This window comes from Haemaphysalis longicornis, unplaced genomic scaffold (genome assembly GCF_048455015.1).
Source record: "Haemaphysalis longicornis isolate Haplotype H1 unplaced genomic scaffold, Haemaphysalis longicornis Haplotype H1 scaffold_6, whole genome shotgun sequence".
In the NCBI taxonomy this organism is placed as follows: domain Eukaryota; kingdom Metazoa; phylum Arthropoda; class Arachnida; order Ixodida; family Ixodidae; genus Haemaphysalis; species Haemaphysalis longicornis.
In genome coordinates, this window is record NW_027526407.1 from 150,383,034 (window position 1) to 150,526,858 (window position 143,825).

The window sequence follows — 143,825 nt, forward strand, 5'->3', positions numbered from 1 at the left end:
CACGCTGTGTTCTCTTCCAAGTCGTGACTGCTAATTGCCCTTGGAGGTTGGCCGGCTTAGCGCAGAGATGAAGACATTGACAACCCATCGCCATCTAGTTGGGGATGTATTGCATGAAACTTGTTGGGTGTGACTGCATGTACTATTCGGGGGTCTAGTCAGATAGAATTGAGTTTGTCCATCCAATTGGTTGAAAAGGGGTTGTTTTAACGTCTTGTAGCCAAATTATAAATGTTTCTGCTTTCTCATGAGGAAAACCTGGAAAGAGACCTCGGCTGGTGTGGCGTGCATGAACAGAGTCTGGGGGAAGGAGTGGTGTAAAAACTGTGAGAACAACCTGCATTAAAAGCTCTCCAGCAGTCATAAGGGAAAGATACGAAAGCCTGACGTCTTAGCATCTGTGGTGGTTAGCAGCCAAGACAACCACAAAAAACTGCCTTCCAACGCGATAGAGACCCAGCCACATAGATGTATAATATTGAAGTAGTCGCGCATCGACGTAGTTCTGCGTAAGCGCGCATAATATAAGCAAATTCATGTTGCTACGTGCTTGTTCCGCCGAAATCTGTGCAAATCAGAAGCACTGCAGTTCCACTGGCGCGTAAGGACTCCCAATTGACGACTGGTTCGATAGAGTTGGTAGCGAGATCAAGGCTCGGTGCATGCTCTACGCGTTTCTTCCCAGGCTGAAAATGGGTGGTCATGTAAAAAAACACTCCCGCTTTTATCGATCTTCGTTGAGATGCATTTCAATGGTCAGGAATGGCAAATGCAAGCTTCTGCTCAAACGGGTACATTGACGTTAGGCCTACGCTGTATGGCGACCCACGGAAGCGCACGCCTTTGTCAATGCATGGTAGGATATACCACTGTTTGGATCACAGGTAGAGAATGGAATCTGTCTTCGTCAAATCAAGGAGTTATGGGAGAAACCACGTCAGCATTTAGCGAAAGCGTGTTTTCTGTCGTCGTGTATCATCGAGATCCCCTGCAGGAGAATTTGCCCATTACGCGCATGGTAAACAAGCCAAGGATACACCACTTCCAATAGAAATCCACATGAATGACACACTAGTACTCAAAGTCCAAACATTCAGGATACTATAAATGTACTTACGGAGCAATGACAAGAACACCACCGCGCTCAGTAAAGTGACGGCTTGCGTGCATCAGACAAACCGTCTAATTCGCCGCATAGCGAACAAACACAGGGGGCTGAAAGAAATAGATCTAACGAGGCTGGCCTTTCGTCTGAGTAGCTTTGTCTACTCCCTTCCATACCTCAGTTTGTACAAGGCGGGAGAAAGTAAACTGTTTAATTAGACAATTTTACAAAGCATCTTTGCACTTACCGAGGTGCACTCTGACAGACAAACTCCTAAAAATGGGCATCCACAATACCCTCGAAGAATTAACAGAGGCACATAGAATTGCTCGATATGAAAGATTATCCAAGACCCCAACAGGACAGTACATCTTAAAGGCTCTAAATATATCTTATGAAGGAACAAAAACAAGGGAGAACTCTGTCCCGGGTGATATATTAAAGCACCTCACTATTACCTGCATTCCTAAAAATATGCACCGTATACTCATCACAACGATAGGAGAAACACTAGAGCCAAAGCACTGAAAAAACTGTTTAAACACCGTGAGGGGGTAGTCTACGGGGAGGATGCCTTTGAAGTTGCAGCTGTCGATAACTTACTCAAGCACATCACCGCAGCCACTGTTTTATAGCAGTCGGCCGGAAGAACGGAAGTCTCTATTGCAATCACTAGTACCAAAGCAAAATTTATCTTCAGCGACTCCAAAACGGGTGTGCGTAATTTTCCTAAAAACAAAATTCACGAAGCGGCATCTCAAGTTCTTTTAAGAAATGACTTCGAACCCTGCCAGATCCAGATTATCTGTATTCCTGCGCACTCGTCCCATCCAGGGAACAGCTTTGCCCGCGGACTCATCGTCAACCGGGTGCTGGGCCAATCGACGCATAGTTACTTATCAAGAGATTGCATCCCACTACAGAAATGAAAGGCTAGTTTACCCTGCCCCCCATTATTCCCTAAGGAAAATCCAGCAAACGACATTGGAGGCAACTCCAATATCATACCTTCTTGAACCCTTATAAATTGGCCCTGATGTATACCCAGGTCTGTACACCCCAAAATGCAGAACTTGTGAGGCCGAAAAGGCTGACGTAGCCCATATCCCATACGAATGTCCTGAGCTCCAACCTAAAGCCGAATGGCATCTCTCTAACCAAATAGAATGGGAGACTGCGGTGACCAGCTCCGAGCCTCAGACCCAAATTCAGGCCGTGAACTGGGCTTTGGAAGTCGCCATGAAGCAAGGTCTTCTGGCCACCTCACAGAGTCAAGAAGGAGCTCATCAATAATCTAACAACTAAGTGATTGTTGACCAAATAAAGTTGTTCCTCCTCCTCTTCCTCCTCCTTTACTCACTTCCAGCAACACGTAAGCTATCACAAATTTCTATGCAGACTTTGAAAGCAAGCCTGTCTGGCCGTCCGTAACGCGGGATGTGTGATACTTTCACTGCTCAAGAAAATAGTCTTATAAAAGACCTCACGCCCTTCTATTTTCAAATAAGACCGCTCACATTACCCAAGAAAAAAAAAGATTTCTTTCTGGCAATGCATGCGTGTGTATAGTGAAGCCACCTTTAAAGGGGCCATGCAGCCAAAACACAAGTTTGGCTCGTTCGAAAGATTGCCTCTTTTGAGCCATAGCGACACCACTTTTGACGCAAACCTTATTTAAATAAGCTATACAATTAGGAAAAACAGGAATGGCCATGCGACCCACCCGCTCATTTCACGCAACAAGAAACTATGATGTCATATGACGAGCAAGCAAACGCAAATTAGGCAGGCCATATAGGCTTGCCGAAAAAGCTGTTTGCGCTTAAATTTAGGGCACATTCTTTTTATCAGAGTAAAAATTGTGGGGTGAACAATTAAAGTTACGAACGAACACGTAACCACCGAAGCAGTTAATGCGGCTCTTTGCCTGCTGACACTGCCTAACACAGCCGCCGCACGCGTTAGACTAGTATGACACAACACTGGGCAAGTGACACAAACGGCACGGCCACTTACATGACCATGTTTGTCTATTTATAGCTTACGTTTTAGGAAACTATTAGTATTAATCCTAATAAAGGTACGGCCACAAGCAAAGCCAGAAGCAAGCAATGGAAATTTTGGCTTAAAATGTTTAATTTCTCATGGAATAAAGCATCGTTTGCTGGCGGCCAAGCGCAGATGGCACTATAAAACCCTAAATCTTTCGAATAAAACTAACTTCTATTTTGTCTGCTAGTTTTATAGCGCTCAATCGATATATGAGGGGTCCATCTTATAGAGGGCGTTTAGTAAAAAGCAGTTTGGATACATAGTTTGCTATAAAACCTGTTATATTGCCCCTGGAAGAAATTGCTCTCAGCAAGCCATTTGTGCATAGTACTGAAGCCAACAATTGAGGAGCTTGGCACCTTATAGGGACACATAGGGTCTTGTGAAATTATTTATTAAAAGACCCTTGAACCTTCCTAATTTGGGTATGATAGTATCAAGCTGCTTATATGGCGCCCGAAAAAAAAAAGTCAGTGGTGCACATGTGTGCAGTAGTAAAGACGACTTAAAAGGGGGCTCGCACGCGCTCTTGTGTGTATACATCCCAATAACGGCCGTTCTATGACATTTTTAGGGCTATCCCGATGCGGAAGTCCCAGGGATGCCCATGGACTCTGCAGTTTGGGTCATGGGATTTAAATAAATTTTGGGATGTCCTTAGGATGTTTGGTGTTTTCTGGGCAGAGACTTTCTGCAAATATTTTTGTAGCGTAAGTTGTACGGGCCGAGGTTGAGCAGTTTCGCGTGGCTCCTGGAGAGCCGGGCTGCGCATGCGCGAGGAGCAGTGATGTCACACGGCGCGCAGCTGGCGCACCGGAGCAAAGCCACCAAGAAGCCGCCGCCACCGCTGCCGCGCGCCTCGCTGGTCTGCGCATTCCAGAGGAGTGACGTCATAGCCGCGGCAGATGCACTGGCGCCGCCGCGTGCCCAGCTGTGCGCCTCGGTTGCGAAGTCGCCAAGTCGGACGCTGAGCCGAACCACCGAGACGTCTTCGTGGCAATAGAGAAGCAACCAGACGTTGAGCAAAAATAAATATACAACGTGTCACATAATGCGTATACGGTGTGTGTGCCATTGAAGCAAGAGTAAGCAATTTAATCGAGCTAATCCTATGATAATCAAGCTAATCCTAGACAGCCAGGAAATCTAAGAATAACCAGCTGAACCTAACCTCACACTACATATATCCTGGCATAGCCAAGCTAAGCCACTGCTCATTGTTTTTTACCTTTGCACAAATTTGGCCGTCTTAAATGCACGTCAATTTTTCTAGATGCGACGCATCTCTTGCTCTCGGGCTTGTCCCTCCTGCGTCGTCGTCGCGGCGTCCATCCGCATCCCTCCTCTGTTCTTCTCTCCCACAGCTGTGTGCAACACTCTCACTCCGGCTCATTAGCTTGTTTGGCGCGCTTGTTTGTTTGTTTGGCGCGCGCTTCGCTGCGTTAACAACTGCTCCGGTGCGCGCAAGTGCGCGCATGCGCGACTCTTCTCCGTTGTCTCTTCTCCTTCAATCGCTGTGAATATAAAGCGGGTATCGCGCCGCGGCGGTTCAGTCAAGCGCTCGCTCTCGCACTGACGTGACCTTGCTTTGACTACTTCGTTGAACCCCCCGATGCGTCGCATCACACCAGGGTCCCCTCGCGGGAAGATGGGCGTAATTTTTTATTTACTCGTGACCAGTCTAGGCTTGAGTTGCCACGCGCAGGACACACGTGACCACTAGGAGCCTCCGTAGGAGCCGGGAGGGGGCAAAACCAGAATTTAAGAACTTGTACTTGCGGCTGGTGCTTCCGCAAAAGGAGCACTGCTCTTCGATTAAAGCGCAGCTTAATTTCTACGGCTGGCTGATAGGATTGATGTCCGAGTAAAAGAACACTACGGGAAAACCATCTTTATAAAGTGGGTTTCACAAAGGGTACATCAATCATAACCACACAACATGCAATTGCACACCTAATGGACCTCTCGTAATACGAAAAATATAGCTTGGCAATGCACAGGGTTAGCGGTGATGATGATGAAATGCATTCTCTAAGCAGGATTGGGCTTTGGTTGTGCGGGGTTTCACCTTGTACCTTGAACTTTGGCTTTGACTCATGTTGCATGGGAGAAAGAAGCTTCGCGTTTTAACCATTGGAACGACTGCTCCCCCAACGCTAAAAATCGTCCCCGACAGCGCGAAGCAAAGCGCAGCCCTCGCTCACTGCTGCCGGACACCTTCTCGCGGCTTGAAGCCTCCGAGGACTTACCCGCGGTGAAAATTTTACAGAATATTCTTCCAAGGTGATACGATTCTACAGCAACAGGTGTGCGTGCGGCTACGTAGTTACGATAATTGCAGAAGAAAGTAGTTTGTAAGATGCGCCGTAAAGTTGTTGCTTTAAAACGAGACAAAAAGAATCGTCAGCTCTTCCACTCGTGAAGGAGGACGAAAGATGTGGCGTGTTTTACTTAAGTTCATGGTCAAAACTGTTACCAACAACGCGCGAACGCGTGGCTTTCGATACGTGCAGCGCAGGCTGCTGATAGCCACCGGCGTGACCAGCGAGATTAGGTGAAGGCACTGCGGCGGCTTGGCATGCGAAAGCTACTGCCGATGCTTCCGTGTTTTGGGGGAGAGATTCGACGCCGAAAGTTCCTCACCACGACCGCCGCCAACGCCTATATTAAACGTTATCTTACGCTGATTACCAGTGCAGTCTTTTCATAGCCTTTGGTATGGTTCCAATATAAAAAAAGGGGAATGTGGGAACCATACCAAAGGCTATGAAAAGATCGCCCTGCTTATGCATATTTTGCATTCGCGCGTAGACTGTGGTTGATAGCAATGACTGCAGGCCACGTGGTTAGTGTAGAGCAACCGCCACACCACCACCGACTGCCACTTGGTTCGGGTTCTGTGGGCTGTGGGCTTCGATCCCGGCCGCGGTGTCTGCTCTTCAGATGGAGGCGAAATGCGAAAACGCCCGTGTGGAGATTTTGGCGCACGTTATATATAGATACCTCCAGACGGCCGAATGTATATCCGGAGCCCTTCACTACGGCGCGTCCATAGTCCAGGTATCGCTTTGGCGCGCGTTGTTGTTGATGATGATCGATGATTGCTATTGGTTTCCCCTTTGTAGCGGGGTGATGACATGTCATCTTCCCAAAAGGACTAATATACCTATGTTTTATACCCTTGGTTTAATACTAGCGCTGCTTAGGGCAGGCACAAAAAGCTTATTAGGCACAAAATACTTTGTTTTCCTGTTACAGGTGGCCACTGTCCTAGGCAATATTCCCCTCTCTTCTTTTCGTCCACCAGCAGCGTTGAAGTTAACTTCCTCTGTGCTACCCTTATATCCTAGGGCTAATACTCCCAAAATACTACGGCGCAAAAATTCACGTCTGTGTCTCTTTCACAAGATCTATCATACTAAAAGAGCCCTCTCTGATTCACTGTTTTCGCCCCCAGCCTACCCATCGTCACGCAGTGATCACCAATGGGAAGTTGGCATCCCTTTCAGGCGCATGAACCAATATTTCAACTCCTTTGGCCCCAAAACTTCCGGTGACTGGAAACACCTTCCAGCATTCATCGCATCGATCACTGACGCGAACGCTTTCAAAACAGCCATTTCGAACGCTGAATTGTAATTGATTGTAATACTGCCTTTTTAATGTATGTTTTTAATTTTTTTTGCCTACTCCTCTCTGTAATGCCCCGTGCCCTGAGAGTAAATAGATAGATAGATGTAACTTTATTAGGGAAAGGGCTGGCTCAGAGGCCTATAAGAATGGTAGGGCGGAAAAGGAGGGGTAAAAGAGGTAAAGGAGGAGAGTAAATAAATGAAATGAAATTAAATACCCCTTCCTTCTCCCCCCCCCTAGCAGATACGTTAATACCCCTCCACCCCCCCTCATCCCCAATTGGTCATTCTGGTACCCGCAGACGATTCGCTTGTTCTGAGTTTGATGACGCCTCTCTTCCGTAAAACCGACGTACGTAACAGCACAAATTGCCGCACGAGTTATATGAGGCGTGCCTTCCCATATCAAGAAAAAAATTCTCATCGAAAACTCACATCAAGGACGCTAGCAAGGAAAAAATTCACGCATCTCCATGAAGTTAATCATGACGAGTGGGCGAAGCACTGGGGATCGTTCTTACCGTAAATCACCCGTGGCATTGCACACTCGCGCATGAAAATGAGTGACAACTCGTGTGTGCAGTAAATACAATGCCAATCCAATCTAATCAGATACGCTTAAATTTAATCCAATTTAATCCAATCCAATCCAATCCAATGCTCCTCGCGCATGCGCAACACTGTGTACACGGAAGCCAAGCCCCGGACAAAGCGAGGTCCTAAGGTGCATCGCCCCTAAAAAACGTCCATCTGGACTAGCGGCCTCCTGGACTTATTCATTTTATTTTATTTATTTATTCCTCCTCCTCCTCCTCCATCCGCCAAGGTTTCTGAGCACGTGACATATAGATGTTTATATTTATCTATTGATTGGTCATGGCACGTACCGTGCGTTTTTGTTGGCGTCACAGTGGGAGAGTGAAGAGGAAATGATGCACAAATTTCCCGGAACTCTTGATACCGCGTACGCACTGTCCGAGTGTGCGTAAGGAGCGAGAACCTTTAACTTAAACTCTGTTGGTTCCATATTTGTGGCATCCCACATTTCCTTGAGCCTGGGTGGAGGGCGACGACAGCCAACGGTCAAAATGATTACAGAGTGTTCGAAAAGCCCGAATACAGGTGAAAGGCGTACTGGTTCAGTTTTCATCTGGTTTTGTTTGTGTCGCAAGTCAAGTTTATTTACCGGACACACACAGGTACAACTATGTGTTTTAGCCTAAGTGTTGAATTAATTGGAAATAAGCTGTACGTATTTTGTTTCTAGGTAGCGTTCTGCTAAAAGTATGCCCACGCCTTTAGGGGCTGGTCTAACGAACTTCCTCGCTTTCTTCCTGCCTTTGCTGCTTCTTTTTGTCCTTGTCTTTGCCGCATGGGCTTCCTTCGCCCTACCACTTCAGACTTGATTGATCGAGCCATGCGCTTCTCATTCAGAAGCCCCTCCCCAGCCTCTGTCAAGCGCGCCTCTGAAGACGAAATACAGCATTTAAAAGATCAGCTGTTCACTTGAAACTAAAACTTCGTAAAAGTGAGCAAACGCCCGGAGACGCTGGGCTCATAAATCTTCCGTTTCCTTACTGCGCTCCGTCGTCTTTTTACTTCGCATTGATGTACTTAACACCACCTTGCACTTGAACTGCCACTGTAGATTTGATGAATTGATGGGCACATTCCTTATCCAGGCACCTCTTCTCTTATCACAATCAAGTGCTTGCCGAGACAAACGCATGGCATTCATGAGCTCAGCTGTTCTCTTGAAGCTCAGTTTGCTTAGCCGTGTACCACTTGAGCGATCAGCCTGGATTAACACTGCCTAACCATGACGGCTACCGATATCATTAGTTTTCCGAAAACCCGTTAAACAGGTCGTACTCGTAGAGATGACATCGTCTGCGGCGAAGCACGCGGTTCTAGTGTTAACTGTTTTGTCGCACGGCTTGCCAGCGGTCCCTGCCAAGAAGACCGCTTTATACACGGGTAATGACCCTGACAGCTGCACTGGCGTGGTGAGTGGATTTAGTTTAAAATAAATGCGAGATGGCAGCATGCGTTAAAGGAGTACTGACACGAAATTTCAAAGCTGAGATGACTATGTAAAACGCTTCCTTTTTATCAGGAGATATCTCCCAGCAAGTTTTAGCAGCAACCGTTCAGCGAAACATACTTAAAATCCATTTTAATCTTCGCCCGCACGAGAAAGCCCAGAGCGGACCGACATGACATCATCTGTTACTTGCTCCAAACTGCCGACGTCGGGGCTCCCGTGACGAAGCCGACACGCTGGCTGTGGTTGGCGCGCGCTGTTCGGGCGTGTGTACACGTCATGGTTTCGGGACTGACGTCATGCTACTCGGGCGTGTGGGGACGGCGAAAACCTCGGCCGGTCTGGGCGCGCGCGTGCGCTCGCTCGCGCGCGCTTCCAGAGCGGCAGCGATACGGCAAGAATGGTGACGTCACGTGATACCTGCTGTAATGATGGCCGCTGGGCGTTCGTTTTGTCGAAACCGAAACTGACACGAATAAACGACGCCGTAAATGAATGTTTACGCTGCGCTCGACCGTCTAATCTGTCATTCTATGATTAGGGGGCTGGTAGGCACGCATAGCAGCGAAAAAAAAAAAAAAACGTAAGACATCATCAAACTCGATCGGCTTTCAGATCATTGTATCATCACGGGAAATCTAACGTGTTCACCTCATAAGAAAAAAAATAACAAGAAAACCGATAAGGTGTTACAACAGAGCTAACTTCGATCGTATCAACCAAGAGTTACCCATTCTTTTTGAAGGATTTCTGCGTGAATATTTGTCCCGTTCCATCAAAGCAAACTTGATTCTTTTTATAAATACGTTTTCTCAACTCATCGCCAAATATATACCCGTGATAACTATATCATGCACTAACACTGCTCCTTGGTTTAACGATCAACTTCGTCGCCTTAATAACAAAAAGAATCGACTTTACAGGCAAGCAGGCAAGAATAAAGGATCGACTTTATGGCACCGGTACAAAATGTGTGACCAACAATATCAAGCGCTTCTTAAAACCACACGCTGTCATTTTTTCACTCATGATTTACCCTCGATGTAACTAACCGTCCACAAAGGTTCTGGCGCTTAATTAACCCCCGATCGTATCCCGTTATCACGCTTTCATCAGTCAATGGTGACGTGATTCCAGAGGGTGGTTGCGCGCAGGTGTTTAACGATAGCTTTTGTTCCGTATTTACCCGTGAAAACACTATCAGTTGTCCTAACGTAAGCCACGTTGCTGACAGTAACATGCCAGTGATTACGATTAGCAAAGTCGGTATTCTATCTTTACTAAACAAACTAAAAAAACTCTTCTGCTCCGGGCCACCTCGGTATCAATAATAAAATACTAAAGAATACTTCTGATGGTATCTATCGCATCTTGTCCGCTCTTTTTTCACAGTCCATTTTATCTGGTGCAATTCCTGAAGATTGGAGAATAGCAAAAGTAACACCCATTTTTAAATCCGGCAATTCCTTATCACCACTCAACTGCAGACCAATATCAATAACAAGCACTGTTTGTAAACTTCTCGAGCACATCATCCACTCACAGGTGATTAGCTACCTAGAAGAACATAATATCATCTTCAAATACCAACACGGGTTTAGGAAAGGGTACTCGTGTGACACTCAGCTCGCTGGTTTCATTAAGGACATTCAGTCTTTCGTTGACGCTGGGCTTCAAATTGACTCAATATTTCTAGATTTTTCCAAAGCTTCCGACTGGGTACCTCACCACAGATTGCTAATCAAACTTACTCAACCTAAAATCCACCCTGTTGTAATTGCATGGGTTAAAGATTTTCTGTCATCAAGGGTTCAATTCACATCTGCTAATAACGTTAATTCTTCTTTTCGTCAAGCACACTCTGGTGTTGCACAAGGCAGTGTCCTGGGCCTTTTAATTTTTTCTAATTTTTATCAATGACTTACCAAATTGCGTTTCTACAAGGATCAGGCTGTTTGCTGATGACTGTGTTATTTACCGTACAATAACCTGCTTTACTGACCAACTGGCCCTCCAAACTGACCTTGACTCTATATCTACTTGGTGTTCCACTTGGTTAATGTCGTTGAATAAATGTAAAACTAAACTTATGTCCTTTACAAACCACGAATCGCGCATTGAGACTTCATATTCCTTAAATAACACAACTGTTGAGCTAGCAGACACTTACAAGTACGTTGGACTTACCCTGCACTGTGACCTGACATGGAATCATCATAGCAACATAATTCTTACATCCGCCAACCGCTAATTGGGTTTTTTTGAAGCACAGACTAAAACATGCTCCATCTAACCTCCTCAAACTTGCATACACAACTGTCATCAGCCCTAAATTTGAGTACGCATCTGGCATTTGGGACCATGACAAAGCATACTTAGTTGACAAAATTGAATCCCTTCAAAATCGCGCCGTTCGTTTCATCTTTTCAGATTATTCACGTCATACCAGCGTCAGGGCTCTAAAACTTCGCGCATCTTTACCTATCCTATCACATCGGCGGAAACTATCACGTTTATAATTGTTCCATAAACTGTACCATCACTCTTCACTTCATCCTGATTTCTTCTCTTCGACACCGACCATCTTTCCCCGACGGGACCATGCCTTAAAAGTGACACGTGTGAAATGCCACACTTCCAAATATTCACAATCCTTCGTATCTCGCACAATTGTGGATTGGAATGCCCTACCATCTCACATCGTAAATTTAACAGATCCGACCAAATTCCAAGAACTTTTGCATACTTACTTCGTATGTTAACTTTACTAAAAAGTGCTTTTATAGTTTTAGAGTCCTTTCAAGAGTTTGTTGTTTGTTTTCCTTCTTTCTTGCATTCTGTTTCTTTTTTCCTCGCACCCGCTTGTATTTATTTGTTTGCCCATGATGATGATTGATGATGATGATGATGATGATTTCTATTGGTTTCCCCTTTCTATCGGGGTGATGACATGTCATCTTACCAAAAAAGACTAATATACCTATGTTTTACACTTTTGGTTCAATACTAGCGCTGCTTAGGGCAGTCACAAAAAGCTTATTAGGCACAAAATACTTTTTTTTTTCTGTTACAAGTGGTAACTGTCCTAGGCAATATTCCCCTCTCTGCTTTTCGTCCACCAGCATTCTAATCTTCTTTTCGTCCCCTCGACAGCCTTGAAGTTAACTTCCTCTGTGATACCCTTAAATCCTAGGGCTTCTGACAGCCCAATATTCCCTTCATGTAGATTTGGATGGATACCCTCATTAACGTGCTGTTAGTACTCTTTTTTTTATTCGTTCTCAATGTACGCTGCCCCATATGTAATACCCTCCTAATGAGGGCCTTTAAGGGTATTCTGAATAAAAAAAATAAATGAATCAAGCAGATACGCGGCCAGTTTTTCAGCAGCCCGTGGCACTCCGTGTTTCAGGAAGGCCTGGTCACCAGCAAGGGCTACCCGTTTGAGAAGCACAGTGTGGTGACCAGCGACGGGTACGTGGTCGAAATGCACCGCATACCGAGGGGCAGGGACGGCTGCGCCAGCCCCTGTCACGGCCACCCGATCCTCCTCATGTCCGGCCTCCTGGGGGACTCCTCCAACTGGGTGCTAGACTTCCCCAAGCAGTCACTGGGTCAGTGCCGCTACACTGCACACTACTGCGGACAGTCTTTTTAAGAGCGTAGAATTGTCTGGATAGTGACCTGGCGTTTTTGAAGCATAGTTGGGCGATTGCGCTTCAACCTTTTACAGAGACATACAACCCAAAGAGACGTACTCTTGGACGCGAAAACAGCGCACAATAGCAGGGGCAACTGCTCTAAACGAACTAGCCCGACACACAGCTTTACTAAGGTTATTGAAGCTTTGAGCCACATTTCCATCCGCCTTGCGTGAATCATTTTTTTCTGGTTATGATTATTTTGATGATTATTATGTGTAAAGCCTGGTAGAAAGTGTATGACAGCTGCATCTTACCGGTACTCACCTACGGGGCAGAAACTTGGAGGCTCACCAAGAGGGTTCAACTTAAATTGAGAACGACTCAGCGGGCAATGGAGCGGAAAATGATAGGTGTAACATTAAGGGACAAGAAGAGAGCGGAGTGGGTCAGGGAGCAAACTGGTGTTAAAGACATATTAGTAGAAATTAAGAAGAAGAAATGGACGTGGGCAGGGCACGTAATGCGAAGGCAAGATAACCGCTGGTCATTAAGGGTAACAGAGTGGATCCCTAGAGAAGGCAAGCGTTGCAGGGGGCGGCAGAAAGTTAGATGGGCAGATGAGATCAAGAAGTTTGCGGTGATAAATTGGTCACAGTTGGCAGAGGACCGAGATAATTGGAGAATCATGGGAGAGGCCTTTGCCCTGCAGTGGGCGTAGATAGGCTGGTGATGATGATGATGATGTGTAAAGCGTTCTCCCGTGAATATTGTAATGGAAAATGCCAACTCGCATGCATAAGTAATTGCACGACTGATTCCAATGTTTTTCAAGTGCGAGCGATATTTCTTTTTCATGGTGCGCTAGCTGGACCCAGTTATGGTTCTGACGGTCCCGTATTGGCGTTGTCCTTGTTCCCCTCAATCGACCCTTTAATCGCTTGTTACTAGTCAATGGTCTGAAAAACCAACAGCACCAAAGTACCTTCCATAAAGCGCAGCCTGAAGAGAAAGTATATATACCGGCAAAAAATCTCGCCGAGCTTTTTTTTTAATTGCGATAGTATGGCCTTTGGCATAAGGTCCTACAGGTACAAGTTGGCACCCGTTTCCTGGAGGAAGTCCAGAAGACAGCTGTGGTGGGGCCCCCACAGCCATCACAGAAGATCGGGGGGTCTTTCAGGATGCAGGCCTGTGCCGCGAAGGTGCCGGGATCTCGCTTCACTCAGGGATGGGCGCGTCCATAGCAGGTGGTTGGTGTCGGCGTCATCGGTAGGAGCCGTACAGAAGGGGCAGTTCGTGGTAAATGGGGCATGGTATCGGGGTGGCCACGCTCGGGTTACCGCAGAAGAGCGGGCCACCCAAACTGGAAATCTTCGCAGCAGGACCTCCTCCCCGCGAGCGAGCCCACAGGGAAGGTCTGTTCGACATGGTGGGATGAGCGCGCGCGTGGCGCGACGCAGATCTTTCTTTAGTTGGAGAAATTGCTCATGTGGGTCAGTTGTCAGCAAGGGCAGGGGCTGTAGAACCGACGTAACGTGACTGGAACTATCCGCCGTAATATAAGCGGTGATAGTATCACGCCGGATCCACGACAGTCGGAGAGGGCAGGGGTACGTGTCCAGCAGGTTATGAATGTCTCTTGAGACAGATGAGTTGGAGGCTACACGTCTCAAATTCCGTATGGCCGCCGTTGAATCTGTGTAAAATTGTGCTGTAAAACTTCTAGGACCTTGAAGAAGTGCCGGTAGCAGCGCTTCTAGTAGTAGTAGTCCGTCCCGGATGGCTGTAAGCTCCGCCAGCAAAGAAGGCCAGGGGCGGAGTGTCATAAGCGCAGGTTTCGTTCGCTTCTGAATGAGAGGGACATTCGATCGCCGTAGTTAAAACGCGGTCTTGGGCCCCAGCGTCGACAAATGCCTGTACAACCTGGGGCTGGCTCACAGTCGCTAGTAATGGCACGCCCGTGGATTGCGCCTCTGCCATTCCCGTCGACCGACTGTGGAGTCGAATGAGCGGCCGGTTGTCGGTCACTTGATGGTACAGCCAGGGCGGCATAGCTAAAGGGAGGGCTGGTAAGGCGGGTAGAGAACGGTCCATCTCCAACGCCGCTGCCTCCAGAATAAAATTAAGTTTGTGCTGGCGTGCGGAGCGGCGTTGATGCACAAGCTCATCCAGGGTGTTAAGTTGAGCTTCGGCCTGAAGAGTTGGTACAGGCGTTATTTGAGGGAAGCAGGTGATCGTCCGCATTGCAGCTGTATTAATTGCTTCACGTCGGGCCCACCCCGCTTGGGTAATATGCTGGAATTGAGCCTGATAGACAAGTCGAGGCCGAAGTATTGACCGCACCAAGAGTCGGGCCATTTTGAAGCAGGAGCCTCCAGACTTTTGTGAAAGGCGTCGGATAAGGTGTAGCATTTGACCTGCTTGTTGGCGGGCAGGTCAAAGCCACAAGGCAGCTGACCCTGACGATGAAATCTCCAATACCAGCACGCGAAGAGAGGTGGCATTACGCACAGACTGGCCGGAGAGTTGTAGCGATATCGGTGACATCCCAGTCTACGACGGCCCCAAGCATTGGCCACGGACAGAATGGCTGTCTTTTCGACTGAAAGCGAGAGACCAGCGTATACACACCATTTCTGTGTCCGTCAAAGCTTGTTGCCGGCTTGCCGAGACAGGTCTGGGTGGACAGTTCATACTGTAATATTGTCCGCGTACACCAGAAGGTGTAGGTCTGATATGGAGCCAAGATGCCAGGCAAGCGGCTGCATGACTAGATTAAAGAGGAAGGGTGAAATCACCGACCCCTAAAGGCACTCTACGGACGGGCGTAAAATGGCCATAACTAGCTCCACCAATCCGTACTGAAAATGATCTTCTAGTCAAGAAGGTCCGGATGAAAGAGCGGACCTTTTCCGGTACAAGTAGGCTTTGGAGAACTTCCAGGATAGCGCTGTGGCTGATGTTGCCATATACCTTGTGAATGTCCATGGCAAGCAACGTCCGCACTTTGTGAGATCGGCCGCCAAGTAGCACCATTGATGATAAGTGCTCAAGTCCATCCTCTGTCCCCAGACGAGGTCTGGACCCAATCTGTGCCGGGTGGTACCACCTGTAAGTGTCCATCCACCGCTGAAGTCGCGTAGCCAGCATTCGCTGCTGCCGCTAGTACCACGCTCATGCATACAAATGTTGCTCATCTCGCAGATAGCCTTCGCAGAAAACCTGTACACCCACAAAAGATGCAGCGTTATTACACATAAAATTCCCGTCGAATTTATTCCCACAAAATTGGATAGGAAGCATGAATTTAAAAACGACTCTGAGAAAAGGTGAGGTAAAAATACTACGACGAAGAAAAAGACATCGCGCGGTGCTTTTTTCTGCCGTACCAGCCACATACAAAGTAAAGCGAAGGGAAATGAATTGTCCGACCTAAGAAAACCGCGCTCAATAAAGGCGAGATAAGACGAGACCAAGAACAAAAAAAAAATAGCGAAAAGGACTTGCACAATTGGCGGGATACGAAAGAAAAACAAAACCCACAACAGCGTTAGACTCGTTTAAACAGTGATGCATGTCCGCTTTCCCAGGTCGCCTGCAAAGAGAGAGCGACGAACAGCATCTCAGTGGCCAGTTGAGACCGCACATCCCTCGGTCATAGCAATGCTCCCACATTATGTACATGTACCCACATTTTGCACCCACATTATGTAGTACATTTTGGCTTCATCGCAAAATTCAGCTGAACGAGGTCCCACTGCACAACAAATTGCGTTCTGTGTCGGTGCGCCTGCTCACAAATAATAACCCCCCCCCCTACATCTAGGCGAAAACAACCTTACACGCATGCAACCTGAGCTATCGCTACAGCACTAGTACACTCATAATCTGGTTCCACGTAAGATCCACTTAGTAACTGGAACTTTTTTGCAAAAAAGTTCCAGTTATATAATTGGAACCGTGTTCCACATATCCTGAAAATTAAGTGGAACAGTGCACTACATATTTTTGCGACTAAATTATGTGGATCGGTGTTCCAAATAAAAGTATGCGGATCACTGTTCCAAATAAAAGGGTAGTTTAAGTTACTGGAACATTGATCCATGTAAAATGATTATGGAATTTATCCGGTGCGCCGTTCCAGGTACCTTCAGACCAGCTGTTTATATAAAACGGTGTTCCTATAGGCATTGGGAAGCTGTCCTGGGACTCCACTTTTCCAATATTTCTGCTTTCCTGTCGGTATACACCGAGGTCATATGCCAGGCTGGCGGATGCATTGGTATCAGCAGGAAACCGCAAGCACCATTTTAACACAGCCTTGATATATGACCCGCAGTGATACCAACAATTGGAAAGCAGAAACCACCGCAGCAGTGTGGTCCCTGACAGTTCCCAACAGTTGCCTATCGGAGCACAGTTCTATATAAAAGTTGGTCTGAGGCACCTAGAGCGGCACACCCTCTTTGGCTTTACCCGCAGAATCCTGTGCTGGGTTTCAGCTGCATATAAAAGAAACAATATACTTGCATTAAAATACGCACGAAACAAACTATTATGACTCATACACTGCTTTTCAACATACTATACAACTTTATTGGATGTTAGTATTCATACATTTCAGATTTTAATAGCTGTCTATTTTAAATTGCACAGAAAATGACCAACGTACAAGGAATAAATACCATAACGATAACACTAGGCTCCAGGTGGCATTTTCACATATTCACTTTTACTCAAAAACATGGTTAATAAAGACGGTATAAGGGTCGACTGCTTCATAAATAAATAGACGTGTGCGTCTACCGCGGCACTGACACAGACATTATACAACAGTGAGCATCAAATATGCTGTCTTATCAGATAAACCAAGGTAATTCAAAGGCAGAATTACTCATTGCGCTTGCCATACTTTGTTTACGCATAACTGTTTGGGAAAATGCAGTTTGCTATTAAATTGTAGGGAAAGGCCTAAAAACAAGCCATACACGGTTGTATTATCAGAAACCTACAACAGTGCAGTGCAAGAGTTTAGGAAAACAACGCTCGAGCCAAGATTAACGATAAAACATTTTGACACGAGAGGTCACATGCGGCAGTATGCCACAATTAAAACATGATTATTAAAGATAGTAGTTTCCTGACACCAGACGTAAGTGTAACATCAAGCTATTTGTAGGCAAAATAGACTTTATGAGCGTCCTGAAAAGGCCTTTGACTTAAGGCACGTTACTTGACCAAAGAATTTGTAGTTGTTCAAAATAATTCATCCCCGAAAATCTCGTGAAAGCCAGCGTGAATATTATATAATTTTGCAAACCAGGTAGCTGGAAGCATGTTACACATATTAAAATTTAACAAGCAGACTAATTATATACGTCATCAATTCAAGCGGGAACAAGTCAGACATCCTTAAGAAGCAAACAAGCCAGCGTTGAATCATACAGGGACCAACCAGTTTTACAAAGCCGACTTGAAAGCATTTTTTCCAGCCTCAACGTTTTACCTTAGGTAAAATTCACAGTTGCGTGCTATAAAAACCCTCCCGTCTTGCTGTCAGTGTAATTGTGACCAAATCCCTGCTTCCGCCAAGCAAGAAATGCAACTTTGTTCAAAGGAGAAAACTTGTTCAAGCCAAATAAGCACATTTTAAATTCTTCTACGGCATGGGTGTCAGCTCACTTACAGTACTAAAATTTATCAATGAAGGCGCAAGCTATCTGCGTAAATAAGCACTGTCACTTTTGCATCAGCAGCAGCACTGCCACGAAAAAAAATCTCATGAGCTACACTTGAATAATAGGACGTTACAATGTGGTGCCATGAACTACATTAACACCCACTATAGATTCAAAGGCAGCCTGCGCATTGTGCCAATGATGAAAAATCGTAAACCAAGGCAGGACTTCAGTGTTCAGTTGACATGAAACTTGCATGTGTCAGTAACTTGAACCTCTTCATCTGACCTCACCCCCTTCATGCCTTTTATTTGACCTCCTTCATGCCTTTCAAGAGATACTTTAACCTCTACCAATAATTTAAAATCCCAAGTAGAGCTGAACACTTCAAGTATTTCAACAAAGACTCCAACTTAAATGACACCAGGCCACTGTCAAATTTCTCATGCTTTCCAAGAACTCCCTGCAAAAGTCCCAAGAACTCTTCAAAGGCACACAACCATAAGAACATGATGACACGATGAAAAAGATGAGATATCCCGCGAAGAGGATGACCACATCCTGAAGTGACAATGCCGGCGGCGCATCCGTGATGTGTTTCTTGCGGGCAATATTGATGCCGCCAGTCCCTTCTCTCAGAATAGATGATTTGATTGATTCTGGGGTTTAACGCGCCGACGCAACGCAGGCGATGAGGCGCGCCGTAGTGGAGGGCTCCGGATTAATTTATTTTCCTTCTCTCAGAATAACCGGGCCTCGAGAAGACTTACTGCTCACCTCATGTACCTTCAAGGAAACAAGAATATTTTGTTACATGGTTGCTTTAAATGAGTGAGTTGCTTAGGCCCCTTCATAACACAGTAATTGATTTAAAATCAGTGATTTCTTGCGTTTTTTTCTGGGAGTGCTGCTAAAGGTGAAAGTGCGCTAAACAATATCACCACAGACAATCAATGAAATTGCCCTGATTCTGGAAAGTATCCCACCTTGCTGCCTCGGTATCCTGAATATAAGGTTTTTTTATCCTTGAGAGGTTTCGTTTATTAAATAAATCAAATAATAATTACTATAATCACCTTTCGGCATTATATTTTACACACCTTCTCTCTGCAAAAAATGTTCTCTGTACTGTACAATGTGCTCCCTAGAATGCTGTAGTCAGGCTGGCTTAATATAACTTACAGCTAAACGATGTTTCTACCGCAAAGAAATAAATGGCCAGTCATAGGAAATCATAAATATCGCACTGTGGCAGAAATTTTGGGGGGAATTAGTTCCACCTAAAATATTTCCCTCTCGATATGTATTACCGCCATGGTTCGTAGTGGTATGAGGCAGAAGTTGAGCTGACTAATGCTGAACTAGGCTGTTGCACAATTTTCTTATAAATCACAACTATAGCACATTTTCTTGCAGACGACACTTTCTGTGCTCTAAACAATTGCCTTAAAAAATTACCCCTTATTTAACCACCTGTCAAAATCCAATGCAAGCATTACTCATGCTACGGCTGTATTTGGGAGTATTATTGGTGCTACGGGCGTATTAAAAGCGGGAAATTTAAATCGTCAGTTGCCACCGTATTGTTGTAGCAGCAACCACGTTGGGCGTATCTGTGGTGCTGGCAAATCACAGCAACAACTCTCAAGTTGTAAAAGCTAAATATTTACAAAACTTAAATACAAAATAGTGTTTTTTTTTGGCCACTGTTGGAGCATCCGTAATAGGCGGAATGTGAACACAATGGCCAATATTGGCGTTCACGATAACTTGTTAACAGTGAGATTTTATTAGGATGAACAGGCCCAGAAATTGAGTCCCGCAAAAACAAAATGCCAGCTTACCCAACCAAAATTATGACCCGGGTGTTTCTGCCAGGGACGTCTCAAAGTGCACTTCCAGGAAAGTTTCGCTAACGTGTTCCGAAAAGCTCCTACTGTCACCTTGAGCCACAGGCCAAGCTGTCACTGAAAAGAAGTTCAAGTTTCAAACCATTAGTTACAAAGAAACTACCTAAAAACACGCCATGAAAGACCCAAAAATGGCAGTGCGTACTTACTTGTAGAATGCAATGATTTCATCCCGTGCAAGAGCTTTAATTTGTTGCCTTCTGATGATACACTTCCAAGAAGGCGTCCAAATACAATTAAAATGGCCATATGCATTCCTTGTACAGCTGTTTTAGGTCTATCTTCACCCTATTGCCTAGAAAATAAACAGTACAAAAATATCAGAGAATAAATTTATGCCTTGCTTTACCCAGGGAGCACGAGAAAATATTGAACAATGTCTGATTCGTTCCACGAAAGTCGAATGTCTTTTTTACAGCGGAAGCCCTGGTAATCTTTTCTTGCTAAACAATTTGAGATATAAAAATATACCAGTCTATGCGAACTGGTGAATATCTGCACAATATGCACGACTCAAAAGCTACTCTTTTGTGGCTTATGAGCTCCACTGGGCATTCATAATCCGCCGCACTCTCCCCGACGACCCTTCAGCATGCCGAATATGTCTTCAGCCAGTAAATGCCACAGCCATGACTTCGCAGGAGCATGTAAAGAATGGAAATAATTTGTTTTCATTTTTTTTTGCAGAGAAACAAAAACATTTGTCACAACCTATCAGTGGAGGGCCAAATGTCTCCACAGTCAGCCACAAACTCTTTCTGAACAGGTCATAGAGTATGAATACAGAATGTAGCAATCTGCTTTTGCAGTATAATTTCTACGTTCAAAGGAGAACAAAAATGGATTAATGTTTGGTGCACATCATGATTCAACAACTTTGCACCTGAGCGTTTTGAAAATTATTCCAACTCTCTAGCTGCCACTGACATTGATAGCATAAAATAGCAGGAATGAATTATTTTGAAACTTACTTTGTGAAGTTAAAACTTCTAATAGTCCACACGTGAGCTTTATGGGTAATTATTCAGAGGTCTCAGGTTACCACTGACATTGACAGCATAGAAACGGCTCCACACTTTCTGCGTGTTTCCACCTGAATTCCCCTCCACAAAAGGAACGTTTTGTTACTACGCTGCTGCTCAGACAACCACTTTCCCTTGCATTTCACTACACGTCAGGGAGCCAACTAAAGTTGACTAGTGTAAATAGACCATCTGAATTCATCGAAGGCATTGGAAGAAACGGGGAACAACTACACACACAGCACAGATAAACGTAAGCAGTGCTGCCGCCAACGTCTTGAACGCACATCAACATTAGGCGGAATAGCGTGATTAGCACAGTAAATGTATGGCTCTCAGAAGACCAACACAATGCAATTAACACGGAAGTTTGAAAATACCGATAAGGCTAAAGACAGACGCTCCGACAAACAAGCCGTGCAGTGTGCGCGCGCGAGACAATAGCGTGCGACTAACTCGAGAAGATTCAGCACTGCTGACAGGTACAGCAACCGTCAATATACAACTAAGCAACACCACACCATAAGGGGACATGCAGACTCGAGAAATGCGCGCACCAGCAACTTTCTAAATAGCACTAGTTAACGTATGCAGTCAAACGTTTCTCGCATCGAACAGGCAACGGAGCGGCACGTTTATCGGACGCAGTGATGAACAAGTCAATGAACAACAACCGTTACCAGAACATAAATAAGCAGCACTGACCTTTTTGCGCCTCCCGGCAAAACTTCACTTCGTCGAACAGTAAATACAGCCCGACGACATGAAGAAATCCGCAGTTTCACGCCACAACCAAACTGGTAACCGTTCCCGCCAGTCTGACCGACAGTTCATTTAGTACATCAGGCGCATAACGCGAGCAATAAAGAACACCGCTATAGAAGACCACTGGTGGCGCTGCATGCGGACGAACAAAAACTAGCTTGCAAAAACGTTGAGACGTAGGGGCGCTGCTGTCGTTAAAAGTGTTCACGCAGTCCCGTTTTTCCCTCATCGTCGTTGTACCCGTTGCCGTCCCACTATACCATGCATCAACGCAAGCGGCGCTGCCTTGCGGCTGTCAACGCATGCGCACGGCATGCCGCACTGAAGTGGCGGTAGTTTCGTAATGGTTTCGGCCAACTTTTTCTTCCTCCGTGCCTTGGGCGATGCACGCCGTGGCCAGTGACCAGTCCGCGGAAGAGATCACAAGCTCGGCACCCGTGATCGCTTATATTTGCTTCGGAAAATGGGAGTAGGCCTCTAAGCGGACGTCTACGCGGCTCTGAGGCTGGAACAAAGAGCTCAGATATTAGCCAATTTAACACGTTAGTTGGGCTAAAGTTGTTTCTCGCCGCGGGCCGTGAGCGCGTGCGGTATGTGTGCATAAACTTCGATGACAGCTTTATTTCGTTCTTTGCAGTGAAAACAAAACGACGCTTCTTTATTGACTGCGTTCTCTTGACAACAAGTCTTTCCAATACCAAAAATATATACTGCGACGCTCTTTGATATCCACGTTATAGAAAACTACTTCCGTATAGTGAATCCAGTGTGATTACTCGCTAATAAGCGAGTAATAATACACCTTCCCGTTTTCCAGCAGTTTGTCTTCATGAACACCAATAGTGCGGGAAAAGAGCAACGGGGGGACCAGGAGGAGAAGGCAGGTCATTCGGTGAACTTGAATTACTATGGCAAGTAACAATATTAGGGTAACACTGCGAATTCTCGCGATACTGCAATGCATAATTTGAAATAAGAATGACATTTCAGTATAAATATACAGAATGTAAGGCAGATGCCGCGGGGTAGATTTAGTTCTCCGGGTTCTGTGTCGTTCTCCTTCTGCAAAGAGGCTTTCGTTTTTGCTTGTGGAAATTAATGGCCGGGACGAGACAAAATACAAAAACGAACTTCTAAGCATATAACTGCATGCGTAGCATGATGTGTGCGGTGTAAAATGTGACGCAGTCGGTTACCATTATGTATGTACCCCATCACAACGTAAGTAACATGGACTAAGTACCATTGAGCGCGTACTACACCACAGCGAGATGATGACTGAGTGTTGAACAAAAACTGCCGTTTCTGCGAAACTTTGTAAACCAAATGCATAAAATGTAATGGCCTCAATAAGTATTTCGTAATGAAGATGTTCACAAAAGCACCACGAATTCTTCAGCGCTATAGCAGCTATGGCTTTGCCCGAACGGCAGACGGGGAAAGGGAAGACGTTTAGTCCTTCTCAAATTGAAGTCACTGGTGATTTTGTATACTTGACGCCCCAAATTAGAAAAATACGATGTTCACGAAAGTGGTTTGGGTGCCGCAGAACACCTGGAAATGGGTTCCTGCAATTTCTTCTTTTGCCTAAGATACCCTCCTCTCGACATTTTTAATGCTTTGTACGGCATTGACAAAAAAGTGGGATTTCGTTTTCTGTCAAAGGACATCACTAAAACTACAGCTTAGCCGTATTATGAACGTTAACTGCTGCAAGGCAGTTTCATAGATGTCGGCGAAGTTCATTAAATTTTATGTGCGGTGTGCGCCTGTATATTAAACGCGCACGTGCATCTTGGGTCAAGAAGCACCTAATATATATGGTTCATTGTTCCAGTTGATGCATGAAAGAGAGCATACTTCACTGCCATGCACGATTTATGTGGAACAAGACACGAGCAAAAAATATACAAACGCCCTCTCCCCAACCGTTTACTGGGACATAAGTGGAACAGTAACTGGAACCGCCGACATCGCATGACCCCATTTCTTCGGTTCCAGATAAAAACCACGAACATAAAGAAAACAAGCTGACGGTTCCAGATAAGATCCACCTATATGCTTCGTTCGAGTTATTCTTTCGTTTGGATCCACATACAATATATGGATCACCCTTGTTAACTGGAACTTATATGGAACCAGATTAAGAGTGTACCCGCCGCGGTGGCTCAGTGGCTAAGGCGTTGCGCTGCTGAGCACAAGGTCGCGGGTTCGATTCCCGGCCGCGGCGGCCGCTTTTCTGATGGAGGCGAAAAGCAGAAACGCCCGTGTGTACGAGATTTCGGCGCACGTTAAAGATCCCCAGGTGGTCTAAATTAATCCGGAGCCCTCCACTACGGCGCGCCTCATCGCCTGCGCTGCGTCGGCGCGTTAAACCCTACAATCAATCAATCGCTACAACACTAGTCAATTCGTGGTGCCTCTGAAGAAAAACAAAATGCATGTAAATACCAGATAGTTCCCAGGGTCCGTTCACTGCATCCGGAACTTTTTGTTTTGAATTTTGAACGACATTTCTTGTGTTGTTCTTTTTACGTCCCCTGTTACCATGCTCGCCTGACCACCCTTTCTTTTTAGAGGCGGTTGGGGGGGGGGATCGAGATGAAATACTTCGTACGACTGATGGTCAAGGCATTTTCCCCCTAAGGGCCCAAACGTTTTTCGTTGCAGGGTTCGTGCTAGCGGACCGAGGTTACGACGTATGGATGGGAAACGTCCGCGGTTCCACCTACGGCAAGCAGCATAAGAGCTTGCAGGTCCAATCCAAGGAATTCTGGAACTTTACGTGAGCGCCTATTCTGGCTTTTCCACAGCCTTTTCGGGCGTTCTATCTTACAGAAAACCTCAGTAAACGGCCAGTGAACATACATTTCTGCCGCCCTCTGCCACGCGCCTTCTCTAGGGATCTACTCTCTTACCCTTATTGACCAATGGTTAACTTGCCTTCACATTACATGCCCTGCCCACGTCCATTTCTTTTTCTTAATTTCTACTAATATGTCCTTGACACGCGTTTGTTCCCTGACCCACTCTGCTCTCTCCTTGTCCCTTAGTGTTACACCTACCATTTTCCGTTCCATTGGTCGCTGAGTCGTTCTCAATTTATGTTGAACCCTCTTAGTGAGCCTCCAAGTTTTTGCCCCGTAGGTGAGTACCGGTACGATGCAGCTGTCATACTTTCTTCTACTGGGCAGATGAGATCAATAAGTTTGCGGGGATGAATTGGTCGCAGTTAGCACAGGACCGGGGTAATCTGAGAATAATGGGAGAGGCCTTTGACCTGCAGTGGGCATAGATAGGCTGGTGGTGATGATGATGATGATGATGATGGCGAACACACAGTGTAGAGGCGCAAGACGTTAAGGACCACATTAGGGGGAAATGCCTTGCCGAGGCCGTAGAAGCTGCAGTAGACAGCGTTCATTGTGTTTCGGTTTCTAGTTGGGCTAATCATCATCATCATCATCATCAAAGGCCTACTCAGGGCCACTGCGGGACGAAGGCCTCTCCCATTTACCCCCAACCGCTCCTGTCCTGCGCTGCCTCTCTTCAAATATAAAGTTTTCTCTCTCTCTCTCTGCGTCTGAATTTCCTCACGCGTATCGTCCCTCCGTCGAGTTATTGGCCTCCCCCTTCCAGACCCATCCCTCGGTTGTCACTTCACTTATCCACATGACCAGCCCAGTGAAGCGACAAATCTGATTAATTCCCCAGGCGCAGATTACTGATGCGGAAAGCATCAATAAGTTGAAAAGCTGCTCGATTCAAAGTTTTAGCTACGCTTATGCTGTAGTTTTGCATGTCAGGGATACATTTTCTACTTTGTGATATGTATCGCAAGTTTTGTGGTCGGCTATTACCCCACAGAACACGATAGAATAAAAGGGTTTGCAATTACAAGATATTGGCCCAGTTAAAACGTGAATATCGAGGTGTGCAGCAAAAAATTAGCGCCCTTTCCGCTCTGGGAAGAAGAAAGACCTGCGAAGCTGTACGCGGCTCACGGAGTGCACGAAACAAAACACATTTGTTTGTAATTTGTGATTGAGCATACTTCCTAGCTAATTAGCTGAAGGAAAGCTCGAGCTTTATTCTAGTGGACAAACATCTGTTTCCTTCCCCCGCTGTAGGCATCTCACTGTCTCTGTAACACACCAACCCAATCTGCTCGACACGAAAAATCGCATTGGGCCATTTGACATCTACGTTTAAACCTACCGCCAGCACAACGAACATGTCATCGGTGAGGACGTGGAACCTAGAGCTACGCGTGCACGCCCTCCTCTCTCCACTCCTCACCGGTGCACCCATAAACCTGCAACCAGTTATGTGCGCGTGCTTAGACGGGAAAGACATGCGAAAATGTCGCTCCCAAAGTACTTAAGCGGAACAAGAATTATTGGCTCACGTCGGCGCTTCGAGCGGACAAGTTGCTGTTCATCCGGGAGGGATTCACAGCTACTCGAAGAGCTGGAGCTTGAGGCGGAAACAGCGGCGGCAGCGGCTCTCCGTTGTTCTCATGCCGATTGCCGCTTCTGTTTGGGCCGACGCTCCTTCAATTTCCGCTCTTCTTTCTTTGAGCGAACTGCATGCGTCCGTCTCATAGAAAGTTAAAACCTGGAAGGACTCGAGCGTTGTTGTAAGCGTACAAACATGTGGGAATCGTTAGCATCTTACTGTTTGTGTAAGACACCAAGCCACATCCAAACCGCTCGACCACGGTGGACGGCTGACAGGTCGCAATTGAGCCGCGAGACATAGGTTTCAATCTACCACCAGCACAACGGGCATATCAGGGGTACCAGCATTACGCATAGGTGTGCGTGCACGCCCCGCTCCTTCCACCCCCAACGCACGCCAGCATAAGCCGGCAAGCGGTGATGGGCGCATGCTTAAGCTGGATTTACACCGGCGGACATGTCGCTGGGAAAGCCTTTCAAGGTGAAGACAATTTATGAGCTCACGTCGTCGTTTCGGGCGGGTTAGCTGCTCTTCATGCGCAGGGGATGCGCCGGTACTCGACGAGGTAGAATATGAGTCGGCAACGGCGGTGTCAACGCGTTCGGTGGCAATGCCTTTCTTTGATATTTACGCCACTCCGCGATTCGGTCGATCTTCCGCAATCATCTGATAAAGGCGCTACCGCCGTTGTCACTTGATTGCGCAACTTCTGAAAGAGGCATAGGTGGTGGCGAAAGGGAGAACAGTAAACTCGGTTATAACTTAGCAACGGCAACGATGATGATGATGATGATGATTGCTATTGGTTCCCCTTTAGTAGCGGGGCGATGACTTGTCATCTTACCAAAAAGGACTAATAGGCCTATGTTTTATACCCTTGGTTTAATTCTAGCGCTGCTTAGGGCAGGCACAAAATACTTCTTTTTTGTTATTACAGGTGGTAACTGTCCTAGGCCATATTCCCCTCCCTTCTTTTCGTCCACCATCATTTTTTTCTTGTTTTCGTCGCCTCGACAGCCTTGAAGTAACTTCCTCTGTGCTACCCTATATCCTAGTGCTTCTGGAAGCCGAATATTTACCTCATGTAGATTTGGATGGATACCCTCACATTCTAACACTATGTGCCTCATAGTTTGTTTCTTTTCCGCAGACCACGCATACCCCATCATTTTGTGAACACTTCCCCACAAAGCTCTTAGTTCGCAAGCAACCTGCTCTAGCCTCAAAAAGCAAAGCACTGCCCTGGGAATTATCGTAGAAAATTTTCTTTCTGATGTTCAATTTCTCAGCCCTGTACATCTCTAACGACGTTTTAGCTTCCATTTTTTCTTTCTATTTATTCGTTTCAATCTGCCTTGCCTCTTTTTAGTTACCTTGGCTGTTTCGGATTCTCCACTGTTCTTTCCGCATTTCATCGTTAGCCTTCTAGTCTTCCTAAACCACTGCTTGTCCACGCTTTTCATGCATAGGTACCTAAAAATTTTAGCTTTCCACCTACGTTGATCCATTGCTCTCAATCTCCTCTCAAAACGTATTTTACTCTGTGCTTCTCCAACTTCAAACAGAAGTTGCCGCTGTGCCTCATCACCCCAGTTGGATGTTGCTCCGTGTGCCGCAAGTGGGTCGTTTCCGGGAATATTTTAAACACGGCACGGGCTGTTTCAGTTATTCTTTATACTCATTATGCTTAGAAAGTACTGCAACGACGACAAACAAACTACGTGAGGAAAGGTAGACGATATCGCGCATTCATAGCAATTTTCTTTAAAAACGCGCGCGCCAGTTGACATCCGAGTCCGTCGCTTAGGCGCAGTGATACCGTAAATGGGGCATTGCCGTTATTAACTTGTTCCCGAGTATATTAAAAGAGGGACCGGCGGTGGCGAGGAAGAGCGCCGATGCGGCTCCGAGTAAAGCGGTTCCACCGGTGAATACTTGGGGGTGTTAGACACATACTGCTTCGCAGGAAAACAACGTCCCGGCATGCAATGCAAGCGTGAAGCGCAAGATTAGCAGGAGACCGGTTGTTTTATGCCCGTCGTAAACGTATACCGCTCACTACCTGCAATTCTCGGGTGGTATAGCTATATAGTCATTTCCACTGGGCGCAATAGTAAGAGGCTTTTAGCCGGGCATTTTAGCCAGGAGACTTTTAGCCGAGCTTTCAGTAGGCTTTTAGCCTGTGTCCTGTGCGAAGTTGCGGCTTCGCTAGTGAGAACTTATCGCGAAAATGGTAACCACCGTCTGCCTGCAGAAGCACAGCGTCAGATACCACCACAAGCTCAACACGCTGGCAAGCCGCGTGGAGCTTCGACCACCGGCCTGGCTGCAGGAGCTTCGTTTGGACAGTCAGCAATGTCATCCTGGTCTCGCGCATCGCGAGAGCAACGTGCAAGCCGCGCGACGCCTTTAAAAATGTACAAGCGCTAACATTGTCCCATCCAAATTACTGTCCACAGAAGAGGGTAACCATAGAGGTACCCCGCAATTCTATGTTCCCGTACAGCATGATGCGCTTTTTAAAGCGAAGGTTTATAAGGTCATGCCAAAGGAAAGTCTTGCGGTCCCGTGTACGTAGGCAACTCCTCCGGCGGAACCCGATAAACATGCGTGAAAAAAGCAGGTTGTGGAGGAGTTACAAGTAAGGGGAAAGAGATCGGCTGGGTCTATCTCTGCCGCTGCGATGCGCATGCGCAACGAGCTACTCGTGACAGGGCAGATCAAGCAACAACGGCGGGCAGGGGTAGTAGACGGAAGGCGCAGAGCTGCGTCAACGTGGCAATGGCGAACACCTGTTACACATCACTTCTTTCGAGGAGCAGGAAGCTTACTATCAGCGACGCCGCGAGCAGGAAAGGGAACGAAAGAAAATACCAAAATAACGCTACGTTTATTGAGAAAGACTAATGAACGATAAGGAATAACACACGGCTGTTGAACACCGGCTGCACGTTACAGTTTCGCTGGTCAACCACCTGTAAACGTAACAATATCTGCTTAGGCCAAGTTGTGACCCCGGGTCCCCACAATGAGGCAGAGATAATTAGGAGGATAATAATTGGTTGGAGTGAATTTAGGAGGCATTCTCAGATAATGAATGGCAGCCTACCGTTGTCCCTGACGAAGAAAGTGTATGACAGCTGCATCTCACCGGTACGCACCTACGAGGCAGAAACGTGGAGGCTCACTAAAAGGGTTCAGCTTAAATTGAGGACGACTCTGAGAGCAATGGAACGGAAGATGATAGGTGTAACGTTAAGGGACAAGAAGAGAGCGGAGTGGGTCGGGGAACAAACGCGTGTGAAGGACATATTAGTAGAAATTAAGAAGAAATGGGTGTCGGCAGGGCATGCAATGCGAAGGCAAGATAACTGTTGGTCATTAAGGGTAACAGAGCGGATCCCTAGAGAAGGCAAGCGTGGCAGGGGGAGGCAGAACGTTAGATGGGCAGATGAGATCAAGATGTTTGCGGGAATAAATTGGTCGGAGTGAGCACAGGACCGAGAGAGAGACAAACATTTATTTCAGTAATGAGCAAGAGGATGTTCTTAGGGCCTCCGCCCAGTGAGAGGCAGCCTTATTCCAAGATGCCTTGGAACCGAGACAAGTGAAGAGCTATGGAAGAGGCCTTTGCCCTGCAGTGGGCGTAGACAGACTGATGACGATGATACGGAGTGTATGGGTGCATTGTTTTCTGCCTTAACCGAATGCGCAGGTTTCACGAGCACGCCATCCTGGACCTGCCTGCGCAAATCGACTACGTGCTGGAATTCACGGGTACGAAGGCGGTGCCGTACGTGGGCGTCTCTCAAGGCACGCTCATCTTTTTCACCATGATGTCCGAAAGACCTGAGTACAATCAAAAGGTGTGAGATGAATCCACCGTAATAACGCTGCTGCAGGGTTCTCCACCTCCGTGTTCGTTCGCACTCAAGGGGCGGCCTAAGCGATGTTTGTTCACTTGGGAGTACAAGCCTCTTGCTAGCTGAGAATGTCTAAATGAACCAGAACCTGTTATTTTCATTGCCTCATGGCTAAACTTACCGGCAGTTTCGTGTCTGGGAATAAGCGCGAAAATGACGACACGTAGAAAACAACACAGGACGGCGCGCCAACACAGGACGGCGTTCTTTCCTACGTGTCTTTGTTTTCGCCCTTATTCTTATACTGTATCACCAAACTGGCCCAACTTTCAATTGTGTTAGTTTTGTCTTTCAAAAGCCGAGCTTTACATGGCTACGTGAGGGAAAAATCCGGCGGTGCTGTGCACATAGAAAACTCCACCGGCAAAACGTGATAAGCATGAGTGAAAAAAAAAAACGGGTTTCAGAAGAGTGGAGTAAGAAATAAGGGTAGAGAGATTAGCTGGGTTTATCTCTCTCCCGAACAAGCACAGAGCATGCGCGCAGCGAGCTATGCGTGAAGCACAGCAAAAGCGAAAGCGTCGACCGGGGGCGCTGCCGCAGAACGGGCAGCAGCCGCCGTGGCCGTCTCAAGTTCCCCCTCGTCGAGTAGCTAGGAATCCATACCGGATGAAGAGCAACTTGCCCGCTTGGAACAACGTGGTAAGCCAATAACGATAATATGTAAATTAATTATAGTGAAACCCAACCATAGCAAAACCCACCACAAACCCAACCATAGCAAAACCCACCACGGCTACAGCTTCGCTGGCTTCCATCTTCACAGAGTGGAAGGCCTACATTTTTTATGGCGCAGGATCGTTCAACCATATTTAAATCATCTGCTCCATATCAGAAAATTTCGTAGGCTTGAAATTCCTAAAGTACGTCGCTACCATTTTGTCCCTTAAAGTGTGAAAAAGGAATGGCAGCTCGTGCACTCATCTTTTGCGACGAACATTGCAATTTTTATTGGAACGAAAACTCTACTACGATAAGTCTAGGAAGGTCATTTCTTGAGTACCGGGACCTTGAGTACTGGTACTCAATGACCTTGAGTACCGGGAGGGCAATTATAGCAGGTGTGACGTCACGCCACGTGATCCGCTGTGCAGACGCGTCACAGCCGTGCTTGCTAGGCGCCTCGCCGCTACGGTAGTCCGTGACTACAGCAAGTGTTTAAAAAATGCGTTGCTGGCGGTTAATCGGTCAGTCTCGCCTTGGAAGGTGCTCCGACGCCGGGGCGCAAGTGTGGAACGTGGGACCAAACTTTTATGAAACACTGTGTGCATATTTTGCAAAACCAATCCAAACAAACCTTTCGCTCGAAATAACGAGGCTTCAAGTGTTGAACCTGGCCCACTCTGACGTCCTAAGCTGTGGTCGCCTGTGGTATATAAAACAGAATTTTATACGACGCTGAAACTAGATGTATAGGTCCTCATTTTGTTGCCCATCGCGTATGCCAGTACGAAATGTATTCCATCGATTATACAAGCTTAAAGACGATACTGATGCACTTGACCCATGCTAAAATGATAAATGGCCTCTATTCAGGGTGTAGGGTGTACTACATTGGTTCATGGCATGAGTAACGTCGCCCTCTACTTCTCCCGTAGTTCCTAGTGGCTGTATGTATTTGTTCTCCAGTTTGGGTAGCTTCGTACGCGGCCCCCGTTGACTTTACTCTACCTGGCTATGCCTCCTCACTCTTTCCGACGAAGCATGCGTTAACGTCGGCGGAAGCTCGTAAAAATAGGCTGATTACACCAGACTCGCTTCATCTAAACAAACTACTCCTATCGGCATGTTTCTCCACGCGATCAATCATATGGTTCGCATCCACTTCGCAACGTCCCGAGGGAATTATTCTCATTATAGGAGTCGTCACACCAAGAAATTGAGACCTTTAAAAGTTTCGTTACGATTGTTTTGGAGTGGCCGTTTGTTAGCCCGCTTGCATGGTAGGTTATAATTACGACCCATAATGCAAATTTAATGGTGACGCGACGCCATCATGCAAATTTATGAATTATTGATTTCAATTTCTCTGATTAGCAAGTGATCTAAATTTTGCCGCTCCACATTGCCTTTCCTGCTTATATCTCCCATTTAAACTTTTAACGACTCAAAGCATGGTTGAGTGCTCAGTGCTCACTTCTTGGCGCATTTGCACGATTCTAACACGTCCCCGATTGTAACGCGCAGGTAAGTTTACACATGATTATTTTCAAATAAAATTCGATGCCGATTCTACAGTGCAGATGTAAAAGACATGACATACGTACAGGTGCCATCAAAAGCAATTGGAACACGGTCTTGAAAGTTTACAGGAATTTTTTGTTCCGGAAACTACGTGGCTGCGTTGGTGTGCGTTTAAAGGAGTCCTACCTAATAGAAAGGGCTTCCTGTAAACCGGTAATGGCTCTCATAGAGCCAGTGAGACTAATATTTTGTAATATTCACAAATACTTCTTCAAATTACTCATGACGGCAGTGGGGAACGCACAAAGCATCTTCTATTTGAAGCGCCTCGACCTTCATGATTTCGGACGTCCCAAGCCGTCAGTTCATTTGTTGTTCCTTCACAAATTCTACTTGGGAGTTTTCAAGTTCTCAAAAATGTATGTGCTTACGGCCGGTAAATACTTTCCTCAAAGTCTTGAATGAAAATTTCGTGCTACCTTGTTTACACCAATCGCGCAAGCGTCTGCAGGACTGCCAGTGCCAGTGTGCCGCTGCGTTGGCAAGTAAAAAAAAATTAGCAGTGCCTTAGCAGTGCTTTAGCAGTGCCTATGCCAGGATATACGTAACGTGTGCTAAGGTTCAGCAATCCAATCCAATCCAATCTAATCCAATCCAGCCCAGTCCGGTCCAGTCCAGTCCAGTCCAGTCCAGTCCAGTCCAGTTTAGTCCAGTCCAGTCACTGCACCTCGCACACGCGCAGCACGGTTCTCCAGGAGCCACGCAAAATGGCTATCAAGCGGCTCCGGCGCAGCGTCAGACTTGGCTACTGCGCAACGGAGGCGCACAGCTGGGCACGCGCCGGCGCCAGTGCGTGTGCTGCGGCTATGACGTCACTCCTCTGAAATGCTCAGACCAGCGAATGTGCAGACCTAATTCTCTACACACCGGTACTCCAATTGGATTCGGATCCAATCCAATACAATTCACTTTAATCCAATCCAATCTAACCCAATCCAATGCTCCTCGCGCTTGCACAGAACGGCCCTTCAAGGTCTACGCGAAACTGCTCAACCTCGGCCAGTGTAGCTTACCCTACAACAACCTTGCGGTTGATGTGCATTTCAGAGTGGTACCGTTTTGGAGCCACAACTACTGTGCAAGGTGCCACTAGAAAACACCTGTGCAACACCTGGCTTCACTCACGCCATACTTTACTCACGCGATGTTGACGGAATGTTTTGGAGTGAATTAGGTCGAATTTCGGGAAATAGTGACATGTATAGCGATGCTGCTGGGCATTTTGCAGGCGATTTTGCTTTTGAGGCCGATTTTAACGCGTACACAAATTTGAAGGTTACTTTTACCGAGAAAAGGTGCGTGTTAGTACGTTAGTTAGTTAGTGCGTTAGTTAGTGTTAGTTAGTTAGTGCGTGCAGATACGATAACTCATTCGTTATGACCCCCGCTAATTTGAACGATCGACTGGCAACTAAAACAGCTGCAATCCGGATTTCAAGGAATTATGACTGTTAAGTAGTGGTTGGTGGCCGGGCAGTTGCGAGAGTGGCATCGACTGGATGTGGCTGGCGATCGCCCATTCCGGAGACGTCGGGGGTGTAGCGGCACGACGTTATCACGTCAAGCATATGGTCACAGTTGATCTATACCAGCCCAATGCTGTGTCAGTCTCCCGTTACAGCCAACTGAACTTTGAGCGGCTTTGAATGCCGAATTCTTACATTCACGTTGTCAAAGTGGGTGCTCGGGAAGTGGGTACGACTTGAGACATCGGTGATATTCGCGTGGAACTGCGCAGGATACATCGTGTGCTGAAGCGTGTGTGAACATATTTAGCGTGCCTTTAACGCGTTTACTTTGGTTTCTGGACAGCACATGCTGTCCAATTAGAGGTCGAATAGAACGCGTATCTGCCTGAAGCTTCGAGTTTAATTGAACCTGTAAGTGAAGGACTGAGCACGTTGGGTTCACGCAAATACGTCATTTCCTGTAGTGGGACGGACCGTACAGAATAAAGGGACACGCAGGGAGCATCGAGTTCGTAACGCGAGCAGAAAAAGCCTTGACAGTGCACGCGTATCCGCCTCCAAAGACCGGTTTGGCTCTCGGGAGGCCACAGTATCGGCCGCTCCAGAAGGCACCCAACATAGCGAATTTTTGCAGTCTGGCTGTTTCGTCGTTTACCTAGATACCATGCTTACCGGGACCCGGCTGCGCCTGCGCGCGCGGAAGGGCGAAGGGGAAGAGCGAGGCGGAAGAGCGCACCTCACCGTGACGAATGATGCACTGGCATGGCGAGGGCCGGCCCGCGGAACTAATCCGCATTCGTTTCGGCGGGGGTGGGGGGATTAGTTCCGCGGACGGCCTTCGCCATGCCCGTGCATTCGTTACGGTGGGGGAAGTTCTTCCTCGCCGTGCCTGCGCGCGCAGGCGCAGCGGGGCCTCGGTCATCACGGTAACCACGGAAAACACGGAGCATGCGGAGTGCTAGAACTCCCTATGAGCGGGTTTTGGCATTCCGTATGTTCCGTGCGTACCTTGTTGACCTGGACGTGGCTGGACGCTTGCGCATTCGTTCCGGTAGGGTGGATTAGTTGCGCGAGCCGGCCATCGCCATGCCGCGCATTCGTTACGGTCGGGTGCGTCCTCCTCGCCGCGCCTCCGCGCGCAGGCGCAGCCGGGTCCCGGCATTGATGGTTCGCACAAAGCGGACCGAACACACGGCATGCTCGAACTCTCTGATAGAGAGTTTTAGCCGTTCGTTCGTTCCGTCGCGTACGTAGCTAGCGTGTTGACCCGGACCTGTCTGGGCACTTGGGCATTCGTCACGGTAGGGGGATTAGTTCCGCCGGCCTGCCTTCGCCATGTCCGCTCCTCCTCGCCCTCCCTCCTCGCCCTTCCGCGCGCGCAGGCGCAGACCGGTCCCGGTAACAACGTAACGAACGGAACGGACGGACTGATCTCTAATAGAGAGTTTTAGCGTCGGAAAATGGATCACTCGGACGCACGTGTTCGCCGCTCCAGGATGAAATTACGTGATTACCGCAGCCGTTGCAATGTCGTACTATTGCGGATTAGTAGCAGCAGCATGATTGCGGGGCTGCCCTTAAGGGTATAAGTTAAGGGTATAAGGGTATCCGTGGGCCATTTTTATGCGCACCAAGGAGTTGCCCTCGGAAAGTTGCATTCGTTCAGATACGCTTCAGTGCCATCTATGCAGGATGTAACTTGGACCCGAAATCGAATACTTTCCGGGAATCGAGCCCCAAACTACTTTCCGGATCAGTGCCGCTCAGTCTGGGTGATTGTTTGAGCACCAAACGGCGACGCTGAAAACTTTGTTGGAAAGGGCATAACCACTTCATCATCAACATCCCCTGCATGCTTTAAAAAAAAGGAACCTTCGAGAATTTCTTCTGCTGTAATTAGGATCCTGTTCCATGTTCTTTCTTCTTCTGTGTTTTACCATAATGGTATCCCTAACGTTGTGTGTCATACGTACCTTCGCTTCCTTTGCCTTATTTACGAATTGATTGTACCACTTTTTTGTTGGATTGGGCTACCTTTGTGAGTGTATATAAACAAAATTCTTGTTTATTGTGTTTTATACTGCTTAGTGATTTTTGGGCCTTGTTGGTACCCAACAAAGTCCAACAAATCATTCGCCCCTTAAAGGGACGGACAAAGTCCGCCCCTTATAGGGACGGACAACCGATTTTGGTCGCGTATATGTTTTATAGCTCATATGAAAGCCAGCGTTTTATATAGGCCGGTAACCACACGCAATCTTTAAACAAACTGGTGGAAATAATTTTAATTTGGCAGCAAACTTTCTGAAATCGGAAGGGTGGCGGTTCGTAGTGTCGAAACTGGACACTACAATATGTGTCTCGGTCTAGTGACCTGCAAACCTAGCAGCTACTGCAACTGCTGAAACGTTTATTCACTTAACGAAAACCTTTTAACATAGCTTTAAATCGTATCTGTAATTTTAAACTTTATTTTGAAAGTTTTTAAGACACGCCGCCCGCCGTCAGTGGGTTGCTCTCAGTGTGGCTAACTGAGCCTCCATGCCCAGAATCAACGGCAGCGTTCAGTAAACAGACCCAGTAAAGGACTTTTGATGATTCAGCCTGAGTCAGGGGCGTTTGTTCTGCCAAAATATTTGATTTCAGTTTTCAAATACGCCAACGGCAGCTTAAAGGGACACTGAAGTGATTTGTTAACATTGTGGGATTACTAACGCAAATTGTAGTCCGGAGTCCATATAGGCCATATTTTGGCCACTCTGAGCGCGTTTACACGAATTTATTTAGTAGAAAAACCAATTCGAAAATGCTGTCCTCCTCTCTTCACCCTCGCCCATGTTCTGTGGCGTTTTCGTGTGACGTTAAGAGGAGACGAGCTGGCAAATGGCTGCGCTACTGCACGGCTAGCCGACCATCCAACAGTCAGTCGGCCCAGCGTTTAGTCCGCCGGCCACCCACGGGTCGTCGCAGTTCGCTCGCTCAGTTGAAACTAAGCCACACCACGTTTGTGAATGGAGGAATGTGGCTTTCTTTACTTTGTTAGTTTGTACAGTGTACCAAGCTCCGAGTCCGGGTCGCTCAACACAAGCGCGGCACAAGTGCACATGCGACGCTTCGCTGACTGGTACGCTAGTAGGAAAACCTAAGGCCACTTGAAGGCGGGAGAAGAGTCAGCGAAGTCAATATAGGTACTAAAGAAATAAAATCAACTGAAACTTTTACCATACAGCGCGAAAGTAGGTAGGGAGCAGGAAGCACTTTTTTGCGTTGGGTGAACAAGCACAGCGGTCAGCAGCACGACCACACATCTGCGAACGCTTTTCCGTCTAAGAAATGCAATTGCTAGACGTGATATATTGTGGAAGTTTGGGGGGCGCTTCCTATACGAGTGCTATACAACAAATAGTTACTTAAGGTACTTGAAATGGTAAAACTAGATAAAAGTGTTAACTTGTTGTACATTATATATACCTTATATACCAACCCCGGGAGCACTGGCTCGTGGCGGAGTTGTCTAAAGTGATGGTTTTGTTATTTTTAAACTCGTAAGTTCGAATCCCCGAGGGTACATCTTCTTTTCTTTTGTAAGTTGATTTTTTCGTTTGCGGCCGATGTTTTCTAAACTGAGTTCACCATTTTTGGGCCGTAACGTTCACTGCTCCACGAGCGAGTTCGCAGCGGTGCGAACACGCTTTTTACGATACAGGCATGAGTAAGGCAAGCTCCGAATATGTGGGAAAAGCGCATGACATTTGAGCGTCTGCGGTGACGCGGAGGGTGTTCATCCACTGCGTAGGCCTCGGATAGTGATTGCTACGATTCCAAGCCGTCCTGGGAGGCTTATCTTAGGCATTTTACAGCCGACGACATGGAAGAAGCCCTACGACGATTACTGAGATATCTAGAATGCCCATCCAATGATGCCGTAGGATGTCAAGCATGTTGTTTTACAGAACTGAAACCAAAACCTCTTTGAATGCTAACCTTGGATATCGTCCAATCAAGGTGCATGTCCTCCTGTCGTCGCAGCCTTTAGTTGGTGCGGCCGCCACAGACCGCGCATGGTAGTTTTTCTTCTTTCCCGCTTTATAAAATAATTACCCACTTATCAACCGGATAAACGACAAAAAGTTGTGGTAGTTTGAGCCAGCCTACGCAGTGCAAGCAAAACCGGGAGCTTGACAAATTCACTTCAGTGTCCCTTTAAAAAATTCCCCGCATTTCCCCGAGGGGAAGAATGTGAAAGTGCGAATGCACGAGTTGAATTTGCGCGGTTCGGTAATGTTCGCGAAAGAGAGATCACACACACACACAACTACAAAGAAAGAAAGATGCATTTATTCACAGACACCTATTTGTGTTGTCGTTTTACTTGATTGCTAGAGCGGATCTCAGCTTTGAAATTTTGTGTCAGTACTCCTTTAAGCAGGTGCATTAGCCCTTCTCACGCCCGATTCTTGGCCAATCCCCCACGTGGGTATGTGCCATGTCAGCGGCCAGGCAGCGCGCGCCCATCTCCCCCCGTTGCCAAGGAAGACGAGGAGATTCCTGGCCAATCCCCCACGTGGGTATGTGCCATGTCAGCGGCCAGGCTGCGCGCGCCCATCTCCACGTGCGCGGAAATCGCCGGTGGACGCAGGTTCAGGGTCGCTTAAGAAGTGCATTCGCCCTTAAAAAAGAAGGTCGCGCCCGGGGAGACTCGAACTTCCGACCTCCATAACATGAAGCCAGATTCTACCTATCGTCTGTCCCAACAGATTGCGCGTTCGTTCAAAATAGACTGTTGGATTTAAAAAACACATAAAGGAATAATACAGTCCGCGATTCACACTTTTTTTTTAGCTGCGGACAAGTTTTTAAATATCGTTTTTTATTTCGCATACAGAGAAAAGTATGTGGCCGCGCTACTGTATGTCATGGTTGCCAGCATCATTTTTGGGTGGGACACATACGGCTCGTAGATCTAAAAAATTCGATTTAAAAAGTTCTAGGGCGTTATCAGCAAAACCGTTTCTCGTTAACGGGCTTTAAGTGATGCCCTTTCAGTTGGGATAGACAATAGACGACAAAAATTGGTCGTCTGTCCCTTTATTCACTAACCACATGGAGCGATTTTGCAAGTGATTTGGGGAGCGACGCGACTAGCTACGAACTACTTTTCACGGCGGACCAAATCGGTCATCGAATCGCTCGGTTCTGGGTCGCCAGAAAAAGTCGCCCACCTCCAGGACGTGGCCTCAGCGACTAGCCAATAGAAGAGCAGTAAGGGGCGCCACTTCCGCCTCGGGGAGAGAACGAAGGGTAGAGGCGAGCGACGGCACAGTGCGTCCTAGAAAAGCACTACCCACTGTTTACTGAGATACGTTTATTTCCCGTTTTTGTGACAAACGTACACATAAAAAACCTCGCGGCCGTGTGTACTTGGATAATCGTATTGCGCTCTGTGCAGCAATTACTCGGATCACGTTTCGCTGTCGCTCGCGCGATCGCTCTCGTGTGGTTGCCTCAGCGAGCGATTGCGGATCCCAGTCGCATCGCACGACGCGTCGCTCGGAAAAATTGCGCCATGTGGTTACTGCCTTACAGTCTAATAACCGTGGGACCCTCGTCTTTACAATAATGTTTGTATTCCTTTAAAGGAGCCATGAAGAGAAAATGCAAGTTGGTTTTATTCGAAAGATTTCGTGTTTTATAGTGCCCCCAGCGCTTGTCCGGATACAAACGGTGCTTTATTCACTGAGAAATTAAACAATGTAGGCTAAAATTTTGATTTTCCCGCTCAATCGTGCGTTTTCGTGGTCCCAAATGACATCACAGGAACCGACCGCTAGGGAGGGACCATACGACCGCTCTGCAGCCTAGAGTACCTTCATTCACGCATCCGCCGTACAGGGTAGAGACACGTATACGCTGGCGCCGCCATTTTCGGTTGCTCGCTCGCCGCCGAAGCAAGTCATTGTGTCAAAACCGCGCTAAAATTATCGCCGCAACGCGGTTTACTGAAGAAGTTTGAATCATATTGTCTGTTTCGCGTTGCTAGGTCTCGTGGGAAACGAAAATAATAACGCGTTGAGCCCGTTGGCCCAATTGCGGCGGCACGGGACCGTTCAAAGGTTGTCTCCACCCTGTACAGCGGTGGTGGTTTGTTCCCGCGTTTCTTTACGTTCCGTAACCTAGATGGCGCCACCATACCGTGGCAAGCGTTTGGTTTGTTTTTGCCCGCATTTAAACCTGGCGTGTTTTTGTTCTGGGAGAAAATATTCGTTCCCTGAAACAGTGCTCGCTCGACAAATGGGGTCACGTAAGACACCGTTGCTTGCGTCAATCGGCCAGTGTCGTCTGAGACAACCCCAAGCCGCGTAGTGCTGTGCAGCTAAACCAAGCATGCTGTGCGCAGTACGAGCAGCAGAACGCATCAGTACTTCTATGTTTACATGTGCTTTCGTAACTTCCACTGTCTGTACCATCATTCTTATTGCTTTGTAAAGAATGTGCCCTAAATTTAAGCGCAAATCGCTCGTTCGTCTAGTTTGTAAGCTCTACCTAATTTGCGTCTGCTTCTGCCAGCCTCCGCCAATCGCAGAGCTTAGCTCATGTGACATCATAGGTTGTGTTGCGGGAAATGAGCTGGTGGGTCGCATGACCATTCGCGTTTTTCCTAATTATGTAGCTTATTTGAGCGAAGTTTACGTTAAAAGTGGTGTCAGTATGATTCTAACGAGACAATCTTTTGACTGAACCAAACTTGTGTTTTCTCTTCATGGCTCCTTTAAGTAATAAACTTGAACTTACAAATTGAAATTCAAAATTCAAGTTGTTCTCACACTAACATGCAGCGTCGCTAGAGTACCATTTGGAAAATCCCCGTTAATTACTGCGCAGGTGAAGGTGTTCGGAGCTCTGGCGCCGTTCAACAAACTGGCGCACATGGACGTGGCCGTCCTCGCAACGTTCGCTCCGTACACGCGGAAGTACCTGGTGAGCCATGCACTACGCCTGTTTAGCCCTTTGACGAAACAAATTCCTCGGGGCACTTAAATGTGATCACGTGCTTTGAAGGCGAAAGGCTGGTGATACTTGTAAAAACTTCTTTATTTTTCTTTACAACCTCTTTACATTTCTTTCATCGCTTTCATTTCTTTGCCCCTTGGCGCGAAGTACTTTAACCGGCTTCTTCTCGGGTACACCATGCATGCGTCTCTGTTTTCGCTTTCCGATTTCTTCCTGAGCACGAAGACGCGGGTTCGACTCCCAGCCGCGCCGGCCGCTTTTCTGATGGGGGCGGAAAGCAAAAACGCCTGGGTGTACCAGATTTCGGCGCTCGTTGAAGATACCCAGGTGGTCAAAATTAATCCGGAGCCCTCCACTACGGCGCGCCTCATCGCCTGCGTTGCGTCGGTGCGTTGAATCATCATGAATCATCGCGATGCGGGCTCCACTCAGAGCTCCGGATTTCTGTCTCATCACTCACGTGGGTATTTGGTAAAAAAAAAAAGAGACAGCAACAACGACGACAACTTTTGTTGTAGCGCTGCCAACGTATACGGAGATACCTTTTGCAGCGAACGCTAGGAAAAGATACGGATTTCACGCCTTTCTCTCTCAATCCGATTTTTGCCATTTGGCTGTCCTGGGGAGTCGCCATACGACATGTTTATTTTATTTTGTCTGTACGGTCTGTGGCGATGTCGATTATGTGAGAGGTATCCCGAGCCACCTCGGTCAACAAGGCTGTATTTTCGTGGTAGTGGAAAGCGCGAATTAACGCAGGCGACATGAGAAGAAAACGGAGACGACACGAAGCGTTACTATCATGTGAATGTTTATTTTGGAACAACAAGGCTTAATATATAGGTCCCTGAAAAACCATATTAATATCAGGGGGCCTTAAAAGTTAGCCTTATAATATGTATTGTCACTGGGAACACTAAAACACACACATCTATTAGCCACGAGCCGATAGATAGTGCCGTTATTCTGCTGAGAGGGACGCATAAAGAATGCTGATACAGGTCACGTAATTTATGAATTTCCGCTGTTTCTATAATTTCTCGGCGGGTCTGACGTCTGTGTCGGCCATAACCGGGCATTCTTCAAAACGCGGCTTGCACCCGCACCGGAGGCAATGTGAGCTCAAATGGCTCCCTGATAATGATCTTGTTTTAGAGTGGCCAATGCTAGCGTATATGAGCAATGTAGTTTTGAAATAAAAAAATGGCTCCAATTCACGCTGTGAAGGTGGTTGGAAAGCAAAGCTTTAAACGACACCCACAACAACTACCTATGCAACGTCACTTGAATTCACACACCTTGCTCTACAAAGAGTGAAACGAGAGATTCTGCCTGCCGTTACTTGGAATTCGCGAGGGCGGCGTCCCGAACGAAGCAGCAGTGTCCGTCCGCCACGACCGGGCTAGAGCGGCGGAAGCCGCCGCTGTCACCCGGCCACGGCCGCTCGATGGTGACCTTGTTTCCATCGAGCGGCCGCGGCCCGGCAGTGAGTCGGGAGAGAGAAACGGAGAGGAGCGCCTTTCGAAGGTGAGACAGCGGAACCTAGCCATCCTGATGTGCTAGCTTGGGGCTACATCACCTCGCGAGACAAGCGCAGACACCAAAACGATTCGGCATGTGAGCTGAGTGATTCACATTCATACCGATTTAAACTGCTTAGTTTAGTTAGTTTGAGAATTGCGAGAAAGCTCAGGGAACTTTTATAATCGCTATTTATCAGAACCAGTTGCTAATTTCGTCTTTTGCAATACCTCTTGGAACACAACGGAATTGGTAATCACCAATTCAGAAAACGGAGTTCCATTGGTGGCAAACAGTGCGCAAAAGGTAGCGTTCCTCGAGCGGCCAGATGTCTGTATGGGGTTTGTAAATTTTGTTTTCCCGTTCTGCAAACCAATCTTTAACATATGTTTGCCGTACGACCACTTAATTCCGTCGGGTGCGGGTTATCCTGGAGGTGCTGTCGAACACGTTAATCAAGTCGTGCGAGGACACTGCGCAATGGGATCGTAGCAGAACCAAAGCAGGCCCAAAACAACCGCCGCTGAAGCAGACGACAAAGTCGTACCGCCAACGCCACCGCCGGAGAGCAGGCACGCCCACGCGGGGAACGCTGGGCAAATTCGCGGCGCCATCTCTAGTGTGCTCCGTGAGTGAAACCCTCCGCCCCCCCCTCTCCTTCCCTCCGCCGCCGCCTCCGACGCGTTGAGAATTTGTTGTCCCGCACGCCACGAAAGAACCGCTGACTGGTAGAGCTAGAAAGCTTTGCTTTAAAAAAGAGCGAAGTTACCGCAGTTGTAGAGAATTGCGCTGCTACTTTGCAGAGCCTCGTTGAAAGCCCACCGGATCACACGTGCGTTTTTTATTTAATTAGTCTTAACGGCGGCGGCCATTTTCGTGACCGGACAACTACAGCAACAGCTCTGGCTTTTTGTAGAATGGGGTACTTAAGGCTCTCGGCCTAAAAGGGCAGACGCAGTCACCGCCACTGGGGCAGTTACTTTAAAGCGTTAAAACTTCATTCGCAATGTAGACAAGACAGGACTAAGGCATAGTGATGGATTTGTAGAAATACCCTTAGCCACGTAAAGCTTGCGATAAGTAGAAGTGATTTAAAAGCAGGGAAGTCAATTCCTGAACGTTACAAGTCAACACCCACTGAAAAATTCTATAAATATATGTTGAGGTATTAATAAATCCTTTGGTGTGAAATTTCACTAAACGGTATCGAACGAAGCGACTACTTTACAGAAGGAAAGAGGTGTCGACATTCCCGGTCTGCAGGCCTAGTGGTTCGGACTTAGATGATTTTTCGAATCGTAGTGTTACTGATTTAACCTCGCAAAGGAAAGAAGAAAATATCTTTGATATTACTTTTTCGCCATTGGTGGCCGTAATCTTTCAAAAAAAAAAAACCATTGATGACATTGCTGGCGTAAGGGCGATTGAGTAATCGCATCAACACCTTTCACCCGTTAAGAATGTCGTGACAAAATTTCTCTCAAACCCACAAATAGCTTTCAGAACACTCTACAAGTAATTTTTAAATGCCAAAATCAGTAATAAATCTGAGGCCTCAACTGTATTTGGGCTTTTATAGAAACACGTCATACCAAAGATACAAAAATATTTATATATACATATATAGATGTATAAAACGAAAATACACAAAAATAACAGTCGTAAGATCAAAATTTTATCAAAATACTGAAAGTTTATATCTGTATTAGGGTTGACTGATCACTGGGTAGGCAGCCTCCGTGGTAGGCAAAGATTAGTTAAAGAAGGATAAAACCTTTTTGACACCCTTAGGAGGGAGATGTCATACCCCTGTCACACGGAAGATCTAATTACACTTAGAGCAAATGTCATTCGCTCTAAATGTCATTAATTCGGCGCCACACGAGAATACCGAATGACATTGAGGCGAATGACATTGAGCGGCTAACTCAGGTCCCAGACCTCACTTAGCGGACAAATGAGTAGCCTCGACAGCAGTAGCGTGTCCATAGACAGGATTATTCAGTAATAAACCAAAGAATACTGTTTCTAAAAACTGTCGGTAAGCTTACATTTTCCTCTTCGCGTTGTTGTTAGTACACACAAGTACTAACAAAAAAAGAAAATCTCGTCCCCCGTGAGCGCGCTACCCTAATACGGATTTTTTGAGGATTGTCTCGGCTTGTGATGTCTACTGATGTCACCTAAGCGGTGACTTTCTTATTTTTATTGAAAAAATAATCCTTTGTTATGTCTAAAAAATAATATGTGTGAAAACATTCTGGATGGGCTTCAAAATTTCATTTTGCGGTTTTGTGAGCTCGCTAATCGTCACAGCTATCACAATCAAACGACATTTGTTCCGCCGTGTACACCCGCACGGCCAAGCCGAATGTCATTTACAGCCAATGTCATTCAGTTTGAATGACATTAGATTTGCCGTGTGACAGGGGTATCAGAACATACCACTTAAGCCTCTATTATATTTTACAAATGGACCTTTAAAGTTTAGTATCTATAGTACCGGTATTTTGAAACATAAGCTCAGTCCAACCCGCGGGCCACAAAAAGAACTGCGCAAGAACGGTGGTTTGGGCTAGTTGGTGCATACAAACGGAAATTCAAAACAGCGCAAAAAGACGAAAAGACAAAAATAACGGCAACATATAGGCTAGTCGTTCTACGTCCCTCTTTTGTTTCGATTAAAGCTGCCAGGAAGACAAAATGGAGCTTTGTAAATTCGACAGAACGAGCCTTCGGTAACTAACTCGGCTCCATTCCAGCCCCGAAAGACCTTCTTTAAACGGAAAAGCGCGATAAATATTCAAACCCTTCCACATTTCGGGGGCCTTTGGGGCTCGCGCTGTCGGCGTCTCATGTCGTCGTCGTAACCTTCATCTTTTCAGTCACAGTACTAAAACACCGTGACACTCGTTTACGCCTCACCCGCAACGCGTACTGAAAAAATTAGCAGTGGCTTAGCTCGGCTACTCCAGGATATACGTAGCATGAGCTGAGGTTCAGCTGGTTATTCTTGGCTTTCCTGGTTGTCAAGGATTAGCTTGATTATCATGCTTACTGCTGCTTCAATGACAGACACACGGTATACGCAACATGTGAGCATGTATATTTGTCAAGCGGCTCCGGCGCAGCGTCGCCCCAGAGCTAAGCTGGTTCCACAGGCGCACGCCAGTGTTGCTGCGACGCACGAGCCATCGGTTGCACACCCGGCCACACCTCGCATGATCATCGAGTGGACCGGGCCGCCACGTGCGGAACGGAGGCCGGCGCAGACGCTGGGCGCGTGGGGTGTGTGAGACACGCCGGGCAGCGATCAACGTTCTGTGCGCAGTGTGAGGTCACTGCTCCACGCGCATGCGCAGAACAGCCCTCCAGGAGCCACGCGAAACTGCTCATCCTCGGGCAGTGTAGCTCACGCTACAAAAAAAAAAAAAAACACGAAAAAAAACACGGGACACTCGTTCACGCATCGTGCTAGAGAGTTTCGTGCTTCAAAGACACGAGACTTTTCAGCACAGCTGTATACCTCTACCTCCCAATGGTTTCATCTCAGTCGGCAAAAACGCCAAGGTGCCATGAATACGCTACACTGCATGTTTCACCCATCCCCAGGTTTCACGTTATCGGAGATGACCCGGAATGTTTTTCGCTACCCAGTGACGTAATTTGGGCATAAGTAACGCAATAGATGCCAGCAAAAAATAACATCGTTATCAGTGCGTTAGCTGCATGTTAGCCTTTACGCGATACATCAAAACAAGTCTAGAGGCCCCACTGCAATCACGCAGCCATGTTCGGCGGTGGATTAGGTCGGCAGCAACCAAGATTCGCCGCAGTCATAGAAAAATCCCAGGAAAATCGCTGGGATTCGCCAGGGCTTTATATGTTTTCTTTATTATCTCAATTATTCGTGGGAATTTTGCGATAACGTTGGTGTAATTGTTATCAGGACGAAGCTGTCTTTAAAATTCACCAAACACTCATTTTGTTATTACGGCTCCTTGAAGCACACAGCGGTGCCGATTTCTCCCTTGTTAGTGCTCGGCGAGGAAGGAGAACGCGGACGTGGGGAAGAATTGCTCGGAAGTCTTATAGCATAGCTGACGCATTAGGCACAGCTGTATCCGCCAACCACTGCACGCCATCATGCTCGGACAGACGTCATCGCGTACCGATTGGCAGTTGTCCGAGAGGCAACCGGGTGTGTACGAATTGAATACAACGTCACATGGTCCCGGTACACGGAAGTCTAGGCGAAAACGAGACAGCAAACTCCGCGCCGCGTGAGCTCACAAACCTCGTAGGAGGTAAGAGCGTGTCACGCACCTTCACAGCAACAACAGCTTCTCCTATAGCGACAAGACAAGCGGGAGCATGACTCCCAGCACCACACAAAGAAGTCACTGGAAAATGTGTTCAACTCCTCAGGATAATCTAAACCAACACCGTCTTCTGGAAATTCGAGGATTCTGATTTTAAAATATCGCACTGTAAAAAACGGCACCCGGACTTACACTGATGCTTTGCGAAGAATTAGTGGCGTCGTTCCCCGCAACATGGCCATTCTTTCGTCTGTTGGGGAAAGCAGCCCGCCAACACTCAGAATAAAGTCGACATGCATAGGAGGGCATGCCCAGGCAGGAGCCATTGCCACTGGCACCCACGGCTTTTGAATCTACCTCTCGTTGTGCTCGCATTTACGGCCCTTACAGCCCCTTCCCTTGTTTCCCTTTCGTCAAGTTTGATTGATTAATTGGTTGACTGACTGACTGAGTGAGTGAGTGAGAGAGTGAGAGAGAGAGGGAGTGTGTGTGTGTGTGTGTGGAGGGGGGGTTCGTGGGTGGGAGGGTGTGTGTGTGTGTGTGTGGGCGTATGGGCGTCTTCAGGTGCGAGTGCATCGACGTCGTATGTGATCGAGGCTGGACGCACCACAGCAAGAACCGGAGCAGGGCACAGCGGCCTTGTGTGTGTTGTTTTATTGATGGTCACAAGAAAATTACCCAGCCGACAGATGCCTCTCCGGTTGAGGGCACCTCAGTCAAGACTGAGTCAAGGAGACGGATATATGAAAGAAAATTCCCCGCATTTCCCCGAGGGGAAGAATGTGAAAGTGCGAATGCAGGAGTTGAATTTGCGCGGTTCGGTAATGTTCGCGAAAGAGAGATCACACACACACACAACTACAAAGAAAGAAAGATGCATTTTTTCACAGACACCTATTTGTGTTGTCGTTGTACTTGATTGCTAGAGCGGATCTCAGCTTTGAAATTCCGTGTCAGTACTCCTTTAAGCAGGTGCATTAGCCCTTCTCACGCCCGATTCCTGGCCAATCCCCCACGTGGGTATGTGCCATGTCAGCGGCCAGGCAGCGCGCGCCCATCTCCCCCCGTTGCCAAGGAAGACGAGGAGATTCCTGGAATCCCCCACGTGGGTATGTGCCATGTCAGCGGCCAGGCTGCGCGCGCCCCTCTCCACGTGCGCGGACATCGCCGGTGGACGCAGGTTCAGGGTCGCTTAAGAAGTGCATTCGCACTTAAAAGGAGGAAAATCGAGAAGAAAAATGGTGGAGCAATGTATGCTGCACAAACCTGACAGCATTAGTAGTACCACAGGCGGTCCGAGAGTACCGTGCCGTTTTAAGAAACTTCAGTAGAGCACCGAATGCGCTTCCGCGAAGCCAATAGACTGGCGTTATAGCGTAGCATCGAGCGATATATGTCACCTTTGAACAGGCACGCACAGTCGCATTGCTGTCGGAGGCGCGGGTGGCTAGCTGGCCTCGTGCTGGGACAGGAAGACTCCGGCAATACTGTCGCTCCAGGAGCCCTTCAAGGGCGCGGAACCACTGGGTGTACCGTAAGCCGGGATCGGGCGTCTGGGGCCCACCGCTACAGTTTTGCGGGAAGGAGGAAGTACATGAACGAGGAAGTTCACCCCGCTCTGCCATACCTTCTCTTTGTGGCGCCTGGATCCTGGCTACTTCTTCCACCCCCCCAAACCCCATCCTCAATTAAAAACAAAAAATTACATTATCTTCCCGCAGGGGAACCCTGAGTAGTATGCGAATCAGCGAAGGGGTCGATTCAAGTGCCCCTTAATTTTCAGTTCGTCGTTTCCGTTAGGTTGATGTACGTAGCTACCGTTATATTTAACATGGGAACCGCCAAACTTTTCACTTACCGGAACTACGAAATGGGAATTGCGTTGACCCCATGGCTGCTTCGCATACTACTCAGGGTTATCCTACGGGAAGATGGTGTATTTTATTGGAGGGGAGGGGGTGTTAGAGTGGAGATGCATTAAATAGAGAGAGAGAGAGAGCGAGCGAAAGAGAGAGAGATAGACAGACAGAGAGAGAGAGAGAGAGAGAGAGAGAGATGTTGTACGTAGTCTCTCATCATCATCATGTTCAACGTAGGTGACGTCGAGCTGTGGTTGGCGTTTCGCTTGGATTATGACCGCCTTATGGTCTGTGAAATGTAAAGTCAAGGGCTGTTGTAGTGGATGAACCCTAAAGTTGCTGAAGATGAGGTCGATGCGCGTTCCCCGGATGGTTGTGGGCTGCTTGTAATCACGGCCTACCGAGACTCGCCGACGCATGCCGCCGCCGACGACGATGAAACGTCGAAGGCGTGTGAAGCGTGCTGGTCTCATGCCGGCCCGGGAAGACACCGGCAACACTGCCGCTGCAGGAGCCCTTAGAGAGTAAGACCCCACCGGGCGTTCAGCAAGCCGAGCATGCACAGTGGGGGTGTGGACGCCGCACGGCGGAGGGAGGGACATAGCCCCGACCATGAGATGCTTCGCATCTAAAAGACTGCCGCATGTCTGCTCCTATCTTTGCAAATGTCGACGCAATACGATAGTCGTCTGGCGCCCATGGCAAGTAAAGGCCTCCATTGTCTTTCCCGCTCACCTCTCATGCTGTTCCTCTCCCGTCTCGTTCATTCCAAGATAACACGCTTGAGGTTTGCTCTAATCAATTTAAATTTACTGCGTTCCACTGCTCCCAGTCGGGTGCCGCGATGCCAGCGCTGACGTACGGCGGAGACGCGCGTAAACCAAGGCACCCGTCTACAACGTTTATAGAACCACATTGCCGCACTCCACGGGCGTTCCAAGCTGAACACCGAACCTTTCGTTGCTGTTGCCGTTCAATTTTTTAGGATTCCGCCAGGTTGCGCGGGCAACAGGAGGTGATCGTTTTCTGCAGTTGTAGTATTTTATTTGCTATCGCAAAAAGCAAGCATCCTAAATTTTTAAATAAAGGAACACTGAAAATATCCCTCATGTATTGATTTTCGGCCGTATATTTGCATAATGTCTTGTATTTGTTCAGCAATGTTGGCAAGCATGAACACTGACACCAGACTTAGATGGTTAGATTTGGCTGTGAGTATAGAAGACTGAAATTTGAAACAGCGCAGAAAGACGGGACAAGGAAACGACGACACAAGACGCTGACGACACAAGACGACACAAGACACACAGCGCCTTGTGTCGTCGTTTCCTTGTCCTGTCTTTTTGCGCTGTTTCGAATTTCAGTATGCACCGCCAACTAGCCCAAACCACCCTTCTAACGCAGTATATAAGACTATTGCGCAGATAATGTTTCCCTTTGGCTGGGTGGCTGAATCAAGTGACAGACGGACAGACAGACATACAGACAGAGAGACCAAAATTTTCCCTTTGAAGCAGCCCAAGAAAGACTACTGTCTTTAAAAGATGGCCGCGAGTCTACTCACTCCGCTGGCATTCCGTCAAAAGACGATGAACCCGTGCCGCCTGGGCCACGTAAGCACCCCTCTTCTCTTTCCCGACCACCTCGCACGCTTTTCGCCTGCGTACCGCTACTCCAGGATAAGCATGGTGGAGGCTAGCTCAACCCAAGGAAATTTCCTTGCTCCATCTCCGGGAACCATCCCACTGGAGGACACCACCCAAGAAATACAAGATTTAGTCGTGCACAAGCACAATCCCACGGCGTTGCAGGCGAACCGCATCGGCAAGACGAGGTCGGTGGTGATCGCCTTCGAGGGACACAAAGTGCCCAACTACGTCCGGTATGGGAACCTGCTAATTGAGTGCACCCTGCACAGGAAGCAGATTGACGTGTGCTACGCATGCGGCCGAGTGGGGCACAGGATGGACGTGTGCCCAAATCCTCAAGACAAGATTTGCCGGGGCTGCGCTGTCGCCAACCCCGGAGAAGACCACAAGTGCGTACCCAAGTGTGGCCTGTGCGGGGGGAAACATCTCACCGCCGACAAGGCTTGCAAGGCAAGATTCAAAACGCCTTACGTCGTCCGTTGACGGCGCTGGGAACGGCGCCGGGCGGGAGAAGACAACGAGGACAAAAAGCAAGGCAAAATAGGTCCTACAGGGCGACCCAAACGTAGCGCCTCTTCGCAACGGGGCCGGTCGCAGACGCTGGTCCGCAGCAGCAACGGCTGCGGCCGCCAGAGCCGCTCTCGATCGAAGTCACGATCCGGGGGCGGCGGCGGCGGCGGCAACCGCCGCCGGGAAACGGCGGGTCGAGGTTCGAGCGGAAGATCCAGGTCCCGGACCAAGTCCCGGACCAAGTCCCGTTCGATATCCAGGGCCGGTTCGAGACCCCGGGCCGGATCAAGACTCCGGGCCGAGTCTAACGGACGACGAGGGACAACCACCGAGAAAAAGGTGGACTGGACCGGCAGGTGTTCTGTCTCTCGGGTTAGCGAAATCGAATTGCCGCCCCTCACCCCCTCCCAACCCCTTAACATAATGATAGCAATGAAGTAAAAGAGCTCAAGAAAATCATAGAGCGACAGAACGCTCAGATACAAGAGCAGAACGCCCAAATTAGGGCCTTAATGAGCAAAATCAATGCGCTAGCTAGCGGCAGCTCAGCAAACCCGAGACCCCAAGGCGATAACAACACGGTGGAGAACGCCGGAGGAATGCGCAAGGTGCCGCGGAGGGACCCCCCGTCGCACCGCTTAGGGCGGGATGCGGGGGCGGCACGGCTGGCGCAACAGGCGCCGAGTAACCAAGAAGCAATGGACTCCGAAGAAAGCACCGTCAGCCGCGAGACGGCGACAGCGGCGGCACAGATTCCAAAGGGAGGAGAGCTTACAGCGATCCTAACGGCCATCACCCAAATCAACGAGAAACTGAGCGCGATAGACGCCAGATTCGAGGCCCTCGAAGGCCAAGTGCGGACGCTGACGATCAAACTCGAACGGCTAGCGACCAAAGTAGCAACCCTTACCGCAAGGAACAGCTTCGCGTCCCTGAAGAAAGAACGGGCGGAAAAAAATCAAGGCATCGATCGCGTGTAGGCGCGGCCGCATAGAAACATCCGAATAAGGTGAAGCAGGGACCAACTAAGAAAAAGAGGACCAACGGGGGGGACGTTACAGTAATTTATCAATGGAACTGCCGGGTGATCCGCAGCAAGGAGGCGAGACTGTTACTCCACATTGACGGGCTCGAACACAAGCCCGATGTAATAGCACTACAAGAAACGAACAGCAAGCCCAGACTCCCGGGATACGTGACGTACACGGACCCGACGGAGGAACGGACAGCGGTGCTCGTCCGCAGCAACGTGGCGGCTCCTCAACACGTCACGGCGCAGGGCGGATGCGAGCACACGCTTGGTCGAGATTCACGCAAAAACAATTGGCAACACGGGAAGTCTATACGTCATGAGCGCGTACTGCAGCCCGTCACAGAGGCAGTACGACTTTGATCGAGTAGTGAGCCAGGCGAAAAGGTTGGCGGGGAGCAGGCCGCTCCTAATGATCGGCGACTTCAACGCCCCTCACATAACGTGGGGATATAAGTACCAATCGAAGAGGGGCAAAGCTCTAGCCAACACCATGGAGGACCATGAGATGGCCCTGTTAAACGATTAAAATGGTTGCAGCGCAAAAACGACGACGGACGAGTGAGGAACAAACGGGACGAGCGCTAACCGTTTGTTCCAATTGGGCAACAGTGCCAATAGGGACACAACTCCGGATTTGTCGTGGATATCGGGGGCACTGAACGTGGCCCGGAGAAACGAAGACGTGGACCTGGGCTCCGACCACAGCGTAATGGGCATTACTATCAAGGGACCCGAATACCGCGCCAAGCTGGGGACGGCACGCGTAACGGACTGAGACAAGATGCGGAAATACACGCACGAAATCGAAGAGGCTTCGGAGAACGATGAAAAAGCCGACAGAAAGCAAACGTACGCCGAATGGGTGAGGGATCAGAAAAGAAACTTTTATTAGGAACACTGCTCCTGGGTGTCTTCAATCCAAGAGCTTACGGACCCAGGCGGCATCAACGCCCTACGCCCAAGGAGGTCCTCCGAGCGGTAGCTCGACAGGGAGCAATTCCGAAGCTTGCGTAAAGGGTAAATCATTGCGGTAAATAATGGGTATTGGAGACACCAGCCTACTGTGTGGTGTAGGGTGCCTGAGACTAGAAGTAGCGGGTGTGCTAGGTTTGGTAGGTGCTTACTTAAAGAGACACTGGCATGACTTCGTCGACGTCTTATTTATAGCTATAACGTCTACAGTGCAATTTATGTAAATCACAATATGACAATTTAGGGGAAGTTTACCTGTGATCGGCGGAAGAGGGGATAACACCATGCACCGCTCGTGCACGTTAAGCACAAACTACAGTAACGATGTCACACTGGTTTTCAATGTGATTTCATGGTATCTCAGCCTTCGACATTTCGATTTTCCCACTTTTAGGGATAGATATACACCTTCTGCCTGTTTACGCACATGTACAGCCGCCCAAGCGCCGTATGATGGGGCGATACGACAAACTCGGCGAGAGTAGCCGCATGCGCATAAGCAAGGGCCGCTGCGGTCGTCGTCTGCTTGGTTGTTCCAAGAGCAGGCAGCCACCCCTAATTTTTTTATTCGCTTATCGCACTGCTTTCCAACCTGCCCTTAACGGTGGGGAGAGGGCATAGAGTTTCTTACAATATACACTAGAGAGGAATCTGGCGCTAGCGTCTATGCGGCTTTCATCAAGGCCGTCTGTGTCGTCATGGGCCGCCATTATACATCGCGCTCGCCTTAGTTTCATCATTGGCTTGGATTGAAACGTTTTAGTAACCGCAAATTTAAACAAAGTACCACAAAAACGCGAAGAATAGTGTGCAATTATGTAAGTGGAAAATAAAAATAGGCTGTTTTAAAAGTAAGGAAAAAGGAAGTAAAGCGTATTTTTGCCAAAACGGTTGTGCCTGCTATTCCGCAGGCCAAGGCTGTAGTTACGAACAATGTTAATATTTGGGTGGAAACCAATTAGAGACTCTGATTTTTATAATTCACCATTATTTCAAATAAGAAGTTGTTTGAAGAGTTTGGAAAGTTTTTTGGGCGTGCCTATGGAAACGTTGCCTTCGTGGTGAACCGGTGCACCGACCGCCAGCTAGGGGAACACGAGTAAATGCAGAGCATTGGGGCCTCAGTACTGGTTGAAGGCAGTGTTGCTTCCATCGCTTCTTCCGTGATGCTGGAGTAGCAGACACGAGTAAACGTGGGAGCGAGCGTCAACCAAGGAAGGAAGGAGCATCGCAGTGACTGAAGCACGAGCGACCGCTAGCCGCTTTATATTTGCAGCGCGCGCAGTAGAGGGAGAGCAGTACGGGGGGGAGAGCGCGCATGCGCAAGCAGCGCGCGCCCTTCCACGCCCCACCGCGCTGCTATCACGCACCTGTTACGCCGAGACCGCGACGGAGCGAACGGGATGACTACGACGCATGCGCGCGCCAGCTGCTGTTGAGAGAGAGGAGGGGAGGAGGAGAGGCGCACCTGCTGCGGACGCGGAGCTGTGGACGCCGTCCGACGCAGGAAGAGGCGAGGCTAAGAAATGCTCTGCATTTAAAAGGTCCTCGAGAAGTTCACGCAAGAAATAACGACGACGGCGCACACACCTTTCGTGGACGCCAGGCTGGCTCACATGTGGGTTGCCCGGCACTCGCTAACGCGAAGGTGGAAGCGCCAACGTCCCAACAAGAAGCTGGTCAAACGTGTCGCGGTCAAACAAACATATCGCCGAGTACGCGGCCAAGCTATGCCGAGAGAACTGGCTGAGCACTTGCGACGGCTTGCAGGGTAAGCTATCGGTACGGAAGACGTGGTGCTTACTCAGGCACCTAATCGACCCGCTGAGCAGCAAGACCGCAACAAACCGCAACCTCACCAAGATCCTCAACACGTACAAGGGAGACGGCCGCAGGCTACTGGAAGACCTGAAGGCAAAATACCTCAAGACCGAGCGAGGCCAGTACCCGACGCCCGAGAGGTACGGAGGCCCTAAACGAAGAGATGGACAGACCGTTCACCATGACGTAACTCTGGTCGGCCATTGACGACAGCAACAAAAAGAGTGCCCCCGGCAGGGACGCGATCACGAACAAGTTGCTTGGAAACATGAGCGAAGCGGCGGCCCGCGGCCTCCTGGGGCACATCAACGAAACCTGGCAGAGCTCGCGGCTGCCGAAAGAATGGAAAGAGGCAGAGGTTCGATTCATCCCAAAACCCGGCAAAGCGCTGACGATTGACAACATGCGGCCCATCTCCCTTACGTCGTGCGTGGGGAAGGTGATGGAACGTATGGTCCTTCACAGACTTCAGAAACACTTGGAAGAAACAAACCAAATACCCGAGACTATGTATGGGTTCAGACAACACTTGGGCACCCAGGACGTCCTGATCCAACTGCAAGAACTCGTCGTGAAGAAGGCGACGGGGAACGCGGCGCGGGGGATACTCGCCCTAGACCTAACAGGGGCCTTCGACAAGGTGTCTCACGCGAGCGTGCTCAAAAATATAAACAAAACGGGATGCGATCGGAAGACCTTCGGCTACATCAAGGACTTTTTAATGAGAAGAACCGCGACCACCAGGATAGGGGAAGAGAAATCGGAACCTGTCGAGCTCGGTGAGAGAGGCGGCCCTCCTGCCCCTGCCCAGTCTACTGAAACAAATCTAAGGCGTTGACCACGCGCTGTACGCCGACGATATTACGGTGTGGACGAACCGAGCCTGGTCCGATGCTTGGGCGGAGGAAGCCTTGCAGAGGGCGGCAACTACCCTACACCAATATGCAAAAACCTGCAGGCTGAGAGCGCTCCCCAGAAATCGGAGATGCTCATGGTTCAGCCGGGACGACCCAAGAAGGAACTGCCGCCGAACGTGACCATCACCATTGACGGCACATCCCTTAAACGGACGCAACAGATCAGAACCCTGGGTCTGCTGCCGCAAAGCGACGGACGAGCGTCCACGGCTGTCACGAAGATCAAGAACCCGAAGGGTCTCTAAACGTAACAGAGGCCTGAAGGAAGATGACGCAATGCGCCTAGTGCGGGCATTCGTCGTGTCGAGGGTGACATACTCTGCCCCGTACCTCCAGCTAACGAAGGCAAACAGAGACACCCTGCACACGATGCTGCGTAAAGCAACCAAGCAGGCAATGGGCCTGCCGATCTACTCGTCCACGCAGAAACTGCTGGACATGGGGGCCCACAACACGGTGAGGAGCTGATCGAGGCTCACCTGTCCAACCAAAGGGTACGGCTAAGCCAAACGGAGCACGGCCGGGTCGTCCTGCGGAAAATAGGATGGCAGATAGAACCACTGTCAACCAAGGTAGCCCTTCCCGAGCAGTGAAAGAGGCCATTTAAACCAAGCCACTCCCCAGGAACGTGCAACCGGGGAAGAACGAAGGGAGGCGGACCGCGCGAGCCAAGGCCCTGGCTCGACAGCTGGAGGAGAACCCTAGGGTACTCTACGCGGACGCCTCGCTCAGAAAACACGACGACCGAGCAACGGCGGTAGCCACGTCCATCGACAAGCTGATCGTCAGTGCGTCGCTGAGGACGACAGGGCCAGCCGTTGCGGAAGAAGCAGCCGTGGCACTCGCACTAGTGCAACCGAGCGTGGACACCGTGGCCACAGATTCGAAGTCAGCCTACGGAAGCTTCCGAAGGGGAGTGATCTCTAGCGCGGCGCGAGCCATTCTCTCCAAGCACAAACCTCCGGGACGAGCCATCGAGCTCATGTGGGTACCAGCTTACTCGAAGGTGGAAGGAAACGCCCTTGCCGACCACCACGCGCGAGAACTGTCCATCCGGGCCGATGACGAGCCGGATGAGCTACCGTATCCCGTGACGAGCTTTAAAGACTTTACTCAGATGTACAGAAACGCGAGGTGCAAACTTCGCGAACCGCACCCAGAGTTAACCAGGCAACAGCAAGCGATCCTGCGGCGCAAGCAGGCGGGATCGCTAGCGCATCCCGTTCTGTTACACCGAATGTACCCGGCGCAGCACGACACACCTTGCCCTTTCTGCAGAACAGAAAGAGGCACTCTGGCACGCATCATAGCCGAGTGCAAAGACCTCAAGAACCCCCCACCTCCCTTTCCCCCCCACACCCTCAATCCCCAACCCCCCGAGCGATGGGAGACCTTGTTGTCCAGCCCCGCCCTGCCAACTCAGCTCGCAGTGATGGCCAGGGGCCAGGAGTTGCTGGAGACATATGGGTCCCGTGAATAGGAAACCACCCCGTCTGGTGCCTGCGCGCACCATCGAATTTTCGAGCTCTGTTAAGTTGATTCTCTACCTTTCTCTCGTTACTGTGAGACTTCTTGGAGTTCCCCCACGAGGCACGAGTAACGGGCGCAAGCGCCTTTAGGTGCGGAGTACCTTATAACCGCACAATGTCCGTCCGCGTCCATGTGCATAGCATTTACAATCGCAAAAAATAACAGGCACTGGCAGGATTCGAGTTTGTTTCTGGTAGTCCAGACAGAGTTAGTGTCAGTCGTCTTACCCATTGGGCTACGACCGTGAGTTAGTGCCCGAGAGTCAAACGGCTTACTCCCTCGCCTGTAACGGTGCGAAGTACCTTAGGACCTCCCAATGTCCGTCCGCGTCCATCCGTGCGCACACCACCATCAAGCGAAAATCAAGCGAAATTTGTACTGAGCCGTGAGTTGCAGTTTCGTTAGTGAATAATCAAGGTGGAACTCACGGCTCAAATCGAATGACGGTCGGGGCACAATTCGGATGTCACTCTGGGCGCAACTTGGATGTCATTTCGAGTCTCCGTACTCCGCACTCTCGCCATCATACACGTAGTAGAGATGCTGCCATTTTTTGTATTTTGGGTCCAAACATTGCTCCCAACGAGTAAGCTTTTATGTAAGCATGGTGTCGAGTAATGGTGAAAGGAGGAGCCACTGTAGAATACTGATTATTGTAGCGTGGCTCACGTTGTCATAGGCCTTTTGGACGTCCATAGCAAGGATCGTGCGATTTTGGTTCGACCTGCCACCTAAGAGCACCATAGATGAGAGGTGGTCTAGGCCGTCTTCTGTGCCCAGGTGCGTGCGAAACCCAATCTGAGCCGGGTGGTACCATCCGTATCGTTCTAGCCACCATGTAAGGCGCGTGGCTAGCATCCGTTCAAGGAGCTTACAGACGGTCGATGTTAGTGCGATTGGGCGAAGATTACGCAGATGGTCAGGAGGCTTCCCAGGTTTTGGTATTGGCACTACTTCGGCGTGCTTCAAGACACCGGAACGTCACCAGAGGTCCAGATAGCGTTCAGCCAGTCGAGTAGCCACTGTAGACTTGGACCGTCGATGTTCTTGAAAGCTTCGTAAGTCACACCGTCTGGGCCTGGTGCTGTGCGTAACTTCGCCTTGTCTATTGCCGCCAGAAACTCAGCCATAGCGAATGGTGCCTGAATCCCGTCAAGGTCTTCCTGACTGGGAGGCGAACCAGCCTCTGGGGGCAGAGTAGATGAGCAGGCAAATGGTGGTGGAGCTTGGTCGTACTTTGGGGAAAGCTCCTTGGCCACTTGAGGAGCAAACTGGGACCGTCCAGACGCGAGGCACGCATTGGCAGCCGGTTTTTGGGGGCATCCACCGAGCTCCATACGGCGAAAAGTACGCCAGATAGACGCAGTGGTAGAGGATGGCCCTAGTGAGGCACACCAGTCCAGCCACCGTTGCCGAGATATAAACTTCTCATGGCGGCGAGCTGAAGCCGTAAGACGGTGCAACGAGGTGCGCAATTCTGGATTTGAAGGATCTCTATTGGCTGCCAGTTCCACTCGGCGGCGAGCAGCCCACAAATTTAAGAGATGTAGGTCTGGTGTTGGCGTATTTTCTTCTACCCAGGAAGTCCGCGTGACATCCCGGAGAGCCGCACGTATCACATAGAGGGGATCAGATGGGTCTTCGTGAACTGAGGTGTTCAGAGCTCTCCAAAACAAGTCCCAGTCTGTGACACAGCAGCGGCGGCGGTGCGGACTTTTTAGAGCGGGAGCCAAGCCGATGCGGATGGGATAATGATCACTGCTCCAGCAGTCCGGCTCCCGATTCCAACACACAGGCTGCGCTCCAAGCCACCAAGAAAGGTCAGGGGAGTACGAAGGGCTGCGTGGGTGGTCACGTGGACGAGGTGGAGTGTCGACCGGGTAAGGAGCACAAAGTGCGCATCGGTGAACGTGTCCAACAGCAGACCTCCTCGTGCGCTTGAGTAGGGTATCCTCAAGTCGGATGCGGCGAAATCTCCACCTACCAGCACTGCGCACCCCGGGTGCGCGTGAAGGAGATTTTCAATCCAACTAAGACGCAACACGGGGGAGCGTCCGCTGTGCGGGCGCACGTAATATGACACCAGTATGATGTCAGTTTGAGGGAGGCGCACTAACACAGCCACCACTTCCTGCAATTCACTGCACCACGGTTCTAATTTCAGCTGAGCCTGGGGGTATTATTATTATTGTTGTTTATTAAACACATCTGAATTTATTTTCTTTGAATACTTCTGCATCGTCTATACAGTGCTGCTACAATGACTATCAAGCAAAAATATCCACAACTGACCGACCAACGTAAAATCAAATGAAACCCAACCAAATATTCACTGTGCATCACAGATGCTGGAGAGCAGTGGAAAAAAGTCAATGACTTTACGACTGTGCCTTCTACGCGAGGCAACGGCGGCACCCACTGTTCTAAACCTTTTTCACCTATCAGTGCAAAAGAGCAGTGCACATCTAAACAAATAAAAAAACGAAAAAAAATTGGAAAAGAAACACATACTTACAGCACATTTATATACAAGCCTTCTAACCGCGAATATACTACGAGACGTGCACATTAAATGCTGACAACTGAATCCATACACGATGAATATTGGCAAAGCAAGTCAGTAATTCAATAAAGATCTTTTGAAGAAAGAGGTTATGCTATACATGCGCATGTAAATTGAACTATGTGTGTAATAATAATAATTTATTATTAGAGTACGTGCGTTCACAACAGATAATTTTTAAAAATTTTGTTCTGAGTATTTCTGGTTGTATGGTGCGTCAGTATACTAGTAAAAGTGCAGTGGTATCATACGGAAGAATTCATATTTTGTAATATACACCCGCACTGCTGATATGTCTGCTGACAAATTGTGGAAGGGTGAGTAATTATGCGATCGGTGCAAGCCGCTTAAGGAACCATGGTTTCATAAGAAATCTGAACTGGTTAGCGTAAATAGGTTTTTGTCATACTGTCCACCCGGATACAAAAGGCAAAGCCAATATACCGTCGATGCTTTGATTGATACCCCAGGCATTGAATATTTGAGCGGGGAAATTAGCTTGCCAAACGCTTCACACGAACGTTTTTCCACTATATATAAGCCGAAAACAGGCAACGTCGAAATCACTATATTTTCATAGTTGAGGGCATTCATAAGGCAAAAAATACCGCCTAATTAGTGACCAGCGCCAACGGGATTTCGACTGAATATCGTCTGATCCTCAGCCATTTTGCCTCCTTCACATAAGCCTACAAATAAGCCTTCCAATGTAGCCGTCCGGGGCTCAGCAGAAGTCTTCAGGTGCCCCTTGACTGGATGAGTCGTGCTCCCCCATTTGTACATAAGGGGGAGCCATCGTTTCCCTTGAAACCCCTGTTCCGACGCCCCTGGCCTGAAGTATTCTTCGGTATGAGCACTCCATGGCACATTAGTTATCAACATTATGGCTTGTTTTTGTGCGATAAAAACTCGATTTTTATTATGTTGTGCCGTTGTTACCCAAACCGTGTGGCAATAAGTAATCACCGGTAAAATATACGAATTATAATCTAGCAGTTTAACTTTGGTGGGGAGGGTTAACCTATGTTTACATAACAAGCCGTTTAGTCTGGTCATTTTTGATCTAACATTATTAACATCTATGTCCCAATTAAGCGTCTCAGGGAATACAACACCAAGACGTTTAACACTGGACACTATGTCAAGTCTGTCTTTACGAAAAAAATATTAAATATCACCATTTACTACCTTGTTCTTTGTTCTGTATATTACAGCTTTTGTTTTATTCGTATCAGCTTTAAGGCGGTTTCTATTGCACCAGTGACGCAAATAATCCAAAAATTGGTTTCCACACTGTGATAACTCTGCTGTTGTGCTTCCTATGGCAAGCATTGTGATATCACCAGCGTAAGCTACTAAATGAACAGGAAGATGGTTATGAAAAATGACATTTAAATATACCAAAAACAAAAGCGGCCCTAAAATACTGCCCTGTGGTACACCAGACAAGATTGACTCAACATCAGACATTGCTTAAAGGGACACTGAAGTGAATTTGTCAAGCTCCCGCTTTTGCTTGCACTGCGTAGACTGGCTCAAATTAGCACACTTTTCATCGTTTATCCGGTTGACAAATCGGTAATTATTTTACAAAGCGCGAAAGAAGAAAAACTACCATGCGCGGTTTGCGGCGGCCGCACCAACTAAGGCTGTGACGTTGAGAGGAGGGGCGCCGTGATTGGACGATGCCCAAGGTTAGCAATCACAGAAGTTTCGGTTTCGGTTCTGTAAAACATAACTAATGGCTTTGTTGGATGGGCATTCTCAATATCTCAGTAATCATCGTACCGCGCTTCTGCCATGTTGTCGGCTGTAAAATGCACAAGATAAGCCTCCCAGGACGGCTTGTAGTCGTAGCATTCACTAGCCGAGACCTACGCAGTGCATGAACGCCCTCCGCGTACCCGCAGACGCCCAATTGTCATGCGCTTTTCCCCCATATTTGGAGCTTGCCTCCCTCATGCCTGTATCGTAAAAAGCGTGTTCGCACCAGGCCAAGGGTCTGTTCATTCTGGCCTGTGCCCACTGCCTGCAAGCAGTCGGTGCTTATGGCAACAGCACGCCAACGAGAACTCGCTAGCGCGCCAGTGCCAGCCTGCGCGCGTTTTGTGAACTAGTTCGTGTAGCCATGAACGTTGCGGCCCCAAAAAAGGTGAACTCAATATAGAAAACATCGGCGGAAAACAAAAAAGTTAACTTACAAAAAAAAAAAAGCACGTACCCGCGGGGATTCGAACTCGTGACTCGCAAAACATTTGCCGTGAATTCCTAGCGCCTCAGACCGCTAGGCCACGGAGCGGGACGCCAATGCCTTACTAATATAGGGTATATATTGTACAACCGGTTTACACTTTTATTTAGTTTTGGCATTTCAAGCCGCTTAGGTGACTATTTGTTGTACTGCGATCGTGCAGTAAGCGTCGCCCGAGTTTCCACAGTAGCTCACGTCTAGCAATTGCATTTCGTAGACGGAAAAGCGTTCGCAGATGCGTAGTCGTGCTGCTGACCGCTGTGCTTGTTCGCCCAGCGCAAATACGTGCTTCCCGCGCCCTAGTTGTACGCTGTACGGTAAAAATATCAGTGGATTTTATTTGCTTAGTACCTATATTGACTTCGCTGACTCTTCTCCCGCCTTCAAGAGGCCTTATATTTTCCTACTGGCGTACCAGTCAGCGAAGCGTCGCATGTGCAGCGCTTGTGTGAAGCGACCTTGACTTGGAGCTAGATACAGTGTACAAAGAAACCAAGTAAAGAAAGACACATTCTTACATTCACAAACGTGTCCTGGCTTCGTTTCAACTAAGCGAACGAATTGCGACCAAGCAATTTTTTTTAACCTCCTTGATTGCGACGACCCGCCGACGGCCGGCGGACGAAACGCTGGGCCGACTGACTCTGTCTGAAGGCCGGGGAGCCGTGCAGTAGCGCAGCCGTGGCGCAGCCAATTGCCAGCTCATCCCCTCCTGACGTCACACGAAAACGCCACAGAAAATGGGCGAGCGTAAAGAGAGGAGGACAGCGTTTTTGAATTAGTTTTTCTACTAAATAAAATCGCGTAAACGCGCCTAGAGTGGTCGAAACATGGCCTGGGGACTCCGGACTACAATTTGCGCTAGTAATCCCGCAATGTTTACATATCACTTCAGTGTCCCTTTAAGTAAAACACACCATTTGCTTACGGTACTTCAGGTATGACTGCACTAAAGCAAGACAAATTCTCCTAATGCCATAATGACTGAGTTTTTGAAATAGTAGAGAGTGGTTGATAAAGTCAAATGCCTTAGATAGGTCAACATATATTGTTAGCACAATGAGATTTTCTTCAAAAGCGTCGATTATAATCTCTTTTTGCTTAGTTATGCCATTTAAGTGAATCGCTGTTTTCTAAATCCATACTGAAAATCGGAAAGAACGGAATGCTCGCATAAAAGTTGGTCAATCCTCAATGAATGATTTTTTCTTGGGCTTTAGATAGTACTGGTAAGATAGATACCGGTCTGTAATTGGAAAAGTCAGAAACAGAACCACTTTTATGTATGGCAACAACCGTTTCAATTTGCATTTGTTTTGGGAAGACACCGGTACTTAAACAGAGGTTGTAAATATAGGCTATGTCAGTATCGGGGCCAATAAGTCCATTACAAATTTAAACGGTTGAATTTGAAAACCATCTTTTTACTTAGATTTACTCGATTCTCCTGAGAACACGGATATAACTTCTATTTCAGTAGTTGGAAACAAAGTTTATTGGACGCTTGGTGCCATACAGGCATAAGGAATATTTTGTGCTGGAATACTTTGCTCACTTGGAGGCGGTGAAAGTGGAGGGAAATTTTTAACATCTAGCTTTGGAGGCATGGCGTTCTCCCTAGTGTGCTTGCTTGCCTTTCTTGCAGAAACTGACGCACCCTTGCGGAGCGAATCACGTGGCTTCTGCAATGCGGTTTTTGCCGCCATGTAGTCCATATTGTCTGAGGTTTTCAACTTGTAGATGGCTCTTCCTTTTGCCGCACAGAGGAATGAGAATATGTCGATTCTTGCGTCCGTCCACAATTCGGGCAACGGAGGTTCTCAGAGACGCAGGCAGGACGCTCGTTATCACCGCCCACCCACGCTACGAGGACATTGCTGCGAAAGCCTGCAGACACTAGCCACATGATCGTAACGCTGACACTTGGTGCACTGTCGTGAAGTCTCGTGGCACTCGTATACAGATTACATGTTCCGAGTGGTCTCTGTGAAGAACGCAATCCGCACAATTTCAGATTGTTCTCGTAACCGCCGAGCTGACGTAACGGGGACCCTCTGCCACAGTGCTTCAAGGATTTCAAAATTTGACAGGTCTACAGGAATGTCCTTGATCACCGCAACTCCACAGTTCTTGGGGTGAGGCTCATAAGCCCTGACAGCAATGCCACCAACAGTGGAGACTTTTAAGAAGCATTCTGTAGCGGCAGCATTGCGTGTGTCCAAAACCAGGAGGTTAAGGCGGTGATTTAGTCTAACTTGAACAACACTGTCAGGAAGAACTTTCTCAAAGGCGTCTTTGAGTGTTAGCGGGTTAAAACGGGTGACGACGTTCTTTGCATCCACGGGATCAACAGTGATTGTTAGGTTGCGCTTTGGGGCGCTTACTTGCGGTTGCCTGTCAAAAGCGAGGTGCCAGCGCTTTGTGGTACGACGGCGCTTTGAAGGAAGTACGAGTTCAAAGCCATCGTTTTGGACACACGTCTTGAGCTCCTCATGATTGTAGATAACTGTAGAACACATACTTGCTATGTCAGAGAGCATGTTCTCACGGTCTGGCGTAGCTTGCACATTGGCAGAGCTGGTCGTGCAAGAGTGTGCGTGAGACGTCGAAGCTAGTAGCCCAGAAGCTTGCGTCGTCGCGAATGGAGGTCCCGCTGAGTCTCCAGAAGTTCGCATCAAGTCGGTGGGCACAGCCACTGGGGTGGCATGAAGCCTTCCAGGAGCTGGCAGCGGAATTGCAATTCCGGGCTGGACTCTGAGCTGTGACCCGAGAGCGATTTGTAGCGAGTCAGGCGGCGACCCTTGCGGTGCCGTGCCCGCCATCGGGAACAAATTAATGTTCGAGGCTTCAGATCAGTGGTCAGTATTGGAACCAGGAGAAAAGTGCAAAATTATGACTGGCAGAACAGAGCGTACCTCTTTTTCAAGAATTTCTGTTTACGCATGCACCGATTTTGCAAGAACCATTTCCGGTTGCAGTTACCAGTAATCTATTGTAAGAGGAACTTTCTCCCGATTCACCGGGAGTTTGTCCATCGCCGTACGTCAAACGCCGGAATATCCATCGTTTGTTCTCGTTGACGGTATCTGGGCATGGGAGAAAAACAATTTTCCCATTTTTAAAGAGGGGCCAAATCGGACTATCAGGTTCTGAAGTGGAGGTAGTAGGTGCCCATAAAGATGTATATACGTTTTTTTGAAGGGGATGGTGTAATTTTAATTTGCGGCGTTTTGCCATGCTTAACAAAAAAGACGACACGTGAGATTACTGCGTACTGTCGCTCCAAGATTTCATTGATCAAAGAAACTTTCATTAGATCAGTGGTTCTCAAATGAGGGTCCGCGAAGCCTCCTTCGAAACGTTTCCCCCGCCATTCTTTTCTGAATTTTTTCAGAACTTCCTGATGATGATCGATGATTGATAGTGGTATCCCCTTTGTAGGTGGGGGGGGGGATGATGACGCGTTACCTTGTCCCCCCCAAAACTAAAAAGAAACTAATATACTTATGTTTTACACTTTTCGTTTAATACTAGCACTGCTCTTGGGGCACGCACAAAAACGTATAACGCACAAAATACTTATTTTTTCTGTTACAGGCGGTAGCTGTCGTTGGAAATAATACGCTCTTTCTGCTTTTCGTCCACCAGCATTCTAATCTTCTTTTAGTCGTCTCGACAGCCTTGAAGTTAACTGCCTCTATGCAACCCTAAATCCTAGGGCTTCTGGAAGCCGAATATTTCTCTCATGTAGATTTGGATCGATACCCTCACATTCTAACACTATGTGCCGCATAGTTTCTGCTGCTTTTCCGCAGACGACCAATACCCCATCATTTTGTGAATACTCCCCCACAAAGCTCTTAGTTCGCAAGCAACCTGATATAGCCTCAAAAAGCCAAGCACTGCCCTCAGAATGATCGTAGAAATTTTCCTTTCTGATGTGTAATTTCGCAGCCCTGTACATCTCTAACGACGTTTTAGCTTCCATTTTCTCTGTCCATTTATTCGTTTGAATCTAACTTGCCTCTTTTTTGGTTACCTTGGCTGTCTCTGATTTTCCACTGTTCTTTCCGTATTTCATCGTTAGCCTTATAGTCTTCCATAGGCACTCCGTGTCTGCGCTTTTCATGTATAGGTACCTAACAATTATAGCTTTCCACTCACGTTGATCCATTGCTCTCAGCCTCCTCTCAAAACATATTTCACTCTGCGCTTCTCTAACTACAAACGACGACCAGCCTATATCTCTCTGCACTGCTTCGTTAGTTGTTTTTCAATGCGCGCCTAAAGCCAAACGGCGTACCGTTCTCTGGTTCACTTCAAGGCCTGCTAGAGCATCTCAATTTAAGCAGAGTATTGTATTCGGAAATGTGACACCCGGGACCATTACTCCTTTCCACATTCCTCTCACTACTTCATATTTGTTATAGCCCCACAGGGCTCTATGCTTCATTATAGCTGCGTTTCGCTTTCCCTTACCATTCAGTTACTCCTCATGTGTTCTTAACCAGTGATCCCATTCGTTTATCTCTACTCGCAAGAATTTATATTCCTTGACTCTACGTAATTCGACATGCTGGATAGACACTGCGTCAGTGGTAGTGTCATTGAAAACCAATATTCCCGATTTTTTCACGCTAAAATTTAACCCGAGGTTGGTGGCTTCCTGGCCACTAATATTTATGAGCCGTTGCATATCGGTCTGGTTATCAGCTAAAAGAACAATGTCGTCTGCGTATAACACTCGCGGAATACGATGTTTCACCACTTTGCTTGCAACATATGCGTTAGGTTCAATCCTAATTGACTTTCTTCTAGTTTCGTTTCTACCCCTGCCATGTACAGCATAGACAGTATTGGGCTCAAAGGGCATCCCTGTTTCAGTCCCCGATAGGGGTTGACCTGCTGTGCTCATTCTGCCCTTCGCAGGTCAGGTTCACTCTATTATCTTTATAAATTGCTATATGGAACTGTATTAACTCGTCATCAAATCACTGGAGTTTCAGCATTCTCCCCATACGTTCTCTGTTTACGCTGTCATATGCCCCTTAATGTCATAGGCCCCTTTAATCTATTATGGTCTATTCTGCGCTTTCGCAATTTCTATGCACTGTGTTATTAGGAACAAATTGTCATCCAATCACCTGTCTTGTGTAAATTCATTCTACTGTTCCCCAAGGATTACATTTTCTTCCATACATGCTTCATTTTCTGATTTTATCGGCTGCATTAGGAATCTATACACCGCCTACGTTACTTTGAGTGGTCGGTATGAATCAATACTGGCTTTGTTGCATCTTCTTTGTGTATTAAATTCATCCATCTTTCTAGCCAATCCTCCGGTATTTGTTTGGCTTGTATCACATTATCTATTGCCCTCATAAACGATGTCTTAGTTTTAGGTCCAAGAAGGTTTATCAGCTGCATTGGTATTCCATCCGGGCCCACTGCTGTTTGGGGGGGAACCTTTTGCTCTGCTGTTTTCCCAATAAAGGTGGCTCAGACTTACTTCCCTTTCCGCAGCCTTCTGTGTGGCTGAACAACACTGAAGACGTTAAGACGGGAGTCCCACAAGGCTCGGTTCTGGATCCTATTTTAATTCGTTTATTTCTAAATGACTACGTTACTTCCCTTACCTAAGCGAAAGCAATACTGTATGCTGATGGCACAGCACTACTAATCGGCGATAACTCTGTGGCGGAAGCGAATCTCTGGCAAATGAAGAACTGGCGAGAACATTAAGATGGTTCAACACAAAACAAATAAGTACTAAATAATAAAAGACCAAATTTCTTATTCTTTCTCACGTTAAAAGCACTTATCCCACGTATGCAGCCTTAAAGTGGATGGCAAAGCGATTTGCCACGTATATATATATATATATATATATATATATATATATATATATATATATATATATATATATATATATATATATATATATATATATATATATATATATATATATATATATATGTATATATATATATATATATATATATATATATATATATCAAAAAGTAGAGTCCGACGCAAGTCTCAAAAAACAAAAACAAACATGTTTACTAACGTTTCGACTGGTGGTCCAGTCTTCATATATATATATTGTAAGCGCTGGTTAGTGCCCCGACACCAGAGGAATGTGCGTCCGGACAATCCCCCGGTAGTTGTACACAAACGGTATGTGCGAAGTACTAGCAGAAGGGTATGCGCCAGTGGACTCGTACACCGGAGGCCTGTCTTCCACATGCAATCATGCTTCATCATCGTCATCAGTTGTCTATCATCATCAACGCCCGTCTTGGTTGTTCTCTGGGGCTCGCTCCCTGTCACGTAGGACAAGGCTCGCCTAATAAAGACGTTCCCCAAGACTACTGGTGCGCGCCTTACAATATATATATATATATATATATATATATATATATATATATATATATATATATATATATATATATATATATATATATATATATAGTAAAGAAATGAGGGGCTCGTTGAAGAAATACAGAAAGATAGGTCAGCCGTCTACAACGCCAAAGGAGGCATAGGGGTGTGGTTAGGCTCTTTTCTTTTTCACTACGGTTAATGAAGTAAACATTTTTTTAATATACAGAAGAAACAACGAAAGAACAACACGCGCCCAGAGTGGGGACCGAACCCACGCCTTTCGATTACATGTCGAATGCCTTACCAATTCGGCTATCTGGGCGACTGTGTTCTCCTTCACTTTCTGGGCTATTTATAATTACTAGAAGTGTATCTGACGCTTGAGGGTGGTAGCCAGCGCCACTCTGACTACACGGGGAGAAGGGGACCTTATTTTCAACCCCCGGGGCGTGACCTGAACGTCTACAGCCTGTCATGAGCGGGCAACTGGCGGGAAGCCCTCTTATGCTACCTAGGCATCAAGGCTGCCAGAACCGAGACCCTCGCTAGGCTTTCGCAGAATAATATAGTAAGGAAATGAGGGGCTCGTTGAGGAAATACAGAAAGATAGGTCAGCAGTCTACAACGCCAAAGGAGGCATAGGGGTGTGGTTAGGCTCTTTTCTTTTTCACTACGGTTAATGAAGTAAACATTTTTTAATATACAGAAGAAAGAAAGAAAGAAAAACACGCGCCCAGAGTGGGGACCGAACCCACGCCTTTCGATTACATGTCGAATGCCTTACCAATTCGGCTATCTGGGCGACTGTGTTCTCCTTCACTTTCTGGGCTATTTATAATTACTAGAAGTGTATCTGACGCTTGAGGGTGGTAGCCAGCGCCACTCGGACTACACGGGGAAAAGGGGACCTTCTTTTCAACCCCCGGGGCGTGACTCGAACGTCTACAGCCTGTCATGAGCGGGTAACTGGCGGGAAGCCCTCTTATGCTACCTAGGCATCAAGGCTGCCAGAGCCGAGACCCTCGCTAGGCTTCCGCAGAATAATATAGTAAGGAAATGAGGGGCTCGTTGAGGAAATACAGAAAGATAGGTCAGCAGTCTACAACGCCAAAGGAGGCATAGGGGTGTGGTTAGGCTCTTTTTTTTCACTACGGTAATGAAGTAAACATTTTTTTAATATACAGAAGAAAGAAAGAAAGAAAAACACGCGCCCAGAGTGGGGACCGAACCCACGCCTTTCGATTACATGTCGAATGCCTTACCAATTCGGCTATCTGGGCGACTGTGTTCTCCTTCACTTTGTGGACTATTGATAATTACTAGAAGTGTATCTGACGCTTGAGGGTGGTAGCCAGCGCCACTCTGACTACACGGGGAGAAGGGGACCTTCTTTTCAACCCCCGGGGCGTGACTCGAACGTCTACAGCCTGTCATGAGCGGGTAACTGGCGGGAAGCCCTCTTATGCTACCTAGGCATCAAGGCTGCCAGAACCGAGACCCTCGCTAGGCTTTCGCAGAATAATATAGTAAGGGAATGAGGGGCTCGTTGAGGAAATACAGAAAGATAGGTCAGCAGTCTACAACGCCAAAGGAGGCATAGGGGTGTGGTTAGGCTCTTTTCTTTTTCACTACGGCTAATGAAGTAAACATTTTTTAATATACAGAAGAAAGAAAGAAAGAAAAACGCGCCCAGAGTGGGGACCGAACCCACGCCTTTCGATAAGAGGGCTTCCCGCCAGTTACCCGCTCATGACAGGCTGTTGACGTTCGAGTCACGCCCCGGGGGTTGAAAAGAAGGTCCCCTTCTCCCCGTATAGTCAGAGTGGCGCTGGCTACCACCCTCAAGCATCAGATACACTTCTAGTAATTATAAATAGCCCAGAAAGTGAAGGAGAACACAGTCGCCCAGATAGCCGAATTGGTAAGGCATTCGACATGTAATCGAAAGGCGTGGGTTCGCTCCCTACTCTGGGCGCGTGTTTTTCTTTCTTTCTTTCTTCTGTATATTAAAAAATGTTTACTTCATTAACCGTAGTGAAAAAGAAAAGAGCGTAACCACACCCCTATGCCTCCTTTGGCGTTGTAGACTGCTGACCATCTGTCTGTATATATATATATATATATATATATATATATATATATATATATATATATGCTTAGGTGTAACACTGGACACATCAATGCAGGGCAGAGCACATAAAAACTGTTCGAAAAATGTTATCTTTTTGATGATTTACCCTGATCCAAGCTCGCAAACACTTCAACGAGACAGAACTGCGCGAAATTTACTTCAGTAGGTTTCAATATCACTTAACCTACTGCGTAGAACCATGGGGGGTCCCAGAAACATCGTACTGCACACCTATCAATAATTTACAAAAGTGGGCCGTGTGCCTACTAGCGTGAGCACTGATAAATACAAAATTTACGCCAATTTTTAAAGAGCTGAACATCGTGCACTTCAATCAAGCTCGAGATTACAAAAACAGCAATACTGGTCAAGAAGGTCATAAGTGGTCAAGATGGTTAGTCTCCGTACCACTAATCTATTTTAAGCTTTCCTAGTAGAAAAAGTGGGCATGCTAACAATAATAACTTGAACCTACCGAAGATATTTATTTATTTATTATACCTCAAATGCCCCAGTACGGGGTTTACATGAGGGGTGGGCTGTGGTACAAATTTCTTTCCGTGTGGGTTTTGAACAGAACCGGGCTGGAGTGGGGCACGACGTCGGGTGGAAGATCATTCCAATCCTTTGCTGTTTGAACAAAAAACGAGCGAAGGTGGGCAGTTGTGCGGGCATGCGCAGGATAAACAGTGTTGCGGTGGCTAGTACGAGAAGAGATTCAATGTGCGGGCATGATACTGGATGCGGCAGACGATGAATGAAATAATTTGTGAAAAATGGTTAGTCTAGCGGCCTTGTGTCGCAATTCTAGATTCTCAAGTTGGGCTTGGCTTTTCAGATTAGTGACACTTGAGTGGTGTGAATAATCAGAGTAAATAAACCTTGCTGCCCTATTCTGAATAGATTCCAACATTTTAGATAGATTAGATTGGTGCGGGTCCCAGCCGGCGCAAGCGTATTCGAGTTGCGGGCGTACTAATGTTAGGTAGCCTAAACATTTTACAGGAAGAGGGGAAAGGCGTAAGTTTCGTCTGAGGTAGCCAAGAACTTTATTTGCTTCGTTACAGATATTTATTATGTGGGGTGTCCAATTAAGATCGGGAGTTATGTTTATACCTAAATACCTACAGGAGTGCACGGGGGATAACTTAGAGGCGAATATAAAGTATGTTGGAGCCGGGTAATGTTTCATACGATGAAAAGAAACGGCAGACGTTTAGTTAATGTTTAGAGTCATTAGACAATTTCTGCACCATGTTTCAATTGTTAATAGATCGTTTTGGAGAATGCAGGAGTCATTAGGGTCATTAATAGGGCGATAAGTGACGCAGTCATCTGCGAATAAACAGACACTTGACGATACAGTATTAGGCAGGTCGTTTATATAAATTAAGAACAGTAGGGGACCGAGGACCGTACCCTGGGGCACACCTGAGACTACTTGACAACGGGATGATGATGCCTGGTTGGCACAAACGAACTGTTCAGATGTATACGGGTCTAATGTATACGGGTGTTGAAGCCTTCCTTTCATTGGCACTAAAATATAGAATAGCGTACCACCAACAATAAAATGTATAACACAAAGCGAACAGTCAATAAAAACCTACATAATGTGTGACACATATAGTTCACCCAGTTAAAACTTGCCCTGCAGCATATAATACGTATTTTCTCGTGATGCTTTGTATAGTTCCCAAATGTTTGTACCTTTATTCTTGCTCAAATATTGCCTTTATTTTCGTATTGTTGAATCGATACACTTTTCTTGTTACACATATGGGACCCCTGAAATGTTCCTTGTATTGGTCGCATGGTTCTTGACTTGATGAAAAAAAAGTGATTTTTTTTGTATGAATCCAAACCTAGCCTTGAGGCTACAGATCCAGATGCTACTCAGAACACTTGTACATATGAAAATGTGTGAAAACATAAAAACCTTCTCCATCTTCTTCTATCCGTGCAGGCTTACCGACATCTGTTTCTCTTAACTCCTCACTAATCACTTCATGAATATGCGCCAACGCCTGCTTTCCTTCTAGATGTGTCCCCTCCTCAGCAATCAAAAATTTTTGATTGATATCGTTTCTTGAGCTTAGTAATTTTACATGGTCCCAAAACTTCTTGAATGCGCTTTTGTCCTTCTTCCGCATTTCTTCCATTCATCCGCACCGACTGATGACCCTCGCATGCAACAGCTACAACAGGAAAACGCACAACTCAGAAAGCAACTTGAAATGCAGGCGGCTCGCACCGAAAACCTAGAGCGTCGCATCGAGGAGTTACTAGCCCGCCTCACAGCGCTTCAGGCGCCTCCTGCACAGCAAGCCCCAGAAATAGTGACGCCCTCCAACACAGTGCAGCCAACTTTCCAGGCCCCTGAGATACCTGACCTCGTCCGTATTGAACATCTAATCAGATCCCTGAGTGAAACTATGGAACGCCGTATCACAGCATTGGAGCAACGACAAGAGGCTGCAGAGTCGGTGAAAAGGAAGACCCGCAAAAAGAATAAACACCAAAGCCTCGGAAACTCGACCACTGCTCCGAACGACAACCCTACCAACGACCCGCCCAGCCAATCGACCAGTGCCATGGCTTCAGAGGACGAATGGTAAACCTGCCATAATGGTGGTCCCTAAGTGTCGTGTGAACCCACCAACAGTTATTTGGCAGTGGAACTGTCGTTCGTTTCGCAGCAAACAAGCATCTTTGTCTTTCTACGCGTCTCAACACTCACCCATCGCCATTGCGCTACAAAAAACAGACACGGACAAAGTGCATCTCCGAGGCTACACAACTTACACCACGGACCAACAGAAGAGGACAGCGATACTCGTACAGACGAGTACAGCAGCGCAAGTACACTCCCTGCCCACATCTATTGACTACACTTTTATCGAGCTTCTCCCACCAAAGAAAAATCAGAATAGCCTTTTCCTTCTAAATATCTATGGCCCTCCGACGGCCGGCCTAGGGGAGATTGACCGCCTCTTCAAAACGGTTAAACAGCGCACTAGGGGTCATGCTTTGGTAATAACAGGAGATTTTAATGCGCAACACACTTCGTCTTCTTTTAACTAGACAGGGCATTCCCGAAGTTTATATAGTTTGGGTGCCAGGACACGAATCCCTTGAGGGGAATGAGGCGGCTCACGCCGCTGCCCGCGATTACATACACCGGGCCATTTCTCTCACGGGGCAGTCACCACCTCATCCACCTAATCCGCAACCTCTCTTGCGCTACACAGATATATTGGCGGACTACCGACTCAAACGGCAAATTTTCCCCATTCCACACCACCAACTCACAAGGGATGAAGCAACAACGTTCAGACGACTTCAAACTAACACGTATCCACACCGTACCCTTCTTCATGCCATTTATCCGACAGATTATCCAGCCACCTGCCACTACTGCCCAGCGCCCGGTACCCTATACCATCAGGTGTGGGAGTGCCAAAAAACACCGGACCTGCACCCAATCCCCAACTCCTCTATACAACAGTGGACGGCGCGGTTGACCAGCAAGGACCCTACGTTCCAGCTTGACCTGGTGCAAAGGGCCCGCGCAGCCAGCCGCAGCCAGGGGATCCCGGACTAGGGATCCCCTCCACCGGGCGGGTGCCCTAACAACTGCACCTGTTGTTTTAATAAAGATTTGTTTCATTCATTCATTCCATCCGTTGTTCACTTTTCTGCTTGATCTTTGCTTGCATTATTTTCAGCACTTCTAGTTTTTTTCCCCGTATATATCCCATTTTTCTTCACTACCTTTGGTTCCATACCAGTTCTTTTTGCCTCTCTATGTTCTCTCGACGCCTTTTTTCGCTGGTCAGTAGCCTCTTTTATTTCTTTATTCCTTCAGCTTCTCGGCTTTTTCTTCCCTTTCCATCAAATCAATAAGTACCCAGGCAAAGATTGTGAGTACGACGAAATGATGGCGTTGATTAAGTACAAGATGAATGAACGTGATCATTTCGTCGTACTCCCAATGTTTGTCTTGGTACTTATTGATTTCGTCTTCCAGTATACCAGCGATAATCTTTCACTGTTCGTTGTTCAAATTAATTCCTCCGGTTGCACCGATTTCTAAATTTGTCCGGGTTGCGCCTCCAAAGTACAAGGTAATCCGCTTGTGGTCGCTTCCTAAGCTGTCTGTTCGGTTTTTATCTATCCTCATTTCCCGCAACCATTCGAGTACTGTTTCTGAGACTAGACTGGACTAGACTAGACCGGAGACTAGTCTATGCTGGACTGTCGGTTACCGCTTTCCCACGTTACTTCTCCGTCACACATGTTTTGTGTGTTTACTATTGCAAGCCGGTTTTCCTGACAAATCTATCACCGTTGTGATCTGTGTATCCATCCAAACATTCTATGCGGGCATTCATATCACCAAATAAGATTATTTCACCCGAATATTTATATTCGTTTATATCTCTTCTCAAACAGTTTTACATTCTCCCAATTTCCTCCCTAGTTCTGCTTCCGGCCCACAGATACATAACTCCTAACCATGTATTTTTCTCCGCTATGTTGCCTCATACATGCTGTTTAGAGCTTTCATGCGCTCTCTGGCAGTCGGCCCCTCGTTTAATAAGGATGCCAACGCTTCCCCCACTTTTCATTCCTGTGATCCTGTTGCATCATTTGCAGAGATAAGTTTCTATGACAAGTGGGGCTTCTAGGTCTCGTCAGTGAGTCTCAGCTAAAGCGTACACATTTATTTCTTCCCGTTCAAGTTGGTTTTGAATTTCTAACCACTTATCAGGCTGCCTGCCTCCCTGAATATTTATGCAGTTGATTTATTATTTATCGCATTTCTTTTTATCTTTCGCTTTCCGTTTACGGGGTGTAATTTTGTGTCTGGAAACATTGTACGCTCTATTGTTTCCACTAAAATCCCCTCTGCCTATGTTCTCAGCTATGTCTATAAGTTGTTCGGTTACCGCTAGGCTGGCTGCCTCTCAGCGTTGAGTGTGCATACTTCCCCCGCTTCCCCTTTGTCTCCTAGTTTGCCTTCCTTAGCTGCGCAGGGCCCCCTGAAGAGCTACTGCTCTCAGACCTAGGCGCTCCCCACCTGGTTTCCTAGCCCGGGGCTGAAGTAAATTCCATCCCACCGAAAAGCTTGCCTATTTCCAATGCTTCCCAGTACCCGGCTATCACTTTATGCCCAAGTTTCCTGCCGCGCCTATTGATCTCGCTGTTAGCAGCGAGCACTGCCCGTTCGGTGTGCACGACCTGTTTTGTCACCTCCGGCACGGTGCAGACTGCAATGAGCACATTTGGGGCCGTCGCCCGCAGGTCGTTCATCCCCTTCGCTATCTCCTGGCCAAGTTTTCCTTCTCCATCTTGTGGGCATGGTTAAGTTCCCCGGCAATCGCCACAAGGTTTCGGGATTTACTGGACAAGGCCAGCTGCCCTGTCGCTTGTGTCATCACCGTCTGCATCGTTTGACCGGGGCAACGCCCCACTTTAACACGCTTATACCCCTCTACCCTTTCCTCTATGGCAGCGCTGCTCTTCTTCATGTTAGAATCTCCCGAAGTTGGCTTGGTGGGCTAGTTGGTGTAGCATCGCAAAGGGGTTAGCAGCGCACAAAGACGACGACATACAAGGAAGGACAGGATCAGCACTAACAGGGCATGGTTGATACTATGGCTGGCGCGATAAGTGCAGCGCGACCGGTTTCATATAGCAGGCGCACTTCGCTTCAGAGCAAACACTTTGCGCAGCACTTGTAACCCCGGACACACTCCAAAAGCAAGAACAAAAGTTCCCCTCGCTCTCCTTAGCCGCGCAACCAACCGACAGCGGCAAGCGGAGTGCCCCTGCTTGGCCGAGTTCCGGCTCCCGCCACGGTCGCCATGGCCCACAAAATTTTGACAAAGACTACTTCTTCAGCCCTGAGCACCGGTCCGGAAGGGAGGCGTGAGCTCCTTTGAAAAAGTAATCCACTTCGTAGCACAACAGCACTATACCACTCGTGTTCTTGCAGTGCAAAAAGGGAACTTTGCCGCATAACTTGTACGTTTAGGTTCTCCGCGTACTGCATATTTTAACACCTGATTTTTGCACAACACGACAGCTATGAGAAGAAAAAAAACTGGCCCACAAAAGGCTGTATATAGGTGCTTAGAAGACATATAGATTGAAGTACAGATGTTTAATATTATGACACCGATCAACATATGCTCCATTGTGGGGTTCCCCAGCACTTTCGCAAGACCAAAAAGGGTCCCCGGGGCAGTCATGATTGGGTACCACTGTATTAGATGATCTCTAAGCGGTAGTGTTGAGGGTGGGGGGCACGTGCCCAGTGGAGGGCTATACCTTCGTTCAATATAGTTGCCCAGGGCCTTCTTCACCAGGTCTTGCTGGGTCACATGGTCCGTGCTTGTCAGGCGAGCACCTCGCTGGTCGTATATAAAGAAATGGGATTCGGAGGGAGACCCGGGGTGAGTTCGCACCACAGTATCAGGGGGTGTACAGGGTGCCTCGAACAGGGCAGAAAATACTTGTGGCGGTTGTTGTGAACCGTTATTTGATCAAGGCCAGTCAATGCGCATGGGAGGGGTACGGCAGGTACGTAGGAAGTGGAGGAAATGTGAAAAATGAACAATGAACTTTATTGGCATCATGTACAGAATACACAATGACGCGGCAGAAAAAAGCCATCTCAAGGACAGCTTGACGGAGCTGCGGGCCCCTGTTTTGGCACCAGCGTACAGCAGTGTTCTACAGTGCATAAACAAAGCCGCGTACTTGCACTTCTTCATCACTGAGCACCGGGAAGGGAGCCTTGAGTTCTTTTCAAAAAAGTATCCACTTCGTAGCACACCAGCACTATACCACTCGTGTTAGGTCGATCGTAATGCAAAATTGCGCAATTTGAATGATAGTGTGTTCTTCGCGAATGCTAAGGTGTATCGGAGGTGGGGTAAATGGCACGAAGTACGGCGCTATCGCTCGAAGACAAGAATCACGAGACAGGCGCCTATTTGCAGAGTGCCGCCTACGACAAGCTGATGTTCGGAGTGCTGCCGAGTACATTCTTCCCCATGCCGCTGGTGCGCACTTTCTGCGCGCTGCCCACGCGGAAGCTGTGCGCCAGCATCGGGGACAGCTTCATGAACTTCGGAGCCAAGTACGTCAACCAGGTGAGAGATCGAGTTTTTCGCCACACTGTAAGCGTAATCTTGAAGGTAAGTTGAGCTTGCTATGATGACCGTAATAAGTGCATGAGGGAAGGTTCACCCTTTTTTTATCCTTTTTGTTACCTTTATATTTTACCCTTTTGACTTCTGTTCTCCATCTCTCCGGAATTTGTTGTTTCACCCGTCACTGTGCTATATATTTTCATGTGTCTTGGTATTCAGAACGCATCAGTTGTTAGTGCGCTGCCTTCTTGTCAAAGTGTTGTTTTTTCTTCCTGTGTCCGTCTGTGTTATCATAACAAGCGCAACTTACCTTCAAGAGCATGTTAAACCAACTAGCCCGACATCAAGCTTTACTGGACTTCATGTAAACGTAATGCAAACAAAGGCCCAGGTGAGCTGTTCGAGGGAGAATCCGGAGGTTGGACGATCGCTCGCTTAGTTGACACCCGAGGCGCTCTTGTAAAGACTATTCCCTGTCAACTCTTACAGACTTCATTACCTAGTACCTACAACAAATGACACTAATGAAACTACTTTATTGAAATATGATAAAATTACAGTAGTTTAGCTACTTTTTCTGTAGTGGGTAATGTGAAGAATTACTTTCTTGGTGAGCTGCTTGATTGTGGTAATGAATTACCTATCGAGGTAATTTTTGCCGAAATGGTAATTCATACTTCCCAAATTACTTTTGAAAACGAAACCCCTACTGCTTATCTGCCAGTAAAGCCCGCGTTTACCTCCGGCTTCATCTAAATTATGTAAGGTCACTCGTGGGTCGTTGTCTTAGCATCTATGCCTTGCGTCTAAAAGGGGAGCCGCCACAGCTGTGTACGGGTGAGCAGCACAGTAAAGCTGAGCAAAATATGGTTTTAGTTGATCGTGAGTGACAGAGACGCGAAGATGTCTAGAGGAGCTTGGAAAGGGAACGACTTTTTAATTTGGCACCCACGTTGTCTCTCCACTGCGACGGAATACGCTGAGGCCGAGGGGCATACTTGTGAGAGTTGGCGTACGCAGGGGGCTGGGGCAGTAGGGGCCGCGGCTCAACCCGCCTATCGCGAAGTTTTTGATCCTCGCGGTGAGGGAGAAAATACACAGGAAAGTAGCTCTAACTACGAACAAATTATGATCACTGAGAACAATTTTTATTTCACAAGCTACGGATCAACCACGTGCGGCTTCTACATGCGCTCGCGCCAGGACGATCATTATTGTTATGAAATCAGTGGGGCGAAAGCGAACAGAAACACGGCAAAGTTATGTAGACTTCGGCATGGTACCGATTTTCGTATTGCAATCTGAATCTATTCCTTGCTTTCTTTTCTCATACTTCATTGTTTTGAAAAAGTAATTGTAAATGTAATGTAATTACACTGAAGAGCCACTGATTTGGATATTCGTAATTTAATTTACTGACCTCTGAGAAATGTAGACGAAAGTAAAGTGCAATGCAATTCATTTACTTTTAGAAAGGAAATTTTGCATATATGCTATCTACGGAACGGTCCATCTGGTCTCTGGTGCTTGCTTATCCGCACGCTCGAAGTTTCGCCTTAACTGTAAAAACGACCCCTCTACACAAACGCACACAAACAGTTGCACAAACACACACGCAAGCGCACATGCACGCATGAACGCCCATATGCACACACAGACAAAAACACATGCATGCGGGCGAACGCACACTCACATACACGCACAGGGGACATGACCAGGCACGGGCAAAATAACAGTAAATTAAAAGCAAAAAGTTACCCCAATAATCAATTTTACAGAAATAAAAGCCATTGAAAAAGTTTAACCATGTATCCAATCCAAGAATGATGATAAAAATAGAACACAAGAAACAAGGGTAAAAATTAGAAAAGAATAGAAAATTAGAAAAGAACAAGTTAGAAAAGAACAAATTAGAAAAGAACAAGTGCAGCGTTCGTGCGGTGGTGCAGTGTTCTCGAGCATCATGCCCATTCGATCAACGTAGCGGGTTCGATTCCTCGTCGAAGCATTTTTTTTCTTTTCTGAAGGTTCTATAAATTACAGAAAGACGTGCTTTTTGAAACGGAGTGTTTGTTTTGTTACGCACTTTCCATACTACGGAATGTCCGTTCTTAAAATTCTTTCCGTGGTCTAAATTACGGAAATGTGTCCGGAAACATTTTACCAGCAGCTTTCTCTGTAAAATTGGCCATTTTTTTTACACTGTACTTTCCAGGTGGAGAGCTGAAGAGTTAGCGTCCCCCGCATGATTACAGTGTTCATTCTTCTTGTTGCAAGCAAAAGTGTTAGGCGCTACCTATGAACGAAGGTATATGAAGGCAACAACATTTTCCCGCGCAGTTCGATTGGGTTTACAAGCGGCTTGTGAATGCAGACTGCCTTGCTCACCCTTGGCGAACACGAATTCTGCTCTCGATTTGTGAAGTGTCTTCGACAACACTGAAAAAGACATCCTCAAGACGCTGGGAGAAATAATTTGTGGGGAGGGAATGTACAACTATGATTTGGCCTTCTATTGAGAACAGGCTGTAACAGTATATGCAGTGGGGAACTGCGGTCTCAAAACTTCGACATGCCCAACGCGAAAATTCCGGATGGATGAGGATACCCACACACTTATTTACCTTCACCATGAAAAGATCGCCAATAAACCCCTCGCACTTCCCGGTATCAATTATATCATCTACTCCGATGGCACCACGATATGGCTAGTAGAGGGCTCATTCGTCCAACGATAGCATGACCTCCACAACGCCGTCAACTGGCTAGTCCGCTTGTTGGCAGAAAACGGGCTTCAATGTGCGGCGAAAAAAAAAACAACCGAAATCACCCCCATTCACCCTCCACGCCACAACAACGACAAGCTCACAACAAGAGTTGGCTATCACGAAATGCCCGAAAGCAGTGACGTCCGTATACTTCGCATGCTCATACTCAGGAACGGCCGAGCTTATCTCATCACAGACAAAATCAACCCGGTCGCTGCCCAACTTTTCCGTATCATTTAAACGGATGTCCAGAGCGGGAAAGGCACTCACGAAGTTGATGTCCTTGACGACCTCAAGGCGCTCATCATAAACCGAATTCCCTACGGCCCCTATTATCACAAGCTCTGGCCCACGCCAGTGGAGCGAATCATCATTCGATTTCCCTATAAGGCTGCCCTTGGATTGCCACTCTCTAACTGGAATGAAAGACTCCATAAATTAATCAGAAAGTGCCATCGAATCTAGCGCCCTTCCGCTATAGGTGCACAAATAGTTGAAACTTCGGTAAAAGGCACCACCGCACACTAAGCGGCTTGTGGCCAAACAAGCTTGCCATTCGCTCCAGTTAAGGAACAAATTCTGCGCTCTATGTATTCCGGCTGTCATTTGGAAGACGTTGTGTGCGCCAAGCGGTCCATAGCTTTAAAGACTGGGTTAGGGAGCACGCGAGCTTTCTCGGGCACGCGCATGCTAAAAGCTGGTCATTCCCTGCTCCAAGGGCTCTCTGCTCGCCTCACTCGATAACATTTTATTCTTGAAAAAATGTCACAAGGAACTCACGAGGGAAACGTATCAAGGCCTTTTAATTCACAAAAAGGGGGAGTGGTATGGAGTCCACCATCTGCTGGCCTCTTTGACACAGAAAGCCAGGACGTCTAATCATAGTTCCTCGGGCACAAATGGGCTGTTCTCTTATTCGAAACCAGTGTGTTCTCCGAGTCACTAGTACATTTTGTTGGTTTGTCAACCTAAGGTGACTTGGCAGCCGGCGGAGTGCCTGTCTGCTGCTTGTCTCTCTGTTTCTACAACTGCTTTTATTCTTTCAATAATTCTCGCTATAGGCCTGTGTCGTCTGCTTCACTAGACGAAACAGACCGCGGAATCATCGGAAGGTATCTGTGAAGTAACCGATAAATGTTTGCACAATGCCAGACCAGGTGGCACTACTCATTCCGTGAGATTGTTGAGCGCAAGTAGCAGCATCGTGACGCCGTCGTCGCCAAGCTTCAGAAAAGTAGTTGGCGTTGGAGCTAAAAGTTGTGAAGTAGAAGTGTCTGTGCATTTTTAAACACCGTGCCAGAAACCCCGTGTGTAGGGCATTGCACTAACAAGGAAATAGATTTAAATGTCACCCCTGCAAACGCGGCGCAGTTCTACGGGACCTTCAATTAAAGCATTTAGAAGGGTTTTTTCAAGGCGGCCGAGTTAGATGTACGATCGATAGGGTGCGCGAGAAAGCCCAAGGGGCCCAATCAAGCGCCCTGTGTATCTCCGTGCGGAATGCTTTACTATACGCCAACCAAATTATACAGCTTATCATGTATCATAGTATTTCTTCTCGAACGCCCTCTGCCCTGAACGCAGACGCATCTGAGCTACAACCAAGCGCAGTGCCGAGGTTATCAATGGGTAACGGAGTTTATTTGGCCACCTTGTAATACCTAACAACGCCGTCATTCAGCGTAATTCATTGTGAAGTGTGAACGTTTGCCAAAGGAACTTTCTATTCGATGGTTCTGCATCTATAATGATTGGCGCAGGCACAAAGCTATCTGAAGTGATGAGCTGTGGCATGTTCTGATGATTTCCAACTGCTTTTTAAAAGTCCAACAGCAAATTTCTGCCTCAAATGGCTTCACGTAACTTATTTTGTCCCCAGTCCAGGTTTCCAGTCTACTTATGCCACATTCCGGCGGGAACGTCTATGAAGAATGTCCTCCACTACGCACAGGTATGTGTTAGCATGATCGCACCCACACGATAAAGGTGGCCGTATACACATTCTTCTCTGCAGTTGGTCATTTTATTTGTTCTCAATACAAGAAAAAAATGTTTAGGATACGCCGCAGTTGCAGCAGAAGGAAGCTCAATATTTTCTGCTCTTTCAGAAAGCCAGCCATTTTGCATGTGTAGATCATTCGACTTTAACTTTTGGTGGCTATATTGTGTTCGTAAAATACTTCTTAAAGGGACACTGAAGTGGTTTGTAAACATTGCGGGATTACTATCGGAAATTGTAACCCGGAGTCCATAGCCCATGTTGCGACCAGTCTGAGCGCGTTTACGCGAATTTATTTAGTAGAACAATCAACTCAAAAATGCTGTCCTCCTCTCTGCACCCTCGCCCATTTTTTGTGGCGTTTTCGTGCGACGTCAGGAGGAGATGAGCCGGCAATTGGCTGCGCTACTGCACGGCTCGCCGACCTTTCGACAGAGAGAGAGAGAGAGATAATATTTTATTCACAGGTAGAAAGTGAGGAGGAGTTGTAGGGAGCGCTGCGAGATTCAGAGGCCTCGGTCCAGGCTTCTGCTGACGGCTTCTTGAATGAAGTCAATCAGGCCGCGTTGCTCCTCTTCTCGTCTAGGTGAGGTCAGCCACTCTCTAGTGTATTGTTTTCTAAATTGGATGTATTGGGGGCACTGCCAAAGAATGTGGTCTTGGGTATTTGTAATTTTGCACTGTGAACATGATGGTAAGGGTGTTGTTTTGCCATATCTGATGAGATGTAGCCTCGCAGGTGTTTCGAGTGTTCCGGCTTGTGCTTGTCGGAATAGGGTTTGCTGCTGTCTTGTTAGGGTGGGGAGCGGGGAGTAGTCGTTCCGCTGTTTTGTATTCTTTAAGGTGAAGTTGCGGGTGAGTTGGCTCCTGAGAGGTCGGACTTTGGCAGCCGTTGCTGGGAGCCCGGATGTATGCGTCTCGGGCAAGCTGATTAGCCTTTTCGTTTCCCAGTACCCCGGCGTGGCCAGGAATCCAGTACAGCTTCACAGTTCCTTGAATATGCTTGAACAGGTGTGCCGCCGAGCGGGATATATGACCGGAGTCTAAGAGTCGACATGCCCTCTTGTTGTCGGTATAGATATTTAGGGGACGGGCTGGTTGGGAGAGGTGGATAACAGCTTTACCAATGGCGTATAGTTCCGCTTCTTCTGCTGAGTTGAACTGTTTGTTCCCTTCTGTATAGGATCTGTTGAGCACCGTCCAGTACGCGACAGCCCATGAAGTGCCTTTTCCCGCCGCGTCCGTGTATACATGCATTTGCTGGGGTTCTCTTTCCGGTTTCTTATTGAAATATTTGGCCCTGATGGCTCTTCGCTCTGCGTGTCTAGTGCCGTCCATATTACTGGGAATGGGTGCTATCTTTAACTGCTGTCTGTCTATAGGTTCTATCTTGCAGTAGTCAAGCACCGTTGCTTGGGAATCATAGCCGATCGATTGCAGGAGTTGAATTCCGGCCTTGCTTTGCCTCAGTCTCCTAAGTTGGTTGTGTTTGTGGACTGAGACAATTTCCTCAATGGTGGCTGTGGTGCCCATGTCCTCGATGACCTTATTACAGGCGGTTATCGGTAGTCCTAAGGATATCTTTGAGGCTTTTCATAGTAGAGTGTCCAATTTCTGCATTTGGGTTTTGTTGATATTTGTATAAGGAATGGAGTATCTTATGCGAGATGTGATGAGTGCTTCCTTAAGCCGGAGTAGGTCTTCTTCTTTAAGTCCTCTCTGCCTATTGGAGACACGTTTCATAAGTTGGAGTAATTGTTCTCCTTGCTTTAGAATCCTGTTTACTGTGGTGTGGCCCCCGCCATCCTTCTGGAAGTGTTGGCCAAGAATCTTGATAGTTGGCGGAGTAGGGATGGCTGTGCCCTGTAGCGTAAGCTGAATGGGGGGTGGCTTCCATCTTCTGTTGGCAACCATCAGTAGTTCCGTTTTTTCCGTGGAGCATGTCAGGCCAATTGTTTCGGCTGCTTCTTGGACTTTATTGAGGGCCTCTTGTAGTTGTGTTTGAATATGTCCAGGGGAGCCTGTCTTGATCCATATGGAGATGTCATCTGCGTACATGAGGTGATGTACGTCTTCCACCTGGTTTAGCGCCCTGTGAATTTTAAGGGCTGCAAGGTTGAACAGGGTGGGAGATAGTACTGCACCCTGTGGTATGCCTCGTTGCGGATGGGGGAACGGTGATGTCTCATGTTCACCTATGGAAATCACGAGAGAGCGTCCTCGTAAGAAATCCCTGACGTAGTTGTACAGGCTTGGTCCACAGTTGCTGGCGGCCAACTCCTCTAATATGGCATCGTGGTCCACGCAATCAAATGCCTTCTTGAGGTCAACTGCGAGTATGGCCTTGAGTTGCGCCAAGCTTGGTTCAGCCATAACTTCTTCGTGGAGTGCTAGGAGGGCATCTTGTGTGGACAGATGTTGTCTAAATCCCAGCATGTTGTACGGAATGACATCAAGTTCTTCAAGGTGATCGTGCAAGCGCTGTAGCACCATACGTTCCATAAGTTTACCTACGTTTGAGGTGAGCGTTATAGGGCGTAGATTGCTTGCAGCGATGCTTTTGCCTGGTTTAGGTATGAAGATCATTCGTCCTTCTTTCCAGGCTGGATTCAGCGGTTTTTTCCCCGTCCACACTTGGTTGATTTCTACCAGAAGTGTCTGGCGGTCCATATCCCCTAAATTACGTAAACAGGGTGTCGTCATCATGTCTGGTCCTGGTGCTTTGTTTCCCGCACATTTGCTTATAGCTGCATTGAGCTCGGCAAGATTGAACTCTGTATCCATACAGGGATTATTTGGGCCACTGTATTTCCTATAGTTTGGTTGTACATGGGGCGGGATATAGGTCTCTTTCACGGTTTTAAGAAGTTCTTGGGGGTCGTCGTACTCTTGGATGAGTCGGTGTATTTTCTGTAGGGTTGAAGTTTTGGTGGTGGTTGGGTTAATAAGGGCTCGGAGCAGCGACCAAGTTTTCTTCATACCCATCGTTCCGTGAAGTTGGTCGCAAGTTCGATGCCATTTTTCCGTATAGGCTTGCGTCGTGTACTCTTGAATATGTTTGTTTAGCTTTGTAATGCGTTTCCTAAGATTGCGGTTCGTTTTGCATCGCTTCCACCGCTTGACAAGACCGTTACGGGCTTCCCAGCAGTGGGCCAAGTGTCTGTCTATTGGTGGTTCGTCTTCGTATTGAGTGAAACTTTTGGTATGCTTCTGTACATCTCTAAGTAGATCGGTAGTCCACATCTGGATATCATCGTACGTTTTTTCAGTACGCATGGCACGTACCTTGTCCCACTCAGTTATACGTGCAGTTTTCCATTTTATGCGTTGTGGCGTGGTGGAGATTATTAGGCTGATAATTGCATGATCGCTGTTAAGGTACTCTTGCGTGTGCTGCCATCGTATGCCAATGCCTTTTGAGCAGAACGTGAGATCTGGGGTTGTATCTCTCTCCACGGAGTTGCCTAGTCGTGTGGGCTCTTTCAGGTCATTGTGGAGAATGTACTGGTGGTTTTGAATCATCGTCAGGAGGCGCTGACCTTTTTTGGTGTTCTTTGAATATCCCCACGCTGTATGTGGCGCGTTAAAGTCACCCATGAGAATGTGTTTTCGCTTGGAGTTGAGGGGGTGCAGACAGGTACCGATCGCGCTCAGATCGTCTTTTGGGGGACTATATACATTTGTAACGTATAAATGCTCTTTTCCGCTTCCTATCCTTAAGGTGATGCTGATATCATTCGCGTCCTCTTGTGACGCCAGAAGATCTTTTCGGGTAAGGAAGGCTGTTGTTGGACTTACTTGATGTGTAGTGTAGCCATACAGTTTTGGGTTCTTCCCTGGTTCTTGAAGGGCGATTATGTCTGGCCGGATTTTGAGCTTTTCTATCCAGGAATGGAGTTCTCCTTGTTTTTGTCTGAAACCTCTGCAGTTCCACTGTAGTACAGACAGTGTATTGTTACTGTCCATTGAGTTTCTGCATGATGGCATCGAGTTGGACCTTCAGTGCGTGCATTTGCTGTTGGATAGGTTGGAAGAGTTCCTTTGAATGAGTTTCTATTCTTAATTCCACCGTGTGGTTGATTTCTGTTATTTGTTGTTTCATAAGCTGCATTTCGTAGCGCATTTCTTGCATGAATGCCTGGAAGGTGCGAGTCATCTCTTCGGGGGGTACCTGTGCTTCATCGTTCTCTGTACGAGTGCGTTTGTTTTGGGGGGCAGTATCTTCTCTAGCCTCAGATGTTGTATCCATAGAAGTACTTTCCATGGGTTGTGCGCTAGGGGGAGGTGCCGGTTGTGATTCTACGTGTTGCTGGTATGCTTGCGAGTTATATATTGGGATTGTGGGAGTTGTACGTGGAGTAAGGGCATCCCTGTATGTACGGTGAATATGTTTTTGAGAGAGTGGCTGACTCACCTTCTTTGGTGGTGAGGGCTTATTGGGCCTTGATTCCTTGTGTTGTGGTGGTGTAGGTTCTCGCCGAAGGGTGGGGAATGGAGTCAGTCGGCCCAGCGTTTAGTCCGCCGGCCGCCAACTGGTCGTCGCAATTCGCTCGCTCAGTTGAAACTAAGCCACAACACGTTTGTGAATGGAAGAATGTGCCTTTCTTTACTTAGTTTGTACCCTGTATCAAGCCCTGAGTCCGGGTCGGTCCACACAAGCGCTGCACAAGAGCACATGCGACGCTTCGCTGACGGGTACGCAAGTAGGAAAATCTAAGGCCACTTGAAGGCGGAAGAAGAGTCAGCGAAATCAATATAGGTACTAAGGAAATAAAATGATCTGAAACTTTTACCGTACAGCGCAGAACTATAGAGCAGGAAACACTTTTTTGCGCTGGGTGAACAAGAACAGCGGTCAGCAGCACGACCACACATCTGCGAACGCTTCTCCGTCTAAGAAATGCAATTGCTAGACGTGAGATATTGTGGAAGTTTGGGGCACGCTTACTGCACGAGCGCTATACAACAAATAGTCACCTAAGGTACTTGAAATTCTAAAACTAAGTAAAAGTGTAAAGTAGTTATACAATATATATACCTTATATATCCATGGCAATCTCGGCAGGCCTGGCTCGTGGCCTCGTGGTCTGAAACGCTAGGGCTATTGTTTTGCAAGTCGCAAGTTTGAATTCCTGAGGTTACATGTTTTTTTGTAAGTTGATTTTTTCGTTTGCGGCCGATGTTTTCTAAGCTGAGTTCACAATTTTTGGGCCGTAACGTTCACTGCTCCACGGGCGAGTTCGCAAAACGCACGCAGACAGACACTGACGCGCTAGCGAGTTCTCGTTGGCTTGCTGTTGCCACAAGAACCGACTACTTGCGTGCAGTGGGCACAGGCCATAATCAGCAGACCCTTGGCCTGGTGCGAACACGCTTTTTACGATACAGGCATGAGTGAGGCAAGCTCTGAATATGCGAGAAAAGCGCATGGCATTTGAGCGTCTGCGGTGACGCGGAGGGCGTTCATCCACTGCGTAGGCCTCGGCTAGCGATTGCTACGATTCCAAGCTGTCCTGGAAGGCTTATCATAGGCATTTTACAGGCGACAACATGGCAGAAGTGCGGTACGACGATTACTGAGATATCAAGAATGCCCATCCAACTACCGTCGGATGTCAAGCATGTTGTTTTACGGAACCGAAACCAAAACGTTTTTGAATGCTAACCTTGGACATCGTCCAATCAAGCTGCAACTCCTCCTGTCGTCACAGCATTTAGTTGGTGCGGCCGCCACAGACCACGCATGGTAGTTTTTCTTCTTTCCCGCTTTATAAAAAAATTACCGACTTATCAACCGGATAAACGATGAAAAGTGTGGTAATTTGAGCCAGTCTACGCAGTGCGAGTGAAACCGGGAGCTAGACAAATTCACTTCAGTGTCCCTTTAAGGTGAAAATGTTCAGCTGAACAAAGCCTTTTGCTGGCAAATGATACTTAATTAACTGATGCACTCTTAGCATTATTAAATGTACGATTATGCCGGTTTTAACAGCAGACCTGCTGAAGCTTTCGGTTCCGGCATGTATCGTGGCCAGAAAACTGAGCCCATCCGAGCGCACCTGAGCGCGCACGTCTTGAGGAGCGTCCGGCGTCGTCCAGGCTTGCGCGTGGGCTTGCCCCACGTAAGAAGCCCGTAAAAAATACTAAGAAAAAAAGACCGCGCTGACGTGAGCGTGCGCCTCTTGGGGAAAGCCCGGCGTCGACCTTCGAGAATACTCTGCCCAGCGCTCGTGGCGTCATCTCTCACGCGCTGTTCTCCTCGCCAGTTCACGTGCGTTCGCTGCCGAAGTGGGGAGCACAGACGCAGGGTTCGCGCTACAGGCGCCCAGTTCACAAAGCCAGCGGCTGCGGGTTCTAGTGCGTGCGAACGTTGGTCCGTGGCCCTTTGGAAGGGGTGTGGAAGCCTGCGAACGAAACGATCCGGACCTGCCCGTTCTGGAGAACTTTCTCCGGCAAGTTCGGGAATCCATAAGTGCGGCAACAGCTGGGTCTCCGACGGAGGGAGAGGGGCCGCCAGCTCTGCTGTTTTTCTCCCGCATGGCACCACCAATGCAAGCTGCACCAATTTTTTAACTACACCTACGCGGGCTCGGTCGGCACGCGGTAGACTGCTGTCTCACGAAGAAGTCACGGAGAATTAACACATCGCCCGCCGCAGCTACCCACGTCCACATATCCCTCACAAACGCTCATGAGCGTCTATGGCGACTGCTGCAGACCAATTCCCTCGCCAGTAGTTCCCTCCTTCGTAAGATCCCCCCACTCAGTTCCCTTCTCTTAGTTCTCTTTTTTGTGGCTCCGTGCACATGCCGCGTGGGCCTCTCCTCTCAATACATTCCCTCCACCCTTCCCGCATCGAGGAGTGGGAGGACAGCTCGAAACGAGGGGTTAAACTATATTTCCGGGTCACCAAACCACCACCGGTGCCGCCAGCCTGCGGCCGCGGGCACAACGCGTTTCTAAGTCGACTTGCTTTGCAAATAAAGCAGTTTCTCTCCCTCTCTCTATCTCTTTCTCTCTTTCCCTCTCTCTCAATAGTGCGATAAATTCCGCATTTTTTGCAGCTTTGTTACAGTATACGTTACAGTATACAGTATACAACCAGCAAGTTACTGTCGCTATAGGGTAAGACCTTCCGTAACCAGTTGCACCAAGCCTCGGAATGTGGCGTAACGAACTAACGCTACCGCTAAGAATTTTGAAGTAAGAGCCGGACAATTTTGTTTCTGCGTTTAACGTAATCTCCCTTATTGAATTGAGAAATGGTTTTTGCATACTTTTATCCTTTGTATCTTATTTTACATTTATGATGGCCACAAATCCCCTCGGACACCTAAATATTCTTACGTCAACTCTGTGGTTTACGTGCTTTCAAGGCGAAATCAATATGGCTTCTCCTGCCGATTCTTCTCAAGGCTTCTTTAGTGCTACGTCGTTTATTGCTGCGTCTATTCCTTCTCTTTCGTTTCTTCGTCCTTTGGCCGTGAATAGTTTACCAAACAGATGGGCGACAGTTAACGTCACAGCTTTCCCACAGCCAGCGTTCTCCGTGGCTGGGGAGCAGCTGTTGTACTCACGTGACGTCATGTTCCCCTTTCACACAATATGATGTCAGCAGCGCGCACTAAGCTAACGTTGGTCCCCTTTTGCGAACGCGTCTGCCAGAGGTGTGGTAGCGCAGTGGGCGCCATCTCCGGAGACCAGGGCTGAATTACCACATAATCTAAATGTGCTCCTAATGTGCTTTCTGCATCGACTGCCAATTTCTGTACCCGGAGCCGCACCTCGAGTTTATAGCACAATGGGGCTCTGAAGGCGTTCGCCCTTATGATATTATGGCTGTGCCTTGAGTGCAGTCCCTCAGTACTATAAGCACTCCACTAAAGGGATGTCTATCCGACCATCGATGAAAAAATGCCGCATCTGGCACTACTTAGCCCTTCATTAACGTAACGAAATGTAAACTAACCCAACATAATTTAACAAGCACAAAAATGATTTAAACACCGAAAACTAACTTAAGGCAGGAAGATTTTAGTTGAAACTATAGTGATGTAAAAAATAAAGGAAGCAAGAGCCTGACTGAAACCGCTGCCCTTGGTAACAGGACCCTAAGACAATCTATACACCATAACGGCAGACGCCTTTGCCTATGTCAGCGCAGTCTTAAGAAATTCGAATGTCGTCGGATGGCACTCTAGACACTACGTATTATTATTACTATTATTACATCGAAATTGTTTTTACGATGTTGATTATTGGGAACGAATGGGCAAGAATAAATAGATGCATAAAGGCACTGTATTCCTTACAGGACACAAGGTGACGTGTGAGGATCAGCCTAGTTGTAAAGGTTAATAGAGACTTTGAATACCAGGATCACCATTTGCTTTATCGTGCAGGCAGCGCTACAGTAGGATGAAATGCTCCGAAAGATAAAATTTAATACCTCGCACTTTAGAAGGGTCACTGTGTAATTTTAGTGCGTTTTCTAATCTCTGTGCAGCTGGTGACATCCAAAGAGGCGATAATGTTCGACTACGGAAAAGAGAAAAATGTGAGAATTTATGGCCAGGTAAGCGTAGTCGTTCTTTTGCTATTTGTTCTTGGTTAAAGATGCGAAGAGAACCAATTGTTTTTATTCAAAGAGAAGCCTGTGCACCATAACGCTCGCTGAACGGGTTTGCGAATCGTTGTTCTCTTCGGCTTTGTAGAACACGATGTAGCCGAAAGGGAATGAAACGGCGCATTCTGAACGCGAACCGGACCAGTATTTGTTGTTCGACGCACAGCTTCAACAAGTGTCAAGTATTTTTAGTAAATTTCCCAAAAATTCAATTGCAATATCTGAATGGTAACTGCAACGAAAAGCCCGCTATATTTCATTTATAACCCATGGTGTCGGGTGCATAAACCGTTCACACTGCGCGCCGAATTTAGCTAGATTTCGTCTAATGAAACAAAATTTTTTGATAATTCGCAGGACCTTTGTCAGTCTCCTCAGGGGTATAGGCACAGCATGGGGTCTATTAAAACTTTATTTCTAAGGCAATTGGATGTTGGGAATCCTTGTTCACTCTATAGAAACGCAATACAGAGTCAATTAAAACTTGATGTCTTCATGCAAATGGGATTTTTACCGCAAAAAATAAAGTTTGTAAAGTTTCTAACGCCCGTAGTCAATGAGTTAAAAGTCTTTGTTCACTCTATAGAAACGCCATAAGGAGTCTATTAAAACTATGTGTCTTAAAAGCAACGTGATGTTTATTGTGTTTCCGCAATAAAACGTTTTTTGAATTCTTAAAGACCAGGCTCGCAAATGCAAATGCGTGCAAGAGTGCAGATGCGAGCCTGCGTTCCAGGAAACGGCGATACTATCTGTGCACAAAGGCAAGTTGACACGCGTGGTTATCTAGGCATATAAAAAAAGCGAGTGGTGCTTTAGTGTGCCTTCGATGCATGTACATGAAAGCGAGGTTGAATTCTTAAATCGCTCTCTAGCGTAAAAATAAAGCGCGCTTTCATTCACAAAAGTTGTTCGGCCCTGTCACGTTTTGGAAATAACAGGATGAATTGTTACGTACGTATGATGTTTGGTCACATCGGTTTTAGGTTGTTGTATTTAAATGCGTGTCTGTAATAAAAAAATCAGTCGCCGGTCAGCGGTGTGGTTTGTCGTCTCCTTCCCTTTGCACCCGTGTGCAAGACGCTACTATCGGGATTTGTAATCCCCAATCCGTTACACCTAAAATGGGAAGATTACTATGAAAACTGAGAACCAAAGTTGTCAGTTTTAAGAGTAATCCCCCGATTCTACACAATTGCTTAGTCTATGAGAGCATGCGTAATCTGAAAAGTGAATCAAAGGTCGTGGCCTTACAAATGTAAACAATAAATTTGATTTAGGCTTGCTTTGGATTTCACAAGACTGCATGTTGTACATCAGAGCTAGTTTCTTATGTATTTTTGTGCAATTCTTTGTGCCGCGTTTAAAACTGTGTGAGCGGTTAGCACTAAGGCTAAATAAAAGTATCACTTCTACGGTAAATCGCATGGAACATCTATCGAAATAATTACAGTCCGCAGTAATGCTGGGTAATGCTGCTTTTTACACAATTAAGCACTAGCGTACCGGCGACACTTCGTGTAAAAGACACCAGCTGCAGTTAGGTAACATCAAAGACTTTGTCTTGGTGGGATTTTAAAAATTAACGGTCACGGTTATGGTTACGTCATATCGCGTAATCATCTTCACCTTGCCAAATGCTACAAGACACACAGCGAAATCGTTAGAACGTATCAGGAAAACTGAAGGTTCGATTACGTTACCTTTCGGAATCCAAATGATAACTGCAGAAAAATCTGAATGATTAACAAAATGTAACTGCGTTCTTGAAGACGTGAGTTGTTTCTTCATGCAAATGCATAATGGTGAACTCTAGCATTTCGACTCGAGTATTGGCATTCCACTTTTATTTTGCTGTCATAATCATTCCATTTGCCTGTACTCCTTTATTATAAGTGTATATTGCTCCCAATTTTCCTAACACCCACACCCTTGCATCATCTTCAAAACCATATCGTTCAGCGTATTTAGGATTCCGCAGTGGTTCTGGCTTTCCAGTTTTAGAAATGTACCCTCTCTCTCTCCTTCTCTCTCTTACACTTTGTTTCTCTCGTAGGAGTAAATTCTACGATAAGGTACCGAAATGACTGCTTAGAAAAAATTGATAAAAGTTACACTGGCATTCCACTGCGTGAGCGAGGATTACGAGGGGCTGTGTCGAATGTTTTAGATATGCTTTGATTACACGCTTCGGCTGCGCCTACCACAGAGTAGCGTGCTAAAGCAGCATGATTTTCTGCTTATCAAGTGTTGATGGCAGCCATGTGCGAAGAGTAATGGCCAGGTTGATACCAGGTTGATGCCAGAATTGTAATCGCTTGCCTGTAGCATATCCTAATTGAAGGCTGTTCCCTCGGTTGTTTAACATCCATGGTTTTGCCTGTGTGAATAAATAATATATATTTGTAAGCACCTTGTACAAAATCGGAAGGGGGCTGGTAGGTCGCTAAATCGTAAGCCCTTTGCCGTCACCCTTTCTACGAATTAGAATTATGCCGGGTATTTTACCAAGCCAGTGGAACCTTGTAGGGGCTGAGGCCCCCCGAGAATCACTTCAAAAGCGTTTGTTTAGCAAAATCACCACCATGCGCTGCTATAGACCCGCTGATTCTACTGAGATGTACAAATGATGGATTTGGACAGTCTAGGATAGGAGTAGTTAAAACTTTATGGGAGCAGCCATTCTCTTGCGGGCCATACACAGATGATGGCTGCGATGACCACTATGACGATAAAGAAGATGGTGATGGGGACAATTATGCGGCGTGAGAACGGATTCGGAAGCGCAGCTTCAGCGCGGAATCACTGTTTGGAGAAGGCGTTGACGTTGTCAGCCAAGCCTCTTGTAAAAACGTCGGCAGCGGACTGCGGATGAACGCTTGCACAATGTTGCGTGTCCTGCTTGCAAGTCCTTTTCCAAGCTTTAGATTACTGTACGTACTCATGAGCACCCATGTTCTTGTGTGCATGTGTGTGTTTTTGTGGTCATTTTTTGGCATTGCAGGAAGAGCCTCGCCAGTACAATATTAAGAACGTGCAGACTGACGTGGGCATATTCTGGAGCCGAGGGGATCAGCTGGTCACCCCCGACAACGTTCGGGAACTTATACGGAACCTGGGAGCTCACGTGAAGCTCGACTACTTCATCGATGACCCGTACTACACGCATCCGCATTTCAACGTGGCCATTCACAACGAGGATGTACTTTATCCAGTGCTTGTTCCCTTCCTAGACCGATACGTGACTTCTGCGTAGAGTTCTGGGGAAGCTTCGAATACTTCTGGGGTCACTAAGAAATTATTCAATTGTTGTTGGGAAGAGAAACTATTCAATGGTGCACAATATAGTGTTTGAATAACTGTTGGGCAGTGAAGGCGTCACTACATCAAGTATAGTTCTATAGTTCTAGTCACACGCCATGAGGCAGACGTGTCACGCGGCACGCGCATTCTGTCAATTTTACGTTTTCAATATTATTTTGTGAAGCGCAATATTGACCGTCAAAGCTCGGCATTTCTGGCCAGTACGCAAACGGAATATGGTCCACGAAGAAAGGAACGACAGCAACAGCCTCAACAACTTTTAAAGTATAATCGCTTACAGCTTGCGGGGATGTTCTCTTGTGTGATGTGTGATGATTATAGACTGCTTCCAAAGCGGGCTTTGTAAGCGCATAAAATCTGCGTGATTACAATGTAACAAGAAAAAAAAATTCGTGGAAAGCGCTGTGGGAGCACACCTGGCTCCTACTGTAGAGATCCAGCTGCAAACACCACGGGAACTAAACTGTGCTTTAACAGCTGTGTGGTTTAAGATCTTGTTGGGCCGGCGAACATCCGCAGGAAAACCTCGGCGAGCGATGACGTAATCGGGCGCGCCGGCAACGCTCGACCAGCGAGAACACTTTGCCCAACGTCCGTGGCATGATCTTTCGCGTGCTGTTCTCTTCGCCAGTTCACGGGCGTCACGCCTACAGTGGGAAGCACTGAAAAGCTCGCTCTACAGACGTTGACTTCGCGAGGCCGGTTGCCGCCGATTATAGCGCGTCGTAATGCGGTCCACTTCGGGAGAGACATGAAAGCCTGCCAGTCATGGAGAAATTCCAGCGGCAAGTTAGAAAATTCATGTGAGTGCAACAGCCGAGTCTTGGACGAAGTGAGAGATGGGGCGACAGAAGAAGAGCGTCACTCAGGAGAAAGAGGAAGCGCTACTAGAGAACGGATACTAGATAACGGCTGCGAGAACTGCGGTCCAATCGCGAATATCACGCCGGTAAGGCAGCGGCAAAACGTCAGCTGGTTGTAGAAGATCCGGAGTCATAAGCTCGCGTACATTGTACCTAATTTAATGACCGAGTTTTCACTACTGTTCTGGGGGCTAACGACGACAGCATGCAGAATACTTGACCGAGTCCTGAAGGATAACCACGCAGAAAACAAGCCCTTGTCTCCAACCATAAGCATGCGTGAACTTAGCCCAACCACAAACAAGCTAGGTGGGGCCGCCAGCGCCGCCCAGTTTGCCCAGTCTTCGCGCCACTAGTGCGAAACTGACCCACTTTTTTATTTACTCTTCAAAGCGGTGGTTGACCAGACAACGACATTTTTCTAAAAAATGGCGCACTTCAGACTTTTATCTTTTATATTCATAGGTACAATGCAATGGGACAAGTTTTTCGACCTCAATGTTACGTGCGCGTCAAGAGACTTTTACTTCAGCGGCTTTCATATCTACACTGAACTCCCGTTAAGACGAACTCGGTTAAGAGGAATCCTCGCTGACGCCGAACAAAGTGGGGATGTTTATTCGCTTTTCCATTGACCCAATCTAAAAAAAAAAACTCCGCTTAAGAGGAACAGCCTTGTACGTACTCTTCGTTTAAGACGAATTTGGGGTGACCACAACTGATGGAGATTCTGGGTGGCGAACTGGTGGCGAACTTCCCCCCTGCACCCCCCCCCCTTCATGGGGGGGGGCAGTGGCACACGCGATGAGAAAGAAAACTAAAAGAAAACCACAGCGCGGAACAAATTCGCGCCACGGAAAACGGGAGGGAGCGAGAAAACAAGAAACGCGGGTAAAGCTACCATTTCCCCAGCATACAACCCGCGCAGCCGAGTCAAAGCAAAGCAAAGAAAAGAGCGAGTACAAGTTTTGTGGCCCCTCTGCTATGGAGGAGAGAGGCGCAAAATTAGGAGGATAAAAAGGTAAGAAAGAAGCGACGACAGAGACTTTCTATTCGCCAACATAGCAGCTCGCCTGACAATTGCCCTTTCTTAGTGGGAGCACGCGAGCTCGCGTCCGTTCGCGTCGCGACACCCACCGCATCACCGCCGAGAAAGCAAGGACTTCCCTCCCCGTCTCTGTCTCTGATGCGTTCTCTCTTGAGGTAACGGGTGTACGCTTTCCGTTCCGCTTGGACTGGATAAAACCAGGCAAAAGCACTTGAAGACAGTCTTCTATCAAGTTGCGCACTCAAATGATTTTTAAAAACGATAGTCTTTCTTGGCTATTTGAAGCAAAAAGTTTGGTCTGTCTGGCTCTTTGTATGTCTGCCAGTCTGTCACTCTATTCAGCCGCCTCGCCAAAGGGAAACAGAATCTGCATAATCAGTTTATATACCCACCGCCAAATCTAAACGTATAAGTACGGTAACAATGTTCATACTAGCCAACATTATTGACTCAACACAAAATATTACGCCTATCTCGGACAAGACATTATTACACAAGTGATGTTAGCAGTGGTTTCTTTACTAACAATACGCGGATAGTTTATTTAATTAAAATACGCCCAGAAAAATACAAAAGCGGTCACCCGCGGTTTCCCTAGCAGTATTTTAAGAAATCAATTGGCAACAGTAACGGAAGGTTTCACTGTATAGTTTTCCCGTTCAACTTTCCACTTTTAAGATCATGGCCTCTTGGAATATACTGCCTAGATTCATAAGCGTCTCCGCCGTACGGCACCACTAGCATCGAGGCTTTTGGCATGGCGCAGTGGGACGCGGTAAATTTAAATTCACTTGAGCAAAGCGCTTGCGTGTTTATCTTGGTAGGAGCGAGACGGAAGAGGAACAGCATGAGATGTGAGGGGGAAAGAGAAGGGAGGCATTTTTTGGTAGGGGCGCCAGACGACTATCGTATTTCGTCGACATTTGCAACGAAAGGAGCAGGTACGCGGCCAATATTTTTTGCCTTTTCCTCCATTGCAAGTCAACTTCATTCACCGTGTTGAAGCAAGATATTTGCATTAACCCGGGCGTGTTTCCGATTCTTTTTTGAGAGTGCTTCTGATAATACGTACTTCTGATAAGACGAAGAAATAATCCCGGTCCCTTGGAGTTAGTCTTAACAGGAGTTCACTGTATTTCAGACGTTTGTTTTACTGAACCGTCCAAATAAGTTATCTTTCCGCATTCACAAAGCCACTTATGTATCGTATCGTGTTGTGTTTGAGCGATCTTATAATAGAACACGTTGTGGCATAGCAGCTACCCTTTACGTATTCTAACTCGTGCATTTTTCTTGCGCACAGTATCTCATATTTATGTTTCAGGCTTCTTGACATTCTTTACCATTACACATGCGCCAATTTCAACAGAGAGAGAGATAGATAGGAGATGGGGTGAGAGAATTTGTAAGAGTTGAAGCGAGAGTCTTGTCTTGTATATCTTGGACGTATATACGTATATCTTGAATACGTATATGCTGGGCAAGTCATAGCTGCAGATCCAAACCATGAAGGAGAGATCACCCGCAGAATAAGCATGGGCTGGGCTGCGTTTGGTAAGACCTCCGGCACCCTCCCTGGTAAGCTTCCGCTGTCACTCAAAAAACTTGTATTTAATCAATCCGTTCTTCCAGTAATGACTTATGTGGCAGAAACTTGGGGTCTCACCAAACGACTTGAAACCAAACTTCGATCGGTACAACGGGCCATGGAACGCCGAATGCTAGGGGTCACGTTGAGAGACAGGAAAAGAGTCACATGGATTAGGGAACAGACCAAGGTGGAGGACATTCCAGTTCCAATTAAGCGAAGGAAATGGGAAAGGGCTGGTCACGTAATGTGAATGAGGGACAACAGGTGGACCATCCGGTTGACAGACTGGCTGCCAATAGACCGTAAACGCGCTAGGCGTCGGCCGAGAGCTCGTTGGCCCGATGAGCTACAAAAAGGGGGGGGGGAAACATGGACTCAGCTGGCACTCGATAGACGTTGCTGGAAATCTTTGGGAGATGATTTCGTCCTGCAGTGGACACAAACACGCCCATGATGATGGTGATGATGATGATGAAGTGAGGGTATTCGTGGTCTAGGTCTTCAGTCCTCCGCCGTTTTAGCTGGCCGTTTACCCTGTTTCCGGTAGCAATATTTGCGTGGCTGGACAAAAGATGGCCAGCATATCTCGCACTCCTTGCGTGCTCACGTGAGCTGTTAGAGGAGGAACGCAGACAAAGCAAACAGCAGTAACCTCAAACTGACATTCCTGCAATAAAACAATTTCATCTAAACCACGCTGTTACGGTGCGGAATTTACTGAATTTAGTTTGATCGGCTTTTTTTGCAATGAAGTGGTTGTAATACTTGTAGACGCTTCCACATTTTGTTATCAAGCCCATCCTTTGAAACAGATAGGCGTCTCGGAGTTGAGCAGATTCCCGTAAACTCTCTAGGATCGTAGAATGGCTCTGATCGGTTCGAATGAGTACTTAATAATGGAATGGGAAGCATTTTAAGCTCAGACGAGCATTAACAACACTAGAACTAGGGGACACGCTGCGGTCCAGCGTTTCTGATAATTGTGTGATGCACCTATGTAGATGAGAAAATACCATATTTGGTTTTGTAGGCCTCAATAATAGCACCTCACTTTTTGAAGCTAAGTCAGGTGGGACTAGACCTCTGGGACTAGACACCATGAGGTGATATTAAAATGGGTTTTCACAGCCTAAGGTCATACGCAATGGGACCATGTGCTAAGCCTTACAGCCAAAGTTCCGTACTGCGTTAAACACGTTTGTCCAAGCCCATATTAATGTAGACATGATTGCACCAATTAAATACGAAACACTCATTTTGCAGCATCTTATAAGTATTGTTTCCGTCTCGGATCACTCACACTATCCGCATGAAATATATCCATGGCTGTCGCCTTGAACAGCCGACAGGGCGGCGCCTGCTACCATCTGCTGTTTCGGTCTCCCACATCTTTATTCATCGGTAGACTATCTTCAGATACTTATTATGACACGTTTCGGAACGACGCGAAATGGGAGTGGTATTGCTGAGAGGTTATGTTTTGGAGTCAGAAAGGTGCCATCCGGTGAGCTTTAGCAACACTATTACCAGGCTGGCAGGTGTGTGCTTGGTAGCCCAGCACCAGGCATGCGCCAGCGCGCATAGAAAATTGTCGAGATGCCAAAAATAACTTCCATGATGCAATTGAGCTTTGTAGCATAAAGTTGTGCTCCGGGAGCGCCTAGATACCATGCGTACATGTGGGGAGTTTTTATATTTTACGAATGTCTTTGCACAAGTACCCCTCAACGCCCTCATCTATGCCGTGCTCAGGGCCTGGAGGGGGGGGGTGAGGCGTTGGCATTCTTTGGGGTAGAGGCGTGCAGCGACAACCAAATTGCGATGATGGAGGCTGACATGAAACAAACCACATTTATAATGGCTTCCAGTATGCAAGGGGTGCCCGCTCAGTGATCTCCGATTAGTTTGGAAGTGAATGCCATAATCAGGGCTGTGGAGAACCTTCAGCTTTTGTAGGTTGGCCGCAGAAATCTCGGTTTCTGGCGAAAATCTAGAAAGTACTGATGAGGCGCAACTGTGGCAGGTGTGCTGCCAGACAAAGTCATAAGCTGCGGAGAGGCGTCGCAACTGCACCCGCTCGGAGCCGCGCCACCGTGGTACCACGCGACTAGGCGAGGATTTATTGGCTGCTTCGTTGGCTTTTGTTGTTTCACTACCTCCATGGAATGCGCGTCACCTTGGCCGTGCGAGCATGCGATTCAGCGCAAGCGACGAGCTCGTTACAATCACACAGTTTCGGAACTTCTAAGAAAGAACATGTGCATTGTCTTTGCGAAACAAAGAAACGCAGTCTTTTCACTGCAGCTAGGTTTACAAGTTAAACCGAACTATTTTCGAGCTCTAAAGCGAAAGCCGTAACTTCCATATTCTAGGAAAAAGCATCGGTGCTCGCTGGTCGAAAGTGGCCATCATGTCTATCATAGATAACCGCGTGCAATGAGGCTGAGAAGTTATACATGAATATGTACTACAAGCGCACAGCTGTCAATAAAGTCCATAGTAGTGGCTAACACACACGGGCCAACAATACAGAATAAAACAAAAAGTAAAACCAAACACTGACTGCACAAGTTCGACATTTGAAGGACACATGGGTCAGAGTTTTAAAACGTCAGTAGTTCGTAAAATCACCATGTAGTCTTTTTTGAAAGGACCCGATGTCACTGCATGATGCTATATCTTCGGGCAGTGAATTTCAAAGAGTTATTGCAGTTATTGTGTGAGAAAAAAAGATGTTATAAGATGTTCGACCTTGTACGTCTGTTAGTGGTTGCGTGCAATTCAAGCGTGCCTAAAATCCGGGAGGTGGATATATTGATTTTCGCGTCGATTTTTGATGATAGTATGCGCCGTGGAGGAGGCAGAGATGGGCAATGTGAACACGCAATTGTAATGTTGGAAGAAAAGACGGAGTTTTAAAGCTGTGACCCTAATTTTACAAAGGTCCGGGCATCGAGGTAGTGTGGAAGCATCCAACCGAAAGCTCAAACTTACAAGAGCTGAAGGGTGAAAATATAGTTGTAGCTTCCTTGCTGTTAACACCGAAATATTCACAAATGACGATGTTAATTGCAATTTTAGTTTTTAACATGAAAGTGTTTCATTCCCGGATTCACGAAGATCTGACTGACGTCATATCTGTCACGGAAATGGCATTCAAAAAAAGTTCCGTTGAGGCGCCGAAGCCAGGATTCGAGCCGAGGTCTCAGTCGCCGCAGCGGGAGGTGATAGACGCTTTACCCACTCGCTATGAGCTCAAGCGCAGACAGACGTATCATCATCATCATCATCATCACCACCAGCCTATCTACGCCCACTGCAGGGCAAAGGCCTCTCCCATTATTCTGCAATTACCTCGGTCCTGTGCCAACTGTGACCAATTTATACCCGCAAACTTCTTGATCTAATCTCTGCCGCCCCCTGCAACGCTTGCCTTCTCTAGGGATCCACTCTGTTACCCTTAATGACCAGCGGTTATCTTGCCTTCGCATTACATGCCCTGCCCACGTCCATTTCTTCTTCTTACTTTCTACTGATATGTCTTTAACACCAGTTTGCTCCCTGACCCATTCCGCTCTCTTCTTGTCCCTTAATGTTACACCTATCATTTTGCGCTCCATTGCCCGCTGAGTCGTTCTCAATTTAAGTTGAACTCTCTTAGTGAGCCTCCAAGTTTCTGCCCCGTAGGTGAGTACCGGTAAGATGCAGCTGTCATACACTTTCTTCTTCAGCGACAATGTTAGGCTGCTATTCATTATCTGGGTATGTCTGCCATATGCACCCCACCCAATTCTGATCCTTCTAATTATCTCTGCCTCATGGTTGGGATCTGGGGTCACAACTTGGTCTAAGTAGATATATTCGCTTACCACTTCTACTGCCTCGCCACCTATCTCAAACTGCTGTGCTGTCCCGAGGTTATTGATCATTACTTTAGTTTTCTGCATATTAATTTTCAGGCCCACGGTTCTACTCTGTTCGCCCAGTGCGGAAAGCATGCTTTGCAATTTGTCCCCCGAGTTACATAGCAAGGCAACGTCATCAGCAAATCTGAGGTTACTGAGGTATTCTCCATTAACCCTTACTTCCAACTGTTCCCAATCCAACGTTCTGAACACTTCTTGTAAGCATGCTGTGAATAACATTGGAGAGATTGTGTCTCCTTGTCTGACACCCTTCCTTATAGGTATTTTACTGCTCTCCCTATGGAGGATAATGGTAGCTGTAGACCCATTGTAGATATCCTCTAGTATTCTTACGTAATGCTCATCTACCCCCTGGTTCCGTAATGCCTGAATGACTGCTAGGGTTTCGACCGAGTCAAACGCTTTCTCATGGTCTATGAAGGCTATATATAGGGGTTCATTATACTCAGCGCACTTCTCTATCACCTGATTGATCGTGTGAATATGGTCCATTGTTGAATAACCTCTAAGGAACCCTGCTTGTTCTTTAGGTTGACTGAAATCTAAGGTTGCAGAGATTCGGTTAGCGATTACCTTGGTAAATACCTTGTAGACGACTGACAGTAAGCGGATCGGCCTGTAATTTTTCAAGTCCTTCATGTCGCCTTTCTTATGGATTAGGATGATGTTCGCGTTCTTCCAAGATTCCGGTACCATTGCGGTCATTAGGCAGTGTGTATACAGGTTTGCCAGTTTTTCAAGTACAATTTATCCGCCATCCTTTAAGAGGTCTGCTGTTATCTGATCCTCACCAGGTGCTTTACCCCCTTTCATTTCTTTCAAAGCCTTCCTTATTTCTTCGGTCGTTACTGGTGCGATGTCTATCTCCTCTGAACTACTGTCTCGTTCGGCATTATCCTGTATGTCCCGGCTACTGTACAGATCCCTATAGAACTCCTCGGCCACTGTGACTATTTTGTCCCTATTTGTGATGACATTGCCTTGCTTATCCTTAAGTGCATACATCTGATTTTCCCCACGCCAAGACGTCTCTTCACTGCTTTCAGGCTACCTCCGTTCTTTAGAGCGTATTCGATCCTCTCCATATTATACTTACGTATGTTAGTTGTCTTACGCTTATTGATTAACTTCGAGAGCTCGGCTAGTTCTATTCTGTCAGCTGCGGTAGAGATTCTCATGGTTTGTCGTTTCCTGATTAGATCTTTCGTTTCCTGTGAAAGTTTACCAGTGTCCTGTCTAGCCATAGTGCCCCCGACTTCTACTGCACACTCCGTGATAATGCGTGTGAGGTTGTCGCTGGCTTCCTGTGTCGTAAGCTCGGCTTCCTCGTTAAGGGCGGAATATCGGTTCTGCAGCGCGATCCTGAATTCTTCTACTTTACGTCTTACTGTTAGCTCATTTATCGGCTTCTTTCGTACTAGCTTGTTGCGGTCTCTCCTCAAATCTAGCCTAATTCGAGATCTTACCATACGGTGGTCACTACACCTTACCCTTCCGAGCACTTCCACATCCTGCACGACGCCAAGGTTATCGCTTAATATGAAGTCTATTTCATTTTTGTGCTCCCCATTCGGGCTCCTCCAGGTCCACTTCCGACTCTCCCGTTTACAGAAGAAGGTACAGAAGAAGGTACAGACGTATGAAGGCGCCCCATATCATTCCTACAGCCTGCCCCATTTAGGTGGTGCTGCCGTCTAAGACAGGTGAAGCGAAGTAGTGCACCGCGATGCTAATGAGCCCCGACAGTTGGCGCCAGCTGAGCTCGTCGCAGCGCAACCGTCTGCCGTACACTCCACGGATCAGAAACGCGGTGTTCGGACATTTGCCGAAGTGAAGCGCCAGCCGGGCGTCGCTCGCCCAGCGCACCAGCAAGACAGCCCCGCCAATCATGCTATTTTACTGCAGCGGACCGTGCGTTCACCAAACGATTCGCTGGGGACGCGTTCGGTTTCGTTTCCATGGTTTGCGAGCGCATGTGGTTTCATTCGGGTTTACGCAGTGTGCCGGTGCATGCAATCTAGTGTCTAATATTGATGCATCTGACGGTGTCATACCGACAAAATATAAATAGCGATGTGCAAGTTCATATCGATGCAGAATACACATTCAACTGATCCTGTGAAGGCAGATCTGACTTTTGTGTTTTACCGAGTCTTATGAAAGAGGCATCAACCACATTTTCAATAAGATCGTGAGCACTCAGACTTTGCCCAGTGACGAAATCTATGAAGTGGCTGTTCATTGTTAAAGGCAGCACTAGAGATGCCCGAGTAAGTTCCCTAACATGTTCTTTCAGGGAATATTTTTTTATTTGCTGGTATGATTCACCTTATTCGTACGCGCTCATATTTATGCGAATGCTCTAGGTGCCCTATTCTGCGAAAATTAATTGCAAGTGCATCCGCTCACTTCTTTGAAAATGTCGGAAGAAAATTGTACTCTGCGGCCTCTGCTACGTAAAGGCCTTTCTTCTCACACCCGCCAACCTGTCACCCTCTTCACCTCCTGTTTCGTTCCTCCCCCCAATAAGCACGCAGATTTCCTAATGTCGATTTAAATTTTCGCGCGTTCCACTGCTCGAGCGTCATCTACTGGAACCTTTCCCTACTGTTGAACTTGGAAGATTCCTCCGAGCTCCAGGCACGTCGCGTGCTCTCTTGGTATTTTTGGTCAAAATATGATTTTCAACGCGTATTTTTAAACTGCTTTTTCAAACGTCAAAGTAACATTTAGTTTGAATTAAAGGGAGACTGACGTCAAAATACCAGTTTCAGTATATAGATAGATTAGTTCACTGAGAACACGAATATGCCACTCTTACGAGTAACTTTCTTCGAATGAGGCCGAAAATAGCGCTAACGTGCAGACAGGTGCTGGCGTCACTGGCTATACCTCGAAACGTGCGCCAGAAGGGCCTAAATCGTCTGGCGTGTGCAACGTGTTTCCTGGATGCCGCCGGATAGCACTAGTCGTCCACATTTTGGGGCGTGCGAGATACCCATGAGCGATTGGTGCGATGCCAACATTCGCGAGGCCTCAAAATGACAAAATGCTTTTCTTCAGCAAAGCATGAACAGTGATCACGAATCTTGTGAAGGAAACTCTTGCTTTATGGTCCGGAGCTGGAAGGGAGGTCGGAGTTCGGGAAACACGACTGAGTTGACCCAAGCTGACCAAACAAACTCGGCACATCGTAGAGTTACATTCAGTTACTTCTACACCTATACATTGCCACTGCTTTGCTTTTTTCCCGTTTATCGCGACGCTAGCAGCTACTGCAGGGCTGTTTGCAACACGCGTAATCAGTGAATAATTATGTAGCGATTTCGTAGCAATTAAGGCATCTTTAGGCACTGAAGCAATTGTAAAATGCCTATGGGAAGGACTAAATTTCGTGTGAAACCTACTTGCTGTTACCTTCAGTGTCCTTTTAAAAGAACACTGGGGGTGCCAGCGCTTTATTGGTGTTTTGCTTCGAATATGCGTAATGTTGTCTTTGTGCCAAATAATGTGGGTAAGTATGAAGTGTCTTTCTAAATTTAGTGGCTCAGAAAAGTTTGGCTTACACAAGCTCTCATTCAAGTAATCTTTCATCTCTTGACGGAAGGTTGAATCGACACGCACATACATACAAACATACATACATACATACATACATACATACATGCATACATACATACATACGCACATACATACATACGCACATACATACATACGTACATACATACATACATACATACATACATACATACATACATACATACATGCATACATACATACATACGCACATACATACATACGCACATACATACATACGTACATACATACATACATACATACATACATACATACATACATACATACATACATACATACATACATACATACATACATACATACATACAGGGAGCAATAAAACTTGGAGAATGGTGGGGAACGCAAGAAAACTTTGAACAAGGTAGCTACCACGATTGTTGGCAACCTTTCAGCAAAAAGAAGTGCTTTCGTCAGGGCCATGCCCCGACGAAGCATGGCCCTCGTAATACAGAGGTAATACAGACCAAAATATTCGGGTTTAAGTAGTCCAAAAAAGACTATCTTCTTTATTGTTGTTTGTATTTGCTGTTCTGTACAGAAAATGTCTGCCACTGTAAGAGTGAAAACACTTTTTTTACTTTGAACCCGGGCCTTCAAGGAGAACACGATTGCGTTACAACCACGATGCCGCGGAGCGACGGCAGCGGCAGAAGGAGTGCGAACCACGAGACAGGCGAACGTGACGGCACTGGCATCGCAGCCACGCGGAGCTGTGGCGTCTGTTATGGGTCTCCTTGTAGATCTAATTCTCGCCAAAAAAAAGAAAAAAAAGAAAAAAAGGCGTTAATAAAATGTCGCTGTGAGGATGTGTTTGCTAAATATCCCCAGGCCTTCGCATTCAAATTACGTAAGCAGACGTAGGGCTGGAAGAGGTTTTTGGTGGTTTGTAATCACATAGTAAATAAATTCATCTCTTAACAGTTTGGTTGAGATGCTGGGGACACCAAGTCGGACTTTCAGGGTTTCCGCCGTAGCCGACGCATAGCGGGTCACCCACCCCAGTCTCCTACGGGGCCTCAACGAGGGAACCTTGTGTAATCCCGCATGCATGGCTGGCATTCCCAGCAAGAGCTCAGAACCATAACTGTAAACGCGGATGAAGACGCTGAGGAATGGCTGACGCATTATCGACTGGTGAGGCGGTACAACCGCTGGGATACCGTTGCACAACTCTCGAACGTCGTGTTCTCTCTAGATGGGACTGCCTTGACCTGGTTTGAGAACAACAAAGGCTCACAACCTGGGACCATTTAGTCGGAGATATTTCATCGTGCTTTGGAGATCCGTCGGTAAGAAAAAGCGGGCTGAGCAGACACTGCTCTACGCGCCCGAGTCCGAGGGGAGACGCGCAGCACCCACTTTGAAGAGGTGTTAAAGTTCTGCAGGCTCGTCGACCCCCGAATGTGTGAGGATTATAAGGTTGGTCACTTATTAAAAGGCATCGCCTAAGATATCTGCAACTTTCTAATAGGACGCAAAAAGTTGGAATCGGCGTCAGACGTCGTTCAGCATTGTCGCATCTTCGAGGCGTTCAAGATGCCCCGTATTCCAAGAGAGTTTGGTCGCTTGGCTAATGTGTCTACTGTGTAACTGTGACAACTATGGAGTCCATCTCGCAAGAATAAAAAAAACATTTTGAAGAAGCTGGTATGCTTCACGCATCAATAGCGAAAATTCGGGCCAAATCGGACGAGCTGATACACTCAGACGTTTATGTCCATGTGTTCCGAAAACCTTAAAGTCTACGAGCAGAGTCTGAAAGTTTTATCCTAGCGCTATTACGTAATTAAAACAACACGTCCTATGCCCGTCATTATGCAGGATTCTTTGAAAATAAAAGCATGCCTTCTCTGTACTTTCCGCAACATCCCATAGAAGCTTGTATTTGATTGAGAAACGCATCTTCTAAAGAAATGTCAAGACGTCGATGGTAAGCATCCCAGAAACGTATGTTGGCGACACCATGCTCTTCATTATGCGAAAACTCCGGCCTGCAAACATATTGATGAGATTGTATCAATCGCTGCAGGCATTGCATCGGCGAGAGATATTTTCAAGAACTGGCGAACATGAGTTGGGGATTTATTTGTGGTGTGTATAACTAATGAAAGATTTCTATTTGTGTGGAGAGAAAGCTCTTCGGGCTTCTTGTTCGCGCAAGGTGAAGTCGCCAGTCTTAGGCGGGGATTTTAGGTCGATATGTGTAATTAGGCTAATATCCCGCCTCAACTCTAAACACAGAGCTTTCTCTATTTCTCATTACGGTGAAATGTTTATGACATATTGAATTGGAAACTGCTTTCTTCCACGTTAGATGACTGTAGGTGAACACGGCAGGAGGTTCCTTTTCTAGGGTTTGTATCCCTAAAACATATTTGGCGCACGAATTACGTAATATGATGCCCTTATGGAGTACTTGTGTTTCGTAATTTATCAATCACCGCGATAAAAGTCACGAAATATTTAAAAATGTATACCTTTTTTCGAGACCACCAGCATGATGGATTGTACTTTTCAAATCTTCGAAATTGAAGTGTAGTACTAACGTAAGTATTTTGGATGGCTTACCTGTGGTTATGAGCACATCCTAATTATTATTAGCGCAGCGCACATAAAATATAGTCTAATATTAGCAATGAGAAGTTCAGTAAGACTTTAAGAGTGAACATAAATACTTAAAAGCCATCATTACCAAAGCCCAAGCGGAGTAAACCGCGGCCCAGGATCCCTAATTAGTGACAGTATGTTAACGTTCTGGGATTTAGCTCGCTAATGTGCTCCAGATCCTTACTCGGCCGAAACTTTCCCTATTATAACAGGCATGCTGGTAAAAGCATTCACATTTATTTGGGACTATATAATTTAATCTAAAAAAGAGCTAAGTAGAGTACACTAGTTTTAAAAAGATGAATCGCACTTAGATTCGGAAGAGTTTTGGCACCTGTGCGATGATTGTACAAAATAACCAGCAGCATAACGAGATAAGTGTAGTCATTGAAGGCAAATTTTAAATCATGTTTTGTCCAAGGATTTATTTTACCAAATTATAGAGAGGAAATATTACTTACGTGGTGCATTGGTTGCTATATGATAAGTATGTTGCTTTGAAAATAAGGTGTTGTCCAGATGCTATAACGTCAGGATGTATGCAATTGGTGCTGTTAAATCTGCACTGCTGATGTTAACAATATGCGGAAGAGCTTGTTCTATGAAACATTATCCGTATCCTGATGAGCCTTCGTGGAAATGGCTTCGGTCGTTCATAGACGAAAATGACGATGTTGTTTTTTTCAATTGTGGAGAACACTTTCACAACGTCGGTTCTGTCACAATGCGACACCTTAAGCACACGACCACATTTTGGTCCCACCAAGCAGCGGAGTCTTTATACAAGCTCCTCCTAGTAAATATCGCTGTGAACAGGAGAACAATAGCCATCCTTCCCAGCCTGTCAAAAAACGACAGAAGATGCTTGAAATTTCTCGCGCATGTGTCGCGACCCTTGTATCTCGTGGATGTGGGTATTCTGAACAGCATAGATAATATTTTGGCAAATAAAGGTACTGCAACATTCCGCGGAAGGAAACTGGTGTGCATGGAGAAGTTTCGCGATCCAGGGCAAAAAGCGGAAGTGCACATGACTGCTCCGTCGGATGAAAAAATAATCTTTTCTCCCAGATGTCTCGCTCGCTACACAAAACGTTTCATTCAGAAGAAACCATCTTTTTCTGGCTCGCAAGTTCTTTTTAGTTGTTTCGGTGGAAAAACGCGAGGTGGCGACACGTCATCAGTGTGTAAAAATACGGAGTTTCTACTAATTTTTGAAGCACTGAGGGCTCAGAATGCCACACCTAGGCTTTTCACGTACTCCAATGTCGCTCTCCTTCTCCGTGACCTCTACCGCGGTGGCATCGACGTCCTTCTACCATCGACTGTAATGTACGAAGCGACTTTCGCCAATTACCGCTTCCCCGGCATTCTAGAGCACAGACACGACACGTTTTATGCCCGGAAAGGGAAGCACTCGACATCCTTTACAGAAGTATTTCTGCAATCTAAAAAAATGGCTCTCTTGATGTGTCTTGCTTTAATGGCATCTTGGATAACGTCCACTTTTGGGCGCTACATACACACTGGAATTGCCTTAAACATTGCTGCTATTCTTGACGTCGGTGGATTTTTTCTCGCATCGTTGTTGTCAACCTCAACACCTATTTCTCGCTCAAAGGCCAACGCCAGTCGAAGTTATTCACTTGTGCTTACTGTTTGGGTAATAGCCATTTTCCCGCTGTCGTTCTATTTCCGCGGTGAACTAACGTCTCGTTTAAGCATCAGAGTGCCACCAAATCCAATGGACACTCTTCAAGAGCTTGAAGCAGCGTTGGACAAAAAGCTACTAACCCCCTGTTTTGTGGCGGGCAGTAGCTTTTACGTATATTTGGAAAGCGAAACCTTTAGCTCTGATCTTCGTCTATATGCTAAAATTAGGGTGGCCTCAAAAAAACAGTCGACCAGGCCACTTTGCGTAGTCTCAAACCCTGCCGAGTGTATTACATCGTGCGCTTCAAAACATAGTCACGCGTGCTTTATGCACTCTGTGAAAGACTGCGGCTTGTATCAGCTCGGGCCTGATGTCGTCAAGTCTCGGGAGCCTTTACGACTTGCCCTAGTATCAACAGCTGTAAGGAAAGACTTCACAATGAATGAAGCGTATGGGAACCTCCTGAGTAGAATATTCGAAACAGCAATCAATCCTGAGGCTTTTAACAACCATTGGAACTGCTATCGGAAACACTCCGCTTTGCATGCTCTACACGGCCGGGACCAAACGAATGATGTTTCGCAATTGTTTCAACTGTGGGTGTTTTTTGCTTGTTTTTTCGTTCTGCTTTTGTTGTCTAGTGCAGTGTTCTGTGCTGAGCTCGCTTTTGGCTGGAAGCGGTGGGCGAAGGTTTGATGCCTATACTGCACAGCACGTACGTATTTAAAATGTGTGGAAGCTATTGACAAAACCTGTTGACAGAAATGTAGCTATGCTTATTTGCACATTCATGTTTACTTATCGACCACAGGTTTGTCTGCGCAGTTAGCTTCTGCCTATAGTGAACTATACAAGTTACGCCTGCAATAAACAATAAGCACTTGAGTATAGCCCCATACAAATGCTGTTCTTACCCGTTGCAGATTTCGATGAATGTTTTGTAGTTGGAATAATACATGAGATATTAAAACAGCTGAGCTGTTTAAATTTGAGTTTCGGCCGCACTGAGTGTCAATAAAAAATCGGTGCCGAGACGTGGAGAATAGGAAAATGCTGGTCCCAGAAGTGTGACGGGAATTATCGATAAGGTGAGGAGCCGATGAGCACGTCCGGAGAGTGAGCGTCGCGGCGGAGATGTTGGGGTGGGGAGACATGCCGGGTGTTCCTGAGAATTTGGCGCGGCAAAGAAGAGAGGAGAAAAATGCTACGCTAAGAGTTGTGAAGAAAACTGGCCAGGAGGCAAGGAGACGACGTGTAGGGGTAGGGAGTGCGCTTCCCCGCGCAACTGTTCCGGTGGGAAGGTGAGCGTCAGGGACTGGTTGTGCCTTGTGATGGCGTAAAATCTGACGTGCAGTATATTTCTCCTAGTTAAAAGAGAGGGCTTGCGCTAGGCAGAATCAACGTCCAATCAACCGATGAGATGGGAAGACTTAAGAAAGTGCTCCTTCCAGAGAAAGAAGGGTAGCGTCGGCAAAGGAAGCGGGACGCCGATCATGAGCGCTTCAAGCGGCGCCGAGAAGATCCAGAAGTCCGGTCGGGGATTGCCGACCACCAGCTCCGCAGTTTCCGCCATCCGCATATCTCAATTGCGAAGTCTGTCGAATATTTTACGTGCGGAGTACCTTAGGACCACATAATGCCCGGCCGCGTCCGTGCGCATAGCATTTACAGCCACAAAAAATCACACAGGCACTGGAAAGATTGGAGCCTGTCAGGTAGACCTGACAGTGTTAGCGTCAGTAGTCTTACCCATTGGTTGATGATGTTGGTTGTGTTTTTTGGCGCAAGGCCAGCTGGGGCAAAGAGCGCCAAACAAAATTATACAAGAGAAAACAGTGGCTACTAAAATGTGTAAGCCAGAATAACAGTAAAATCAAATAAAACCAATGAAGATGGCTGGTGTATAGAGCCAGTGTTGCTCACGCATGATAGGATATGAGGTTTAAAAAGTTAACATCAGACAGATATTTAAAAAGGCGTTGCACAGAGACGATGGCATTGTCACCCAAAAACAAGGAAGGGTGTAGCGGAATGTGTTGTCTGTATAGTTCCTTGAAGTGTCTGCGTCTTGTTGTGTCGAGTGCCTTGCATGTAATTAAGATGTGGACTACGGATAGGCCCTCCCCACACTTGCTACACATGGGTCTTGGAGAACCAGTGAGCAGGTGTGAGTGTGTTACATGTGTATGGCCTATCCGCAACCTAGCTCAGGTAACTTTAATGTGTCTGTTGTGTGAGTCAGTAGTGTATGCTCCCAAGTGTGGTTTTATTACGTGTAACTTGTTATCTGTCTGTTCACTCCAGTGTGTTTGCCATGCGTTGCGAAGTTGGTGTCTAATGTGTGGCTTCATGTCTGTGTACGGCACTGTTGCTATGTCCGCTGTATTCAAGAGTGTACCAGCAGTGGCCATTTGATCTGCGGTTTCATTCCGGGCTATTTCACAGTGGCCGGGAACCCAACATATTGTTATTCCAAGACTTGAGGCGTATGCCGACATAAGGGCCTTAAAAACAGGATTGATTACATAATTTTTTGAGCGTTTTCTTGCCAAAGGGCACGTAGAACACTAAGAGAATCTGTATACACTATGGACTTTGAAAGTTGATGTTGAACGATGTGATGTAAAACAAGTAAAATGCCGCGTGCTTCAGCCGTAAAAATGTTGTTGTTGGAGTTCATTCTTTTACACACGTTGAGGTTCGGCCCATGCGCAGCACAAGACAGAGCCGTAGCTGTCTTTGACGCGTCGCAGTAATACTCTGTGCATTGATACTTCTCCTTCAGGAAGAGGAAATGCTGAATAATGGCTACCATTGGTGCCCTGTTTTTGTCAAATTGCAGAAAGGACAAGTCACAACAAACTGCCCGGAGTTGCCACAGCGCAATAAAATCAGTAATGGGTGTGCTGTGGATGTGTGAAAATGACGCAGCCAGCTCAGAAGCTTCTGCTCTCACTCTAAGAGGGAACGGCATGGAAATAGATGGACGATTTGCAAAAATCTGCTCTGATGATGCATCATGAATGGTGAATTAAAACGATGACTTGTCATAGACATGATTTTAGAGGCATACAACAAGTTAGTGTATGTCCTCTGGTAATACTGGGACCATTTGTGACACTCTGCATAGAGGCTTTCAACGGGGCTAGTGCGAAAGGCGCCACAGGCAAGTCGAAGCCCCAAATGAAGCACCGGGTCAAGCATTTTTAGCGCCGTCTTCGTCGCGGACCCATTAACAACACTGCCATATTCCATGCGAGATCCTACCACTGCAGTATAAAGCCGCAGGAGGAGCTGCTTGTACGCACCATAGATTGGTGTGACAGGACATGACAGGACAGAATGTTCATTGTTTTAAATGCAGAGCATTTCAGTAACTCACGATGTCACCCGCGTTGGCGTCCGTAGTCGGAGTCCGCACCCCTCCCCCTACACTTTATAAAAAAAATACTATCCGGCGCCTGGTTTCGATCCCTCGACCCTGCGGGCGGAACGCAATGTACATGGTGCTCTACCCACTGCGCCACAAAGCCGACACAGAATGGGAGGCTACGAACGCGCCTTATATCCTTGACTCATTCAAACTACGTCAAGAAGCTGCTGATACAACGCATTCACTACCACCAACTCCCCAAACACTAAACGTTAACGCAATACACCCACCCCCTATGCGACGCATTTACTCGAGTCCCCGTCGTGGGGAGATGGGCCCAATTTTTTAGGCATTTGTGTTTGAGGTGTTTCAAGTGAGGGATAAATGTGAGTTTACTGTCGTATTAATCCCAAAAACTTCTGTTCCCCTCTGACAGGGATTACTATACCATTAATAGAGATATCAGGGTCCGCATGAATTCCGCGCTTCCGAGAGAACACAACACAAGTAATTTTTACAGGGTTCAGTTTAAAACCGTTTGTGTCCGCCCAGCCAGCAAGCCAGCCCAGCCAGCAAGCTTGTTCACCCCAAGCTGGGCTTGGCGTTCACAAATTGAGAAGTTACACGACTTAAAAGATATTTGGACGTCATCTACATATACAGAACAGGAAATGGTAGGTGGCAATGCCTTCCGGAGCGAGTTCATCTTAACAATGAATAGTGTTCAGCTCAGGACACCGCCTTGAGGAATGCCATTTTCCTGCAGATATACATTGGAAAGTGAACTGCCAACCCTCCCTCGAAAGGTCCTTTCCGACATGTAGCTAGCGAGGGTGTTCAGCATGTTGCCGGAGACACCAAACGACTTGAGGTCACTCAAGATGTCATACCGCCAGGCAGTGTCATAGGCCTTTTCCATATCAAAAAAGACTTATGCAATACTGATTATGGATAAAGACATCTTTTACATACGATTCCAACGCAACCAGTTGATCGTTGGTGGACCTCCCAGCCTTGTAGCCAGCCTGGCAGCTGTCCAGAATACATGAGTCTCCTATTGATCATCTCCTCGAACAGCTTACACAGACAGCTCGTGAGGGCGATGGGACGATAACTTGCGGGAGAGGAAGGGTCTGTCTCCTCTTTCAGAAAGGCCACCACGATGGCCTCCCTCCATGACCCTGGGAGGTGCCCCGAAAGAAATATTTTGTTGTAGAGGTGAAGGAGGTTTTCAGGTGTGTCTGTGTGCTAGTGTTGAATCATAGTGTATGTAATGTTGTCTGCGCCTGGAGCTGAAGGTTTACAAGTAGTAAGTGCGATCTTAAGCTCATGCATTGAGAAGAAGGTGTTATAAGGTGAGGTCGACTTATTACTGTCTCGCAAGGACTCCTTCTCACAGGATGTTTTGTGTTTTATGAAAGTGTTGGTGTAGTGTGCGTAACTGGCCACATGTTGGAAGTGTTGTGCGAGTGTGTTAGCCTGGTCTTCCAGTGTGTCCCCTGTTGTACTAACCAGGGGCAGGCTGTGTGTCTGTTGACCTTTTAGTTTACGTATTCGTGTCCATACTTTTCGCGTGTCAGTGTATAAGTTGATGGTAGTGAGGAAGGGGCGCCAACTCTCCCTTTTCGCCTCACGACGCACTCGCTTCCAAAAAACCTTTGCCCGTTTAAAAGAAATGACGTTATCTGACGTGGGGTACCGGCGAAGGACACCCCACGCCTTGTTCTGGGCCTCTCGCGCCCGCCTACAGTCCTCATTCCACCACGGCCTTCTTTGGTTGCGCGGAGCACTGAAGGCGTGGGGAATGAACTTTTCGGCAGCGTCGAGGATGTGCGCCATGATGAGTTGGGATGCTTCCTCCGCGTGTAGGTGTTCTATGGTTGTGTGGTGTAGTTTAGATGTTTCTGTGAATATACTCCTGTTTGCTTTTGATTCTTTAAACTTGTTATGAGAAGATGGACTGCATGGGCCTTTACCTATATATGTTAGGGAAGTGGGGAAGTGGTCACTACCATATGAGTCAGTGCCCACACCGCACTCAAGACATGGAAAGAGAATTGCAGAATCAATAGCCAAGTCGAGATGTAAGTATGTATTATATCCCAAGTTACGGTATGTAGGCTGCGTTTTGTTGAAAAGGCATGCTCCTAAAGATGTAAGAAATTTCTCTATCAGGCGACAATGCGTCTCCTGAAGACACATCACACTTGGCTGGTTCGAATGCAATATCTCATGGACATCATGAAGATTTTTAATGAGGCCTCTACAGTTCCATTGAGTAATATTTTCTCTTCCCATTATGGAGATTTAGAAGCTACGGAAGTCGGTGTGTATGTGTGTTCATGTGTCTTTCGGGGCTGTTACTCTAGGATTTGGCTTTTTGGGCCTTTCTGCTGGCTTGGGCGTCGGAGGACGCTCCTTGCGGTGCGTTGCAGGCAAGAACGGCGCGACGTCCATCTGGTCCTCAGATGTCAGGTGGGTTCCCGTCGAACTGGGCCCACCGGGCGTGGCCGCCTTTCGGGAGCCCTTCGTTTGAGCCGCCACCGTCGGGGACGCCAGAGGTGGCACGGGCGGTGCGGTGGCGGTGGGAGCCGGTGCGGGGCCCATGGTGTCCATCACCGTGGTACCCTCCAACGCACTGGGGCACTGGGAGGCGGAGGTGGGAGCGGCACCGGTCCCAACAGAAGTGGTTTGCATCACAACCACTGCTGCCTCAGCAAGCGGCGTGGTGCCGGGTTGGGCTGCGTGAGGCAACCCAGCGGGGGGCGGGGGCGGGACCAGGTCAGACTCGCTAAACTGGGTCCACGTGGACACCAGACGCCGCTCCGCCCCCCGGCGAGCCGCGTCAGCGTACCTCCCCAGGGAGAAAGAGGCGAACCTCTTTCGCACCTCCGGGAAGGTGATGTTCTCAGTTACCTTGATGTTGATTATCTTTTTTTCGAGTTGGAACTTTTCACACTTGCGGGAGTACGCTGCTTGCGGCCCGCCGCAGTTCACACAAGACAGGGTATCGGATGGACAATTGTCGCTCGGATGATCATGCGCCGGGTATTTCGCACACGTCGTTCGGCCACGGCAGGAGTTTGTATCATGCTCGAACTGCGGGCACTTAAAATAGCGCCGCTGGTTCGGGATGTACGGACGGATGGAGCAACGAATAAAACCTGCATTTATGTGTTGTGGAAGAACTGCGCGGTCAAAAGTCAAGATAATGTGCTTAGTGGGAATCTCCTTGTCGTCTCTGCGGATAGTGATGCGTCTCACGGCAGTGACGCCCTGATCCTTCAACCGGCAAGGAGATCCGCATCCGTTTCGTTCAGGAGATCTGTCTCGGATATCACACCCTGCGAGCTGTTGAGGCTGCGATGGGGTGTGACCCTGATGTCAAGACCATGCCAGTCTAGTCTGAGCTAGAAGCTTTGTAGACTGCTGCTTGTCATTTATTTCGATTAGGAGTTCACCAGACCTTTGTTTTTTGCACTTATACGATTTTCCTATCATGGCTTCAAGATACTTGGTGATAAAAAAGACTGACTGAGATGCAAGGGGGTGGGTTGGATTGAGGGACTCCATGACAAGAAATCGAGAGTAATGATCTGGTTCAGGAAATGTCAAAGATGGCAATGGGGGAAACGATAATTCGGTGCGGCCCCTTTTAGGGGGCCGATCACGGTTGCAGGGGGGTTTAAAAATACCATACGGCATAGTATAAAAGCAGGGAGACGGGGGTACGTTCTCCTTTGACCTTACCCTGGTTGTCAAAGCGGTCCCGGAGCTCCCTGCCTGGTAGACAGGGAGCCCATCGGCCGGAGCTTGACCAAGGCTCCGACGGCCACCGTTTACGGCTTTTACGCTTCACCTTTCAACACCTCGCCACGGCTGGACACGGCTTATGTATGGAAGCTCGGGGTCCGCGGTGTCGCTGCTCACCGTCCCCATGAATACTCAAGGTGCCCCGTGAACTGCCAACCCATTGGGCTACGACTGTGAGGCAGCACCCGAGAGTCAAGCGGCTGACTCCCTCGCCTGTAACGGTGCTGAGTACCTTAAGACTTCCCAATGTCCGTCGGCGTCCATCCGTGCGCACACCATCAAGGGAAAATCAAGGAAAATTCGATTTGAGCCGTGAGTTGCAGTTTCATTTAGGGAATAATCAAGGTGCAACTCACGGGTCAAATCAAATGACGGTCGGGGCGCAAATCGGATGTCACTCCGGGCGCAACTTGAATGTCATTTCGAGTCCCCGTATTCCGCACCCTCGCTATCATCCACGGAGGGGAGATGCTGCTATTTTTTCATGTTTTCCTAAATGCACTTTGTAGGTGGCGTGGTAGAGTTTCACAACGCACAGGTTTCTTCCAAAAGGAATACTTGAAAAGTTAGTGAAGAATAATTCCGCTAGTATTACAAACCTGCAAGTTGGACTCGGTTAAGTTTCTGTGAAATACTTAAGCACGAGCATTTAGTTGATAACTCCCTCGAAAAAATATTGTCATTTGCCAGGTTTTTCAGTAAGTCTTTTCAAATAGTCGAGACTGCTGGAATGTTTTCCACCTTCATTTCATGTTGATGGCGTCGAGGCAAGGTCGTGAAATGAAGGAGGCAGCCACAGTGCCACACAGAATGGCGGTTCAATATATTTGCTGGCACGGCTCTTTCGTAAGTGCTGGTCATATATTGAGGCCGCGAGGTCAGTGTAGACGGACAATTATCATAGCTGGCTTTACGGCAGTCAGCTGATGACCATACATAGCTGTTCTTTTAGTGAGAGGCACGTGTCTCTTGGTATTTGCGTGTACAAAATGAAAACGTCGATAGCGGTGGCGCGAAAGAAAAAGCCGGAAGGAAAGGGCTCAAGAACTTCCTCTTGAGCATTGTGAGCATGTGTGGCTTTATAAAGAAATGATGTGACCATAAGACATTCCATACGGAGACCCCCAAGGGGGTGGGTAAGGTCGTAACATAAGCGTGGGCTGAGTACAGAAGCAAGCTCGTGATTTAGATACGAATAGAGACAGCGAGCGTAAGTGTTATTGTGTTAGGAGAAAAAGATAGAACACCATTGGGGAGGGCTATCCCGACACTGGCTTAGAAGTGGTGGACATAGAATCGCAGATTCAGTTAGCTGGTGGCGTAGCCGAATAGTGAAAATATTCTTTTCCCTCGAGAGAGCACCCATCAAGGTGGACGCCTCAAAGGCACGTTACAGGTAAAGGCAACTAGAGTGCGGCCTGTTTCCGCCTGGTGTTTTGCGGCGGTGGGAAGTGAGCGGGAATATAGATATGCAAGTTTTAATTAGGCATTGAGCTGGACTGGGGAAACGTTAATTTGTCTTTTTTGAGTGGTTGGGCGGCACTCCACCGGGGTCTTGTACCACGTACTACAGCTCCAGACGGGGTCAGCTTGGTTGGTACCCTTGGTTCAGGGCTCCAACGGTCTCTGTGCTTTGCACACCCACTGAATCAGGCCGATCTGGTTTTTACAGTCACTGGCCAGCAGTGGCTCCCAGTTCTCCGCGTTAGGGTTTCTCATTTCGATGACAGCCGTTGTGCTTTGGCATTCCCTTGTGGTGTTTTAGATGGTGTTTTTTATGGCACAATGGACATGAGTCTGAATATGAATTGGGATAAAGTTTGCTCACATGTTTAGGTTTGGGGACATGTCTGTCTTCAGCGGTCTCCAATCAGTGGCTTTTGCGCTCATCACGGATTCATGCGGTGGAGGGTATCTTTTCCTGATACCACGGTAGTATGCCATTGTGGCCGGGTATTCCGTGGCGGCTGGCGTGGGTTCCTGGAGACGGAATCGCGGGATGCTCGGTTCGTAGTATACGCCTCGAGCGCGGCCTGTAGGGGCGCCACTGAAATCCCCCTAGCGGCCCGTTTCGAAAGCAGGCGCGGGAGTCGGCGTCCCGCTCCCCAGTGCCGCCGCTGCTTTTGCGGCACGTCCACGACTGAGATTTACCGTGTGCGGGCGTTTGAAATCCATGTTTATGTGGAGCAGTCACTCTGTTCGCAAATGAGGTGTGTTTTCGAGGGTGTAAATGTTTCTGACCCGATTTTAGTGTGGTATATTCGGTCTGTATAAGCGCCAGGTGTGTCACAGGCCAGCGTCGCGGAACCGGCGTGTGATGGAGGCGACTGTAGTTACACTGACCTGAATTTACTAGCAGTGTCTCTGTAACCACCGGTTCCTCAGATTTGTGCGCTTACATAATCAGCGGGCCACTCATACCTGACAGCACGCCAGTTACGTTTGCCAGTATTATACTTCAGATATTCATCACCACCATTTACAAGCCAGTATGTGTTAATTTCTGGAATATTCAACAAAAGTACGATGGGCAATGCATAATTATACTCTGGGATCAGCACACGACAAAGTGAGGTGAGCGCCCGCAAACATTCATCTGCTCCTCTGCGAGCAGCGCGGAGACGGGCTTAGAATATAATCCGCGTCCGCGACTAATGCTTCTTCGAAATATCGTCATATGGCACAGGGAGCCAGCAGAACAAAGCAGAAACTGAAATCAGAGGGCCTTATCACGTACCACTCTCTTCCAACGACACCTTTCATCGCTTGTTGAACAGCCTACCCTGTATACTTCCAAAAATGCGGCCGCCGTATGATCAGCTGTTCGTTGAAGTAGAAAAACAAAAGGAAAGTAAACGCGAGATTGTGTGTGTGTGTGTGTGTGTGTGTGTGTGTGTGTGTGTGTGTGTGTGTGTGTGTGTGTGTGTGTGTGTGTGTGTGTGTGTGTGTGTGTGTGTGTGTGTGTGTGTGTGTGTGTGTGTGTGTGTGTGTGTGTGTGTGTGTGTGTGTGTGTGTGTGTGTGTGTGTGTGTGTGTGTGTGTGTGTGTGTGTGTGTGTGTGTGTGTGTGTGTGTGTGTGTGTGTGTGTGTGTGTGTGTGTGTGTGTGTGTGTGTGTGTGTGTGTGTGTGTGTGTGTGTGTGTGTGTGTGTGTGTGTGTGTGTGTGTGTGTGTGTGTGTGTGTGTGTGTGTGTCTGTGTCTGTGTGTGTGTGTGTGATTACTCAAACGTTCACTGCTTGATTCCGCTCCGCATTTGTACACAGCGTCCTAGCTCCTCCTCACCCCCCCCCAACGATGTCTCGCGAAATAGCAGTGCATTTCGCGTATAATTGGTCTGGTGAACCCTACCTGGTTTAAGTTTCGACGAACGTCTTGAGCATGTCAGAAGCTGCACTGTTTTTTTTTTCGTTAGAGAATTATGTTTCTTAATTCCGCACTTGCACAGCATTTATTTTTCCGTGGTTTCATTAACTTGCCTTGGTGTGTGGGCACATATTTAACGACGCTCAGCTAGGCTTAGAATATACTTAACATTTTCGCATGGTTTATATGCTTATAAAAGGCATAAGTTATTGTCCGGGATTGGGTAATTACATCCCCGAAACATATTTTTCTGCGACGTATATATTCGAAACGAAGCCGCATTCGTTGTCGACGCTGCAAAATGAAGCCAACCTTTCATTGTGCTAGTATCAGGTCTAAACGAGGCGACAGTAGAATTCATTTGTGCGTGATGTTTTGGAGGTGACAGGGGTGATATGTTGCTACCGTCGCCGACGCCCGGAAGAGCGCCGACGAAGCGCGCAGCACCGCGTCCACCGCGTCTCCGGGTAGCTCTTGCAGGCGATCGCGTACGAAGACACAGCTGCTTTTTAAGTGACCTAAACGTACTCTTTGCCTATAGACGTCACCATAACAAGTTTTTTTCAGGGCGCGGAAAGGCGAAAAGAAGCGAAACAGGACCTAAACACTGCACGCGGCCCTATCAGCCACGCAGCGCAAATCCCGTCAACGCCGCGGAGAAGCGGCGGCAGGCGGCGCAGCGATCGCGAAGCTCGAGGCGTATAGCATAGAGGTACGCCATCCGCCTCTATGTTCCCTTCTATTCCTGAATATGCAGGGGCCCATAGGATCCTGTGTTGGATCTCAGGTGGTTGCTAAGGGTGTTGGGGTATACAGCCTCTAGCCTGGAGGAGTACACAGAGTACGCGGTGGCTTACTCTTCCACTCAAAATGTGTGTACGCGCAACAACGTGCAGGATCGAGGGCGTCTAAATGGCATGATGGAGTACCATTGACGCTGTAGTTCATGAAATAAAATCGCCAGGTGCAGTTTAATAGTAAACGTGAGCGGTGGTGGGTTACATTTTATATTCTACATATCTATTGCACTGGGCGAGGATATGGCGAAACATGTACAGGACAAAACTACTCACACTACATGTTTCACAGCTACTTTTGTGGAAGAGATTTGATAGGCACACGGGACGGGGACGTGAAGGACAGTGCGGCTGCAGGTATCATGCCACGACTTTGATGCACCTCCGTGACAAGTGTGCTTCTGGAAAGATGTGTGGCAGGTTAAAGAGTGGCCTTGTCTCACTGCTGCGATGGGCAACGTCGGCAAAGCGCTAATTCCAGTGCAAAAACAGTAGCTGATGGAGTGTTGGAATTTACAGCGACGAAGACGGTTCACAGAGACAACGAATGGTAGAAGCGATGCCTTTGGGGAAAAAATCTGGGCTAGATGCGAAGGTGCCTGTTTCAGAATAGGGTGGCTTTGGAGTAAGCGGTACTTCCGGCTCCAAAACCGTGTAAAACCGTGAGTCAAGCTCCAATGTCGGATGGTGTGAAATGTGGTGATAATGAGCTTTTGAACAGAATGCCTGAATGCGAAATTACGTTTTACCACACCCTTATGAAAGAACGGACGAGAGAGGACGTGGTATGCTTTGAATGTTGATGGTGAGCGAACATTGATCCTTGCAGCGAAGGTATGGCCTTTCAGAGTCAGCTTTATTATCGTTAGCTCACCATGCCTTAGCCGTCCGTGCCGTAGCATTGTGCAATACTAAGGTGGAGCGTGGAGCGCTTCGGATCCTGACAGCCAAGTGTATGCTGCCATGATGATGTCACCGCAATAGCACTAACAAATATTGCAAGAAACCACAGGCTGAGCAAGAATGCGTGAAAAACTGCCCGTTTCCACTCAAACAGACCGGGCCGAAATCTTGGCCCATGGTTATTGTAAAAAAGCACAGTCACAATGTACGATGCAAGTTCATGGAATGTCAACGGCGATGTGTTCACCGTAACTTATTTCACTTGGAAGGCCACATACTTGAGAGTTAGCCCGTTTTGTTGCCTATACACATGGATTGCTGAAACATTGCGTGAAGAGCAATGTTGTTGAAAATAGAACGCTGTATCATTTTGAAGAAAGCAATTTCAGTACGAGCCAATCGCCGATGTTTCATGCTCGTGCTGACCGGATATGAATTCGTGAGAGATGAAACAAATTTGCATGATTTGTATTCAAAAAAGTTTTTTAAACCATTTTACATGTAAAAGTTCGACAAGAACCTCAAAGGTGTTGGTCAAGCTTGGGCACCCTCAGCACGCGCACACGGCCTCACTGCCGTCTGGGCACTCGCGACTTTGACCAGGGCCTAATTTTAAGTGCGAATGCACTTTATAAGCGACCCCAAACCTTCCACCGCCGGCGGCGGCGGCGTCCGCAGTCCTCCTCTCCCTAGCAACGGCGTGGAGCGGAGAGGAGCGTCGGTAGCAACGGCGCGGTGACGTCACTTCACCACGTGACCGCGCTCGCTCCGCCTCCTCGCCGTGGCTGCGCGGGTGCGCGCCGCTCCCCGCACCGCTCCTCGCGCCGTGACGTCATGGTATGACGTCACAGCGCGCCTCCTCTCCCCAGCAGCTGCCGCGCGCCTCTCTCTCCACCGTGACGTCACACTCTTTCCTCTCCCCCTCGCTCGGCTGCAGCTGCCGTGCGCCGCTGTCCCTCTCCCCTTGCGCTCGCCTCCTCTCTCAGCCACCTGGCTCGGCGCGCTCGGCGCGGCGTACCCCCTATATATGCAGCGATAAACTGCCAGACCTCCGTGGGTCGGCTCGCGCGCGCTCACGGGCGAATGCCAACGGATTTTAACTTTACTCCCCCTCATAGCATCACCCCGTGCATTCGCACTTAACCATGTTCACCCTCGGGGAAATGCTTGGGAGTTTCTTTAGCAAAACATTTCTCCGTTAAGGGCGGATGAAAACCGAACCACACATTTCTATAGTTGCAACAAAATTAAATGTCCTGTTCATCTGGGCTCGCTTGTTCAATGTTGTTTGCTTTACATGCGCAGTACGAGCATCTTTGTTAACGTGATGGCCGTATCTGCTTTGGGATCAAGTCGTTACGCACTCGAGAAGCGGCATCGCTTCGTGCAATCAGGGTGTCCTTGTAGTTGTAGCTTCGGTATGCTCCTTTACGCTTGCGCCTCTGCATGTGCCCGTGTCGGAGTTTAATGCAGCAAAACACTGTCGAAAACATGCGAAAATGTCTCACCTTTGTGTAAATTCGCGATGTACCCAAGACTATTCGTTTCTTGGGTACTGTAAGTATTGAGCTTTATGCACCACCTGTAGCGTACAGCGTGTCAATTTCCTATGGAAATTTCACCGTCTTCGTCACCTCAGAAGTTGTACAAAAACAAGAAATTATGAGCCAAGTAATTTATTGGTACTATTTGCAGTATCGAATTATTTATCTGTTCAAAGCAAAAATGGCTGTCTAAAGTTTTGGGCTCTACATAAATTAGTCAGGAAATGGACTACCACAGCTGCAGGCGTTTTTTCTTTGCTTACGTCTGCCAAAGTGGCTATATTTTGCAAGATTCTACGTGCTTTACAAGAATATAAAAAAATTGCTCAGCAGTGCGGGTTAAGGTGACTTTGCACCCCTCAGCATACGCCCAACGGCGAACACTCTAAAAAAGTTCATTAAGGAGGTTTTCTACACAACGCCCCCAAAAGACCAGCCACCATAACCGTTTACAACAAATGCACAACATTTGTGAATGACGAGCCCCAGCGTGCAATTAGGGTAAAATATCAAAGCCGCTTTTTTAAGAGAAAGAGGGTTCAAATGCGAAGGTTTCTCCTATACAACCTCAGCCGAAGTCCAAAATCCAAATTGCTTCAACTGTGTCGGAATGGCCAAATCAAATAAGCGTCGGCTTCATAACGCGAAGTACATAGCTTGGATTCCAACCACAGGGTACATTTTTCGTTGAGGCGCATGGTGTGCCTTTGCGAAAACCCATTGTGTAAGTTGACATTCCTGCAACGCGTTTTGGGATCAACATTTAGACTTAGGACTTTGACTTTTGAATTTAGGACATACGCTTGAATTTTAAGACAAACCTTCGTGATTCGATTCGCTTTCACTTCACCCACGATCATACAGATTTACTTGATATGGGATTACGAAACTCCCCATAGGCTACGTGCATCAAGAAGCGGCCATACGATTGGTGCCCTCTTTTGTATTTTCGTACAGTGAGGCTATCTGTTGGTGACAAAATGAACTACACAACGTACTTCAGCTGAAGGTATGACATGCTGTGCTCGACGACCTGTGCGAAAAATGGTATTTGGGTGCTTACGTGAATTTGGTGAGCCGAACGAGCCCAATGTGTTTACCATGCGAGTGTTTTATATGCATTCTAAACAATCATAGGCAAAAAAATACGACCATGTGGTCAGCGACATGCACCGTCCTTTGCTCATATTCGTCTGCTGCGCATCATCGGCTGCCTGCTGGTGGCGAAAAGAACGAGCTAAAAATTCGCTTCAAGAGCTTTGCGCGTGATTGAAAGGATTAGGTAGAGCCTCTTGATCAGCTACTGCATTAGGTTTGGCATGAGTGGGCTGTAGGCCGAGCGACAGCTGCCAATTAAGTACTTAAGGGTGGACCTATGTTGTGCCGGAGTTCCCTCACAGTTCACAGACGCAAAAAGAGTCGCGATATAAAAATCAGAGTCAAGAAAAACAATAAATAACGTACGAAAGCACAAAAAAATTAAGAATTATGCACCCTTAAACTAAAGCTCAAGGTGAAATTGTCACTTGGCACAACTAGTATGTCTTTTGGACAGTGCGCGTGTGGCCGCGGTGTGTGGGAAGTCCAGATGCGGGCCATTCTTTTAGGCGGAGTTTTGTAACTGCCTGCATCCGATAGCACTGACGGTCATAATCAACGTCAGAAAAAGTTGGCTTTCCTGCACAGTGTTTTGGTGTGTACGCTAGTCATCAGTCAGGCAAAGAAAACTTTTTTTAAAATAAAATTTGCCCTAGAATGACGGTGCACACGCACGCCTAGTACTATCAAAATCTTTGCTTTGACTGCAATGCAGGCTGGGTCTCGTCTTTCGTGAAATTCTACCATTTGATCACGTTCAATGGTCATTCTAGCGCGTTGTGGTATAGCCAACCTGCGGCGATTTGTTATAGTAACCTCTACCAGAAACTTTGTTTTATCTACAACTGGAATATTTAGCCACCAAAGGAATACAATTTGTCTCTGGTACTCCGCGGGTACAAAATGCTTACTCTTACATAACTTACAGAAGCGTCTTTGTGTCTGTACTAACCTGTCCGTATGTTCAGGTACGCCTCCGGTTCACTTAACTGGTAGCTCATTGTTTTGCCTGTGTAGCGGTCACTAGCGGGCGCCACTGATAACGGCATGGTGTTTATACCACTCCAGATTTCGTGGCTTTGTTACTTCTTTATATATTTGTATTGATATGTGTGCTTGATACATTTGATATATTTGCATTCGCATGTAAATGTGAAATAAAAATATGCATTTTTTCTCCATGTTCATAGACTGAGTTCAAGAGTTATTTATACCTCACACCAGATTACGTAATCTTGTTCGAGTGTTTCATGTCATGTATAACGTGAACCAAGATGGACATCTTGAAGTTAATTTTGCGAAGTCTTTATTAGGGATGCAAAGATCGGGTTCCTAAGCTCAGAAAGATGATTCTACAAGAACATCAGCAATTTTTATTGATCTCTATGCATTTATAGGTGAACTGGAAAATAACTCCTCTCGGCTTAGACATTTCACAACAGTGCCGCTGCCGTTGTGATTCAGCTAATTGTGTTGTACAAGTTAAATTTATTTCTTTAATTATTTACATTATATTGCAGGCCCATCGAAGGGCCCAAACAGGACGTGCGTAGTTACTGTAGCAGCCCGGAATGTCGGCTGCGGAAGTAGGCGAGCAAGCAGGCGTGGAGCTTGATTGCAGTTTCAAGACAAAACTGTTTATTTTCAAAAGATGCGAAAGCCGACAGCGTCCCCCGACGAGGGAAAGAGGGGGAACCCCCGCGTCTTTCAAAAGAGAGGGGAAAAAGGCCCCCAAGCGAGCCGATGGTAACGGCACCAGGACTTATGCCAGGAGTCGGCCGGACGACAAGTTAAGTTCTCCCCCGAAAGGCGACCTCTGAATAGCTGACTACACTGACTACACGTTAATAATTGCTGAACTGGAGACATTTTCACACGACTTTTTTTCTAGCTTTTCTGAACACTGGGTAAACGAAAACTGGCTACGTTTTAGAGCTAAAATCGCTGAACTTACCGACCGCTTCATACCGCTCCGTAAAATAACCGGTAACAATCGGTCTCCTTGGTTTACACCAACTTTAAGGCGCCTACTTAATAAAAAGAAGTGCATCTTTCGAAGTGCAAAGCACTCGGGCAACATCAAAAGATGGGATGATTATCGCCGTGTAGCCGACGAGTACGCACGCGCACTCTCACTTCCCAAGCACTCATATTTTGAACAAACGCTGCCTTCTTTGTTAGTAACTAATACTCGTAGATTCTGGCAGGTAATCGGTGAAAATAACAAGAAATTAATCGACCTAGTTTTTGGGAGCGAATCATTCATTCCAAGAGAAAATTGTTGCCTAGCTCTTAACAGTGTATTCGTATTATCAATTATCATCTGTAAACGTGGCGCCTACCTCTGTTCCTAACTTGTCTACTCACAACTATAATTCAATGGAGCCAGTACACATTGATTGGGAGGGCAAAAGGAAATCAATTCAAAATCTGAAGCCTTCTTCTTCAGCAAGGCTTGGGAGTGGGCTAGTTGGTGTTTTAGCGTCTTTAAGTGCAGAGGTGCGCTGCCTGACACGAAACGTAGGACAGGGCTAATACCACAAAAACAGACAAGGGGAGGCGCCATCTTCCCCCGGAGAAGATGGAATTAACCCCAAGTTTCTAAAAGACACCGCATTGTTTTCGTCGTTAATACTGTCCAGACGGTTTTTACAGCCTTTGGAATCGAGTACCCTGCCAAACGACTGGAAATTGGGGAAGGTGATTCCGCTTCCCAAGTCAGGTAACACCAACGATCCCCACAATAATAGGCCCATCTCACTAACTAGTGTGCCATATAAGCTATCAGAACACGTCATTTACTGCAACTTAGTCAATTTTCTTGAGAGTAATTCTTTTTTTACCAACTTTCACCATGGTTTTAGAAAAAGTTACTCTTGTGAAACCCAGCTTTTAAGCTTTACTAATGATTTGCTCTCTGCCATTGATCGTGGTGCTTTTATTAATTGTGTATTTATTGACTTTTCTAAAGCATTTGACACAATTTGTCACGACTTACTACTATTAAAGTTGAGTAAGCTAAATCTTGACATACACATCTTAAAATGGATCGAGTGCTTCTTACATAACCGCGAGCAATTCGTGACTGCTAATGAATGTAACTCTCCTCCTACTGCCGTAACCTCGGGTGTGCCCTAAGGCTCTGTTTTGGGTCCCTCACTTTTTTTAATATATATTAATGACTTGCCTCATAACATTTCCTCTTCCATTTGGTTATTTGCAGATGATTGTGTTATTTACCATGAAATTTTGTGCTCTAACGACACTGACACCCTGCAATCTGACCTGGATAATATTTCTTCGTGGTGCAATACTTGGATAATCAAACTTAACACAAATAAATGCAAATCAATGAGGATAACTCGTAATCCGTCAAAAGTTGCGTCCCCCTCGTACCTACTTAACAACACCCCCCTAAGCAACGTTTCTTCTTACAAGTACCTCGGTGTTAACATCTCTAACAACCTGTCATACAAGTACCTCGGTGTTAACATCTCTAACAACCTGTCATGGCAGGCTTACGTTGATTACATAACATGCAATGCTAACCGAACTCTTGGCTATTTACGCCGAAATTTTTCTCTTGCTCCAATTAACCTAAAGCTTCTTCTGTATAAAAAATTAGTTCCTGCCAAAACTCAAATATGCGTCGTCTATCTGGGATCCTCATATTCACATGCTCATAGACAAGATTGAATCCATTCAGAATCGCTCAGCACGTTTAATATTGTCTAATTACTCTCGAACTGCGAGTGTCACATTAATGAAGGCTCATCTCAATTTGTCTAACCTCTCAATACGACGTAAAAATTCACGTCTCTGTCTCTTTCATAAGATCTATCACACTCACGGAACCCTCTCTGATTCATTGTTTTTTCCACCAGACTACATATCAGCACGGAATGACGATCGATACAAGGTTGGCATTCCCTTCTGCCATACGAACCAGCACTTCAACTCTTTTATCCCTAGAACATGTACTGACTGGAACCACCTTCCCGCATCGATCGTTTCAATCACAGACGCCAACGCGTTCAAATCAATCATTTCTGAGAGTGCATTGTAATTTGTTCTAGTCCTGCCGTTTTGTTTTACTTTATGTTTGATATTTGTTGTCCCACTCCTCTCTGTAATGCCCAGTGCCTTGAGAGTAAATACATGAAATGAAATGAAATGAAATAAAACGGGGGAATGACCCTCGCAAAAGGCGTACTGTCGACGAGCCGGCGGCAGTAGGGCGAGAAAGCAAAAGCCCCGTCTTGCGGGAGCCGCTTGCGCGGCCGTGCCGAGCGGTTTCCGCTACATTACAAACTGTTATATGGACGAGAAAAGTTCAGCAACATGAAAAGCCGATAAATTAAGGGCAAAACTCGAACAACCAACCAAACGAAAATATAGCATTACAGATGTAATTACAGTATTGCGACCCCACGGATATAACTACGCGACTAGAACGAAGTCCGCTGGTGATCTTCGGCTGAAAGCAGAAGCCGACGGGGTCCATCGATTATGGACACCGGCAGTGGTTCACCATGATGCCTTCGCACTGAACTTAACCTTGTAAGCATTTTCAAAATATATCTGTCTGGATCACACAACATTGTTTGTGGATTGTGGGGGTTTACTACTACCCCGGCCGTCGAGCTTCGGAGTGTTTCTTCCTTCCAACACGGAACTGCACAATGGTCGACAGACCGGCACTGCAACTATGGCACTTGACGGCGACTCAAGACATGCTGCGCCGTTCGTCACTGTCGCCCACTCTCGTGACCATGGCATACTCTGCGGTGCTGATCACATTGATGTTGACTAGCGGATAAACATGTGTGAGCGAGTCGCTCATAACAGGTGAAACTCGAAATTTACGCTGGCCTAACAACTTTCTGAGTCAAAATCCTAGCCAGGATATGGCTTCAAACAGACGACGACGAACTGACAAGCTGGGGCAATTGCAAAAAGAAGTTGCGCCAGCTGTTCGGGGAGGCAGTGAGGCGACAACTAGCCGCGACGAAAGAACTTACTACGCGCCCCCAGAGCTCTAGAGAATCGTGCGTCGCTGATCAGAATCAGAATCAGAATCAGAAAAGCTTTATTGTTCATAACACAAACATCTGACAGTCCCGCGTATTTGAATGAACATTTGACCCCTGCGAACAAGGCTCTCTTTTTTAATTCTCTGGTTGTAAAGAAAAAAAAATTGGATGTGTTTAGGGACAGCAAACTGTCAAATCAAAGCAGGCATGATAACCGACAGTAAAGTACACAGGATAAGCGATGAGGATGATCTGGCTTAAATAGACTGACTCCCATTGTACATAACCCGCATGCGTCAGCAATGTCTTACACGTCGTCTCTTCTACCACCTGCGCAACTCAACTCGTTTCTAGGAAAAAACTCCCGTTCTTTCATTCATTTTAATGTCAGAAGCCTTCGAAAACACTTTAACGATTTCCATAATTTTCTTTTATCGTTTACCAACCCTTTCTCAGTAATTGGAATTACAGAAACGTGGTTATCGGAAGACGATAGAAATGTTTTCTGTTTTCCTTCCAACACACCTTATTACTGTCACAGATTATCTAGCAACTATGATGGTGGCGCAGCCGTGTACGTATTACCCAACGCTTCCTGCAAACGAGGTTTGATCTTGAATTAAACACCCTTAGCTGTGAATCCGTATGGCTATAATTTGAGCATTCCTTTCTTATTCTAGATAACAAAAGATTCATATTCGGCTGCATTTGCCGTTCACCATCTTCATAAGTTTCTATAATTTTGGACAAACTTCCAACGTTCCCTAAACGTTATTTCCCTTGAAAACAAAAAACAACGCTATTATCATGGGTGACATTAACATTAATTTCCTAGACGATTTGTCCTCTAACTCAATCAACTATCTAGCTGCACTAAACAGCTTCGGGTATGAATGTTTAATTAGTCTTCCAACTAGACGAACAAGCAATAGCAATTGCTCCCTGCTGCTTAGTGCACCAGATCCACTCACTGCACCAGATGCCGGAGTACTACAAAGTAATATCCCTGACCACTATCCCATACTTGTGCGATTCGATTCCGTTGCAAAATATGTCACCTTCATTTATCCGACGTACATTGGACAAAGACAAATGTATCGATGCAATTGCTAACACTGAGTGGTCACAAGTTCATCTTAAAGCCGACGCACAAGAAGCTTTCCCTCTCTTTTTATCTTTGCTCCTATGACATGTTCAATCCTGTACAGATGAACAAATAGGCAACGAAATAATAGCTTCACCAGCAAATCCATGGCTGACAAGGAGATCCCTAAAAGACATGCGAAAAGACATGCGCAACGCCTTAGCCACTGAGCCACCGCGGCGGGTTTCTTAAATTGTCAATGCAATGTTTAAAACTGGTATTTTCTCGCATGATCTGAAGCAGGGTAAAATAATCCCCGTACATAAAAAAGGAGATACTTGGTTAGTGAATAACTACAACCCCATTTGAATCTTCCCTTGTTCCAGCAAAGTAATTAAAAAACTGATCTCTACACGACTGACACATTACCTGAAAAAAACTTTAAATTATAACACTTTTTTGTGTGTGGTTACGAAGGTTTGGCCACACTGAACATTTTTTTGTAGCTAAACACTGGCAACAAAGGTTCATACAACGCACCAATAATCCATGGCGCCAATAAATTGAACTCTAGCAACGCCGCCGCCGCCGCTGACTGACCGGTTCTTTTCCTGCCTGGAGGAACTCTATGCCTGGAGAGGATCCCGGCAAACCCAGCAGAGCGGCAATCGCTTGGATTACTGTAATACTTGTAGTTGACTATAACCCGAAATCTCGGAGTAGAATAAGTATCATCTAAACACGAAATCGTCACAAAGTTTTAAGTTTTGAAAAAAGAAATCAGTCTACACCACTTCCACACCTACGATTTGCCTGCGGCGCTTCTTATTCAAGCCTCCAGGTATTGTTGATCGCGTTCTTCGTGATTGGTAATACTTTCTTCCGTCTATTGTTGCGCGCTTCATACAAAATCACGCTTCGTACAGCGGCCATTACAATTCAGCGCTAGTTAAGCGGGTTCATGGACTAAGCAGGGAAAAACCGCGGATCGTTTGACCAGAGTTTTTCCCTAGTCTGACGAGTTTTCCGCACGCATCGTTCCCGCGCTTGCTTGCTGTGGACCTTGGGGAAATGGGTGATCAAGTGGATCAAGTCTGTGTTTAGTGACAGTATGCAGGAGCAGCAGCGAAGGAACGGTGCCGGGCATGCCCTTTCACCACTTCAGCACGCGTGGTAACAGCTGTTCGAGACGATCGTAAGCTGGTTCGATTCCGTAGTCATGTTTCCCGCGCAAACCCTTGTGTGTACAACCAACGATACGACCTAGCTAATGCATTTGTGGACGCATGTGCCCAGTTCGAATGAAGCTTGGTGTGCGGACTACACAATTTGAGTAGCGAAAAGTGGCACTACATGTGAAGCCACACCTTTTTGACGTGTAGGACAGAGTTGTCCTGAACCGCCCGCACCCCTTTTGTTTTGTAACTTGCTTGCCTCTAGTGTCACCATATACTTGCCACCTTCAGTGCGTGCTCGCGAGGCGTTTTCCCTTTTGCTCGCATTCAATTTAATTAGGAGCTCAGAGTCACAGTTAATTGGTACTCCTTGCCTTGACTAGCTGGGCAAAAATGAGCACAGGTAGGCGGTTGCCGGTTAGGGGGAGTTTTGGCGACGAGGACCCTAAAGTCCCTTGATCTGCGCTTAGCCAAACGCAGATGAAGGGACTATAGAGGACCCCAGCCCCCCTCCCGCTTTAAGCTGTTAACAAACTGCGCAATTTTTGCCGTTGCTACGAGTCATTTAGTAAAAATGGGGAGTGAACGTGTGATCTTATGGTAATGCAGCATTAAATGTTTGTGCAACTTCTACCACGAAGGCAAATGCTGCAGCTGTCAGTGAAGTGATTCGCTTTAATTGCGTTTGTCCAGATATGCATGTCTGCAACACGGCAGCGGTGTCCACGCTTCGTGGGCTTGTGGTTCCAACCTGAGTCCCGGAGGTTGCTGTGCACAAGAGCTCATCGAGTGAGGTAAGGGCCGGCACCTCTGCATAAAACCACAAGGAACGGGTCATTCTGGGGTCAACAAATAATTTAATCACTTTCTCCTCAAGAAGGGGATTTTAGAAAAACAAACATGTCAGGTTTCACCATTATAAAAATACGTTTTCAAAATATGATGGCCTTCCTACAACACCAGTAATAAAAATTCCCGCGCCTTCCCGCGAGGGGAACACGAGTAAATGCAGAGCATTGGGGCCTCAGTACTGGTTGAAAGCAGTGTTGCTTCCATCGCTTCTTCCGTGATGCTGGAGTAGCAGACACGAGTAAACGTGGGAGCGAGCGTCAACCAAGGTAGGAAGGAGCAACGCAGTGACTGAAGCACGAGCGACCGCTAGCGGCTTTATATTTGCATCGCGCGCAGTAGAGGGAGAGCGGTACGGGGGGGAGAGCGCGCATGCGCAAGCAGCGCGCGCTCTTCTACGCCCCACCGCGCTGCTATCACTCACCTGTTACGCCGAGACACGGCCGGACTGGAGGAGCGGCGAGCACGCACTTTCATATGAAAGTGCGCGCCCGCCGCTCCTCCAGCCCGGCCGTGGCCGAGACCGCGACGGAGCGTTCCGGGGATGACGAGCGAACGGGCTGACTACGACGCATGCGCGCACCTGCTGCGGACGCGGAGCTGTGGACGCCGTCCGACGCAGGAAGAGGCGAGGCTAACAAATGCTCTGCATTTAAAAATTTAATATACTATCTCAATTTGGCTTTCGTTCCGGCTACTCCAGTGACCTAGCACTTAGTTTACTTACTGACGAATAAAAAAGGCTATCGAAAGCGGTTACTATGCGGGCAGCGTTTTAAACTAACAAAAGCTGTCGACACGGTCAATCAAGACATTCCTTTAATTAAAATTGAAGCACTTCAGATGACTGGATTACAGTTACTATTATTGCGTAGCAATTTCCGTACCCGTACTGAGAAGGTGGTATATTTTAATGTTTATTTCACAGACAAATGAACTAACATTGGTGTACCTGAGGCCTCCATTCTGGCGCCCCTTTTCTTTTTTACTGTATATTAATGATTAGCCGAATGGCCTCTCTTCATCCAGTTGTATATTACACGCAGATGACACCACATTTTTAAATTGCGATAGTAGTATTACGTCATCAACTGAAATACTAAATTCTGGCCTGCTACAACTGGCTCGGTGGTGCAGTAATGTTATAAATTAACGCGTTTACGACAAAATTTCTCTTCTTCACTTCGCCGCAAAAAAACTTTACGTTGTATTCCCCCCACTCAAATTGCTCTTAATAACCTCTCTGTAAGCGACTAATCCAGATTCCTAGGCGTTGAACACGACAGTAACTTGTAATTCCACCGACGCATTGCATATACTAGGAAAAATGATGCATGGAGTAAGAATACTGATTAAATCTCGCATTTATTTCAATCCCTTATCCCTAATGTCATCGTATTTTTCATTTGTTCCTTCACACATTCCTTACTGAATTATTTTTCAGGGTAACACATACACCCCTAATCTTACTTCAAGAATCGCCACATCAAGCCAATGTCTCCCTAACGCTACCTCATTACTTCATAAAATCAATGTATTAACTGTTACCGAACTTGTTAAATGCAACCTTGGTATTTATATGTATAACGTTACAAACAATTAACTACCGCACTTAATTTCTATTCTTTCAAATAGCAATGACACGAGGTTTGCGCTAAACAATAATTTTCTCTTGGCGAAAGTTCGCAGTAATTACGGCAAGCAAACCGTTTATTTTTCTGGAATTTCTTTCTGGAATAGTTTAAGCTTAAAGCATCCCGTTTCCTGAATGCAATTAAAACGAAGTTAAAAACTATATCATGTCATGTAGCTAGCCTGTTTATCTTTTTCTTAGTTGTTTATTTTTTATTGTGAGTTGCTTTCTGTAATCACTTGTTTTTATGATGACAGCGTTTTTCTTGATTTTCAATTGTTTCGGTGAGATTTTAAGCGTATATTCACACTTTATTTGCCTCAATTGCAATTTACTAAAGTTCTGTTTTTCTGCTATTTACATTCAATATTTTACCATTTCAAACTTCTACCTCGCAGCCACTGACTATGGTACAGAAAGAGGTCCTTGTACAGTTACTGACTATGGGACTGCTTTCTGTATATATCACATACGTTACCTGCATTTCGCACAATTAAACCTTCTCTGATTCTGAGTCTGATTCTGAATATATTTGATTTCTTCGATTCAGTCAATTTTTACTACTCGTATTTGATGCACAGTCCAAAATTTCTTGTTTGTACACCTGTAGTTTATATTTTATGCAAGAATAAATGAACGCACAAGCTGACCAATTTTTCAAACATTCCAGAGAACGTGAGAGCAGTTGAATAACAAGAGTGTACGCAGAGAACTGGGAATAATTGTGTGGCAAAACCAGAATCCGAGCAAAAAAAAAAAAAAACAGTCAGTCAGTGATATAGGTCACGAAAAATTTTTCTTCAAAGAATTTGTCATCACGTACTTGCTTAAAGCACCTTTTGTCGCATGAAAGCCTGTTCATCACATCACTTTATTACCTTAAAGACCCCATACAGGTGGCGTTACATAAAGGGTGGGAAGCAGATACAACAACTGAAACACATATGCAGGATGGGTATAATTACAAACAGAGGTAACAACTTACAGAAAGAAAAAAGAAAAAAAAGAGGGAAGCGAGAATCAGGGGTACAAAACATAACACGCTTGAGTATTCAATGTGAAAGAAGCGCGTGGTATTTTGTGTAAACGTTGAGTGGCACGTAATGGTTGCAAGCTCAGCGGAAAGGCCATTCCAGTCGGGGGAGGTTCCCGTTTGAACCCATTCCCATTTCACCCTTCCCACTTGTTCCGTCCCGTTTCAACCCGGCGCAAAACGACCTTCCCGTTTCGCCCTTTCCCACTTGGCCCGTTCCCGTTTGAACCCGTTCCCATTTCAACCTTCCCGTTTGTTTCTTCCCATTTCAACCCGGGGCGAAAGAACCTTCCGGTTTCTTATTTTCCTATTTAGCCCGTTCCCGGTATAACGTACCAAGTTTATGAAACGTTATAAAAAACATTTTCATATTGTTTTTCATTTATTTCCGTTTGTTCACAGCCGCTGCGATAGCATGCTCAGCATCCAGTCCTTGACTGCTTTTCAAACCTGGGCTTCAATTTTTGAATCGAGAGACGACGACATTTGGTTACAATTCGTCATACCAATTAACAAATCTTTTAAATTAACAAAGCCTAACAAACAAATTAACAATTAACAAATAATAAACAAATCTTTTAAATTAACAAACAAGTCGTTTAGATTAACAAACCAAAAAATGATAAAATCAAAAAGCCCAGAAAAGCGCCGCGGAAGCAGAAAGAAAAAATCGCAAAAACACCCTAACTTTGAAAGAAATCGTATTTGGCGGACTAACACATTTAATCGTTATAATAGCGCAAGTGTACATCAATGTCGAAAAGAAACAGATGAAAACTATAAAACATAAAAAGATGTATAAAAATAAAGTAACCCTATGTACCTGGATACATATGCCACATCTGGCTATAAAAAATCGCAGTCATGAGAAGCGGCGAAAATTATAAACTTAGCTTTGCGTTTTATTGATTCTGTTTACTCCCGTCACTCTAGCGTGCTCAATTTGCATAATAGGGCAAACCTTCAAAAACGTAAGCAGAGCAGGGTCCTCTCTAGCCTAAATTTTTTTTACTACAGAAACTTAAAATTGCCGCGGGAATACTACCGCCAAGGGCCTTTCAGACGTTCAGCGAGAAGACATCATAGTAAGACTATTAGGCAGCCAATCAGCTGAATTACTATTGGAAAGTTCTCTTTGTTTCCTCGTGCAATTTTGTACTGGAATAAGTTAACTTAACGAACAGTGCACTCGGTATCGTTAGAAGAATTTTCCCCACGTATTGTAAATATGTGTTCTGGTTAAATCGTCGTATTTTAAAATTGGAATACATTACGAATGAATATCCTTGCTCGGACCCCTTTGTGTCTATTACATATTTATGTCTTTTACTTATTTGTGTGGGGCGTTTTTAAACTACGCCAACCAATACTGATGTGTTTTTATGTTCACTCCTGTTATGTTCACTCCCGACCAGGCCGTAAAGTATAAGTAAATAAATAAAAATATCTGCCCATTACTCACGTAGGAAAGGCATCTGTAGCCAATTCTCAGATTTCTGCACATGTTTTGCCTTTTTTAAAGCCTCTCCTACGGACATCTTTGATCTATAGATCTCTCTAACCCGAAGACAACGCTACGCTCCAAACAATGAGCATAAGAGTGGCTGATAAATAAATTTCAGCCGCACGTACGAACACCAACTGCAGAAAAATCCAATGCGTGCATTCCTCAAGATATTGGGTATCTTTGTAGTATACTTTCGCCGCTACAAATTTTGTGTCAAGAGGGCAGGATCGACCTAAGGCATTCGGAAACTTCTATCGGCCGGAAATATCGGTCGATTCCGGAAAATTTGGTGCATACAAGTTTGTAGTGCATGACCCGTTGCTTGTAAGAACATCTTGGGGAGCAGGTTCGAAGATGGTAACGCGTATTTTCGAGAAATTTAAATGGGTTGCAACGATGAGGGTTCAAATGAGAAGGGCGCTTTGGGAGCGGGTTGTAAAGGGAAGGGCGTTTTGGGAACGGGCTGAAACAGGAAGCGCCCAAACGGGCAGGTCGTTTCGGGAACGGGTGCACACGGGACGGGTCAAGCGGGAAGGGCGTTTCGGGAATGGGTTCAAACAGGAAGAGGGCGAACGGGAATGGGTTCTTTCGGGCTACACCCCCAGTCAGAGGCTGCGCTAAAAAAGAATGAGGCGGCAAATGTCGTGGTATGGGCACGTGGTCGGGCGACATAAAAAGAATGAGCGGTGTGGAGAGATATGCGGGCAGGAGGCAAGATATAGGGTGGGTGGCACAATGTACTGTGATAGAACTTATGCAACAAAATGAGGCTGGCGATGCGGCGACGAATGTTAAGGTTTAAAAGACCAGGTTCTTGTTTAAAGAATGAAGCGCCTATGTTGTATGAATATGAGGAATGAATGAATCTAGCTGCTCGATTCTGGACGGAGTGAAGTGCGTCGGTTAAGTATGCTGGATAAGGGCTCCTGATAGGCGACGCGTATTCAAGTTGAGAGCGAATTAAAGATGTGTAGGCTAGCAGTTTTACATGCGGGGGCGCCTGATGTAGGTGTCGTTTTAAAAAAACCAAGCGATCTGTTTGCTGATAAAATGATGTTGGAAATATGCGCGCGCCATGTTATATCGTTGCTTAAAGTGACTCCCAAGTACTTGTAAATGCTGACATTTTCCACCGGAACGTTACCGATTTGATAAGAATAGATGAGGGGGCTGCGGGGACGGTGGAAAGAGAGGGATTTGCATTTTTCGGGTGTAATGTGATGAGCTAACGATTGCACCAGTCCAGCACATGGTTAATATCATCATGCAATGCGACTTGAGCAGACGTGTTAGTAATGGCACGATATATTACACAATCATCTGCGAACATACGAATATTGCTGGATAAATGCAGAGGTAGGTCGTTGATGTATATCAGGAACAATAGGGGCCGAGAACACACACTTGCGGGATGCCTGATGTTACTGCCAGAGGGTAAGAGTTATACCCATTAACTGTAACAAATTGGGAACGATTAGTAAGAAATTCTCAGATCCAAGTTGAAGGTCTAAGGTCTAAGTTCAATTTTGAAAGTTTTAACATCAGGTTGTTGTAGGGTGCAAAATCCAGAAAAATGGCGTCAGTTTGTACATTATTGTCCAGGTTAGTACGCAGGTCATGAACGAAAAGGGCATGTTGTGTCTCACACGAAATGTTCTTTCTAAATCCGTGCTGTGCGGGATGAAAGAAGTGATTGAAATCGAAGAAGTGCATGATTTCGGTGAAAATGACGTGTTCCTTGAGCTTTCAAGGCACACTTGTTAAGGAAATGGGGCGATAATGGAGCGGACACGATTTATCACCTGATTTGAAGACTGGAATGACCTTTCCTAGTTTTCAATTGATTGGTAGTGTACCTGTTGATAATGCCTGACAGAACAACAGTGACAAATAAATGGAAGATATCTGTTTGGTATTTTGTTTTAAATTTGGGTTTATATCGTCTGATTACGCTGAAGAAAACAGTTTGAGTTTGTTGATTAGGGATATTATTTCGGCAGTTATCAAATCAACACTGGGCATTAGAGAGACAAAGGTAGACGGGAAAATTGGAAGGGGACTGTTAGATTCGTTTGAAAATACGGAAGCGAAGGCTTCCGTATTTACAAACGTATCCGTATTCGCCAACTTACCCAAGGAGATTCTCATCGTCCCAAACAAGCCCTACACAATCACCACAAACATCGACGTAGTCGACGGGCTTGCCAAGGGAGCGGTGGAAAGCTCGACGTGTCGAGTCTTTATATGGAGTGTGGGCAAATGTTTCACTGTTTTACCGATAAGGATTTCAGCTTCGACCCTCTAATCATCATTCACTTCGTGGAGATGGCGGGATTTTTCGGTTATGAAGCTAATATTATTTGTTAAGAAAACTAATGGACACACGCAATACAGTACACATGTGACAAATGTGCTGCCGCAAGGGTGGACTAATGTCGAAAGCTTCGGGAACGATACACATTAGGATGTTGCACAGAAAGGCAATATATATGCCCTCGCGGCTAAGACCTCCATATACCGGGGGGCCACTGGAGTTTTTCATTGCTGATATTTCTAACGGATTCTCCGAGCTGGGGGGTGGGGAGAGGGGGAGGTAATAAGCAGTCATCCAAGGGCCACAAGAGGCGCGCTTATGAGCGGGTGTGCCGATCCACGATTACACTACTTTATGAAGGCCTGTTTTAAGACCTGAAACCGCGATATTTTAGAATATTTAGCGATTATTCCAGGCACTCGGCGTGCTCAGCAACACTTCTTGGTTGCACTGGTGTTGTATGGAGCTGGTTGATGGAAGTTGAGTAGGCCGTGCTGTGAGCCAGCGCACCAACTACTAGCGACACCTGCCCGACACATCAGAAGCCAGCGCCGCAAGCGCACAGACTACGGCGACACCTGCCTGACACATCGAAAGCGAGCACGAAGCCGAGGAGAGCGAGTGTGCGGCGCGCGGCCGGCGGTAGTAGCTTGAGAGGCTCCTCGAGGCGTCTGGCCTCGCTAATAAAGTTAGTTTTCTGCCTTCGAGTGCGTTGGTCGCGTCTCGGGCCCTCGCTGGCCCGCGTCGCCCCTCACAACTGGCGCAGTCGACCCCGAACCGTGCCTGGAGCATCGCCCCGTGAAGGTTCGTCGCCCAGCGCTCCCTCCGTGTGCAGGTGCTACCGCCCACTTCGCCCGAGCCATTTCGCGCTTCGCCCTGTGTTTTGCCGACTGTCGTGTTGGCGCCTGCCCGCCCGATGAAGTAACCTGCTTTCAGTGCCCAAACCGTTCGCCCTACTCGCCCTCTCGTCTCGTAACCAGTTTGCTGCCTTGTACCGCCATGCCGCTCGTGAATTGGAACGAGGCTACGCCAGAGGACCTCGCAGGCTTTACAGCAGATTATCTCCGTGAAGAGTTGGCTTGCCGAAATCTGGACGCTACCGGGCCGAAGGAAGAAGTAATAAACCGCCTTATCGCTGACATCGCTCAAAACCGCTCAGCCACGCCCACTTCCCCAGACTCCGCGGCGTCCACCCAGCGCCCTGACACAGCACCGCCTCCGCCGAGCTCCGATGCAGCACAAACTAGCGAGTTGCTGACAGGTTTTTACTTCAGCAGCTCCTTCATGTGTCGCAACGCGCTGCAGTCCCTGTTCAAGTCACAACTCTTCCAGACCTGTCCGCATCGCTTCCTACTTACAGTGGGGACGGCGGCATTTCAGCGTCCCACTGGATTGAAGAGTTGGAGCGAACTCAAAACCTTGCTTCGTGGCAGCCTTCAACACTACTCGCCGTCGCCATGGGCAAACTTCGTGGAGCGGCCGCTGATTGGAAAGCCGTCAGTGGCCGTCAATGCCCGACGTGGGAAACGTTCAGGCAAGCGTTCCTAGATCAATTCAGCGCCAAGCAGACCTTGCTGCAGTGGCAACAAGCAGTTACTTGTCGCGTGCAAGCACACGAGGAGAATCTTGTCAACTACTCTCTGGCAAAGCTGAAGCTCATCTCTGGATGCCCAGTCACTCTCTCGGACACTCAGCGCATAGAGTACGCCCTTCAAGGCATTGCCGACTCGAACCTGGCCACTACTATAGCAGCACAACGCCCAGCGACCGTCGCAGCATATATGGACATTGTCACTCAGCTCGATCAAACACTGAGCCATTCGGCCATTCCATTTTCACGCCCAGGGTATCTAAACGCCACACCACCCACTCCAAGCCTACAGTCGCCTTCCCGCAACTCAGCGTACATGAATCCTCAGGCTGTGTCAGACAGAACGAGCCGGCCACAGCGAATTTCAGCCCTGCCACCAGACCAACAAGAGTTCCGATACCACACCATCTCCGCTAAACATGGGGCTCCTGCCTACCGTCCTGGACAGAACTTGGCCGAAGCTGTGTGCTTCCAATGCCGCCAAAAAGGACATCTCGCATCCAAGTGTCCATCTAGAGCTACCGCTCCAACGTCTAGTACACATTCTTCCCCAGCTCTCCACAGTACCCCTTCGGAAACCCTCGATGGATCACTGGTCCAGTGTGCCCTTGTTACCACCACAATTGCTGGGATTGGTCAAGTGGATGCATTTCCCGACAGTGGATCAAAAGTGACGCTTGTTTCCCGCTGCCTGGTCAGCTCTTTGCCCCTCTTGCCCTGGACTAGACCCCCTCTAGTCGTCGTCGGTGGAGAAACAGTAGCTCCAGCTGGTGCCGTATGTTTGAAGATTTCTGTCGGACCTATCACCGCCTTGGTTGAAGCAGCCGCCCTCCATAATAATGCTGTGCCACTTATATTAGGTGAAGACTGGTTTTCTGCAAGCCATGCACAATTGGTGTTTCAGCCACCCATGCCAACTGAAATTCGCCACGCACCCACAGGAACGATTGTTCGGTGCCATGAACGACTGTTGCCCAGGATGTCGAACGCTGTTATGATCCAGGGGCCCTCTTTCAATCACCATATGCCTGGACATCACAGATCAGCAGGCCTCCAGCGTTTGCCACTCCCTGGACCAGAAGAGCACCCGTGGTTACCACTATCTTGCCAAGATAATGTTCCAAACACCTACAGCCCCTCTCCGGCATGCAAGCAAGCTGCTTCTCCAATAGTTGAGCAGAAACGCAGCCAATCCAAAAGCAAGTTGAGCAAAAGTCGCAGCAGCAACAGCACAAGTGGCAGTTCCCGCAAGCCCTCGTCCTCATCGAGCAGTAAAGCGCACAAGAGCAGTTCAAGAAACAAGGAGCGGCACAAAGATCCACCCCAGGAGAAAAACAAGTCATGTGACGCCAAACCTTCATCTGCAGGAGATGTTGAGCACAATGCAGAGCACAAGCCACGCGAACTAAAACAGTTGGAAGCCAAAATTACAGAGCCAAAATTGTCTGAGGCCAAACGCTCATCGTCAGAAACTGATTCAAGGCGAGCAGACAAGTCATCGCAGAAGCACCGAGACAAGTCGAAGGACAAAAGCTACAAAAAGCGTTCCTCCAAGGCGCACAGTTCTCAAAAAGAAGCAGCATTGAAAGTCTCTTCGCTTCCACCGCCAGCACACGCAGAACCCGCCTCCGCAAAGCCTTCAATGAGCAGCTCCGTGCTACGTCGTCCACCATCGTCGCCGCCTCCCCCTTCCAACAAACCGCGTAAGCAGAAGTCGGAACGGAAGAAAAAGGAGTCTTCCAAATTGCATCAGCCCAAGAATTCGGCCAAAAATCCCCGGTGTCGGCAAAGCAGAAGCCACCACCAGAACCCTCGGAACGGAAGTTACGGCCAGAGCCTCTGGAGTGGAAGCTGCCAGCGGAGCCCCTGGAGCGGAAGCCGCCCGAACCCCCAGCGCCAAAGGCGCCTACCTGAGCGCTTGAAGGACTATTCCCTCTCGCAATGAAGGCAGCAAGCAGTGCCACTTCCGTGACCAAAGGGACTTGGTCCAACAGAGAGGAGCCGGATGTGAGCCAGCGCACCGACTACTAGCGACACCTGCCCGACACATCAGAAGCCAGCGCCGCAAGCGCACAGACTACGGCGACACCTGCCTGCCACATCGAAAGCGAGCACGAAGCCGAGCAGAGCGAGTGTGCGGCGCGCGGCCGGCGGTAGTAGCTTGAGAGGCTCCTCGAGGCGTCTTGCCTCGCTAATAAAGTTAGTTTTCTGCCTTCGAGTGCCTTGGTCGCGTCTCGGGCCCTCGCTGGCCCGCGTCGCCCCTCACAGTGCACACACAGGTCAGACGCAAAGGGTCGAATGTGCTGTAACCACCATGCCTAGGGTTTTAGCATTAAATTGGCCAATGTGTGCGACAAATCGGAAATTTGTCTTGCCTATATCATGGGGTTAAGGATGTTATGGCCATAGTAAAGTCGTCCCTAGGTGTCAAATGCCGCAGTGCAGATAATCCCACACAAAAAAAGAACCAGGAACAAAGAACACCAATAAGAACTGCTGGTTGTGCAGAAAACCTAATACTAATATGCAAAAACACCCATGGTTGTCTAACAGCGAGGCAAGAACTTAAAGTTTGTAACGTACGGGGCGGGTCTCTCGAGTAAACTTTTCTTCCCGAAAAGCGAAGAATGCTGCCAACTGGAACAATGATGCAATCTTGATTACTCGGACATATTTTTTTCAAAATTTGGCGAAATTATGAAGATCTCTACAGATGCACCGTATTTATTAGTCTACTTACCCTTTGTGCAAATTTGTGCACTAGTCAGGTTCTCCCTTTTCACAGGGAAGAAAAGCAAGAGCATCGGTGATTTCCCCACGACAGTTTGGACGAGTTGGCGAAGCAAGATTCCGAACTGTGCATCAAGGCACAGAAGATGATTGTGATCCATGGGTAAAATCCCGGAAAACAAAAAGAATCGATTATTCATTGGTGCATCTTTCGGAATACGTGACCTCTCCTTCACGAACATGAGGACGGGTCCGATAAATAAGTCTTGCTCTGGCTTTAGGGGTGCGCTACGCGGACTTTTAAAGACGATAGTCTTTCTTGGGCTACTTAAACCCAGAAATTTTGGTCTGTCAGTCTGTATGGCTGTCTGTCTGTGGCTCGATTCAGACACCCTG

General features: G+C 47.2%; 1 protein-coding gene and 1 long non-coding RNA gene across 2 annotated transcripts; one reads left to right on the forward strand and one right to left on the reverse strand.

Moving 5' to 3' along the window:
- Nucleotides 1-18,893: 18,893 nt before the first annotated feature.
- Nucleotides 18,894-20,561, reverse strand: LOC144141200 (uncharacterized). Its single transcript, XR_013316471.1, has 3 exons — nucleotides 20,215-20,561; nucleotides 20,000-20,122; nucleotides 18,894-18,941 (listed from the first exon to the last, which is right to left on the reverse strand). It is a non-coding gene; the product is annotated as an uncharacterized LOC144141200 (long non-coding RNA).
- A 2,491-nt stretch (nucleotides 20,562-23,052) lies between these two features.
- Nucleotides 23,053-94,586, forward strand: LOC144143301 (lipase member K-like). Its single transcript, XM_077675074.1, has 8 exons — nucleotides 23,053-23,077; nucleotides 24,523-24,637; nucleotides 30,029-30,179; nucleotides 40,831-40,926; nucleotides 77,436-77,588; nucleotides 82,236-82,307; nucleotides 90,862-90,930; nucleotides 93,986-94,586. Exons 1-8 carry the CDS (start codon nucleotides 23,053-23,055, stop codon nucleotides 94,235-94,237), a joined length of 933 nt encoding a protein of 310 aa, XP_077531200.1. The 3' UTR covers nucleotides 94,238-94,586.
- The last annotated feature ends 49,239 nt before the right edge of the window (nucleotides 94,587-143,825 follow it).

Bases quoted from the DNA above. Each gene is read 5' to 3' on its own strand.
- LOC144143301 (XM_077675074.1), top strand. From the start codon at position 23,053: ATGTATGTACCCCATCACAACGTAA. The intron at 40,927-77,435 runs GTGAGCCATGCA...GCCTATTTGCAG, and splicing joins CGTACACGCGGAAGTACCTG to AGTGCCGCCTACGACAAGCT. The intron at 77,589-82,235 runs GTGAGAGATCGA...TTTTGTCCCCAG, and splicing joins GAGCCAAGTACGTCAACCAG to TCCAGGTTTCCAGTCTACTT.